Source organism: Schistocerca piceifrons, chromosome 2 (genome assembly GCF_021461385.2).
Source record: "Schistocerca piceifrons isolate TAMUIC-IGC-003096 chromosome 2, iqSchPice1.1, whole genome shotgun sequence".
In the NCBI taxonomy this organism is placed as follows: domain Eukaryota; kingdom Metazoa; phylum Arthropoda; class Insecta; order Orthoptera; family Acrididae; genus Schistocerca; species Schistocerca piceifrons.
In genome coordinates, this window is record NC_060139.1 from 536,062,174 (window position 1) to 536,206,352 (window position 144,179).

A 144,179-nucleotide genomic window follows, 5' to 3' on the forward strand; every position below is an offset into this window, starting at 1 on the left:
CGACCTTTGTAGTTGGCGGTTGGAACGAGAGGCACTTCAGGAAAGGGAGGATGGATTTCTCAGGTACCTGTACGCAACATGTGGGGACTGCAGGAATCTAGGATCAAATTCCAGGGCGGGTCACAATTTGTTACTATCCACCCTCTCGCAGAAATACAAGACTACTATAAATCATTCATTCGTTTTCAAAGTTCTACATTTTCCTATGTAATACATGCACAAATACGATTAACGCATGAATAGAAGCATAAAGTCGCCAGGGAATTGTGCCCAAAGTTGGCGTCACGACTGGAGTGTCTTGACAAAATGGTAACAAAACAAGAGAAGAATTTTCGGGGATTGGAATAAGCGAGATTTTCATCTGTTACAACAGTGCAGCGTGCATTCAGAACAAATTATGGAAAAATGCCACCATGTAAACGGAGTGTTGTGCTTGGTATCGACAGTTTAGGGACACTGGTTGTCACAGTAAACAGAAAAGTGCCAATCGACCACGTTTCCCAGATGCAGCCTTGGAGAGAGTGAGGAAAAGTTTCGTAGTCAGTTGAAAAGAAATCAACCCGTCCGCGCAAGCCATGAACTTGGGATACCGCAGCAATCTGTGTGGAAAATACGGCGACGTCTGCAGCTCATGCAATAATTAAAAACTGAAGATTATGCCTGGCACTTTTGGACATTTTGCCTCGAAGCTGTTATTCACTCACGAAGCAACCTTCAATTTATCTGGATCAGCTAATCTTCACAGTTTGAGAGTGTGAGGTAATTAACATCTTCCTGAAATTGTGGCGCATGAACGAGATTCACTGAAAGTTAATGTTTTCTGAGCAATGTCACAGGCAAAGCTGTATGGGCTGTTTTCTTTCTGTCAGGAAACAGTGAGAGGTAGCTCTTACCTTGATATTTTGCAGTTGTGTTTTTCCCCACAACCGACTGCTGATTCCGAGAATTTCAGCAGGAGAGTATCAAGCTGGTTGTGGCCAAAATCGTTGACATAGTACTCGTCTACGCTTTTTCTCCGGCGTCATAGTACAGCTGATGTAGTTGTGCACGTCATATTCAAGGTCCCTCCCCTTTCTCCCACCCAGTTTGCTCTCGCCCAACTGGGGTCATTCGAGGTCAATACGCAGCAGTGAAAAGATTGTAACAATGCACTATCAACAGAGACCCATCAGAACGCACAAAAATACTGAAAGTAACTATTTATCCATCAATTATTAATACTAAGGTTATTATTAATATATTCGAATATACGTATATTTTGTTATTTTCCAGCAGCGCAACGGGTCCCTGATCCGGTAGTAGCTGAAAAGCAGCAACCCACAGGTACGATCTTCCAGATTTACCAAACCTGCTGTCGTTCGACTAGCAATAATTGCTCAGCCCATATTTTTTAATCTACATCTACAACATACTCTGCAAGCCACCTAATGGTGTGTGTTGGAGGGTACTTTCGGTACCACTATATGATCCCTCCAACCCTGTTCCACTCGCGACTAGTGCGCGGGAAGAATGATTGTCAGTAAGCCTCTGTATTGCATCTAATTTCTCGACTTTTTCTCCTCGTAGTCAATATGTGAGAGCTACGCGGAGGGGAAGTAATATGTTGTCCGATTCCTCCTGAAAAGAGCTGTCCCGAAATTTCAGTAGTAAATCTCTCCGTGATGCACAACGCCTCTGCTGTAGCGCCTGCCAATGGAGTTTGTTTATCAGAAACGTAACGCTCTCTCTCCAGCTAAATGATCCCGAGACGAAACGCACCATTCCTGGAGGCATCTTCTCTAATTCCTCTATCAATCCTACCTGGTAGGGATCCCAGATAGAGGAACAATGCTCTAGAATCGGGCGAACAAACGCCTGTTAAGCTACTTCTTTCATGGATGATTTACATTTCCTTAAGATTCTTCCGATGAATCTGAGCCTGGTTTCTGCTTTTCCCACTATCTGCTTTATGCGGTCATTCAACTTAAGATCGCTCTGCATAGTTACGCCTAGATATTTTACGGCAGACGCTCTCTCCAGCTGTTTGTCATCAATAGTGTAGTTGTACAGTAGTTGTCTTTTCCTACGTATGCACAATATGTTACTTTTATTTACGTTCAGGGTCAACTGCCAGAGCTTACACCAATCATCAATTATCTGCAGGTCGTTCTACAAATAATTATTATCTTCTGGCGTTGCTTCTTGCCTTGAAGAGCATCTGACGCTTTCTACTAGATCATTTATATATATTGTAAACAGCAGCGGTCCTATCACACTTCCCTGTGGAACTCCGGATATTACCTTTACATCTGTCGATTTTGTTCCGTTAAGAGCGATGTGTTGAGTTCTATCTACAATAAAGTCTTGATTCCAATCGGAGGACTGCTCCGATATTCCGTAAGCTCCTATTTTTTTTCGTTAAACGGCAATGCGGGACGGTGTCAAATGCCTTACTGAAATCAGGGAACACAGCATCAACCTGAGCGCCGTTGCCCACTGCGCTGTGGATGTCATGGAGGAACAGAGCGACTTGAGTTTCGCAGGATCTCTGTTTGCGGAATCTATGTTGATTTTTATAGAGGAGATATTCATTTTCCAAAAACTTCATAATTCTTAACCATAAAACATGTTCCATAATTCTACAACAGATTGACGTCAACGATACAGGTCTGTAACTGTGTTGATCCGTCTTACAGCCTTTCTTAAAAACGGGAATGACCTGCGCTTTTTTCAGTCGCTAGGTACCTTTCGTTGTTCAAGCGATCTACAATAAAGTACTGCTAGAAGGGGAGCCAGTTGTTTCGCACAATCTTTATAAAATCGTTTAGGTGTCTCATTTGGTCCAGACGCTTTCCCACTACTAACGGATTGTAGCTGCTTTTCAATTCAAAGATTCGGTTATCTCAGTACCTGCCATCTCGACGTTCGTTCGACGATTGAAAGGAGGGACCGTATTACGATCTTCCGTAATGAAACAATTTCTGAAGACAGAGTTCGGTATTTCGGCCTTTTCTGTGTTACCTTCCGTTTCGGTGTCAGTATGGTCACTGAGCTAATGAATAGATGATTTTGGCCCATTTACTGATTTTACATACGTTCAAAACCTCTTAGGTTTTTACTTCGATCGGTTGACAAAGTTATACTTTCAGTGCCATTGAACGCTTCTCTCAGTGCTCTCCTTAATCTCACTTTCGCTTCGTTCAGCATTTGTTTGTGAGCTAGGTTTTTACTTCTTTTGAAACCGAGATGTAGTTGTCTGTGTTTACGTAGCAGTTTTCTAACAAGGCTATTAAACCTTGGAGCGTCTTTCCCATCCCTTAATACCTAACTCTGAACGTACTTGTCTAACGCATACTGCACGATGCCTTTGATTTTTTTCCATTTTTTCTCGACATCTTCTTACTCATCACCGAATATTAGATGTTGACTTCTCAGATACTCTGAAATTTGTGTCATCTCATTCTTGTTAAGCAAAAGTATCTTCCTACCTTTGTTAACATTATTTGTAAGACCCGTTGTCATAGAGGCTTTCACAGCCTTATGATCACTGATATCATCGTCTACGTTAACTAATTCGATAAGTTCAGGTTTGTTTGTCGCCAGGGGGTCTACGACGCCACCCTCACGAACTGGTTCTCTAACTATGTGCTCAAAGCGATTTTCGGATAAGACATCAAGAACAATGTCACACGAATCCCTGTCTCTGGCACCAATTGCATGACACTCCAAATCTGTACCTGGCAAGTTGAAGTCACTCCTTGTTACAAAGACATGATCAGGAAAATTATTAACGATATTCTGCAAGTTCTGACTGAAGCGCTCTACGACTAGAGCTCCCGACCCAGGCAGTCTACAAACGCATGCGATTACCATTTTTGACCAATTTGTGATACTTAACTTCACCCAGATTAATTCACACACGGAATCCGTGACAACTTCGCCAGATTTTATCGAATTCTTTACTACAATAAACACACCGCCATCATTGGCGACTACCATATGCTCACGACAAATATTCCAATCTGAACTTAGGATTTCGCCCGGTTTCAATCAATTTTCTGTTCCTAATAATATGTGTGCATTGTAGCCTTCAGTAAGCGATACTAATACTGGAACCTTCCCTTGGATGCTTCTGCAGTTTACTAAAATCCTGCGAAACTCCGCTCGCTCTGTTCCTCCATGAGACCCACAGCGCCGTGGACAACGGCGCTCAGGTTGATGCCGTGTAACTTGACTTCAGGAAGGCATTTGATACCGTCCCTCACTGCCGTTTCGTGAAAAAAATACGAGCTTATGGAGTATCGGAGCAGGTTTGCGACTGCAATCACGACTTCCTTGCAGCTACAACTCAAAACGTCGCTCTTAACGGAACTAAAATCGACAGATGTAAAGGTAATTTCCGGAGTACCCCAAGGAAGTGTGATAGGACCGTTACTGTTTACAATATATATACAAATGATCTAGTAGAAAGCATCTAATACTCTAAGGCTGTTCGCAGATGATGCAGTTGTCTATACCAAATTAGCAACGCCAGAAGATGGTAAGAATTTGCGGAACGACCTCCAGAGAATTGATGAATAGTGCAGGCTCTGGCAGCTGACCCCGAACATGAATAAATGTAACATATCGCGCATATACAGGAAAAGAAATCCACTTCTTTATGGCTGCACTATTGATGACAAACAGCTGGAAACAGTATCTACTGTTAAATATCTGAGAGTAATTATGAAACGAGCAAATAAAACAGTGGGAAAAGCAGATGCCAGATTCAGAGAAAGAACCTTAAGGAAATGTTATTTATCCACGAATGACGTGGCTTATATGGCACTGGTTCGACCGATTCTTGAGTATTGTTCGTCTGTTTGGGATCCCTAACAAGCATTACTGATACAGGATATAGAGAAGATCCAACGAAAAGTGGCGCGTTTTTAGCTGGCGCACGAGCGTTACGGAGATGCTCAACAACACCATTAGCAGACGTTACAAGAGACTTCTTGTGCTTCATGGAGACATTTAGTTTTGAAATTTCGAGTTAGCACTTTCTGGGCCGAGTCCGACAACGTAGTACTTCCACCCACATACGTCTAACGTTGTGAGCACGAGTAGAAAATTCGAGAAATTAGAGCCGATGCAGAGTCTTACAGACGATCGTTCTTCCCATGCCTATTCGCGGGTGGAAAAGGGTTGGAGGGCTCAGTTAGTGGTACAAAAAGTACCCTCCGCTTCACACCATTAGTTAGCTTGTGGAGTATGACGCAGATATAGAGGTATTAGCGTCCGTGAATAAGAATGCAGTCGGAAAAAATATATACTTAACTAATTACTAGCAAGTCTAAATAGCTGCTGGGCATATGAAAGAAGATAGGTCTGGGTGTAGGGAGGAGGATATCTCCTACTATCACCAGGGAATACCCTGGCCAGTTAATTTCAGTAGCCACTGCGCTTAGGGAGAGTAGCTGATGTTAACACTTAACACTCGAGGACTAGTGATCGCATCTTTGGATAGAAATCAAAACGTCCTCGGTCCTGGGATCGAGCCCTGCCACCCATTAAATGTTGAATAATAATTAGCATTGACAGCCGGAGAATTCCAGCATAAAAAGTCACCCATTCTGCCAACAGCCTTGTCAAAGAAGGTGGATGAACGGACAGAGGTTCAAGGCTCTCTTGCCATTGCGATGGGAAACTGTCCCTAAAGGCGGAAGAATCAGCGGTGATCAACGGTATGAGGATGCAGAACCTAACGGAAACTACTGCATTAAAGACACGTAATGTATTTCCACAGGATATGTATTCTGTAATTGAAAAAGCGTCACGATGATCTCCTCATTGCCAAAAGATTCCGGAATAGTCCCCCATTCGGATCTCCGGGACATTACTGCCAAGGGGTGGTGACTATGAGAAAAAGATGGAATAACCGACGACTGGATAAAGTTCTGCGAGTCGAGGAGTGGAATGTCAGAAGTTTGAACGTGCTAGGGAAGCTAGAAAACCTGAAAAGGGAAATGCGGAGGCCCAATCTAGATATAATGGAGGCCAGTGAAGTGAAAGGGAAAGAAGACAAGGATTTCTGGTAAGATGGGTACAGGGTTATATCAACAGCATGAGAAAATTTTGTCGGGAGTAGGATTCGTTATTAATAGACAGGTAGGGCAGAGAGTGTATTACTGTGAACAGTTCAGTGACAAGGTTTTTCTCAACTGAACCGACAGCAAACCAACACAGAGAATGATAGTTCAGGTATGCATGCCGAGCCCGCAAGCTGAAGATGAGACAGAGAAAGTATATAAGGATATTAAACGGGTAATTCAGTTAGTAAAGGGGGATGAAAATCTAATAGTTATGGGAGACTGGAATGCGGTTGTACGGGAAGGGTTACAGGAGTATATGGACTTGGTACTAGGGATGATAGATTAATTGAGTTCTGTAATAAATTTCAGCTACTCAGTTCAAGAATTACAAGAGAAGGAGGTATACTTCGAAAAGGCCCGGAGATACAGGAAGATTTCATATAGATTACATCATGGTCAGGCACAGATTGCGAAATGAGATACTTGATTGTAATGCGTACCCAGGAGTAGATACAAGCTAAGATCACAATTTAGTGCTGATGAAGAGTAGCCTGAAGTTTAAGAGATTAGTCAGAAAGAATCAGTACCCAAAGAAGTGGGATACGGAAGTACTAAGGAATGGAGAGATGTGCTACGCGTTCTCTAAGGCTATAGCTACTGCAATAAGCAAATGCTCAGTAAACAGTATAGTTGAAGAGGAATGGACATCTCTAAAAAAGACAATTACAGAAGATCGAAAGAAAAACATACGTACAAAGAAAGTAACTGCGAAGAAACCGCGGTAACGGAAGAAATACTTCAGTTGATCGATGAAAGAAGTAAGTACAAAAATGTTCAGGGAAAGTCAGGAATACGAAAATATAAATCGTTGAGGAATGAAATAAATAGGAAGTCCAGGGAAGCTAAGATGAAATGGCTGCAAGAAAATGTCTAGAAATAGAAAAAGAAATGATTTTCGGAAGGACTGGTTCAGCATATAGGGAAGTCGAAACAACCTTCGGTGAAATTGAAAGTGCTAACATTAACAGCGTAACGGGAATTCCACTTTTGAATGCAGAGTAGAGAGCGGATAGGTGAAAGAGTACACTGAAGGCCGCTATGAGGGGGAAAATTTGTCTGATGTGATAGGAGAAACAGGAGTCAATTTAAAAGAGATAGGGGATCCAGTACTGGAATCATAATTTGAAAGAACTTTGGAAGACTTACGATCGAATAGGCAGAAGGGATAGATAAAATTCCATCGGAATTTCTAAAATCATTGGGGTAAGTGACACAAAAACGACTATTCACGTTGTTGTGTATAATGTATGAGTCTCTCGATATACCATATGACTAACGGGAAAATATCATCCACATAATTCATTAGACTGCAAGAGCTGACGAGTGCGATCAGCTTAACAGCTCATGCACCCAAGTTGCTGACTAGAATGATATACAGAAGAATGGAAAAGAAAATTGAGGATGTGTTAAATGACAATCAGTTTGGCTTTAGGAAAGGTAAAGGCACCAGAAATGCAATTTGGGAGATGCCATTAATAATGTAAGCAAGACTAAAGAAAAATCGAGACACCTTAACAGGATTTTTCGAACAGAAAAAAGCGTTCGGCAATGTAAAATGGTGCAAGATGTTCGAAATTCTGAGGAAAAGAGGGGTACACTATAGGGAGAGACGGATAATATGCAACATGTACAAGAGCCAAGAGGGAATAATGAGAGTGGGAGGCGGAGAACAAGGTGCTCGGATTAAGAAGGGTGTAAGATACACTAGGGAGTAACCCTATGCAACAGTGGCTGGAGATGTTTTGGCGTTTCTACCACATCCCTCCCCACGTTAATTACATTTTTGTTGCTATGTTTTAATGCACAGTACAGGAAGAGTTTGTTACGGGAGGCTAGCGAGTAGGTAGGATCACAAGGCAGACTCATCGAATGACGCACCAGACCGTCACATACCCTGAGAACGGCCAAGAGAGCAAGAGTGGTATCATATTTGAACAGAGAGAGACAATGGAGATTCATCTAGTAGTCTGGGATCCCAGAAGCGAATCTTTTATGATTTATATTTGCTGTTTAAATATTAATATGCAGCTCCAATCGTGATGATGACGTTACTTGCACTGGTAACTTGGTAATAATAATTTCAGTATCATTCAGTTCATCAGGAAATTCTGATTACAAATTCTAGTTGCTGCCAGTGCATATTGATGGAAAGAGTGGGTCAATCACAAGTGGGCCAATCAAAAGTGGGCCCTGAGAGGGCAGGTGCCAGACTGCTAAGATGGCTGACAACTACGATCGGTTTCCGAGGAGGTAATACATGAATCCGTGTACAAAGTCTGGTCTCACGTAGAGAGGGAACTATTTGTTGAAAAATTGCCTCAGATGACATACTCGTGCGATGTTGTGCTAATCCAAGAAATCTACGATCGGTTCTAGAGGTGACAACACGCGAACTAGTGTGTGAAGTGCAGCTCTGCCTAAAAGCGGAAATAAGTGTTAAAGTTGCCACGGAAAACATGTTTGTGCGTTCTTATGTGAATTCTAAGATCGCTCGAAGGATGTTGTGACTTTTGCTGTGCTCAGGAACTAATGATTAGTGACTAGAAATGTTGTTATGAATATTAACGATAGACTGGCTCTAGAAATCGTTTTACTAATTTCGCAGATAGTTGGCCTCCTAGCATTTTACAATTCTCATTATGCTTAGCATTTAAACCTACCCACTTGCCACATCATATGCACTGTTTCTTGTACAAGCGTTAGAGCTCGTGGCCGACGGAGAAGAAACCAATTGAGTTTTTAGCATATTGCAGCCCCGTCAGCAACTGTGATAGACTAATATTTTGAAGAATTAGCCTCAGTTGGGCAAATTTTCTGGTCTTTACCAGGTTTCGGCTAAATTAATATAGCCTTCTTCAGAAGCATAAAATCACTATAACATGCCAGAGTAAGGCCCAGTCAACATTAAAATTAAAACTGGTCAGTGCCAACGTAGTTGCCGCTGCCAACTGACCGCGTGGTGAAGATATGCCGGGGCTGGACTTCGGTTAAGGGGGGTAGGACGTGAAACGGGCCGACTTCGAGAAGGAGATGCACCACAGGACATTTTAATTTGCACTGTCTATACTTTTACAAATAAATTCATAAAACTTTGTCAGCATGACCAGGAAGGATTCAGAATTCACACACATAGCAGTGGAAGTTCAAAAACACGAAAAAATAATATTTTTAATATGAAATTTCATGATTTTTTTCACTTACTGTTGGCTGCACTTGTTGCTATAGGTACACTTTTCTTCATAAGTAAGAGAGATTGTTCTATGAATTTTGCACAGCTTACAAACCATACTTACACGTGTATGACACTCTAGAGGGGAGGGTGGGGGTGGTAAATCACACGTAGAGTCAGTGTGCGTCCCTGTGTACGTACTATGGCAGATTATAGTTCGAACACTCATTTCCCCGTCTGCTGTGACAGTGTTACAATTAGAGCGCTTCTGCATCTGGAGTATCTACAAATTGTACTTCTTCCGAAGGGCTACCCTGTAACGGCACATGGACGGCTAACTTCACTTTATGTTTTAAATAAGGTGATACGCATGATTACAATGTAACCCCGGCGCCACCAACGTAACACCGCACCGCCGCCGCACGTGAGGCGTGCGGACGCGGCACGAGCGGTAAACTCACGTTGCCCGCTGCCGCGCCTGGGAGACGTGTCGTGGGCTGGCCGCGGGCACTCACCTGCCTTGGTCGAGAGCGCGCACGTGCCAGCAGCATGTGATTTGCGTAGACAAGAGTCAGCAGATATCTCTCTTGGCTATTACAGTGCTGTGCGCCAGTGCAAAAAAAAAAATTATTCCACGCTAACCGCGTAGGATATCGACATAATCCATACATGTTACACAAACAGATGTATTAACCGCATTTTACGAACTATAAGACGCACTTTTTTCTTCAAAAAATTGCCTCCAAACTTGAAGAGGGGTTTATACTCGAACTTAATACAAAAATGTCCAGTGTTTGATTTAAAATTCATGCCAGTCTTAAAAATGGCCTACATTCCATGTTGTGGGAAACCTACCTCTATCTGGCAATATTTTGTTGAACTGGCAGTAGCATTGCACCGATGCGATGAACATGAGTTGCGGGGATTCACAAGCTTGCTGACACTATCCCCCTACCAGTCCGCTATCACAAACGTAACTAGTTTCGTAGTGGAAAAAATAAAAGGTATTCCTATGATGCGGGCTATAAATTGAAAGTAAAGCAGATGCAGAAGAACATGGAAATAGAGCAGCTGAGTGGCATTTCGGCCCTCCACTAACTAGATTTGTCTTTTCCTGTCAGAGAGGTCACAGTTCGTAGTAATTAGCGGAAAGTCATCGAGTGAAACAGAAGTGATTTCTGACGTTCCCCAAGGTAGTGTTATATGCCCTTTGCTGTTCTCATCTATATAAACGATTTGGGAGACAATCTGAGCAGCCGTCTCAGGTTGTTTGCAGGTGACGCTGTCGTTTATCGACTAATAAAGTCATCAGAAAATCAAAACAAGTTGCAAAAAGACTTAGAAAAGATACCTGAATGGTGCGAAAATTGGCAGTTGACCCTAAACAACGAAAAGTGTGAGGTCACCTACACGAGTGCTAAAAGGAATTCGTTAAACTTCGGTTACACGATAAATCAGTCTGATCTAAAAGTCGTAAATTCAACTAAATACTTGGTATTGCGATTAAGAAAAACTTAAATTGGAAGGAACACACAGAAAATGTTGTGGGGAAGGCTAACCAAAGACTGTCTTTTATTGGTTTGGACACTTAGAAAATGTAACAGATTTAGTAAGGAGACTGCCTACACTACACTTGTCCGTCCTCTCTTAGAATACTGCTGCGCGGTGTGGGATCCTTACCACATAGGACTGACGGAGTACATCGAAAAAGTTCAGAGAAGGGCAGCAAGTTTTGTATTATTGCGAAATATGGGAGAGAGTGTCACAAAAATGATACAGAATTTGGGCTGGAAACCGTTAAAAGAAAGGCGTTTTTCGCTGCGACGGAATCTTCTCACAAAATTCCAATCACCAACTTTCTCCTCAGAATGCGAAAATATTTTGTTGACACTGACCTACATAGGGAGAAACAATCACCATGATAAAATAAGGGAAACAGAGCTCGTACGGAAAGATATAGGTGTTCGTTCTTTCCGCGCGCTATACGAGATTAGGATAATAAGAATTGTGAAGGTGGTTCGATGAACCCTTTGCCAGGCACTTAAATGTGATTTGCAGAGTATCCATGTAGATGTAAATGTAACAGAAAAAATACTATTCGCGATTTTCGGGGTAGTTAAGAAGAACTGAAGAAAATGAGGAATACTACATCTGCTAATAGAGGACTCAATGCAAAATGGCATAACTAGAAGATGACGTATTCAAACGGATTCTAGTACACCATAAAAATGCCATTGGAATTATTACAACAATGATTCAAATACACGCTCGTAAGCTAGCGCTACAGTGAAACTTAACAGTCTCAAGGAGGGAGCTGAATGGTGCTACAGATTTGTGTGGCGTCAAGGACTTAGCATGCGAACCAAAACCAGAATATCTCAGCAAATACCACAATCTTTCCATCGCTTTATTATTCAACACTAAGCCAAATAGCGAATGTGGACGAAACTAATCTGACTTTTTTGTGTCGAGTAACAGAACTGTTGCCACGAAAGGTGCTAAAACTGTAACTATAAAAGTAAGTAGAAATGAAAAAATGCACATTGTTTGGAACGTTTTTACTTAACACCTGCTTTGTTTAACCTTTAAATCTAAAGGGAGTGGAAGGGCTGACCCGATAAAGTGAACATTTCAACTCCAACGTGTTTATTAACCACCAAAAACAATCTCTCATAAAAATTGACAGACGCCCCTCAGGCAAGATTATTTACGAAACACTAATTACATAAACTCATAATCAAGTTAATAAATCATTAGCCAGCGCCCCCCCATAAACATTGAGAAACGCCACTCAGGGAAAATATTTAAGAAACACTCTCATTCCATAAAATCATTAATAAACTATTAGCAACGACCTCGTACAAAAATGGACAGAAGCCATTAAGCAAGTCACTAAATGCTGTCATTCTCAAAAACGGTTTGAATACAGTCTGGCTGTAAGCTCTTCATGAGGTACACTTCTTTTTTGCCCCCGCCATCCATCTCTTTGAGAGGCAGATGGTTCTTACCTCCACACTGATTCTTTGTAGACAGTAAGTGAGACTTGTAGCAAATTTGGTTGAGATCAATGCAGTGCTGTAGGAGGAGCTGTGGAATGTACATACATACATTACTTTTATAATACGTGTGTATTATCTGCCAAACTCCACATTGCCCGGGTATTCATGCTGCCAATTTCCTATTAGAAACGAAAACAAAAAATGTGTTTTTAGGTGCAGTTTCTGTACGCTGGGTGCAGCTGCTCCGCGTGTTTACAACGCGATTTTATAAACGTCTCTAATATGCAGTGTTTGTTCATAGCTCTATAGACAGCTTTTGCTTTCGCCTGCAACCGTTTGCACTTCGCTGTTGACAGCTGTCGAAAGCGCTGCCCGGCGTCAGGGACTTCCTGAAGTTGACTCGACTGTAGGAATGTTTCAGTACTGAAAAATAAATGTATTAAAACTTCACATCTGATGCGGCATTTTTTCACGCATCTCAGTGTTTATGACGTCATATCTGCTCAACTATGATAGGTAGGTGTTTCTTACCTCCACAACGATTGTTGCCTGACAGTAAGAGGTACGTGTATCAAGTTTTGCTGAAATCGGTCGATTGGTTTAGGAGGAGATGCGTAACACACATGTATACACACACACACACATACACACACACACACACACACATACACACACACACACACACACACACAAGCACTCATACATACCGAATTTTACAGACTATAAAACTTACCGACTGTAAGATGCACCTTCATCTTCAAGCAATTTAAAAAAATTACATTTGTACTATTTTTTGTTATTAGATTGCAAAGCCAAACTGAAAAAAAGGTCTTAGTTTACAAAGCCGAACTGAAAATCGTTATCTGTACCTCCTTCTTCTTCCTCCTCTTCGTCGTCATCGTTGTCTTCTTCATATATAATCAGGTCGTCAATGCCATCGTGAGCGTTACTTACGCCGCACTTCTTGAAAAATTTAATAATAATGTCTTCCTTCACTCTTCACCACGGCTGTTTTATGCACTTACACAGTTGTTTAATTGCAGGTCGTTTTGAACCTCCCTTCAGCATGAATTCATTTTTTGTTTCATCCCTCGTCTCTCATATACACTTTAAATGGCTTTTCAGGACGTCGAAATTGTGATGTAAGTCCTCCCGAAATAACAGCAAGCTCTGTGTGTCTCTGTCTCAATTTCCCTTTCACAGAATTATTCAAATGGTTTCCAAACTGATATAGTACAAGAAGAGAACTCTTTTTCAATCAAGCAGCTTTATTTCAATCAAGCACCTTTACTTCTCTCCCACACTCTGTTAATCCATAATTTCGAACCAGGCTATTCCATCCAACCATTGTCATGTGTGTGAACAACAACACCTGGTGGTATCTCTGAATGCACTTGAAAATAATCATTGGATTAAGTTTAGTACCGTTAGCACGACATGAAAGGACAATTGAGCCGTGGCGGGCCGGCCAGTAGTATCTCTGACATGAGTACGATCGATTTCCTAGTACTGAGGTTTGTCTTGGAGCTTGGGCCGGCTCGGGATAAAAGCTAGTGCCGATCGCGAGAAAAAGCCTTCTCCTTCACCTCACTCATCTCATTTCCGACCAGCTTAATTCCCGTCGCTCCACAATCTTCCTCTCCCTGGACCTCGAACGTGCTTATGACCGCGTATGGCATTCCGGTCTCCTCTTCAAGCTCCAAACCTTCGCCCTTCCCATTAACTACGTCCGTCTGATCAGCTCCTTTCTCTCCCACCGTCCTTCCTACGTCACCATCCATAACACAGATTCCTACACCTTTTTCCCCTCCGCCAGTGTGCCCCAAGGCTCCGTCCTCTCCCCCCTTCTGTACCTTTTGTACACTACGGACATGCCGCCGCCGTCACCCCCCGTCCACCTTCTCCAGTTTGCCGATGACACCGCCTTCCTTGCCCTTGCCCCCACCCTGCAGCGCTCCCAACACCTTCTCCAATCCCATCTTGACCAGTTCACCGCTTGGTGCAACCAGTGGTTGCTCAAGGTCAATCCCTCCAAAACCCAGGCGATCATTGTACGCAAAACCACCCCTTCCTTCCGCCTCCTTGATTTCTATCTCACCATCTATGGCCGTCCTATCGCCCTCACTCCCACCCTTAAGTACCTTGGCGTCACCCTCGACCGTCGCCTCTCCTGGACTCCCCATCTCCGGACAATCCAAGCCAAGGCACGCTCCCGACTCCGTCTCCTCAAGCTCCTTTCCGGCCGTACGTGGGGTCTGGACCCCTCCACCATCCTCCACACATATAAATCCCTCATCTGCCCTATCCTTTATTATGCCCATCTGGCCTGGATCTCCGCCCCCCCTACCTTTTATAAATCCCTTCAAATCCTTAAACGCCATGCTCTCCGCCTTGCCTATCGCATCCGTCTCCCCTCCCCCATACTGATCCTGTACGATCTCATTCCGTTCCCCCACCTCCTCCTTTTCCTTGAAAGGATACGGATCCTGTACACCTCCAGCAAACTCGATCCTCCTCACCCGCTTGTCTCGCCCATCCTCTCCCGTCCCCGCCCGCTGCCGCGCCTGTGTTCCCACGTCCCACCCGGTCTCCATCTCTCCACCCTCCTTACCCTCTCCCAAGGTGGCTTCTGCCAGCTCCCCCTCCCTGATGATGTCCTCCTCCCCTCCATCTACCCCTCCTATCAACTTTAATCCTGCCCCCCCCCAAATTCCTGTGTCCTTTCCTTTAGGCACCCTCCCTCCCTTCTCTCTCCTTTTCCCCCCATCCCTCTTCCTCCATCCCTCTTCCCCCAGGCTTCCCCTCCCCCTTCCTCCTTTCCTCCTATCTCCTCTGCCCATGGCATCTCTGCTCTCCCCTCTCCCTCTCCCCCCCCCCTCCTCCTCTCTTGGCAGGTCCCCGGACTCGCACACGCTACGTGGACTTTCGCGCGCCGGAGATCATCGCCATCAGTGTCTCGTGTGTGCCGTCGTGTTTAGTGTTCACTGTTCACCGTCGCACTCCATCGTTCACCTGTGCCATCGCCATCTTCAGTGTTTGTGCGTAGTATCAACAGTTTGCAGTGTGGATTATCGTCGAGTGTGAACGGCTCCGTGTTTGTCTTTATGTGTCTACTGTCTTATTGCCCACCGTTCTGTAACTTATGTGTATTCTTACTGTTTTTTCTCATTGTGTATTCTATGGCTGAAGAGCAGCGTAGAATGCTGCTGACAGCCTGCCTGTTGTACAGGTTTTAAAATAACAATAAAGTAAAAAAAAGGCGAGAAAAAGGAACAACGCTTTGAGAACGGAAGGCGGCGGTGTGCGAGTCGGCGATTGGCTGGCGGGCAGAAGCGAAGACGGCGTGCCTGAGGTCGGGCGGCGGTTATCGCGTGGTTATACTGCAGGCGGCGGGAGTTGGCCGGCGCTGTACATTCTCCGGCAACATCGTGAGCAGTGGATGTGCCCGCTTCCTTGGACGGACACGCTGTTCAGGTCTTGCGAAATGATGGTCTGACACCTTCACAAAATTGCTTCAGCATCAAGACACCCAGTTAAGTACTGTAATTACGAAGGGCGCTTAGTTAACTGTGGTTGTGAACGCTCTTGGTACATTAAGACGTTGCCGGAGGCCTGATGTTATGTGTGTTCGATTTCATTTGATGCCTCTTACTAAGCGTGTACTCTGCTTCCGCATAATATTGATGTATTTGCAGAATGTTAGTTCATTAGTTATTCTTAATTTGCTTACGATATTGGTTAATCCAGGTCAGTATGTCCTCTGCGGGCAATCTGAGTTTTTATTTGTAAGGGTTACTGTGTTGAGCTTCGCAGGCCCACTTAAGGTGGCCGATATGTGTGTCATTAAGTTCCAGTGAGTGTCGGTTCTCGTGAGCCAGTTCATTTCCCACTCTTAGCGTTTGTTTATCTAGTACTGTTTCACGTAAAGAAAGGACTTCCGAGTGAAATTAGTTGTTGTTTAGCCTTGATTCTATAGTGTTAATTTACTGGTCGATCTTGAATGTTAAATTTAAGAAAAAGTTTTTTGGTCTCCTGTTGTCGGGTGTGGTCTGTGTTTCAGTGAGCTGAGGTAGCAGGCAACTGAAGCGCAGAGCTTCCCTGTAGATTACAAGTTTGGCTTACGGACGGTGGACTTCGCCTGAGCTCGTGTATTCCTCTTCGGTAGCGTGTGCTGGGTTCACATTCCGGTGGCCTACTCGATATGGTGTTGCAAACGGAGCCACGTCTTGGTTCGAAGTATTACTTCCCTTAATCGGTTCCACCGTTCGTGGTTAAACTTCGGCCTTACAAGCTTGGGTCTTACTTCAATTGTTAAACATTTATTATTGTACAAAGTTGTAACTTTCTATGCCCTAAAAGCCCATCTTACAAGCCAATGGGCATTTTAATAATTTCGTGCTTCGCTCTGCAAGGTTCTCTAGTCTAGTAATTTCCAAGATTTCCCAAGTTACGTTTTAATAAATATGTTCTAAATATTCGTTTTAAAATTGAGGTGATGTGTCCACCGTTATCTTGCATGTAATGTTAAAGTATTGGAATTGAAAGGATGTTAAATAACGTGTCTTAACTAGAGTTGTTTTGTTTAAGTTGTGGTCATTATTCGCAACTGCGAATTCATCTGATGGGACACAGATCTGGTGATCGAGCAGGCCAAGGCTGTCAACACTCTGTAGAGCTTGTTGGGTTTGTGACGGTACAACCCCCCGTTACTAGATGGATGTTTCTAGTATGCAAGGATTGCTTTGTGGAGAGCGAGCGCGCTACACGACGTGCGATTCGCGAAAGCGCGTGCCGCGCCCGTGTGAGATTTGCAACGGTCGGTCTCCGCGGCCGAGCGACCACATAGCCTGCAGCCAGGGGCATTGCTTGGTTTTTCGATCATTACGCGAAAACTATGGAACTTACGGTGAAGAGCGATGTGGCAGTGGATTGTGGTCAGCAATATGCACCTTCTGAAAGATCGATCTTTATTTCAAGTCACGAGACGCAAAAGTTATAGTAACCTCAAAATCGGTTAATATCACGAATACTGAAAGATTAATAAAAATAGTAAATACCGACTTACATGGATGAGCGAGCACTCATTAAAAACGTTTCGTCGTAGCTGATGTGCCGTAGTCATATGTTAAGATCCATAAATAATTAAGCCCGTAAAGAGCAATAAACAAAGTTTGAGGGAAAATTGTTTATAAAATTCAATAGAAAATACATGACGTCAAGAACGGCACTATATAATATTTTGGGTGGCATCACACGTATTTTAAACTAGTTAAGTTATACTACACATTTAACTTGCAATAGTTTTCATTGTTTGCAAATTATTATCAACATTTATCGCCCATAATTAATTAATTATTATAGATATGAAGATTTTGAGCAGCGCAATGTGTGGATCGCTATAGACTACGTCTAAAAACGGTGCTACATGCAGTTCTATGTTAAAACTTTGCAGCACAGATGTAAACAAACAAATTTGCGCTATGTGGCGAAACTTTGCAAAAACTAAAAATTTGATTTACGGGCGATAGAATAATCCTAGAAATTAATGTAACATTGTAGATAAGATGTACTTTTTAGCGTGGTTCCGATGGTGTACTTATTTCTGTCGAGGGATGTATGTATCAAAATTTGTAACCCTAACTGGTGAGACTGGTACTTGCATGACGAGGGGGTTGGTGTCCGAGCCTATATAAGCGAGCGGCCATCTTGGCCAGGGGTCAGTCGTTGGTCAGTCGTTTTGGAGGGCGGGTGGCGAGCAAGCCCCACTTGAGGGTGGCCCATGTGGTCGTTTGAGAATTCTTTTTAACGCCGATTTATTTCGACGAAGGGTATTGTTTAATAGTGCAAGTGTGCAAGCATATATTTGGTGAACTGGAAGTGCTACGATTATTTGTGTGAGTGCGAATTGCGCGGTGTACATCGGCATAAGTGAACATATGGCGATCTGTGATTTCGCTCCAAAACTGCTAGAACAAAGAGAACAGTGGGACTTGTGGTTCTGATCGAATTAGTTGAATAACTTTCGATTATAGCAGCCTACATTACTGCTATTGGGGGCTCGGAGTCAAATTATTATTAAAGTAAAACAGTTAACCGTCTCTCCAGTGATAATTTCATTGTGTGAAAGAAAAGGACAACGCCAATAAATAGTGATTGAACTGTGTCGTGAAAAACTGATTTTAATATAATAATCGCCTAATTCTCGTTCCCTAGCATAAACTGTACTTATTCTGAGTAAATAATTAATTCAAAACTATAACAAATGCGCGGGTGTGGAAGTGTACTAATGCACCAAGTGTGGAAATCATCCCCTGAGACTCACGTGAGAGCCTAAATTTGCAATAACATTGTTAACCAACATTTGTATATGCACATTCGCGTGTGAAAATGCCGCAACCGCACTTCTATCTTTATTCTTAGCGCCCCGTCGCAGGTTGCAACAGCAGTTATGTGGGTGAGAGTTATCCTGTTGGAAAACACCCCTGGAATGTTTTTCATGAATGGCAACACAGCAGCTCGAATCACCAGATTGACGCACAGATTTGCAACTATAGTCTGTGAGCTAAGCACAGAGTGATCCTGCTATCACGCGAAATCGTACCGCAGACCACAACTCCAGATGTAGGTCCCTAGTATCTAGCACGCAGACAGCTTGGTTGCGGGCTTTCAAATGGCCAGCTTCTGATCAACATGCGGCCATACTGGCATCGGGGCAGAACCAGCTTTCACTTGAAAACACAACAAACTTCCACCCTGTTCTCCAATGAACTCTCGTTCGACATAACGAAAATCGCAAATGGCGATGGTTTTGGGTCAGTAGGATGCACGCTACAGTGTGTCTGGTGCAGAACTGTCCCTGAAGTAACCTCTATTGGGCCAACTGGTGCTCAGATTGCTGTTGCAGATGCAGTGTGATGCGCCACAGCCATACACCGAACAAAATGGTCTTTCCTGTCGGTAGTTCCACGTGGCCGCCAGGAGTCCGGACTTCTAGCGACCGTACATTCCCGTGACCAGCGCTACCAAAAATCATGTACAGTGGCTACATTCCTGCCAAGCCTTTCTTCGATATATCGCAGAAGGAACATACGGCTTCACTTAGCACTGTTACACGACCCCATTCAAACTCAGGGAGGTACTGACAATGCTGTCTTTGCCGCCTTAAAGACATTCTTGACTAACATCAACTCGCTACGTACAGTGTCAAAGATCACTAACGCTCGCGACCGCTACAGCGTGTGTTTAAAGCAAACCTGATCTGCATCCTCACAGAGGCACTATTAGCGCCACTCTCATGCGACTGGTACGAAATTGGAATAGACAGCATCTTTCAGATGTAGAAACACGCCTGCTATCTTTCGCTTAGGACGCGCAACTCTTTCTTGGGATTGCGGAATTTTTCCATCATTGCATTCTTTGTACGACATATAGTTCAGGAGATACGACGTCTTACACACTGTTGCGTCAAAAGGTCAGGAGAGGTCATAAACATTGAGCTGCGTTCCATACTGTAGCGCCTAGAACCGCTCGGCCAAATTCTTTAAAGATACAGGTGAAAGATGTGTACAAATATACGTGAAATATGTTATGTAGAGGGTCGTCTGATACGCTTCATAAATTTCTAAGAAAGAATGAAACATTTTTGGTGTGCCTTCATGGTTAGTAAGCTTGATTATTCCAAGGATCATATAAGGAATTTCAACAATGTACAGCGTACAGTTCATTGTTGACAGCCGTCAGAAGTGATCAATGTATCGATTGCGACTGAAAATGGAGAATAAATCCTCCCATTCTATGGCTATGATGCAGCAACCGTGATATATTTTCAGTAGGAGAGTCTAGGCTGCAAAAAAAGCGTAGGCTTTACTGACGCGTTTCGCGCTTTTGAGGCATCTCCTGTATGAAACGCGTCAATAAAGCTTATGCTGTTTTTACAACCTAAACTGTCTTTTCCTAAAGAAAATGGAGAAAATCGAGTTTTTATTTAAAGGGTTGGACTGTCGTCCAAATCAAGTTCACGCGTACTCTGCACCATCATTGAAGATCATTCATTTTTGGATTAATTTATTCAAACATGACTGGACAAGCACCGAGGACGAAGCGCCTACGGCTGTCCAGCTGAGGTCACCACAAAGGAAACAATTGACGAAATCCGTGATATGGCAATGCAATACCGCCGAATAAAAATCCGTGAGACTGCTGAGACTGTTGGCATCTCAACTGCGTGAGTACATAATATCCTCCACGGGAAATTTTCTACGAAGAAGCTGTGTGCAAGGTGGGTGCCACGATAGCTCACAACTGACCAAAAGCGCATCCGGCAGATTTCGACACAATTTCTGACGATGTGTAATCGCAATCAGCAGGACTTCTTGCGGTGATTTGTGACTGTTTATGCAATTTTGATGCCTCATTACACATCAGAGTCTAACTATGGACAAAGCCTGATGAAAATTCACCGAAGAAAGCAGAGACCCTTTTGTCAGCTGGTAAGGAATGTCTAGCGTTCTTTAGGATTCGCAAGGGATAATCCTCACAGATTACTTGGAAAAAATGCAGAACTATAGCTAGACCCTATTATGTATCATTGTTGGATCGTTTGAAACTTGCGTTGGCTGAAAAATGACCAAGGCTGGCACGCAAAAAAGTGCTCTTACACCAGAATAATCCTCCATCCCACTCATCAGTGATAACAGTGGCGAAAGTGCATGAATAGGGCTTTGAATTGGTTACTCATACACTCTGTCCTCCAGACTTAGCCCCCAAGGGTTTCTTCCCGCTCCCTCACTTGCAAGAAGTTTTCATCAACAGAGGAAGTGTTGGAGTCAACGAGTATTTTTTAAAGTTTGCCAAAACCTGTTTTCTCGTTGGAATGAGAAAGCTGGACCAAGTGTATATCCCTCAAAGGAGACTATGTCAAGAAGTAAGCTGAGTTGTTTACCAAATAAATAATTTTTTTTTGCATTTTTATCTGCTCCCATACAGTGACATATGTGTGAAATATGTTAAGTATACGAGAAATACATGACATGTGCGTACGTCGGCAAAGGCGCTGGTAAAATATTCCTCCTCAAGCTCTGGATCGATTTCAAGCATAATTGGTACACATATTTCTTACTATCTGGAAATAAATACTGTGGGGGTAAGAACCAGCAACCTCACATTGGTGTGAGGATAAAAATATGGAGAAAAAAGAGGGAAAGAGAGAGACAGAGAGGGGGAAGAAGGAGGTGGATATAGATGAGGCAGAGGAGGTAGACAAAGAGATGGGGAGGACGAAATGGACAGAGAAGAGGAATAGCAAGAGATGGACAGACAGACGAAGGAAGAAGAGATTGACAGAGAAAAGAAAGAGGAGAGCGGGGAGGAGGGAATTGACCGTAAAGGAAAGGGGAGGAGACGGACAGAGAGAGGGGGAAATGAGGGGATGGACTAAGAGAAGCCTGGAATAAATACATCCCAGGCAACGCCAGGTATTCATCGAGTTTGTTAAATAATGAGCTGTTTTAATTGTTCAACATCGTATTTACATATGCGCTGCACGATGTGGGCACGAGTCTACCTCTAAATAAGGCCAGTATGTGAAAAATTATTCAACAGTCTGCTTCAGTGCAAACCACATAAACTACGTGTAATCCACACATTAATATGGGATCTGTCAATTAAATAGCGTATTTAAAACGGAAATACACGTGTTTCATCTTTTAAATATATGCAGAAACACAGACGAAACAATGTGATTACGGCAGAATGAAGTACATTATCCACATATTCTGTTGTTAATATTTCATAATAACTGTAGAAGTAGCGTTGTTCTATTCCATATCACAGTAGTTGTAAGAAAAGCTGAATTATAAGTCAACTTTGATATTTATCATTTTTCTACCACACGAGTCATTGGGAACCCGGAAACCTCCGTCTTTTTAGCTTCATGCAGCTTCTGGCTCTCCGTGCAGCGCCATTTATCATATAATCATCATTTAACGGACATTGATTACAATACAAATATACACTCAAAGACAAACAAAAGATGCGCCACGAAGGATTATCCGAATGGGACGGAAATCGGTAGATGTGACGTATCTGACCAGCGAAGACATGTCTGCAAATGCCCAAGACAGCAGAGCTGTCGCATCTCTCCCTCACTGAGAACTTTTGGAGCATTATGGTCACGGCCCTACAACCAGCTCCGGATTTTGACGACCTAACGCGCCAGTTGGATAGGATTTGGAATGACATCCTTCAGGAGGGCATCCAACAACTTTATCAATCAGTGTCAAGGCGAATATTTCCGTTCCAGTTGAACAATTCCTTCGTGGTGCGTCTGTTCTTTGTTTCAGAGTAGATATTAAGACTACTTTAGTTATCCTGTCTCTCGCTCTCATGTTTCTTCGCCAGCGACATGTGGCTCACTTAAAAACAAGGTTTCCAGATGCAGCTTAGTAGGAAGACACTGGGCGTGCGAGGCCAGTATTCCAGGAATCGATAACATCAGCATTCCCGGAATTTCCTCCCTCGCCACGGTGCCCCCCCCCCCCCCCCCCCCGCCCCTCGTGTCGCCGTCCCGCTCGTTATGAAGGTGCTAATCGACGTCGTGTTGTCTGTCCATTGCGTGTAGGCCCTGCCCCGTACCCCTCGAGAAATTTCAATTTTCATCATTCCATTGTGTGAGCGCTGCCATTTGCCACATGTACTTTGTCCAGTTCGAAGCTCCACAGCAACAGCTGCGGTCAGATGGGGACAAGAAATCAGACGGTAAGTATTTGTCAGTTGTTTTTCCTTTAACAATGTGGTTGTTATTGTCGGAAGCTACTATCTGATGCAAGGGCGTCACATCACCCCACTGCGGCGCGACAGCGGCAGTTACTGTTGTACTTCATTCATGCAAGACTTAGAGAACTACTGCATGTGTATTTTTCACAGACCTGCTGAGCTATTGTAATACATTAATAATGTTACGATATTCCCTGTATGCACTATATATGCACATCAAAAAAAATTTTGCATCACTCCAGTTCTCCTAACTCCTGAAGATAGAAGTTGACTGTGGTTATTGTATCACAGACAGAGTCCTTCTGACTGTTCAGAGATGTCACTAAACCCGCCCAAAGATGTAAACAACCACGCATTAACAGCACCTATTAGACGGAGTGAGACCGACAGCCGATCAGTTCCAGTCATTCCACCAGGAAGGAGGTACCGGGCTCGTGTTGTCTGTGGGTCAACCATGCCTCGACGGTTAATACCGCGGTTCGATCACCTCCGCATTGTTACTTTGTGCCAGAAAGGGAATCGTCCAGGCGTCTCGAAGTGAACCAAAGCGATCTTGTTCGGACATGGAGGAGATACCGAGAGACAGGAACTGTCGATGACATGCGTCGCTCAGGCCGCCCAAGAGCTACTATTGCAGTGGATGACCGCTACCTACGGATTATGGCTCGGAGGAACCCTGACAGCAACGCCATCATGTTGAATAATGCTCCTCGTGCAGCCACAGGACGTCGTGTTACGACTCAAATTGTGCCAATAGGCTGCATGATGCGCAACTTCACACCCGACGTCCATGGTGAGGTCCATCTTTGCAACCACGACACCATATAGCGCGGTACAGATGGGCCCAGTAGCATGCCGAATGGACCGCTCAGGATTGGCATCATGTTCTCTTCACCGATGAGTGTCGCATATGTGTTCAACAAGACAATCGTCAGAGACGTGTTTAGAGGCAACCCTATCAGGCTGAACGCCTTAGACACACTGTCCAGCGAGTGCAGCAAGGTGGAGGTTCCCTGATGTTTTGGGGTGGCATTATGTGGGGCCGACGTACGCCACTGGTGGTTATGGAAGGCGCCGTAACGGCTCTACGATACTTGAATACCATACTCTGACCGATAGTGCAACCATATCAACAGTGTATTGGGGAGGCATTCGTCTTCAAGGACGCCCCCATCGTGCACATCTTGTGAATGACTTTCTTCAGGATAACGACGTCGCTCGACGAGAGTGGCCAGCATATTCTCCAAACGTGAACCCTATCGAATATGGCTGGGATAGATTGAAAAGGGCTGTTTATGGACGGCGTGACCCACCAACCACTCTGAGTGATCTACGCCGAATCGGCTTTGAGGAGTGGGACAATCTGGACCAACACTGCCTTGGTGAACTTGTGGATAGTATGCCACGACAAATACAGGCAATCATCAATGCAAGAGGATGTGCTACTGGGTATTAGAGGTACTTGTGTGTACAGCAATCTGGACCACCACCCCTGAAGGTCTCGCTGTATGGTGTTACAACATGCACTGTGTGGTTTCATGAGAAATAAGAAGGACGGAAATGATGTTTATATTGATCTCTATTCCAATTTTCTCTACAGGTTCCGGGATTCTCGGAACCGAGGTGACGCAAAACTTTTTTTGATGTGTGTATTTAATGTGTTTGTGCTTAGGTTTTGTTCTTATTTGAGCAGTCCCTGGTCTGCTACTACTGGAGTCACAACGGTCTACTGAGTTTAAAGGCAATATGAGAGATATGGACCCATAAGATGCACACAATGTAATGTGATTGACCACCGTGTTGTGGAGTGGCATCTACATACGCCGGGGCAGTTTGCACGCTATGTGGGAGGCAAGGCCTCTCTTGTGAGTGATTGCCGTGAATGCACTTGGCTAGCTCTGCAAAGAAGGTAGAACTAATAGCTAGAGAGAGTTTGTGAGATACTTGTACAGGGCGTATCATCTAAAACTTGTACCATAAATGTTGCGGAAATGCAAAGTGCTATTGATTGCAATTTTCACAGAATGGATTAATAGTCAAGGGCTCTTGTTAGCCAATCACCAGATTCTAATAATACCTAGAAAATTTATTGTTTGCGCACTTACTCAATGGAACAACACTATTCACTTAACAAGCCGGCTGCGGTGGGCGAGCGGTTCTAGGCGCTTCAGTCCGGAACCGTGCAACTGCTACGGTCGCAGGTTCGAATCCTGCCTCGGGCATGGATGTGTGTGGTGTCCTTAGGTTAGTTAGGTTTAAGTAGTTCTAAGTTCTAGGGGACTGATGACCTCAGATGTTAAGCCCCATAGTGCTCAGGGCCATTTGAACCATTTTTTCACTTAACAAACTAGAAGTAGGGTAAATTAGAATGCCAATGGTGTTCGTTGCAGCATTCTGGCGCGAATCGTTTATGAGATATCGATTTTGAACAGTTCCCACACAGCTGTCTACTGAAGTTAAAGGCAATATGAGAAAGGCGGGTGCTGACTTTTATCTCATAACAATATCTGTGGTAGCACAGGCTAAAGAACAACACAAGTGCCTACACATGTTACGTGGATTCTGACGAGTAACGAGACAGTTGACCCACGGGTTGTGTTCAAAATGACCACTGGCAGTGGCAATACACTCTTCCAGTCTGGAATGGAACAACTGCTGCACACGTTTCAGCATTTCAGCGAAATGTCCGAGGTGGCAGCAGTACTATGTCACTGCATATCATTGAGTGTAGTAGATATGTCCTTGTAGACAGCGTCTTTCAGTTTTCCCCACAGAAAAAAGTCTACAGGCGTGAAATCTGGGGAACGAACTGGTCATGTTACATGGCCTTTGTACCCAATCCAATGATTTGGAAACAGATCATGAAGACATGCTGTAGTACTTCTTGCACTAGGGACTGAACAGCCATCATGTTAGTACCACAGGTTCCTTGTAGTCTGCAGAGCAATGTCTCCTAGCATCTGCGGAAGATGGTCTTTTAGGACGCTGCGATACTTGTGTGAGTTCAGTGTTCCATCTGTGAAAAATGGGCTAAGAGCTTATGGTTTACTATCACACACCACACGTTTGCACTCCATGGGCACTGATGTTCCCCATGAAGAAGTCAACGGGGAATGTCAACAGACCACTACTGCATGTTTCGGCAGTTTCCTTGTCATAACTCGTAAATGTGTCTTCATCACTAAACAAGATACCTGACACATCTGAAGTATCCTGTCCTAATGTCCATGTATAGAAGTAAATGTGGTTCCCATAATAGTTTCCATGAAGCTCTTCATGGAGAGAAATATGATAGGGATGGAACCTATGTTGATGGAGAATGTATACGACATTTGCCTGACTCATGCCACTTCCTTTAGCGATTGCGCAGGAGCTAACGAGTGGACCAGTTGCAATACCAGTAAGAACATTAATTTCCCGTCTTCTGTCGTCATTTTTTCTTTCTGCTATGTTGTCTAGGCGTTACACTTCCACTTTCGCGTAACTGCTTGAAGAAGTTGATAAACAATTGCAGAGATGGTTGACTTCTACAGGGGTATCTTGCCGCATAGACTGCACAAGAACGAACTGCATTCCTCCTGCACTCTCCATACACCATGAGCATGGAGGTTTTTTCTGCATTAGTAAATCCCTTCGTTCACTCACGACCTACTGCTTGGATTGTCACACACTAACTGACAAGAAATTGAAAATGAACTCAAGGAACACAAAAAAAATGGCTCTGAGCACTATGGGACTCAACTGCTGAGGTCATTAGTCCCCTAGAACTTAGAACTAGTTAAACCTAACTAACCTAAGGACATCACAAACATCCATGCCCGAGGCAGGATTCGAACCTGCGACCGTAGCGGTCTTGCGGTTCCAGACTGCAGCGCCTTTAACCGCACGGCCACTTCGGCCGGCAAAGGAACACACAAATACACTGTAAGCAAACATAACAACGTAGTACCTAGCAACTATGCACGTTGAATGGCGCAAAACAGGTGTCGGCGAGGAAACTTTTCAAAATACGATGTCTCGTAAACGACTCGCACTAGTATCTTGCAACAAACATCATTGACTTTCTAATTTACCCTAATTTTAGTTTGTTAATGTACGAGGGTTGGAACTTTAATATTGGCAACTCTTTATTTACAGCTCGTACAAAATAGATACGTGTTTCAAAGTTTTACTGACCTTCAGAGACACCAGCATTGTGTATAACCTGTTGCCCGTGATGTGGAAGTCGTAGGATACTCTTAGCAGTGCCCGTTTGTGTTGACAGTTCGAGCGGCGCGGTCTATTGCCCGACGAATTTGTAGCAGTTCTGAAGCGAATGCCGTGAAGTGTTTCCTTCAGTTTAGAAATCGAGTTGAACTCACGAGGGTTTAAGTCAAGGGAGTGCAGTAGGTGGTATAGCACTTAGCAGCCCCATCAGTCAAACAAATCAATAACAGCTTGCACTGTACGTGCTTGAACGTTGTGCTGCAAAATGATGGTCAGGTCCTGCAGAAAGTTTCATCACTTCTGTCTCTATGCTGTTAATTTTGGAACACAACCTACGACCATCTTAGAGACAAATGTGATGATGCTTTCTGCAGGGCCTGGCTACCATTTTGCAGGACAATGTTCAAGTACGTACAGTGCGTTAGGTGGAACAGGGCACTAATTTGTGCACTCGGGCTTCGCACCGCGACTCCTTGCAAGCCAGCGATAAAAAAAAAGTGGCTCTCACAAAATTTTGCCCGGCGAGTACATACGGCAGAAAAAGGACGTTAAGGAGTGGCAATCTGGCAACACTGTAACTGCATGAATGGTAACTACGTCTGCCAGTACTTATTAGTCGTACTCTACAGTTGGTGCAGTGCATAGAGTTTTGGGTTAGTATGAAGGAGGTAGTTAGTTCGATCCTGTATTGAGACATAAGTTTTTTATTTGGTAAATATAGTCCAGGTGGTATGGTACCTGACATCTTAATCGTCAATAGCGATTGCAGCGGGACCTCTAGAAAATACTTGCACTTACATACTACAATCGTAGAAATGGAAGATTGGACAGCTTTGAAACAAGTCCTTTCCAAGTTGTGGACGTGAATTTATTGGCACCACTTCATCTACTAGATGCGAATCCAGTTTTCTTTTTACCCTTCTCCAATGCTCCCATACATTAGTACCAACTATTATTCTTGCCTCGTTCAGGTGCATTACGCTTCGTTAGGGCCTTTCGTTACCAGTAGGGCTAGCAACGTATTTTGTGAATACTGTTCAAACTCGGTTACTATTTGATGTGTTATTACCATGGTCTCACTAATTATGCCTTTCAACACTGAGTCTGGTAACTGCATGTTGTTTGATATGTATCTCAATGCATTATTATTATTATTATTCTATCGATGGGATTGTGGAAACATCACGTCTATTACAATTAGGGAAGCAGTGTAATTCGAAACCGAACATTTCACAATTAGCGGTGTCGGGATGAATCATACAGAACAATATCTGTCTGAGGAGTAATGCGCGTTAGGTGGAACAGCGCGCAGGACTGACGGTTCAAAAAATGGCTCTGAGCACTATGGTGAACAGTCCCCTAGAACTTAGAACTACTTAAACCTAACTAACCTAAGGACATCACACAACACCCAGTCATCACGAGGCAGAGAAAATCCCTGACCCCGCCGGGAATCGAACCCGGGAACCCGGGCGTGGGAAGCGAGAACGCTACCGCACGACCACGAGCTGCGGACAGGACTGACGGCGTGTGCATACTGTATGTGCTGTCCACCAGACAGGGACTCGTTGCGAGCGGAGTAACGCGCCTGTGACAGAGTCTAATGTACATGCGTACATGTATCGAATTTTCTCATTGTAAACCTCCAAATCAGTGTGGCAGACGTATGGCATACACAAACGATTAACATGTGGATATGCTTCTGGTCCTTGGTGCATCTGATAACCAGTGTAGTGTTGCCGCTCGTGAATGTGCTGCTAGATATCCTCATCGACGCAATCCAGATAAAAATGTGTTTCGTCCTCTGGAGCTGTGCCTTTGGGAGTCAGGTTCTCTCCTACCACCAGAGGTCGTCCACAGACTGTCTGTACTCCAGCTACTGAGGAAGCTATTCTGGAGGTCATACACCAAGAACCTCAGCGAGGTACATGTAACGTAGCAAGGCAGCTGCGTGTCTCGCAACACACAGTCGTTGACGTTCTGCATGAGCATGGGTTGACCCGTATCATAATGCTTTCACGCAACACATGCATCCTGCAAATCGCCATCAGCGGATGGAATTCTTTGACTGGTTCCAACAACAGGAAGCCAACGATGACTCTGTGAACACCATAATATGGTCAGATGAAGCAGCATTCACTCGTGAGGGAGTCTTCAATATGCATGATGACCACCATTGGTGTGTGGTTAACCCGCACGTCACCCACAACTGTGGCTATCAAGTTCGCTTTGGTATCAACGTCTAGGCTGGAATATTGGGTGACTGGTGCTTGGGCCCCTCCATGTTGTCTGACCAGCTGATTGCACGAGGATATCATGCATTCCTCTCAAACTATCTGCCGGATGCGCTGGAAGATGTTCCACTACATGTTCGGCAGAGGATTTCCTTCCAACGTGATTGTGGACCTCCACACTCTGGAATTAATGTGCAACAGTATTTGCGCAGAACATTTCCAGTGAAATGGCTCCGACGTGGAGGTCCATTTGTATGGCCTGACCTAAATCCTGTGAATTTCTTCCTGTGGGACACCTGAAGGAGCACATGTACTCTACTCCGCCGACAAATGTGAAGAATTGGTAGCGTGTGGTCATGCTGCTCTTGTTATTATGGACGCAACCTTGCTGCAAAGGTTCCAGAGCTGTATGATACGGCGGGTTGCGCAATGTGTAGGCATGGGGGCTACTTTGGGCATCTGTTGTTCTGAGGATGTGTTCTGTTGTGAAGGTCATGCGGTCATTAATATGAACATTATTATTGTCACTGGTTGCTAATCTGTGACATCTAAACTCCCATATTACATATAGTATAAATGACCAGTAGATGTTGTGTTATTGTACTGTGCTATCTTCTTTAGCATCTCGAAATTGATATTGTTTTTGTAGTTATTCTATCCTATAAGACTTCACTTGTTTCAACTGTCTATTTCTTATGAGCCTAACCACGTATTTATTATGTTCAGCGTTACAAAATGCTGTAAATTTAGGATACAAGTGACCTAAGAAACGGTGTATATTAGAGTATGAGATGTCAGAATGAAATTAGCAAATAAAAAAAATAAAAAATTCGCCCCAACCAAGGATCGAACCGTCGATCACCTGCATGCTAACCCAAAACTCGATCCACTGCACCAATTGTATAGCACGAATGTTTTTGCTGACAGAGGTAGTTACCACACATGTGGTTACAGCGTTGCCAGATTTCCACTGTTTAACGTCTTTTTCTGCTCGATGTACTCACCGGTGTAAATTTTGTGAGAGACTCTTTTTTTTATCGCTGGCATGTGAGAAGTCGCGTTGCAAAGCCCGAGCGCGCGAAGCGAAATTCGCTGTATATATATATATATAGTACATAAATCGATACTGGACTTCGTAATAGATTTCACCTCAAAATCAGAAAAAATGTCGACACTCACGATAAGATCTGGAAACAAAGCCTATACATTAATCAATGGACATGCCCCCACAAACAATTATAACAAGAAGAACCCAGAGATGATAGAGGAATTCTGGGAAGATCTGGAAGAAACTACCAACAAAATCCCCAAGAATCACATAAAAGTGTTACTAGGAGACTTCAATGCCGAGTTAGGCAAGGAAAGAAAATTCCGAGACACGACAGGGAGACACACGGCCTACATGTGAACAGACAAAAATGGAGAGAACTTGATAAACTTCTGCAGAAATTTTGATCTGTAAATCATGTCAACGCAATTCCAGAAACCACACATAAAACTTGTAACTTGGAAATCCCCCAACCATGCTCTAGGAAAATTTCAGATAGACCACGTAGCAATATCCACAAAAAACACCAGAGAAATAATTAACGTAAGAACAAGGAGTTTTCGAATCTGATCATCACCTTCTCCAAATTAAAGTAAAATTTATACCCAATAGACAAATCAAGAGAACCAACAGACCTTTCAGAACAGATTCAGAGTACCTACAAATAAACAAGAAAGAAATAATAGAAGAAATTATGAAAATCAATAGCAACAACTGGACAGAACTGTCAGAAAAAATAAAAGAACTGATTAAATTGGGGCAGCCACCGAGAAAAAGGAAACACCGATGGTGGAACATGACATGCGACAGGGCCATAGAAGACAGAATACGAGCCTGGAAAAAATTTAACAGCCATAAAACACAAGAAAAATGGGAGGACTTCAACAGGATACAGAAAAATACTTCAAAAATAATCCGAAGAGAAAAAAGAGGTTACGAAAACAGCAGGTCGAAGGAGATAGAAGAAGACTTCACCAGAAACAACACACGAAATTTTTACAGAGTATTCCGAGAAAATATGACAGGATATCAGCCACAAAGCTTATGCTTCAAAATACAAGATGGAACACTGGAGACAAATCCGAAGAAAAACTGTGAAATATTAGCCAGATACTTTGACACGTTACTTAACTGTGATAAGCCAAAACAGAGATTACAGTTTACAAAACCAGAACCCAACCGGGATTCCGAACCCTCAACATATGAAGAAATCGTGAAATTATTAAAATCATTGAAAAATAACAGAGCACCAGGTGAAGATGGACTGATTGCAGAAATCTGAAAATAAGACCATGAAAACATTACACCCAAAATTCATAGTATAATCAAAAACATCTGGGAAACAGAAAAGATACCAGAAGAATGGAAGTCAGCCCTAATACACCCCCTCCACAAGAAAGGAGACAAAACAGACCCTAGTAACTATAGAGGAATTTCGTTACTGCCGGTGGCATACAAAATTCTATCAAAAGCTCTGTTAAATCGCCTAGAACCTCAGATAGATCCACAGATCGGAGAATACCAAGGAGGGTTCAGGAAGGGAAGATCATGCAGTGAGCAGATCTGGTGTCTGAGAACATTATTAACAACGAGAAAGTCCAGAAATACCACAGTAACATTTGTTGATTTCAAGAAGGCTTACGATTCCATAGACAGAGAAACACTTTTTAATACACTAGAAGAAATGAAGGTAGACAATAAGACCAGAAAACTAATTCAGGAAACATTAACAAATACAAAGTCAAAAGTGAAGTTCATGGGCGAGATCTCAGAATCTTTCGAAATCAAGACAGGGGTGAGACAAGGAGATGGCCTGTCTCCCATTTTATTTAACGCTGTTTTAGAGAAAATAATCAGGACGTGGGACAAAGGAGTCAATGGAGTAAAGTTGGGGAGAGAGAAAAATAGAACCGTCAACATAAAATGTCTGGCCTTTGCCGACGATATAGCCATCATTACAAATGACAGAAAAGAAGCCAGAGAAGCCCTAGAGATATTGCATGAAATCGCAGCCAGAACAGGACTACAAATATCATATGAAAAAACCCAGTAAGTGGACACAAAATCTACAGACAGAAGCCCATTGATAACAAAGTACGGAAAGATAACACAAGTAGAAAGTTTCAAACACCTGGGAGAGATTATATAAAAAACAGGACTGAATTCAACAGCCAATGAAGAATGAGTTACAAAACTACAAAAAGCATACAGACTTACATGGAACCATTTCAATAAAAGAAATATTTCCATCAATGCCAAATTAAGACATTACAAAACAGTAGTCTTACCTGAGGCCTTGTATGTCTCAGAAACAACAGTAATCAGAGGAAGAACTAAAATCAAGGAAATGGAAAAGCAAGAGAGGAAAATTCTGAGAAAGATCTATGAGCCAGTTCAGAGACAGGGGATCTGGATAAAGAGACCAACAAAGGAATTGTACAAACAGGCAGAGACAATTACAGACAATATCAGAAAATAAAGGGCAAAATTCTATGGGCACATTCATAGGATGAATGAAAATAGGCTGACCAAGACGATTTTTAACATAGTGGTGACGAATAAGGTGAAAACTAACTGGGTAAAGGAAACCATGGAAGACCTCAAAAATATAAACATCTCCGCAGAAGAAATATCAAACAGAGGAAAATACAGAGAAAAAAATCAACAAACAGAAATTCGAAGAAACACCAAAAGAGAAGAAATCAGGAACGAAGTGGACCGAAGAGAGGAAGAAGAAATACAGTGAATTTATGAGAGGTTTATGGGAAGAGAAAAGAAAGAGACAGAAAAAAGTGCTATGAATTTGAAATGTACCAATTTATGCACCATATTGTCATTGTGCATACTGATTGTGCTTTAACGCTCTCCTTAATGGGGAATTAACGATAATAATATCGAAAAAGTTTTGCATCACCTCGGTTGTGAGAGTTCCGGAACTTGTACAGAAAATTGGAGTAGAGATCAACATAAACATCATTTCCGCCCTTTTTTATTTCTCATGAAAAACACACATTGCATGTTGTACCACCATACAGCGAGACCTTCAGATGTGGTGGTCAGAATTGCTGTACCCACCAGTACCTCCAATATCCAGCAGCACATCCTCTTGCATTGATGCATGTCTGTATTCGTCGTGGCATACTATCTACAAGTTTATCAAGGAACTATTGGTCCACATTGTCCCACTCCTCACGTCGTCCATAAACAGCCCTTTTCAATCTATCCCAGACATGGTCGATAGGATTCACGTCTGGAGAACATGCTGGCCATTCCAGTCGAGCGATGTCGGTATCCTGAAGGAAGTCACTCACAAGATGTGCACTATGGGGACGCGAATTGTCGTCCATGAAGACGAATGCCTCACCAAAATCCTGCAGACATTGTTGCTCTGTCGGTCAGAGGACGGCATTCACGTATCGTACAACCGTTACGGCGCCTTCTGTGACGATCAGTGGTGTACGTAGGCTCCACATAATACCACTCCAAAACAGCAGGGAACCTCCACCTTGCTGCACTCGCTGGACAGTGAATCTAATGCGTTCAGGCTGACCGGGTCGCCCCCAAACACGTCTCCGGCCATTGTCTAGTTGAAGGCATATGTGACACTCATCGGTGAATGCAATGTGATGCCAATCCTGAGCGGTCCATTCGGCATATTGTTGGACCCATCTGCATCGTGCTGCGTAGTGTCGTGGTTGCAAAGATGGATCTCGCCATGGACGTCAGGCGAGAAGTTGCGCATCATGCAGCCTATTCGCACAGTTTGAGTCGTAACATGACGTCCTTTGGCTGCACAAAAAGCATTATTCAACGTGGTGGCTGAGCCGTGGCTGGCTTGCGTCATGCCTTGTTATCTATCATTGGTTGCAGTCTAGTGGTGTCTTATGTCTTCTTCGGTTACAGCCATAACGTTGCTGACTTCTCTCCATGAGTGGCAGCAGCAGCATGTATCGATACTAGTACCGCTGTACTACCTTTGGTGTGGCGGATATCTTTTCCTTATGTGCTGTGTGTGGAAGTCGGTTGGTTGGGGCAGAGCAGCGATGAAGTCTCCGTGCCGCGTATTCAGGCCGAAGTCGCTGGCGGCGTGCACGTGCGGTTGGAGTTGTGTGGCGCTTCTTGCGAAGGTTACGAAGTTCGTAGCCCACCAATCCTGGACACTAAAGTTGAGTGCTCACTTAACCTACTATCAAGCATCACATCTCTTCGTTTGATCCTGGTTATCGCTTTCTGGGAGATTCCCGCGAGCATCAACGTACGTGCATCGAAGTCAGCTAGAGTTGCAGCCGTTTTCCATTATGGTGTTTAACTTAATTCATTCCTTCATAAATGAAGTGTACCAGCGGTATCTTCTGCCTTGTGGCCATTGACGTTCCGATTACCTGTCCTGGGCATTGACGTAATTTTCGGCAGTGTATTTTCCTCGCCGTGTTGATGCTGTCCAGCACGGCGTGTAGTTCGACATCTGAGGTGTGTTGGTAGTTTTGGGCGTTTATTCTGACTTGGCTGGATTGGGCACCAGTATCCAGAACGTTGTGCTATTGACATCTTCTTGTGGTTTTGCCGGTCGGGTGGAGCGGAACTGTTCTTGTTCATTGGTTCATCGCCTGGCTTTCTAGTTTGAGAAGCCTTCAGCTGGGTTTTAGCTTATTAAAAATGAAAGGCTTTTCTTCTCAGGTCTTAAGCCATAAAAAATTCTTGTTTGGAATTTGGCCTTGAGCCCAGTTTCAGCCTTTCAAAATTAAAATTAAAAATTCCTTGTGTCTATGTCTTAAGCCATGTTTCAAGTTGGTATGTGGCCTTCAGCCGAGTTTTCAGCTTTTTCAAATCAAAAGTTGAAAAACTTTGTCTAGGCCTTAAGCCGTAAAAATATTTTCTAGTTTGTATGTGGCCTTCAGCTGAGTTTTCCAGCTTAAATTAAAAAAATTGGAAATTTCTTTGCCTGGGCTTTAAGCCGTGAGATTTTTTGGGTTTCGTATATGGCCTTCATCCGAATTTTATGTGGAGCATTTTAGGATAAAGCCTTTAGCCTATTTTACTTGAAATTTAGAACCTCTTCTCTTTAGGCATTAAGCCGTAAAATTATTTTCTGCATGGTGTGTGGCTTTCAGCCGAGTTTTAATCTCTCTTAAATTAAAAATTCACAATCCTTGTCTTGCCCTTAAGTCATAAGATTGTTATTCTTCATTATGAGACCTTCAGCCGAGTTTTGCACGAAATATTTTAAGATAAGGCCTTCAGCCTTTTCAAATTTAAAGCTCTTTTTCCTAGGCCTTAAGCCATTAAATTGTTTTGTTGATATGCGGCCTTCAGCCGAGTTTTCAGCCTATTTAGATTAAACATTGAATATCTTTGTCTCGGATTTAAGCTGTAACACTGTTATTGATTAATGTGTGCCTTCAGCCGAGTTCTATGGGAAAAATTTAAGCTGTGGCTTTCAGCCTATTTATATTGCAGATAAAAGCATTTTTTCTAAAGAAGTGAAACCTCCAGAAGAACTCCTAAACCTCAATTCCTTGCTTAGGCCTTGTGCCTTGGATTTTCGATGTGGCTTTCAGCCGATCTAAATTAAATCAAAGGAGATCTTTCATTAAAACCTTGAGAGTTTTGATTCTTGCTTGCGTGACTCCGTGTTTTAACAAATGGAGTTTATATGTTGAGTGCAACTGACAGTAACTTATTTTCCACAAATATAACCTCATCCGCTCTGTCCTGCTAGCACAGAGATTTCAGTGGCTTTGGTGTCAGGCTTCCTACGAGCCACTGCAGTAGTAGCCCTTTGGCGGACTGAGCGACGCTTGTCGTCGAGAGTTCGTCTCTCTGTATCTCCTCCATGTCCGAACAACATCGCTTTGCTTCACTCCGAGATGCCTGGACACTTCCCTTGTTGAGAGACCTTCCTGGCACAAAGTAACAATGCGGATGCAATCGAACCGCGGTATTGACCGTCTAGGCATGGTTGAACTACAGACAACACGAGTCATGTACCTCCTTGGTGGAATGACTGGAACTGAGTGGCTCTCGGACTCCCTCTGTCTAATAGACGCTGCTCATGCATGGTTGCATTTGGGCGGGTTTAGTGATATCTCTCAACAGTCAAAGGGATTGTGTCTGTGATACAATATCCGGAGTCAACGTCTATCTTCAGGAGTTCTGGGAACTGGGGTAATGCAAAACGTTTTTTGATGTGTGTTTATCATAAGATGCACTCTATGTAACCTGATTGACCACTGTGCCCTCAGATACTGTCAATATGTGCCAGGGTGCAATTTATGCGACATGTGGGATCGCAGTGAATGTGCGAGGCTGGCTCCATGAAAAAGAAAGAAGTAATTAGTTCTTGGGAGTTTCCGACGTGTTAGTGAGTGTGTGTGTGTGTGTGTGTGTGTGTGTGTGTGTGTGTGTGTGTGTGTACTGCAAAGTCCCTCTAGCTACTATTTCCTTCTTCTTCACAGAGCCAGCCATGCACACTCACAGTAACCACTTACCACGTGGTCTTGACGTCTACACATCGTGCAAACTTCCCGTGGCGTATATTGATGGTGTTTGTACTTCAGGGCACAGAGGCCAATCAGATTGCACAGAGTGCCTACCTCTCTCATATTGCATCTAAATTCAATAGACTATCTTGACTCTACCAGCACCGTATTGGGGGAAGTAACAGGAGGAACAAAACCTAAGTATAAACACATTAAATGTACAGTGTGAGTAGAGAATGTTGTAACGTTATTAATTTATCAGAATATGTCAGTATAACTGTATTAAATACACAAGCAGTAGTTCCCGAAGTCTTACAAGGAAATAGTACAATGTTATCTGCCGCCCTCGCGTCGAACGCTGTGATAGCGTTTGCAAATTGGTAGCTTTTGCGAATAATAATCATATTGCTATAACAAAAAGAACTGACAAATACTTAGTCTCAGAGAAGGTGTAGACAGCAAATATCTGCACTCAAACAATAGAATTATAAAAATGATACTTGTTTGGAGGGTAGGAAGCTGAGCTTGCATAATGTTGCCAGACAGCATGATAACGCTGACGATTGCTCCCACGACAAGCGGGTGAGGGGGAGGGGGGGTGGGGCGTGGTGAGTGGATGCCATGGACGTGGGGGAGGTTAGCCGAGGAATGCTGATCATAATGTCAACGAAATATAACAAGTACAATCGCCTGAACACCAGATGTTGACATTGGTGATTCCAGGAAAGCTGATGGCTTACGTCAATCGATTCCTAGAATGACGATGCTGATGTCAGCAATGTGGGGTTGTATGCCCATTGCCGTCCTACTCTGGTTCTGTGTATAATCGAACAGTAGCACAACGGAGCTACACGTTAAAACCTCAACCATCCCTCCTATAAACAGAATGCAGTCTGATGTGCAGACAGCATGAAATCGTCGGTACAAACACACGGAATTGTTTACAGACTTCGAGATTCTGCTACCCCCAACGTCTGCGCCCCTAGCACTGCATGAATGTGATGTTACTCTCTACAACGTTAAATATACATTTTTGAAAATCCACGGTTTGGTGACATGCAATTGATGCTGTTAGACTGTGATTGACATCAACCATATCACAATTCGGCACAAATAGATGCAATATTTAACTCTCTCTCTCTCTCTCTCTCTCTCTCTCTCTCTCCTCTCCTCTCCCCCCCTCCCTCTCTCTCTCCAATACTCAAGAACAATGAAAATACATACGTCAACGACGAGAATGTCATACAGTACACTCACTTTCAGAAACCTAATGCATGACAGAAATACATTTGGAACACTTTCCACAGTGTCAGACTTGGACAATCCATTCCTTAGTCATAAATCACTTCTTAACCATGTTCTTTAACGAAAGAAATTATACGTGTCTTGTAGTCTAAAGTAATAAGAATTATTTATTATATTTTCAGACCTTTTACTAAATGCTCAGTTTTCATCATCAAAACTGTTCGTCATACGACAATATTTGGCAAATAACGTGCTGCAGAGCCCGTGTCTGAGATGAGGCCTAGCGCCATGAGCGCGCGTTTGGATTTCAAAGCGCCGAGCGGCGCTCGCCAGCCGTTGCGCATTGCTAGGCAACGTGTGTCATAAATACGTAACATTTAGCATCTGAATTAATAAATTTTAAAAAGAAATTTATTGCCAACCCAGAGCGGTCGGACAAACAGGAGAACAAGAAAGCTCGTTTTCCGACTGAGGAATGTACATCAGTTCACATATTTAACGATCGGCATTTTTTTATACAGACAGGCTCGTATGGACCCTGGGTAAAAGCCGCCGTCGATTCACTGCCGCTTTCGGCATCGTATTGACGAAGCATCTAAAATTATATCTTCCATCCTTGATGAGTTGGGTAGGCAATGTGGGATGTTGAATAGAGATATAGGAGGAGCTGAGTAAATAAAAACACACTTTTAAACGACAAGAGCGTTTATTGTTGATTGTACATTATCTGAAGTACACACACGAGGACGTGCTTAAAAGTAATTCCTCCGAATGTTTTCAAGTATTACGTGTCATTCATATTACAAGGCCGATTTCCCCATTTCGCTGACGCAAGTTGCAACCATCTGCTGGTAGTGGGTTCCGAATCGTAGCGTGCAACATAGCTCCGTGTAATGTACGTGTGTCGGAGTATTAAAAGACCGTAAAAAACAAACAGAAAGTACACATGCGAAGAGTTCATCCAGCACAGCAACTATGGCGGGCAGTGGCTACATGTATATATAAACCCACCATCTCACGTAGTCGTTGGTGCGATGAAGCTCCTCATGAGAACGTTTTGCTGAACCGACTGGGGTTCGCAGTGAGTCGATGTGGCCATTTCGTCAGTTATTGGGTTTGAGGTGATAGTTGAGTTAGAGGATGTGACACGTCGTAGGAAGGTTTAGCTCATGCAGATTCAATGCAACAGCCTATCGTACACTTTTGTCCCACGTTGGTTTTTTGTTGCTACATGGGGTCGCTTCAGAGATATGAAGGTCAAACTTGTTTTTTTTTTTTTAATGGGATGCTGTAGTTTGGTACTTATTTTCTGGTAGTGGCTATCGAGACTAATCCAATGATGTGTAACAGTAAGGTCTTTGAAGGTCAACGAAGGTCACAAAGGTGGCATGAACGTCGATGTACTGAAGGTGTTCGAAGTGATGACCATTGGTATCAATGCAGTGCTGCAATCTTCTTACCATGGATTCAGTGGTATTCCTTATCATATCGGCACTTATCAAAGCACATGCTCTGACAATTCTCTCTCGCATATCTTCAAGTGAAGTTGGAACGTCTTTTTAAACAATGTCTTTCACGAATACCCACAAGAAAAAATCCAGAGGCGTCAAGTCTGGTGAACGAATCGGCAAAGAAACATCTCCTCCGCGTCCAATACAACGATTTGGGAATTGTCTCTGCAACTCATTTCTAGCCATCACCGAAAAATTTGCCGGACACCCACCGTGTTGATACCACATTCTGTTCCTTGTTCCTAAAGGTATTTCTTGCAATAACAGACATAGTGTTTCTTGCAAGAATGTGGTGTACTTTCTACCATTAATATTTCCTTCGATGAAATAGGGGCCTATAATGCTGTCCCTCAGAATCCCACACCGACCACGGTTTTTGGTGTGCAACTTGCCGCAGCCAACATTGATTGTCAGTTGCCCAATAATGCCTGTTATACAAATTAATATTTCCATGGTTCGTGAATGTAGCCTGGAAAGTAAATAAGTAAACAAAATCAAATTAATAAAAGGTGTCATCCCTCTGAATCTGAAGTTGAGCCCATCGGGAGAATTCAGTGCGACACATACAATCCGTACCACCGTACAAGTTAATTCTTGGTGGAAACTGATGGTAAGGATGATATTTATGGCGATGCAGAACATGAGCAACACTACTCTTTCTCAGGTCAGATTCCTTAGCGATTTGTCGAGAACTAACACAAGGATCTTGAACCACAGTGACAAGAGTACCGTTTCCGTTTCCTCGTTAGTAACTTTTGTTTGCCGGATGTTTCTGATGCATTAAAGATCCAGTTGCTCTCAATTTGCCATATACATATTTAAATGTACGATGTGTACGGTAAGTTGAGGGTGTCTTTCAACATATAAATCTCTAGCTCTCACTGAATTTCGGTAGCATTCTCCGTAAATCAGAAGCATATCGACTTGTTCATCGAAGGAATACATCATGCACATATGCTTTATTCGACGATACTAGTCTTATCGTTCCTATTAGTGTTGTATTGCGAAACCATCGAATGGTTTTTACATGTAATTGACACGTTAGATGGATAAGCCGTATTCGGCGAATATTTACAATTTGCACAATATACGAGAGAGAATTGTCAGAGCATGTTCTTCGAGAAGTGACGAAGTGATAAGGAATACCACACAATCCATGACAAGAAGATTGCAGCACTGCATTGATACCAATGGTCATCACTTCGAACACCTTCTGTAAATGGAAGTTCATGCCATCTTTTTGACCTTCGTTGACCTTCAAAGACCTTACTGTTACACATCGTTGGATTCGTCTCGGCCGGCCGGAGTGGCCGTGCGGTTATAGGCGCTACAGTCTGGAACCGCGTGACCGCTACGGTCGCAGGTTCGAATCCTGCCTCGGGCATGGATGTGTGTGATTTCCTTAGGTTAGTTAGGTTTAAGTAGTTCTAAGTTCTAGGGGACTGATGACCACAGCAGTTAAGTCCCATAGTGCTCAGAGCCATTTGAACCATTTGATTCGTCTCGATAGCCGCTATCGGAAAATAAGTAGCGGACTATAGCATCCCATTTAAAAAAAACAAATTTGATCTTCATATCTTTGACGCGACTCCACCTAGCAACAAAAAAACAACGTCACATTATGGGTCCCGTTGTCCCATGCAACATTTGTCCCCAAACTTTTCAGCTACTATCATACTTTCGGAGTTATTCTAGGTGGCAAGACTTAGTGACTCACCTTTGTACTATGGAGGAGTGCTGTCATTGGATATGAGGATGAGGAGGAAGAGTATTAGGTGTTCTTTTATTGGTCTTTGCGTTGCGTGTTGTCATTGGAGGAAATAGGCGTTTTCTATTGGAGTTTCCTTTATTGCTTGCCATTGGTGGAAATCGGGGAATACGAAACTGAGCGGCGACTGCAGCATAGTGTTGTTTATTAACTGCCTAGTATCGAGTAGGGCGCGTCAGCACTCTTTGTACCCTCCTCCTGTTGCTTTGCGAGAGCTGTCCTTCCGCAAAGCTGTCACTGCTCGCAGCCAAAACGCCGGAAGTCGCTACCCGTCTTCTCTATCCATGTCGTCGGGTCGCTTGGCTATTTTAATACTCTCTCTAATCTTCCTCCTCTGACTAAACGGCTGTTCCGCCAGTGCGCGGGCCTCTCGAAATTCAGTCTTCATCCTGCACTGTTCCTGGTGTTCTGCCACCGCTGATTTGTTGTATTGTTTGAGGCGGATGTATCTCTCGTGTTCAGATAACCTTGTGCTTATTGGACGCCCAGTCTCACCTACATACACCAGTCCACATTCGCATCCGATTTCAGAAACTCCGTTGGAATGAAACTTGTCAGTTGTATCTTTCGTCGAGCCCAGAACTTCTTTTATTTTGTTGTTGCTACGAAAAATCGGCTTAATACCTGCCCGACGGAGAATTTTGCACCGACGTTCAGTAACCCCTTGTACGTATGGTAGCAGGACGGTGTCCTGTGCTTCGTTCTGCATTTCCCTATTGCCCTCCTCCTTTGGCGCCATAGTTTTACGTATCATCATCATGTCGTAGCCATTATCTCCAAAAACGGACCTAAGGTTCTGTAGTTCAGTTTTGAGATTGTGTTCATCGCTGATCCTCTTAGTTAAAGTTTTTTCAATCGTTTTTTAAAGTACAATATATTTAAATATTAACTATTCTATGCTTTTAGATACAAAATCGTTTAAAACATCTTGGAAGTTGACCTTTTCCAATGTATCATTTTCAGTCGCCATTATCGCCGATGAATTTAAACGGTTCTGAGACATTGATCAGCGAAGGCAGTTTTCGATTAGTTTTAGTTTCCAAAAGTTACATTCATCTTTGGGGCTTGTAATTAACAGACATCTATATATTTTCAATACTGTCATTATATTCGAGAAAGTTGATTGTGTCATATTGCCAATAAATAGTTTATACGATTTCTCGGCAGGTACAATTTTATCTTTTCTGGCATCCTCTAGTTGTAAATTGAAGAACTTGAACTGCACCATATCGACTGTAATCTCAGGCTCAGTGTCCTCGGAATACTGCTCCCTAAACTTTGTACAAGCCTCTCTAATTATATCGTTGAACTTCATCGAGAAATCTCTTAGAAATCTAAACAGAGAATTAATTTCCCGGTAAGGTTCTAGTCCCCGCGACTATTCTGTGCACAGCATGTCCGATACAGGTAAATAAGTTTCAATTTTTAACTTCTCTTTTCCTCTGTACACAATGACTTCTGTAGGACCGTCATCGTGATGCCATTTCCTTCTTCGCACATGCTTATTTTCATCACTGTGTTGGGTATCAGTTTTCTCATTTGCGTCCATCTCTTAATCGTCAAATAATTCAACCGTAAATGAAAAAATATAAAAGCTAAAATCAGCTTTAAAAGATCGACTGCTGTTCGAAGTTCAGTGCTGTCAAAAACGAATTGACACTTATCGAGAAACATTTGGCTTCAGTAAAATCATTAACAATGAATTTTAAAACCTCATTTCCCAATATATCAATAAGTTCCTAGCAACTCGTTGAAGACAAACATGATTGTTTTCCCTTGCCCATATTACCATATTTGGCTAAATGCGAAATAAGCAAGGGGTCGTACTCAACGATTAACTCTAAAATTCCCAAATAGGTGCCATTTTGTTGAGAACCAAGGACGTCATTATCATCACGAAATACTAATTCATGGGATGATAAAAATTTAATAACTGAGACCATTCTTAGTAAAACTTTCATCCATTATTCACCTTATTTGTTGTATGTAATTTCCAACGATGTGTCGATTCGTCCGTGAATACGCCACCTACAAACCAGAGTCTGTGCTTTGGATTATTCTCACGCGACTGAATTCGGAGCGGAGCATTTTCCCAATCAGAAAATCGGTTTTGAAACTGTGATTGCCTTTGAGCTTCACCAAAAAGAACGCATGAAAAACAGTATACTTTTCCAGTAGACGGAGAATACAGGAGCCATTTTCGTTTAATTTTACCACCACTTATATGTTTCCGAAAAAACATATATTGAGAAAAAATCTTTTGTTATCGTCGTTCTGTCGGCTTGAAGCAGAAAAATAACACTCAAAATGCATTTAGGATCCCCAGTACACCAAAAATCTTGTACTTCGTTGGTTACATTTTCCCATAAGCCAGTGTCATTCCGGTATTCTACTCCTCGATTACGTTTTGACTTAATAAATTGACCTAGGCATCGGTCTCACTTTCCTCTGCACCCACTAAAGTATCTGCTTCTTGATCCTAGCCACTCTGTTCAGAACACTCGCAAGGAATCTCTGCTCCTACTCTATCAGCCGTCATCGCGTAGCTGGCAGACATACTTGGCGACCTATACAGTTGATTTTCCGTGGATTGGCGGCTAAATCCGAGTTGAAAAATGTTTCGCATCTTCCTCAAATGTTCATCGCGCTTCTTTTGTTGCTCTTGCCGCTTTTTACATTTTTTGAACGACTTTGGTGCTTTTTCGTCACGGGTATCTCCGACATCTTGTTCCTCAACGAAAAAGGTAACCGTGTGATTAGAGCGCCGATGCGAAATTTACAAATAACGTTTGACAAGTAAGCTTTTATTTGTCTATTTAAACAAAATTAACTGAGCTCAAAATCTTACCTATTTTCTATATTTTTATCATTACATCGTTTATTATTTTTCTGCCTCGTTATTTGGCGAACGTAAAGAAAATACAGAACAGCGCGGGAAGAAATAGTACCAATTTCTGTAAAATCTACCCAAGGAAAACTTCGGCATTTCACAATCGTCAAATTCTATAATTATAGTATTATATGAAATACCCCCCCCCCATGAACCATGGACCTTGACGTTAGTGGCAAGGCTTGCGTGCCTCAGCGATACAGATAGCTGTACCGTAGGTGCAACCGCAACGGACGGGTACCTGTTAAAAGGCCAGACAAACGTGTGGTTCCTGAAGAGGGGCAGCAGCCTTTTCAGTAGTTGCAGGGGCAACAGTTTGGATGATTGACTGATCTGGCCTTGTAACACTAACCAAAACGGCCTTGCTGTGTTGGTACTGCGAACGGCTGGAAGCAAGGGGAAACTACAGCCGTAATTTTTCCCGAGGGCATGCAGCATTACTGTATGGTTAAATGATGATGGCGTCCTCTTGGGTAAAATATTCCGGACGTAAAATAGTCCCCCATTCTCTCCGGGCGGGGAATACTCAAGAAGACGTCGTTATCAGGGAAAAAAGAAACTGGCGTTCTACGGATCGGAGCGTGGAATGTCAGATCCCTTAATCGGGCACGTAGGTTAGAAAATTTAAAAAGGGAAATGGATAGGTTAAAGTTAGATATAGTGGGACTTAGTGAAGTTTGGTGGCAGGAGGAACAAGACTTTTGGTCAGGTGAATACAGGGTTATAAATACAAAATCAAATAGGGGTAATGCAGGAGTAGGTTTAATAACGAATAAAAAAATAGGAGTATGGGTAAGCAACTACAAACACATAGTGAACGCATTACTGTGGCCAAGATAGACACGAAGCCCACGCCTACTACAGTAGTACAAGTTTATACGACAACTAGATCTGCAGATGACGAAGAAATTGATGAAATGTATGACGAGATAAAAGAAATTATTCAGATAGTGAAGGGAGACGAAAATTTATTAGTCATGGGTGACTGGAATTCGACAGTAGGAAAAGGGAGAGAAGGAAACATAGTAGGTGAATATGGATTGGGGCTAATAAATGAAAGAGGAAGCCGCCTGGTAGAATTTTGCACAGTGCATAACTTAATCATAGCTAAAACTTGGTTCAAGAATCATGAAAGAAGGTTGTATACATGGAAGAAGCATGGAGATACTGGAAGGTATCAGATAGATTATATAATGGTAAGACAGAGATTTAGGAACCAGGTTTTAAATTGTAAGACATTTCCAGAGCCAGCTGTGGATTCTGACCACAATCTATTGGTTATGAACTGTAGATTAAAACTGAAGAAACTGCAAAAAGGTGGAAAATTGAGGAGATGGGACGTGGATAAACTGACTAAACCAGAGGTTATATGGAGTTTCAGGGAGAGCATAAGGGAAAAAATGCCAGGAATGGGGGAAAGACAGTAGAAGAAGAGTGGGTAGCTTTGAGGCATGAACTAGTGAAGGCTGCAGAGGATCAAGTAGGTAAAAAGACGAGGGCTAGTAGAAATCCTTGGGTAACAGAAGAAATATTGAATTTAATTGATGAAAGGAGAAAATATAAAAATGCAGTAAATGAAGCAAGCAAAAAGGAATACAAACATCTAAAAAATGAGATCGACAGGAAGTGCAAAATGGCTTAGCAGGGGTGGCTAGAGGACAAACGTAACGGTGTAGAGGCTTATCTCCCTAGGGGTAAGATAGATACTGCCTACAGGAAAATTAAAGAGACCTTTGGAGAATATCAAGAGCTCAGATGGAAACCCAGTTTTAAGCAAAGAAGGGAAAGCAGAAAGGTGGAAGGAGTATATAGAGGGTCTATACAAGCGCGATGTTCTTGAGGACAATATTATGGGAATGGAAGAGGCTGTAGATGAAGATGAAATGAGAGATATGATACTGCGAGAAGAGTTTGACAGAGCACTGAAAGACCTAAGTCGAAACAAGGCCCCGGGAGTAGACAACATTCCATTAGAACTACTGACAGCCATGGGAGAGCCAGTCCTGACAAAACTCTACCATCTGGTGAGCAAGATGTATGAAACAGGCGAAATACCCTCAGACTTCAAGAATATAATAATTCCAATCCCAAAGAAAGCAGATGTTGACAGATGTGAAAATTACCGAACTATCAATCTAATAAGTCACGGCTGCAAAATACTAACGCGAATTCTTTACAGACGAATGGAAAAACAGGTATAAGTCGTCTCGGGGAAGATCAGTTTGGATTCCATAGAAATATTGGAACATGTGAAGCAATACTGACCCTACGACTTATATTAGAAGATAGATTAAGGAAAGGCAAACCTACGTTTCTAGCATTCGTAGACTTAGAGAAAGCTTTTGACAATGTTGACTGGAATACTCTCTTTCAAATTCTGAAGGTGCCAGGGGTAAAATACAGGGAGCGAAAGGCTATTTACAATTTGTACAGAATCCCGATGGCAGTTATAAGAGTAGAGTGGCATGGAAGGGAAGCAGTGGTTGGGATGAGGGTGATATAGGGTTGTAGCCTATCCCTGATGTTATTCAATCTGTATATTGAGCAAGCAGTAAAGGAAGCCAAAGAAAAATTCAGAGTCGGTATTAAAATCCATGGAGAAGAAATAAAACCTTCGAGGTTCGCCGATGACATTGTAATTCTGTCAGAGACTGCAAAGGACTTGGAAGAGCAGTTGAACGGAATGGACAGTGTCTTGAAAGGAGGATATAAGATGAACATCAACAAAAGCAAACCGAGGATAATGGAATGTAGTCGAATTAAGTCAGGTGATGCAGAGGGAAATAGATAAGGAAATGAGACACTTAAAGTAGTAAAGGAGTTTTGCTATTTGATGGTCGAAGTAGAGAGGATATAAAATGTAGACTGCCAACGGCTAGGAAAGCGCTTCTGAAGAAGAGAAATTTGTTAACGTCGATTATAGATTTAAGCGTCAGGAAGTCGTTTCTGGAAGTATTTGTATGTAGTGTAGACATGTATGGAAGTGAAATATGGGCGATAAATAGTATGCACACGAAGAGAATAGAAGCTTTCGAAATATGGTGCTACAGAAGAATCCTGAAGATTAGATGGGTAGATCACGTAAGTAATGAGGATGTATTGGATAGGATTGGGGAGAAGAGGAGTTTGTGGCACAACTTGACTAGAAGAAGGGATCCGTTGGTAGGACATGGTCTGAGGCATCAAGGGCTCACCAATTTAATATTGGAGGGCAGCTGGATGGTGAAAATCGTAGAGAGACACCAAGAGAAGAATACACTAAGCAGATTCAGAAGGATGTAGGTTGCAGTAGGTACTGGGAGATGAAGAAGCTTGCACAGGATAGAGTAGCACTGAGAGCTGCAGCTTCAAAAATGGTTCAAATGGCTTTGAGCACTATGGGACTTAACATTTGTGGTCATCAGTCCCCTATAACTTAGAACTACTTAACCCTAACTAACCTAAGGACATCACACTCATCCATGCCCGAGGCAGGATTCGAACCTGCGACCGTAGCAGTCGCGCGGTTCCGGACTGAGCGCCTAGAACCGCTAGACCACTGCGACCGGCAGAGCTGCTGCAAACCAGTCTCAGGACTGAAGACCACAACAAGAACAACAACATATGAAATGAATATGGAAAATAAAATCTCGTAATAAAACTACGTGGTATCGTAAATGTAACGTTAGTTTATTATACTCGCCGTCTCGCCAATTTTCTCAAAGTACTTGCAGTCTTTACAAAAATCTACCACTCTTATGCAAATTTCCAAGGTTTGAAATACAGGCCTCAGAAAACCTTTTTAAATTTAATTCTAGTCGCAAAACTCGCAGATCGTAATTACAGAACAAAACGAAAATTAAACAACTAAAGGTACGTATACAATGAATTGGAGACTCACCTAGTGCTCTTTGTCATACGAACCAGTACTGGAATCTTACGAATGTATCATGGCCATGGAATAAATTAACACATGTTCCAGTAAATGTGCATTCAGAATGCAGAGTTTTTGAAGCGAGTTGCTTTAAAAAAAAAAAAAAAAATTCTTCCCGTGACGTCTTCTGATCAGTGAGTGTTAAAATGGCCGTTATAAAATATGATGTTATTTTACATAATTCTAATTACGTTCCGCAATTTATTGAAAAAATAGGCAACAACATACTGAGGTGACAAAATCCATGGGACAGTGATATGCACACATACAGATGGCGGTAGTATCGCGTATACAGGCAATAAAAGGGCAGCGCATTGGCGGAGCTGTCATTTGTACCTACGTGATTAATTTGACTAGATGCCCTTCGTGATTATGTCCACACAACGGGAATTATTAGACTGTGAACGCGGAATGGTAGCTGAAGCTAGACGTATAAGACATTCTATTTTGGAAATCTTTAAGGAATTCAATATTCTGAGATCCACTGTGTCAAAAGTGTGCTGAGAATACCGAATTCCAGGCATTATCTGTCACCACGTACAAAGCAGTGGCTGACGGGCTTCACTTAAGACCGAGAGCAAGGCGTTCGCCGGTAGAACTGTCGCCGGCCGAAGTGGCCGTGCGGTTAAAGGCGCTGCAGTCTGGAACCGCAAGACCGCTACGGTCGCAGGTTCGAATCCTGCCTCGGGCATGGATGTTTGTGCTGTCCTTAGGTTAGTTAGGTTTAACTAGTTCTAAGTTCTAGGGGACTAATGACCTCAGCAGTTGAGTCCCATAGTGCTCAGAGCCATTTGAACCATTTTTGGTAGAACTGTCAATGCTAACAGACGACCAACATTGTGTGAAATACTACAGAAATCAATGTGGGACTTACGACAAACGTATTCGTTAGGACAGTGCAGGGAAATTTGGCGTTCATGGATTATGGCAGCGGGCGACAGCCGCTAGTGCCTTTGCTATCAGCACGACATTGACTACAGCGCCTCTCCTGGGCTAGTGACCGTATCGGTAGAACTCTAGGCGACTGGAAAACCGTGACGTCGGATGAGTCTCAGTTTCAGTTGGTAAGAGCTGATGGTAGCGTTCGAGTGTGGCGCACACCCACGAGGACATGAACCCAAGTTGCCAACAAGGCACTGTGCAAGTTGGTGGTGGTTCCATAATGGAGTGGGCTGTGTTTACAAGGCATGAGCTGGGTCTTCTGGTTCAACTCCCACCCGATCGGTGACTGGAAATGGTTATGTTCGGCTACTAGGAGACCATTTGCAGCCAGTCATGGACCTCATGTTCCCAACAAAGATGGAATTTTTATGGATGACAATGCGCCATATCATCAGGCTACAACTCCTTGTGATTGGTTTAAAAAACATTCTGGAAAATTAGAGCGAATGGTTTTGCCACCCAGATCGCCTGATATGAATCCCATCGAACATTTATAGGGCATAATCGAGAAGTCAGTTCGTGCACACAATCCTCCATCGGCAACTTTCAAAATATGGACTGCTATTGAGGCAGCATGGCTCAATATTTCTGCAAGTGACTTCCATGCCGCGGCGAGCTGCTACATTACGCCGGGCAAAAGGAGGTCCGACACGGTATTAAGAGGTATCCCGTGATTTTTGTCACCTCAGTGTATTATCATTGAGGATTTGTTACACATAAATCTTCAAATTTAATTTTTACTACAAGAAACATTTCCAAAAAAACTTTTATCTCGTATCACGAGCCCCCTAGCCGATGCGGGGCTCTTAGGCAATTGCCTACACTGCCTAATGGATAATGCGGCCCTCCTCGTATGTGTATAATGCCTTTTCTTTCCATATTTCAATATTTATTCGACTTTTCTTTGTATCCTCTGTTCGTGTGATTTGTTCGGTTGGTCTCATGTTTTCACTTTTCATTCAGTCGTAATATCTCGTTACATTGAATAATCTGTGTTCAGATTGCTGTTCTGTGTGAAATTAATCTTGAAACTTGCTGTGTTCGTTTGCACCACGTGTAATTATGAACAAGTTCAATCCTCAGATTTTCCGTTTCATTTTGTCATCGGCACTACTCTATTTCTCTCAGTCTTTTTCGAACGAGTGCTGATTAGTCACTCAATATTCAACAGTTTACTATGATTCGCGTGCTTGCTACCTTCATTAAATTACGTAAGCACCTATTGCTGAAGGAAGCATTGGTTTCAATGACAACGATCAATTTGTAAAAGACATCAGTAAACCAAGGCTATATTTCTGCCAGAAGAAATAATAATGTATAATCAGATGTGGATTGTCATAACGAGGCTTATCTTCTTATTTGCTTTTCAATGAGATAGTCGTGTGGGTGCACTGACAGTTTCTTTCAGTCGTTTAATTTATGTAAGTTGACACTAAAATCGCATAACAGAGCGTGCTGTTGTTTGCTTCACCACTTCGCAAACAGTAATATTTGATTTAGTTTTTGCTACAGCCAGTCGCAGACATCACAGTCCATCACACAACAGCTACAGACTATATAACTAACAATTTTTATTGTTGTTGATATTGAATACAATGGTGAATGCGGGAAAAGGATTTTCAAGCTTTATGCTGCAATTCACAGTAGCTTTGGACGACAAAAAGGTGAGGTATTTGCCTGTGTTTATGAAGTGGAGACGTATCTCCCTTCAAACATGTTCTTGAATAAAGTTGAAAGTGTCATGTAAAGTCGCTGAAATTGCTCCTTAAAAGGTCATTTGTCCAAAAAAGAAAGGAGACCGTTCAGTGCTAAAGATGACAATCAACTGCACTTCACATTCTGTTATTTCAGCTGCAGGGCCGAGATCCTTCTTTTGTAATACAGAACTACGTCTTGAAAGAACGGTATATAAAGAACTATGGATCAAGAGATCTTGTAGATGCGCTATCAGTTTTTGAATTAAAGCTGTAATGATATCAATTTAAATATCCAGTATGCAAAAACCAGTAATCTCTCTCAAGTCAATTCTTTTATCCTATTTTGTTCTGCAACGCGGACGTCAATATTGACAAAATTAATAAAAAACATAACCAGTACCCTTGCAAACAAACTTCTTGTACTTTGCGTAATGTTACTCTGTTGCCATAACCATTATCCCGATGCATGCCATTTCTATTAAATTGATAAATGGCGATATTTACTTGCCTGCTAGGTTTTTCTCATTTTCTTAGATCTTTTGAAAATCCACTTTGATGCTCTACAACTTTTCTCTTACACAGTTTTGCGTCAAAATGACCTATCATGTCAATGTAGAAAGGTAGACGTAAAAAATAGAGATATTATCATATTGCGCACACCAGTCGTTCCTCTGTCCTAAATAACGTTATTTAAAATAAGTTTTCAAAAACTACAGCACGGTAATTACAACTCCCACAGTTTCCAGGAAGCGTGACGATGATGATAGTTCTAAGGTGCTACTACGTGAAGGAACGTTTTCTCACTATGCCCAACTGTGATGATTAGGGTAGCTCTCACGCAGGGACAGCGCTACCTGGACTTCCAATGCTCCGAGCAAACTACATTCCTTTGCGGCTCAGTCCACATCGGTGCCAACATTGTCGCCCACGCTAGTTCATCGCTGCCGTATGCCTCTCGCGCACTGTGCCACGCTAGCAAGAGTCGTGGTTTGAAAACACGGAAATTTTGAAATAAATATTACATATAATCGATTTTAAGATCACTTCTCCTTTTACCTTCGTCCCCCTCTGGCTACGCCTATGGAACAGTTGCACCAGAGCTCCTGTACAACGTAACAAAAATAGATGCACCCGAAGGAATTACCCGAATGGGACGAAAATTGGTAGATGTGATAAACATAAAGAGACAAACAAATGATTACAATTTCAGAAAAATTAGATAATTTATTCAAGAGAAAGAGCCTCCCAAATTTAACATCTCAATGGTTCCATTTCTGGCCCTTATGCAAGCAGTTATTCGGCTTGGCATTGATTGATAGGGTTGTTCGATGTCCTCCTGAGGGATATCACGCAAATTCTGCCCAGTTGGCGCGTTAGATCGTCAAAAACCCTAGCTGGTTGGATTGCACTGCTCGTAATGCTTCAAACGTTGTCAGTCTTGGTGAGATCCGGAGACCTAGCTGCCCAAGGTAGGATATAAGAATCACGAAGACAAGCAGTAGAAACTCTCTCCGTTTGAGAGCGGGCGTTATCTTTCTGAAATGTAAGCCTAGGACGGCTTGCCAAGAAGGGCAACAAATACAGGGTGTAGAATATCGTCGACGTACCATTGTGCTGTAACGGTGCCGTAGATGACGACCAAACGGGTCCTGCTATGAAAAGAAATGGCACATGAAACCCTTACTCTCGGTTATCGGACCGCACGGCGGGCGACAGTCGGCCTAGCATTCCATCGCTGTAAGTGGGGTCTCCTGACAAGTTTTCGGTGTGGAATCTCTTTGACTGCCTTCAGTAACGAGTCCAGCTACGAAGTGAACTCTGATGACCAGCGAAAAAGTGTCCAGAGACGCCCCGGACAGAGATAGGTTACCAGCCTGATAGTTGCCTGCCATACCGTCCTACCACCAGGAGTGATGGTCTCGGGTGCCATTTCTTTTCATTAGGACCCCTTTGGTTGTCATCCACGGCATCCTTCACCACTGCGGTACATCGACGACATTCTGCGCCCCGTTTTGTTGCCTTCATGGCAGACCATCCTGGGCCTACATTTCAGCAAGATAATGCCCGCCCACAGACGGAGAGAGTTTCCGGCTACCTTGGGCAACAGTGTCGCTGGGTCTCTCCCGAACTGAGAACGTTTGGTGCATTATGAGAAGTGCCAACCAGCTCGGGATTCTGACGATATAAGGCACCAATTGGAGGGAATTTGGCGTAATATCTATTAAGAGGACATTCAACAACTCTATCAAACAATTCCTAGCCGAGTAACCGCTTGCATAAGGGCCAGAGATGGACCAACACGTTATTGACTTGCTCAATTTATGAAGCTCTTTCGCTTGAATAAATCATTCCATTTTTCTCAAATTGTAATCATTTGTCAGTACATGTACCGGTACATCACATCTATTGATTTCTGCCCCTCTCGGACAATTCCTTCGTGCTGCTTTCTTTTTAAGTCTACAGCGTGGCAGTTGTTGAACTACATGAAATTAAGTCGTCACAATTTCTGAACGGTTTGCATTAGGACGTTCAAACTGCCCGGTTGGCCGCGGGACATGATGCGAATTAGTATGGTTTACTTTAGCCACGAAGTCCACTTTCATTTGGATGGGCTCGTCAGTAATCAAATTTGGCGCAGCTGTGGGACAAAGAATCCGCACTTCGCAATCGAGAAGTCTCTTCACCCTCAACGGGTGACCGTGTGGTGTGCAATGTCCAGTCACGAAATAATCTGTGCGATATTCCTTGATGCTAGGTGACTGCCGAATGGTACGTGAAGGTTTGGAAGATGATTTCATCCCTAATTTCGGCAAGATGTGGTTCACGCAAGACGGAGCCTATCGAAGCAGGAGACTGATGACCTGGAGGAGCACTTCGGGAACACCTTCTGGCCCTGGGGTACCTAGAGGCCACTGTCATCGTCTTCGATTGACCGCCATATTCTCCGGATCTGAACACATGCAAATCCTTTTTGTGGGTCTATATTAAAGACAAAATGTACGGCAATAAATCCAAAACGAAAACAACCATTCAGGAGGTGATGGACAGCATCGATGTTCCGACACTTCAGCGGGTCATGCAGAATTTCGCTATTCGTCTGCGACACATCGTCTCCAGTGTTGGCAGGCTTATCGAACATGTCGTAACCTAAATTCGAATATCTGTAGTGACGTTTACGTGTTGAATAAAGTGTGTGCACGCTGTAGTTCGTAACTAATTTGCCTTTTTTCACTGTTGTTGTTGTGGTCTTCAGTCCTGAAACTGGATGGCTGCAGCTATCCATGCTACTCTATCCTGTACAAGCTTCTTCAGCTCCCAGTACTTACTGCAACCTACATCCTCCTGAATCTGCTTCGTGTATTTATCTCTTGGTCTCCCTCTACAATTGTTACCCTCCACGCTGCCCTCCAATACTAAACTGGTGATCCCTTGATACCTCAGAACATGTCCTACCAACCGGTCCCTTCTTCTTGTCCAGTTGTGCCAGAAACTCCTCTTCTCCCCAATTCTGTTCAATACCTCCTCATTAGTTATGTGATCTACCCATCTAATCTTCAGCATTCTTCTGTAGCACCTCATTTCGAAAGCTTGTATTCTCTTCTTGTCCAAACTATTTATCGTCCATGTTTCACTTCCATACAAGGCTACACTCCATACAAATACTTTCAGAAACGACTTCCTGACGCTTAAATCTATACTCGATGTTAACAAATTTCTCTTCTTCAGAAACGCTTTCCTTGCCATTGCCAGTCTACATTTTGTATCCTCTCTACTTCGACCATCATCAGTTATTTTGCTCTTCAAATAGCAAAAGTCATTTACTACTTCAAGTGTCTCATTTCCTAGGCTACCTCCCTCAGCATCACCCGACTTAATTAGACTACATTCCATTATCCCCGTTTTGCATTTGTTGATGTTCATCTTGTATCCTCCTTTCAAGACACAGTCCATTCCGTTCAACTGCTCTTCCAAGTCCTTTGCTGTCTCTGACGGAATTACAGTGTCACTGGGGAACCTCAAAGTTTTTATTTCTTCTCCACGGATTTTAATACCGACTCTGAATTTTTCTTTTGTATCCTTTACTGCTTGTTCAGTATACAGATTGAATAACATCGGGGATAGGCTACAACCCTATATCACTCCCTTCCCGACCACTGCTTCCCTTTCATGCCCCTCGACTCTTGTAACTGCCATCTGGTTTCTGTACGAATTGTAAATAGCCTTTCGCTCCCTGTATTTGACGTCTGCCACCTTCAAAATTTGAAAGAGAGTATTCCAATCAACATTGTCAAAACCTTTCTCTAATTCTACAAATGCTAGAAACGTAGGTTTGCCTTTCCTTAATCTTTCTTTTAAGATAAGTCGTAAGGTCAGTATTGCCTCACGTGTTCCAACATTTCTACGTAATCCAAACTGATCTTCCACGAGGTCGGCTTCTACCAGTTTTTCCATTCATCTGTAAGGAATTCGCGTTAGTATTTTGCAGCTGTGACTTATTAAACTGATAGTTCGGTAATTTTCAGATCTGTCAACACCTGCTTTCTTTGGGATTGGAATTATTATATTCTTCTTGAAGTCTGAGGGTATTTCGCCTTTTTCCCTATAGCTCAATAATTGTCATCCTGTATATTACGCGTAAGCTGGCGACACGTCAACTTCGGAAAATACCCTTTTTATAACTAAAGAAAAAGCCGACAACCTAAAAATGTTATTCCTCTTTGAGTTTGTATTACACTTATTGTCAATGCGTAACACAAGTGTAGTACTACAAATAATTTTTTGAAAACTTGGCACTAGGAATTTCACAAAACTGAAGCACAAACTTTCTTGAACAGCGAACAGAGCAATGCTGGCAAGTGGTCGAGACTCACCACAGAACCTTATGGAAGCCCTCAGAGGTAGTGTACGATATTATCTCTATATCAACAGCACCTAACAGAGGAGAAATGCTGGTAGGGTACACCGTAATGCCAAACTATTCCACAATAGCCAAGGCTCCTCAAGTTACTGATTGCTCGTAATTTATAGACACGAGATGCTACTTGGCTCCCGCCTTGAAGTTGTCGTCCCCGAGTGTCGGTGCGGCTTAGCCAGTGTGGGCACGTACAGACTCGGTTGCCCGGGGCGGCCTGTGGGGCTGGCGGCTGCTGGCACTGCTTGCGCTTGCAGGAGAGCATATTACGGCGGAGAGGGCCGCTGCGCCGACCAGATATTGCTTCCGCACAGCCGCCAGACGAGACGACGTCAACCCGAGGCCACCCGCCGGCCTGCAAACACGGCTGCTCCTCCGGCCCGCGTACGGCCGGCGGCCGGCAGCCGCAGTTCCTCGCTGCGATTGGCGCGATAAGGCGGGAGGACACCGCCTAACAGCAGCACCGCACGTCTGACAAGGGAAGCATACAGCCAGAGGCTCACCGAACTGGCTCGTCTTTTGCACGCTTGCTGTACATACGAGGGCTATTCGGGAAGTAACATCCGATAAGTTGTGGAATGGAAATGACACTGAAAATCCGATGCAGCTTTGCACAGACGTGTTGGACAGTGTCTCTAGTATGCCTGTCGATAGCACCACGTCGCTCTTTTCAGTTCTGAGCACACAGCATTGCCTATAACGACAGTGTCTACCGCGAAGTATGAGTGCCCGCAATGAGGACGCCCCTGCAACGGCTTCCATGTGAATTGTTTGATCTCCCACATACAGCCCAGACCTGTCTCCTTCTGATGTTCATCTGTGCCCACACGAACCACTGGCTATGAAGACAACGAACTGCAGACCAGCACAGAGAAGTGCCGGAAAGCACAGGCCTTCTATGACGAAGATGTTGCAAAGTTCGTACAACTTCGCCGCGCGGGATTAGCCGAGCGGTCTCAGGCGCTGCGGTCATGGACTGTACGGCTGGTCCCGGCGGAGGTTCGAGTCCGCCCTCGGGCATGGGTGTGTGTGTTTGTCCTTAGGATAATTTAGGTTAAGTAGTGTGTAAGCTTAGGGACTGATGACCTTAGCAGTTAAGTCCCATAAGATTTCACACACATTTGAACATTTTGGTACAACTTTTTTTTACCTCCATGTCATATTGTTTTTATAAATGTCAAACAGCCTTTATTACAGCGGAGAATACTGCGGCATCCTGGTCGTAGACAGAAGGCTGCTCCTTGTCTTCTATACAACTCATTGTTAAAGCTCCCTTAGGTAATTCTCAAATTCATACTGATTACGTAAAGGTTGTTCTTTTCCAAATAAAGTCGGAGCGGCGACTATGTAGACGAGTACTCTGGAAGGTGTAGCAAACTATTGCAAATAAAACATTTTTGAAACTTCAATGAATTACAAACATCCGCCGTGTACAGGAAGTTGATAGAAATCAATGGGAAGAGTTGAAAATGTGTGTCGAACCGGGATTCGAACCAGGGATCTCCTCCTTACTAGGCAGGCAATCTAACCCTTGTTTTTCGGTATTGTTCGTTGCGTTTGGTTTGGGCGGACGTCACAAAACACCTGTCCAAGTTGATCGTTGAGTCCTTCACCCAGCTTCTTTATTACAGAGGGCCAGTGCCTCTCTGACCGAACACGCTGAGCTACCGTGCCTGCGACCCCTAAGCCACCAAGGACACAGGAATTTGCACGGCTGCGCGGACTTTACCCAAGCATGTCCCCCCCTTCCCAGCAGGCCCACATTCTCAGCTTACTCCACACACTTCGAAAGTAGTGCTCCCCGACCATTAATCTCAATGCTCGTGGCAAGGCCTATTCCGAGTGTGTTCGAGCGTATGTGTGCATCCGCACAGATATGATCCTTCGCTTATGATCGCCGTAATGTCCGAAAGAACTGACACCATACACATAAAACATCTTTGGTTTTCACTGAGGTTTCCATTTCGCGACCGATCGGATCCTTTTCTAACAGCCCTCGTACTTAGCTGCAGCAAATGCTCCTCTAGTACGATGCGCTTCCCAGGCGTTTACGAGAGATCGAGGTGTGGATGTTTACGAGCCTTTCGAATGCCGTACGAAAGCTCGAGCCGTCGAACAGTGGTACTAGCATAGTCGGCTGTGGCGCAAACTGCCTTCCAGTTGTGGGGCGGCGTGTGCAAGTTTGTAGATATAATAATTTTCTGCATATAAAAGCTTGCATATTGAATCAGTTTCTAGCTTTTAGAATGTTGTTATTGCTGTCTTTTGCCGTTCTCAACACTGGCTCTCTATTTACTCCGTGACCCCCAGAAAGTGATTTAATAAAACTTGGAGCCAGTAAATAGATATCCTAGTGCCCACTTTACCTGAGAATGTTCTTATAGCTGCAGCTTATAGCTCTGAGGAATTAGGAGATTGTCCGGGATTTCTAATCAAAAACGGTTTTCCAAAATAGTTGAGTATATTCTGAAATTCACTGACAAAAACCACAAGTATCCCTACAACCTAACTAACAGAGCAGTTCAGAGTCTAATGCGCTGATGCAACTATAAATGTCCGAATTAAATGTTAAAAAGAATGCTCGCCATAATTTGATGAAAATATTTCATCAAACGCCACGCTAAATTTTTGGTAGAATGTCTGTCCCGCGACGGCACGTGAAAATACGACAATACGCAAACTGAAGCTAGTTAATGAAAATCATTCCAGAATTAACACTTCACATGAAATGTTTTCATGGTTCCGCATATCTCTAGTAACTTAATACGGCACCCGAGGCTGTTTGTAGCAGATACACTGATGCGACGCGACTACCGACACAGATGGCGTGTCATTCAGCGTCTGGAGAGAACTGGGGCCTTTCTTCCTCGCGCAGTGTTCTTATATATAAAGCCAAGGTGCGGACGGCTGAGGGATCGCCTGATCAAATCCGCTCTCCCGACTAGCCGCTGGGCTAGTAACGCCCCACTTCAAGTTACATAATAATTTATAGCTTCTTTGGCTGATGGCCGAAGAAGCTCTTAATTTAAACGTGCATTCAGCACGCAGGTAAGTATTGATAATAAAATTTTGACGTGGCTAAGTTAAATACTTTGGGCGAGAGAATTAATTAAATTACCCTGCACGCAGCAGATGAGCTCTGAACTGTCCCTTTTGAGATCCGCTATCGCTATAATTTTATAGGTATTAAAAAGAAACTTTACACATCTTCATAATCATAGCGGACCTCCAACCTATTTAAATCTAAACATCCTAGCCTTATTTACTAGCCTACTTAATCTATCTTGCTTCCTTCAGTTTTGAGACGAAAACCAGAAAATCATGAATTTCCACTAAAGTCTTAATTTGTGAAATCCAAAGTACTGTTTTTATTAAATCATTATGAAAGATGAGTCTAAATATAAATTTTGAAGTCTCTAGCTCTGTTCTGTTGCGCCAATGATTTTTCCAGAAAAACGTCCAAATCTCGGAAATGGCTGAAGTTATCGAACTGATTTTTAACACACATTAATTTAATATTATTTCTGACATGCTAGAAAAGTTTTAGTTCATTTGCTTGATTTTTAAGGTATTGCGCAACATTTATGACGTCAGAGCTAGTTACAGCAGACTGGCTGGCACATAATGGAAACTGATGTGAATTTACTATAGCGTGAGTAGGCTGCTTCCCTACATCACCCTCTACTTAATTTTTTTTTGTTTATGAATGTTAATGAATGAAAAAAAAATTTAATTACAAAAAGGGAAGCAAGAGTACAGTTTAACTTCCGATGAAAAATCAAAATTGAAATATAAACCTGTAGAAACATTAAAGAAAACTTATTACCTACATTAATTATTTAAATTGTAGGTACGTTCACTGCCTTTTTAAACAATGTCATTACTCAAAATTTTAAGCAAAGTCAACGAAATATTTTGGCATACATATTGCCTTAGACAAACAATCACATACAAATTGAAAAATTATGAAAATCTTAGATCCATAAAATACATTTTTACATACAAAAATTCAAATAAAATAACATGATACATAAACAGATGATTATCTCTTAGCAGTCTTTTCTAAACCTGAAAGAAAAGTTCACTAATAATTATTTTTTTTTTTTTTTTTTTTTTTTTTTTACACGTGGTTGTAGCGCTTTGGCTGGCGTTCTACACTTCCATTCACGAGGGTAGAGGAGGGGAAGTTGCTATGGTGTGCGTCCTTCACGTTTTCTCTAAATTACATGGGGGAAAGGGGAGGGGTCACTGTGAGTTGTGTCCAAGTCACTCCATGCTTTCACGCAGCTACCAGGCTGCCATTATCTGGTTTGTCCTGTAGAACAAACAAAAAGAGTGCCTCAGACACTGTTCACTTAATATCTAAGGGTGGGTCACAATGAAATGGGGATATATACATTTTATCCTTCAGTATGTTGCTGGAACAAAGTTAACAGAACCTTTCTCAATTTTACTCTCGTGGTTACTTAATTGTCATAAAATCGGTAAACAAATGGCTCAAAAGCCGTTAGTCACGTACTAGAGAAAATCTGTGCTCAAGGCATACAATCATGAATCCTATTTAACATCAATTTATTATTTCTGGGCCGGAACACTGAACCAATGCTCGGTACATTCCTGAATACATTTGTATTTTAAGCACTTAACTGACTCGTCTTTGATTACTTTATTCTTAGAGATAGTATGAGTATGATTAGTGGTTGTTTTCTCAGCTTCTTTGTATATGTGAGTAACTTTTGGTAACAGTACAATTGTGAGTGTTCAAAACACACTACGTTTAGTTGACTACAAAATCCACTTATTGGTCCTCTGCTGTTGCCAGTTCCACATCTGCAGTTAGGTACTTACTTACTTTGAAGTGTATTTATGCGGAGCTAAAATAATGTTTTACGTCTGTCATTATGTACTTACTTACTTTGCTAGTGTATGAACTTAGGTAATACTCACTCCATTTAAATTTAAAGCATAGGAAAGCACATTTATTTAATATTCATAGTGTACTGCAGTTGATTAGTTTGCTCACGCGACAATCCATTTCCACTCGATCGGACGCTGAAACCTCAGGTAGTCTCTCTCGGACCTACCACTAAACTGCATCAAATAATTATGGACGAACGTAATGCTAAATTCCTTAAACCTATAGGACACCATGAGCTGCTCTGTCTCATCTAACATAAGGGTACCTATGGTCGCATTCACGCCTCCAACTCATAATCTCAATACGTGTAAGTGTATCCTGTCACACACTACACTAAAATAATGGCCAGCTCCAACCTTATAAATACTTCAGGGACGTGTCCTTCACGTCTCAACCACAAACACTGCTCAATTCCATTACACTGCCTTTCCTTGCTACATCAGGTGAGTTTAATCTTACAACTTATCTGCATATTTTTCATACCACTAAGCAATCTCTTTCTTACTATTTATTAGTTAGTTCTAATGCATACACTAGGTTTCACTACCACTTCAGATCCTGCTTGTACATGAATTCATATATCTTTTTAAATTACTGTTGGTGGACCATTTCCAATAAAACAACACCTTGTACTTACAATATTACCGGGGTACTATACATAATTGTTACTCAAATACATTTGTATCTTAATTACGTCATACTTCTCTATTGTTTGTCACTATTAGGTCTGTCACATTAGGTATTTTTCTTCACTAATCGGTGGATAGAATGGTTACATAACTCATGGCTTGATAGCCATGACATAAAATTTTATGTGTTGGAAGAAGATGTCGAAATTTTGTAGATAGGAAAGATGAAGAATGAGTGAGACCTGAAAGGGAAAGAAGATCTCACACAGCTGGGACTGCACAGCTGCCACACTGTGTAGAGGTTAAAGAACAACCTCCTCCCTACAGCATTCATTCACTACCTATGAATTTCTTTAGGTCAATCACGTTCCTGAGACCTAATAGCTTCTTACTTTTAGGGTACTCTAGCCTATATGCATTGGCATGTGGTTTTCCTATGATCCTGAAAGGTCCTTGGTATACGAACATGAATTTTTTTGTTTCTGCATTTACTTTCTTTGACTTTTCTTTGGTTTTGACAAGGACTAATTGACCTATTTCAAATCTAGTAGGTACAGCTTTCGCGTCATGACGCTTCTTCCTTTCCAACGCTCTTTTTCTCATATTAGCCCTAGCCTTTAGTTTCTTCTCGTCTGTGGATATTTGCGTTAGAATAGGGAATTCTACCATATCTGCAATCACATTGTGCGGTTCTTGGCCAAACATCAATTCGCAAGGTGCAAAACCAGTTGCATCATGTCTTAAGTTGTTAATTACATTCTCAAAATACTTAATGTGCTCTGCCCAACTTGAGTGTTTCCGAGCACAATAAGTTCTGCAAAGCCTATTCAATTCCCTCATAATACGTTCACTCATATTTCCTTGGGGGAAATACGCAGATATTTTCAGATGTTTCACGCCTGCCTTATCTAGACATTCCTTAAATCTATCAGAAGTAAATTGAGGTCCATTGTCAGACAGCAAATTCTTCGGAACGCCAACGTTCACGAAGAAATCTTTTTCCAACTTTTCAACCAATGTTTTTGCATTTGCTCTTTTAATTGGGTATAGCTTAACATATTTACTGAATCCATCCACCACAGCAAAAACATGGGTACAACCACCTCTCGAAACAGGAAGAGGGCCAAACAAATCACAAGCCAGTAATTCTAGGGTTTCAGTTGGCTCTACTGAATGCATATCCCCTTGTATTCTGGTGTTGGCAGCACGGACCTTTTGGCACACTACACACGATGCTAGACGCTTGGCCACACGGCGGTACATGTTGTCAAATACAACCTTCTCTTGTAATTTTGCAATGCACTTCTTTGCACCGTAGTGCCCATACCTCAGGTGTACATAGTCGATTAGTAAGTCTACATATTGTGAGGGAAAGCACAGCTTCCACTCAGAAACACCTACCTTTTTCCTCCTAAACAGAATACCTTTATGCAAACAATAGTATTGCGAAACCTTAGGATAGCTCGCATTTCCTAAATAGCTCTTCACTAATTTCAGTTGGTCATCTGCATTCTGCTCACGTCTCAAGTTCTTAATCACCCTCTTTAATGCACTTTCTTCCTTTACTTCGTGCAATGCAAACATTCGAATTTCATTTGGGTCTGTTGCTGTAATTCCTGCGTCATCACAGAGCTCCGCACTTCTAGATAACCCATCAGCTACCAGATTGTCTTTCCCTTGAATATATCTAACCTCAAGGTCAAACTGCTGGAGATACAATGACCATCTTACCAAACGAGCATTCCTCAATTTACAGGTCTTTAAAAAGGTCAATGCCTTATGGTCACTGTAAACTATTATCTTGTGACCTAATAGATACTGCTCAAACTTCTGTACCCCAAATACAATTGCTAATGCTTCCAGTTCTGAGATGCCGTAATTTCTCTCTGCTGCCTGTAAAGATCGACTGGCGAAAGCTATAGTCTTGTGCACTTCTTGTTCGTTCTCTATTTCTATTTGGAATATCTCCACAGCTATACCATAGCCACTAGCATCAACAGACATACAGAAAGGTTTTTCAAAGTCAGGATGATGCAAAATTGGACTATTAATTAAAGACTGTTTAAGCACCTCAAACGCCTGTTGACATTCTGCTGTCCAAACCCAAGGGGTATTCTTTTTCAGCAGGAGGTGAAGACAGGGAGCATTAAAAGCCTGATCACTAACAAAACGCCTATAGAAGCCGAAAAGACCGAACATTGATCTCAACTGCTTCTTGTTTCTGGGAGCCTCAAATTTTTCAATGACTGCTAGCTTGCCTGGGTCAGGCAGAATACCTTTTCCACTTATCCTATATCCCAAGAAACCTATTTCCTCTTTAACGCACTCTGTCTTTTCTATCTTTAGTTTCATGCCACCTCTCTCAATAGCCTCGAACACTTCCTCTAATAAAGCTATGTGCTCTTCCCAGGTAGGAGTTGCTATTAACAGATCATCTACGTAGACTGTTATTTTATTGCTTAAAGCTGGTCCTAAAACATGGCACATCACACGTACAAAGGCACAAACAGAGATATTAAGTCCGAAAGGAACCACACGGTATTGGTAACAAAGTCCTTCGTACAAGAAAGCTGTGTACTTCCTTGAACTTTCCGCCAGTGGCAAATTCCAATACCCACACGTGATGTCCATAGAAGTTAAGAATTTTACTCCCCGGAATTTTTGCAGTAACTCGTCCATGTTCTGCGGTCTATCACTTTCCCTAATCACTATTTCATTCAACCAACGAGCGTCCAAGACCAATCTGACACTCCCGTCTTTTTTTGGTACAACAACAAGAGGATTATTGTACTCACTGACCGCTTTTTCAATCACACCCCACTCTAGCATTCTCTTTATCTCCTTCCGAACTGCCTCCTTCCTAGCTACATGTATTTGGTATGGCTTCCTGAAAAACACTTGGCCAGGTTTCACCTTTAATTGACATTCATAACCTTTAACTATGCCAGGTCGATCTGAAAATACCTTATGATGCCTTTTTAGAACCTGTCTTAGTTCTTCCTTTTGATTGCCTGAAATCCTATCGATTTCCTGCAATTTAGCTTCTATTTTGTCTAAAATAATTGCTTCTTCTTCTTCTTCTGTGTTCAGCTTATTGTTATTAAGATTAACACCTTCGTCCCAATATCTCCTGTTTTTCAGAACTCGTATAGGCAGCTCCCAAGTTTCATGATCAGTTACTACATGTTTATCACTAAAAGGTACTATAATTACTCCGGTTATTGGCAAGACCATTTTCAACTGGCTTCTTTCAAAGTCAACAACACTCTGATATTTTGACAAGAAATCTATGCCAATTAAAACCTCAATACTGAGATTGTTTACAATTAAACATGGATGATCAATTAAATTACCATTAATGTTAAAGGGTAGTAAAGCTTCTTGCTTTACCGTTTTTGACACCTTGCCAGTAGCACCAATTATTCTTAGTCCTGATACCCTCATTACAGTAAGTTTGTCTTTACCAGGTAATGCATCAAAGAAGGACTGAGATATTGTACTCACCTCACTTCCACTGTCTAAGAGACAACGTACATTGATACCCAACATATTCACTATTATTATAGGGTGGCTTATTCTAGGTTGTACAGGTGGTTCCTCACATTCATCTAGTAGTTCCTTTTGGATTTGTCTCCAACTAAAGTGATCGACATCTGTCTTCATTACATTTAGGTCACAGTAAGTAGGGGTTTCCTGAATTACATTTTCAGCTGCCTTTTCCAGTCGGTATATTAATTTTAAATCGAAACACCGCACGACTTCATTACATTTAGTTTGCTGAACATGACCCAAATTACTGTAGTCTGAGCGATTCTGCGCCTCCAGACCGGGCATAACATTAGTTACAGCTAAACCACTTTCACCATTATCGTCGGTTTCCTTCTCAAGTGACAACTGGTCACAGCTACTGGGTTCATTGACCCCAAACAGCCTACCCTCTACATTCCCACTTATCTCCTGTCCTAAATCTATTAGTACATTATCAACATCCTGCACAGGCACTTTAGATAAGAGCACATCATCCTCATCGTAAATATAAGCATGAATTTCTTCTGCTTCTGCACCTGTCAAATCAGTATTTTGTAGCTCATCCCTACTGTTACACTGCTGCGCCTTCTCTTTCTCTTCCCACTTAGAAAGCGTTTCTAACACGGTATCTATCAAATACTGTGAGTGATCTAATATTTCTGTTGTATCCTTAGGTGCTACCGACTCTTCATCCACATGTTCAGTTTGAGTATTCTGATCTGTCTTACCAATTCCCTTAACTACTGGCTTAGGAAAAGTAACCGCCTGGTGAGCGCCAGTGTCCTCATAGACGGGAACTAGTTTTCCTGCCTCGGCCTACTGCTGTTTCCTTTATTTTCATTATAGTTAGCTGGCATAGCCTTACTTTCCGTACTGTTGTTTACATGCATATTTCTGTTTGCAACAAAATTATTATCCCTTGGACGCCATTGTTGGTTCTGATAATTATTTCCCCAATTCCTACCTCTCTTAGAATGGCGAACACCTACTGTTCTGATGTTTACATTGCCATTTTGCTCGTTCCTAAAATTACTACTATTGTTATTGGCATTCCTGTTATTACGTGCTTGCTCCTCATTGGCAGCAACACGTTCTACACGTTCCAAATACTCAATGAAACGATCCAGATTGTCTCTAGGGGCTGATATAATTCTAGTTTGCCAATACCATGGCAGTTTGGCTTCAAGACCCAGTATTATCATTTCAGGTTTCAGCTTTTCCGCCAAATGTGACAAACGTGAGATCCAGGACCTAGCAAACTCTTTAATTGATTCCTTGCCTGCATTGAAGCGTTTTCCACTCCAAAATTCTCTCAACACTTCATTTTGCTTATTGCTAGACCAATACTCATTAATAAAAGCTGTTTTAAATTCCGCTAATGTTTTACATTTCAACATAACATCAGCTGACCAACGCATGGCGTCACCTGCTAAATGGCTTCTAATAAATGAGATTTTCTCTCGCTCAGACCAAGTTGATGGAATCACATCTTCAAAATCGTTCCAGAAATCTAGCGGATGGATATTTTTATCTGGATCGAACCGCAAGAACTGCCGACACCCGATAAAAGCGGCGTTTGCAGCTACAACTTGTTGTATGTTACCATTACCAGAAGTTACTGAAGCTACTTTACTCTCAATGTTAGCAATGTTAGTACTGATATTTTCTACTTTCATTTCAACATTATCTACTCTTTGCACAATATGAGTAGTATCAGTTTTGATTGCTTCTACTTCTGCTTGACATATGTTTACTTTTATATTAACATTTTTAAATCTATCTGAGCACAGTTCAGATTCCGCCTCGATCTTTTCTGTTAACTTGTGCTCCAGCTTCGCATCTTCCATTTGGAAGTCTTTGCGAACCTCAGCAACTTCGGATTTAACTGTTTTATACATTTCAGAAAACTGTTGAGCAACCTTTTTCTTAATATCCTCATGATTGCAATCAATTTTATAATTCAAACTGTCCAGATCCTCTTTCAACTTATTGCAACTAGCCTGGAAAGAATTTTCTAATTCAGCTTTATTGGATTCTAATTTATTGTCCATCGCCTCAAACCGTTTATTAAAATTGGTTTGGCTGGCCACAATTTCAGACTTTAATTCAGCATTACTGCTTTTGACCTGTTCACTTATTTCAGACTTTAATTCAGCATTATTGGATTCTAATTTATTGTCCATTGCCTCAAACCGCATATTAAAATTTGTTTGACTGGCAGCTATTGCTTGTAATATAGCATTTAGATCAACAGCCCCAGCATCTTTGGGTTGCTCACGAGCTGGCTTTTTATCACACTCAGGTGACGAAAAACTAGCTCCAATACCAGAATCATCAAAACCAAATGATGACTGTTTCATTTTTAATTCATCAGAGAAACTATCATCCAATAAATTTACAATTTCTACTTTCCGCTTTACTACAGGGGTCTCTATTATTGAATCATTGCCCCTTCCCACACTACTGTCAGGAGACAATACTTCATATTTCACCTTAACATTACTACTTTCAAGCATATTTACACTTCAACCGTTGTCTGTATTTACAGTTCCCTCAACAGACATAGGTTCTGATTTAAGTTTAACCTCAGTTTCTTTTGACGGTTCCATCGCCGACAGTCTTTTAGTGCAGGTTAGTAAAATTTTTAACAGCTTTTCACTTAACTTAGTTCCTTCTGCACGACGTATGGCGTTGCCGGCGCGGCGTACCAGGATTCCTGATGTGACGTAGCACGTTGAACTGCAGACGGCTCTCCGACGGCTGTTGTGTGTTTGCGTGGCCCGCAATTGCAGGCTCTGCGCCGGCTGCTCCAGCGGACGACTGCGGTACGGCGAAAACTGGTTTCTCGCGATGCCGGCAGCACCGCTAGACTCAGTGCCAGCTCCGTCAATCCAGATGCGTTGTTAATCCAATTGCGTCGTCCACATACACACGTAACACATTCACTGTTCTATTCTCAGTTGCGTGTCGCATTTCACTCGCGAATCCGAATAGTTAAAAATCACTTTCACTTAGTTGATTTCCCGGCCGATGCACCATATGTGGGGCGGCGTGTGCAAGTTTGTAGATATAATAATTTTCTGCATATAAAAGCTTGCATATTGAATCAGTTTCTAGCTTTTAGAATGTTGTTATTGCTGTCTTTTGCCGTTCTCAACACTGGCTCTCTATTTACTCCGTGACCCCCAGAAAGTGATTTAATAAAACTTGGAGCCAGTAAATAGATATCCTAGTGCCCACTTTACCTGAGAATGTTCTTATAGCTGCAGCTTATAGCTCTGAGGAATTAGGAGATTGTCCGGGATTTCTAATCAAAAACGGTTTTCCAAAATAGTTGAGTATATTCTGAAATTCACTGATAAAAACCACAAGTATCCCTACAACCTAACTAACAGAGCAGTTCAGAGTCTAATGCGCTGATGCAACTATAAATGTCCGAATTAAATGTTAAAAAGAATGCTCGCCATAATTTGATGAAAATATTTCATCAAACGCCACGCTAAATTTTTGGTAGAATGTCTGTCCCGCGACGGCACGTGAAAATACGACAATACGCAAACTGAAGCTAGTTAATGAAAATCATTCCAGAATTAACACTTCACATGAAATGTTTTCATGGTTCCGCATATCTCTAGTAACTTAATACGGCACCCGAGGCTGTTTGTAGCAGATACACTGATGCGACGCGACTACCGACACAGATGGCGTGTCATTCAGCGTCTGGAGAGAACTGGGGCCTTTCTTCCTCGCGCAGTGTTCTTATATATAAAGCCAAGGTGCGGACGGCTGAGGGATCGCCTGATCAAATCCGCTCTCCCGACTAGCCGCTGGGCTAGTAACGCCCCACTTCAAGTTACATAATAATTTATAGCTTCTTTGGCTGATGGCCGAAGAAGCTCTTAATTTAAACGTGCATTCAGCACGCAGGTAAGTATTGATAATAAAATTTTGACGTGGCTAAGTTAAATACTTTGGGCGAGAGAATTAATTAAATTACCCTGCACGCAGCAGATGAGCTCTGAACTGTCCCTTTTGAGATCCGCTATCGCTATAATTTTATAGGTATTAAAAAGAAACATTACACATCTTCATAATCATAGCGGACCTCCAACCTATTTAAATCTAAACATCCTAGCCTTATTTACTAGCCTACTTAATCTATCTTGCTTCCTTCAGTTTTGAGACGAAAACCAGAAAATCATGAATTTCCACTAAAGTCTTAATTTGTGAAATCCAAAGTACTGTTTTTATTAAATCATTATGAAAGATGAGTCTAAATATAAATTTTGAAGTCTCTAGCTCTGTTCTGTTGCGCCAATGATTTTTCCAGAAAAACGTCCAAATCTCGGAAATGGCTGAAGTTATCGAACTGATTTTTAACACACATTAATTTAATATTATTTCTGACATGCTAGAAAAGTTTTAGTTCATTTGCTTGATTTTTAAGGTATTGCGCAACATTTATGACGTCAGAGCTAGTTACAGCAGACTGGCTGGCACATAATGGAAACTGATGTGAATTTACTATAGCGTGAGTAGGCTGCTTCCCTACACAGTCTAGTCTCTTCTTTTTTAGATTTCTGTACCTCAGTCGGTAAAAACGGAACCCTTATAGGACCGCTTTATTGCCCATCTGTCTGTCTCTCCCACCGTTAAGTATATTTTTTCTCAGGAACGGGTAGACTATCAGACTGAAATTTATGTCGAATGCTAAGATGTACGGTCCCTTGGAGGTGTAAATAAATTAAGGTTCTAAGTCAATGCAATTAAAAGATACGGCCATTTATTTAACATATTTTGATACCCGCAAACTGACTCATCAAAACATACAAGGTGTTTCCGTAAGAGAGTACTAAAATTTAACAGGACATATAGTGTGCTTTACCGAACAATTTGAGCCAGGAAACCTGGTGTCGGAGAAGGCAGCTGATACGGAAGTAAACTTTTCCACCGCTCTGTCTAGCGTTACTGTTTTCTAGCTGGTTTACAACAAACATGCGTACAATTTTACACGCACTGTGCTGTTTATTTACATGTACATTCTTTATTTTCTGCAAAGAAATAAGGAGTACGGGCCATATCTTCTACCTTGCCGTCTGAATGGCCACCTGTACTTGAGGTTCGTGCAAAGAGTTCTACCTGAGGTGTTGGAGAACTTACTCTTGGCTGTTCATGAGAGGATGCGGATACAACATGACGGTACACCACCTCACTTTAGTGTGGATGTCCGCAGCCATCTCTGTACTATATTTCCTGGTCGCTGGATTGGAAGGGGAGGTCCTATTCCATGATCCCTGAGAAATCACCTGACCTGAATCCCCTTGATTATTTCCTATGGGAATATCTAAGTTCACTTGTGTATGAGATTCCAGTGGATACGGGGATGGGATTAGTTGCCAGAATTGTAGTTGCCTGTGACGTGACTCGAAACACATCAGGGACATTTGCTAGGGTGCATGAAGCCACTGTTTCGTAGTAAAGTAAATGAAATATTTATTTTTATGTAATTTTAGTTACTTAGTTGCGTTATTGTATCAATTTTTGCTTGAAATTTATAATTTTATTAAGATAAGAAAATAATTTAGATTTTTCAAGGAAGCTAAAGGCTTCAGAATAACAAGTAGGTGTTACATTGATGAATGTTTTGTTTTTAGTAGTATAAGTATATGCTTTAGACCGTAGCGATTTCTTCTGTTCTGTTAGCTCTCTCTCAGTTAGAATCTCGGTTACATTTATGTTTGAAAAGTGTTATTTGTGAAAGATTCGTTTCGTACGAGATACGAATAAAACAGAATCAAAAGTAATCTCTGGTTCAGCTTGGTTATGTATGGATTTTAATATGTGCAATGATTGAACTGTTACGATTTTACATCTTAGTCTGACTGGTTTAAAGATAATAGACTGCACTTACTATAATTTTGAACTCAGTCTCAATTCAACATTAGTTAAACAATTTTCATGAAAAGTTAACTTCCATCGCAGCACAGAGCGATCGGCTGACTGTCATTTATTTGAAAATTTCACAGACTACATTGCAGCAACCTCTCTGAGTTTCAGCGTGTAATATGACGTGAAAACTTTATTACGACGAATATAAGGTGTCAAGACATTTATTTTCAATTCTGAGTGCTTGAAATTAGTTATAATTAAAAACAAATAGTGTCTGTTCACCGAATTATACTGAGCTTGCTTAATAACAGGGCTTGCGAATAAACAGTTTACGACGATGTCAAGCCACGTTACATCCGCTATTACTATTTCAAGAGATTTTAATAGCTTGTGACTCGTCCTCCCAGCTTTAAATAAAAATAAACTGAATACGACCCTGAAGGTCGAAGACGTCGTCACCCGCCATCTTAATAAACTAAAATTTAGCACCCACGAAAGACTACGAAAAGGAGGAGAAGTCACATGTGTCAGGATCTTGTTCGCCGATGTCATGCTTGTATTGAGATTGACGGACGTCAGTTTCAGAACATTTTGTAAGATAAAGTACAATTGGTACGTTCATTGTGTCAGTGATGGTATTTGCAGTTAACTGTAACTAATGTAAATGAAATGTTCACAGTAATGTTATTTGATTCCTATTATCTCTTTCACCTAGCTTCTCTGACCCCAGTTTCCCTACCTCAAATTGTTCAGTTGAGCATCCTTTATGTCTTGTTAAATTTTTGCACGCTCTTACGGAAACACCCTGTGTAGGGCACTTCCCATTGACCTAGAAACACGAAATAAGCAAGATTTCACAGTACAGGTAAAAGAAAAAAACGAAAATAGTTAAATTGTAATTGCATCCCATAAAAAATATATTTTTGCCATTATAACTTACATTCCATTCATCGTACGTCAAAAGTATAATGGAATAATATCACTGAATGGAAAAACAAAAATTTGAGTTGATGTCATGTTTTAGTTCGGAAATAAAAAATATTTTAAACTTTTTTCTCTACATATATAAACTGAACTCCACTGCTCGCTTCTTTCTGTACGTCTAGGCTAGTCTCAGGAACTATTGTAGAGATCTTGACACGGTCTTGGAATTCCCGATACCTAGATGCCTGTATCAATACCGATAACAGGCAAAAATCGTCGGAATTCTCGATTCCCAGGATAAATAGACTATTTACATGAGTAATTAAGTTCCATTAAACACTTGAAATACTGCAATGAATCATGTTTATTCCTAAAATAATACTTACAATAATTTCGAGAGGCTCAATGACCTAGTGCAAGTCTTTGTTTTAGACGCCACTTCGGTGGCTTGGGTGTACCTAACCCATGCCTCTTGTAAGTAGGCTGTTTAGGTTTTTATGTTGGTAACATCACATAGCGCTCTGTATGAAAATCAATGACTGTGCTGTGTGCAGTCTGTGGCTGGTTGGCATTGTTGGAATAGTCGCTATTGTAGTGTTGGGCAGTTGGATGTGAACAGCGCGTAGCGCTGCGCAGTTGGAGGTGAGCCGCCAGCAGTGGTGGATGTGGGGAGAGAGATGGCGGAGTTTTGAGAGCAGATGATCTGGACGTGTGTCCATCAGAGACAGTAAATTTGTAAGACTGGATGTCATGAACTGATATATATATGTATATATATATATATATATAATGACTTTTGAACACTATTACGGTAAATACATTGTTTGTTCTCTATCAAAATCTTTCGTTTGCTAACTATGCCTATCAGTAGTTAGTGACTTCAATAGTTAGAATCTTTTATTTAGCTAGCAGTATTGGCGCTCGCTGTATTGCAGCAGTTCGAGTAACGAAGATTTTTGTGAGGTAAGTGATTCATGAAAGGTATAGGTTATTGTTAGCCAGGGCTGTTCTTTTGTAGGGAGTATTGAAAGTCAGATTGCGTTGCGCAAAAAATATTGTGTGTCAGTTTAGTGATGATCAGAATAAGTAAAGAGAGAAATGTCTGAATACATTGAGTTTTGCTCAGCTGTTTGAAAATCAAATAACGTAAGGGGTTTATCAGCACAGTAATTCATAAATTTTTCTAAGGGGACGTTTCACTTTTACCCAACCGAGGAAAGGGGACCTATATTTTAACGTGGAATCCTAATCAATTGTCGTTTCTGGTGATTCCTCACATTGTTATATAAAGCTGAGGATGGGGAAGTAAAAGGGGATGGCTGGGTAGGAAATTGCGACTTTGAGCCACGCGGGACATTGTGTTAACGCAATGACGAAACTTGAAAATTTATGCTAGATCGGTACTCGAACCCTGCGTTCCATTTCCCTAGAGCGGCTGCCTTAACCGCCACGGTCGTCCACAAACGCTTTCCATCTGATCCAAATTCTCAATTTATCGCATGCTGCAATGTGGCGTCGCTCACCCATTAAACCTCTACTCGCAAATTATTTATTCCCGTAGAAATTCGGACGGTACTAGTGCATCCGCATTGAAACAAACGTCAAGGAACCGTCGCGCTCTTACAGAAATGTATAAATCTGAGTGGTGTTTATCCTGTCGGGCATGTCCATACTCGTAAGGGAATTAATACTTTGCGAGAAGTAGGTTAATGGACGAGGGAATCTGCATTGCGCATTGCAGTGTGCGATAAGATGAGAATTTTGGTTGGACGGAAAGTCTATCCAGATGGCCGAGGTGGTGCCAGCACTGCAGCTCAGCGTATTCCGTCAGAGGGTGGTCTGTCTTCTGTAATAATAATAATAATAACAACAATAACCTGTGGGAATACTGGAAAAATAGGAAACAACAACAAAGGAAGAAGAGGAACTGAAGTTGTTATGATCCTAGTTGGTCAATACGATTGTAAAAAAAAAAAAAAAAAAAAAAAAAAATGAGTGAAGTATTCAACCATCAGCTTGAACAGATGTGTGACATCCGCCCAGACCAAATTCCAAGAACAATAACGATCAAAATGAAGAAAAAAAGGTAGTCAACGCAACCATTCTAAAGAAGCGGAATATCTGGGCACCAATTGTCAACTTTCGCCATCGCATTACCACAATGCCCTGATAAACAGTCCATTTTAACACGGGTAATGTATCACGAAGCAAATGCCGTCCGCACTGGCGGAATGTTACGTGATACCACGTACTTATACGTTTGTGACTATTACAGCGCCATCTATCACGAAGCGAAAATAGTGGTCCAACTAAAACATTCACATTTCTTTACGTACTACACGAATATGTAATAAAAAATGGGGGTTCCTGTTTAAAAAGACGCAGTTGATATCCGTTTGACCTATGGCAGCGCCATCTAGCGGGCCAACCGTAGCGCCATATAGTTTCCCCCTTCAAGTAAGACATGTTTCGTTCTTTGTAGTTTTTTCGTTAGACGCTTAATTCATGAGATATTTGACCCGGTCATGATCAATGGACCACCCCGTATAATTTATGAATAAAATCTTCCAGCGTTAGATTTAAATGAATTTTTAAATTTTCGTCTAGTGAAAGTAAACTGATCGTCTTCAGCAGCTGGCTCTCATGACTCAAAATTGTCGTTTGAATGTCCAGGTGATGTGCACCAGATATACGGTCCATTCGATTTCCTTTTGTACGAGTTGTTGGCTTGTAATTGGAAGATACATTTCATAGAACACATTATTGAGAAAAAATGTCAATGTCAACGATGGAAGGACGTTAATTGCTCCACTACTTCCACCGGAATGAAAACATCACAGTATACTTATTGATATCTCACAACTAGGGTTTGGATAACTTTAAGGAAAAACACATGGAATGCGGACCCACATATTCTGTCATGTGTTGTTTTATGGAATACACATTATTGCTTAACAACAATATTATAATTAGAATTTAAAAACAATCTCGTTAAAAGAATAACAACGCTTACAGTCATTTTAAAAACTTGAACAGACTCAATTCATTAATAACAAAGTTTAACAATTTAAACCAATAAGATCAGGCTTGAAACCAGGGGCATACGGTTCCCAAGTACAAGCAAGAAGTCACACCACCTAGACGTGGATGCAAGCTGTTTCAATTTTATGAGTAAAATAAATTACAATGACAGGCACTAAATGTACTAACAATTTCCAAGCATAAGTAACACGTTGCACAAGTGGAGAACGCGTATCCAAAACACAGAAAGGATAACAAGTCATACCATTGATTGTGGCTGCTGGAAAGCCATTAACAATGTACAAGCCTTAAACAAGTCCCTTAAGCAATAAAAAGTATAATTTCCAAAAATACGGGCAAAGCTGGGAAGTCATACCATTTAAATGTGGCTCCCAACTGGTGGACACCAGCAGAAACATTGATAATGACGCTTAATAAAAATACAATTGCCCAAATTAAAAATAAGTTAAGAGGACACGCAGTGTAAATGTGATTCCCAATTTGTACATGCAGAAACGTTGACAATGACCCTTAGGAAAAATCAAGTTACGCAAAATATAAGATAAGTTGGGAAGACATGCGATTTAAACGTGTCTCCCAACTGGTATATACCATCAGAAACGTTGACAATAAGTCTTCAGAAACACACACTTGCCCAAAATACAAGGGAAGCCGAGAACTACCACAGACGGCCATCACAGCCAACAAGGAACAAGCAAGCAAGTTTTCCAGTGAGTGGAGTTATCTAATGGCAGTGGATCAAAGGAAAGGTTCAACAGTTTATACTGATAAGTAAAAGGCCTTAAAACTTAATGCGCTACATAAGAAGCAATAACGGGGCAATGTTTTAAAACAATGTTCAAATGTGTGTGAATTCCTAAGGGTCATCGGTCCCTAGGCTTACACACTACTTAAACTAAATTAAACTAATTTATGCTAAGAACAACACACACACACACACCCATGCCCGAGGGAGGACTATTTCTTTTTTTAATCTCAATTTGTTCATTTTTGTTCGTTGCATCTGCTCGGGGCGGACGTCGTAAGACATCCGTTTAAGTTTGTTGTTGATCGATCAGCTCAGTTTTTTATTACAGAGGGCTGCTAACCCTCTGACCGAACACGCTGAGCTACCGTGCCGGCTAAGGGAGGACTGGAACCTCCGGCGGGAGGGGCCACGCAATCCGTAACATGGCGCCTCAAACCGCGCGGCCACTCCGCGCAGCAATGTTTTAAAGAGTAGCTAAAGAGCAGGTACAGAAAGGAGGAACTTAAGGCCAGCGGAACACGCTTGAAACCTCATGAGCTTATCGAATTCACCAGATAGGACTGACTGATGGTTCTCGAGTAATCGGCGACAGTCGACCTTGGCACGCATCAAACAATCAACCTTACTTGAGCCACCACGACGCAGCTGGTAAAGGTACCAGATTACCGGCCAACCCAGACGTAGTACAACGACGAAGTGCTGCCGCAGCAGAAAGCAAAACACGTCTCTGCTCCAGGCCTAGGGAACTGGAACGCGTCGTCCGCTGCCTAACCTACCCTGACAATACATCAGAAGGGAACAATAACCTGCACAAATAAGGCTGCAGCCGAGAATGCCTCAGATGTAGGAAAGCTTAACTTACCACAAAAGCGAGTATACATACAAGTTACAAGCTTAATACTCCTTAAAACTACTTGTAAGTTAGAAGACGAAATATCAGCGCCTGCTGATGCAATGATTAAGACACACTCATCTACAAAGAGTGCTTTGCCTCCGACACAGAGTATGTTACGAATTTAATGTCGTCGATTCAATTTATAACAGAGAATACTCGTACACTTGCCCGGAATATGGTCTAGAACAACAAATTGCGATCAGTTACATTGACCGACGATGATACGCACAATCACTCGGAGGCGCGTTAATGTAACAGGTCCAATTTCATATTAAAATACACGTGGCTTTGCGATACTAAGTTCCCAAAAAAACCCGCAGTCAACTCCACTCAGATGTGAAGGAGCGGCGACTTCCAGGATTCCAAGCCGGGGTGTTATTGCCGCCAATCCGCACAGGCGGTCTTCGGGGTGCGGTAATAATTGAAGCTTGCAGATGAGACCAGGAATCTGCCGAACAGGTTGCACACGATGCCGGCTGCTCTTCCCGCAATTCGCAGCTGCCAGTCCTTAAGCGAGCCGGCAAGGCTTGCCTCCGACCGATTTAAACATTCGCGACTTCTCGAAGCCCGTACTGGATAGGTGGAGGCCCCCAGAAGGAACAACTTACCAGCCACGTACACTCCAGCCAACTGACTGTACCATGACCCGACAAACCAACAACACACGCCTCGACCAAAGACCATAGCTCGCGACATATGATCAGATCGTGTAAGCAACCCAAGTAATTAGTTACTCCAACGGAGTGCCATGCCGCCAAAATTTAAGCCGCCATGGCTCAGCTATCAGTAGCCTCTGTCTGTGTCGAGTACCCACTTTAAAGCACCACTAAAGCTACAGCCTTCGTTCTACTTGAAGTTGTTGCTTCTCGTCCTGACTTCAACATCCTCCGTGATGAAAGATTCCCAGTACGTTGAAAAGTGGGACAACAGGTTCATCTCACAACACATAAATTTGTACTTGTTTGTGAGACTGTGTTCTGCAACCGCTGCTTTGTTCAAATTACTATAAAGAAAGTGTCTTTAGTGTTCTGCGCAGTGCTCAGAACTCTTCGCAAGTGCAGCAAAGGCTGTATGGTCCTGTTTTACAATTTACACGTTGCTGTGGCAGGACGCTGTGTAGAGCTACCATCCGATCCGAAAGGAGACCACAACAGCTGCTACAAGCGTCATCTGACTTGACCACGAAACAAAGGAAACAATCTAACTCTTGCACTTTCACTCATTTTTTGAATCATCACTCTTCTGACTTGTTTGATGCGGCCCGCCACGAATTCCTCTTCTGTGCCAACCTTTCCAACTCAGAATATCGCTTGCAACCTACGTCCTCAATTACTTGCTGGATGTGTTCTAAGCTCAGTCTTCCTCTACAGTTTTTACTGTCTACTGTTCCCTCTAGTACCAAGTAAGTTATATCCTGATGTCCTAACATATGTCCTATCTTCGTGCCCATTCTTCTTATCAGTGTTTTCGATGTATTTTTTCTCGACGATTCTGCGGAGAACCTATTCATTCCTTTCCTTATCAGTCCACAGAATTTTCAACAATCTTCTGTAGCACCACATCTCATATGCTTCGATTCTGTTCTGTTCGGTTTTTCCACGGTCCATGTTTCACTACCATACAATTCTGTACTCCAAACGCACATTCTCAGAAATTTCTTCGTCTAATTAAGGCCTATGTTTGATACTAGTAGACTTCTGTTGGCCGGGAATGCTCTTTTTGCCAGTTGCTAGTCTGCTTTTGATGTCCTCCTTGCTCCGTCCATCACGGATTATTTTGCTACCTAGGTTGCAGAATTCCTTAGCTTCATCTACTTCGTGATCACTAATCCTGATGTTAAGTTTCTCGCTGTTTTCATTTCTGCTACTTGTCACTAATTACCTCTTTCTTCGATTTACTCTCAGTCAATATTCCGTACTCATCAAACTATTCATTTCATTCAGTACATCCTGTACTTCCCCTTCACGTTCACTGAGGATACCAATGTCATCAGCGAAACTCATTATTGATATCTGAGCCGTGGGGCGGCTCGCGTTGGTGCCGTTTGTAGAGTTCCGCCCTCTGTTGGACGCCAGACGGTATCGTTTAGTTGTCATGGTTTAGGTTGCTTGTCTTCTTCTCGTGTTGACTGGCGCCACTCGGTTGCCTGGCCGCTAGTGGCAGCAGCGGCGATTGTCGGTATGTAGTAACAGTTGCCCTATCTTTGGGGCGACGTTGTTGTTTTTCGGGTCGTTTGAGTGGGCCAGTTCGGTTGGGGACTCAGGAGGAGCTAGGTCTGCGCAGTGCCAGAACACGCAGGGATCGTTGGCGGCACGCATGGACTGCCGGATGGAAGGGCTGTGGTCAAAAGGGTGCACGACCTCGTCGTAAACCGGATCCAGAAAACTTTAAGAAGACTGCATTTCAATCCAAGTAGATGAACCCCCAGCATTGTGATATCTCGCGATTCTCCAGTGACTTGGGTTCGTGTTGTTGCTCGTAGTGTCGCCGAGGCGAAGAGCAACGAGTGGAGTGCTTGGGGAAGACGGATCTGATTAGCATTCCTCGACTTCTTATTACTATTTACTGTGTTCAACTTGTTACAATTTGTTAAATTCAACCAGTGGTAATTTTTCTTACCTGGTGGCCGCTAGCGCCCCAGTTACCTGCCATGGGGGTTAGTGTATGTAACGGCAGTGTACGTTTCCTCGCCTTGCCGTTGCTGTCCGGTAAGGCGTGTAGTTTTGGCAGCTTTCTTGATTTTAGGCCGGTTCGTGATTCTTCTACTCTGGTGGTAGTGATTCCTTTCTCGTTCCATGAGCTCTGAACACAGTATTCTGGGGACGTAGTGCAGACCGCCGGTTCCGGCTTTGGCGTATTGTTACATCGTTGCATTTGATTTATCGGACGTCAGGTAGCTTCAGCAAGATTATCATTAGTCATTCGTTGGACTGCCACTAGTCTGAGTTACCATCTTGTGAAGTGAATGCAACTCTTGGCAGCCCATCTCATCGCTCGCGAAAGTGTTGCCAGACCTTCTCAGAGGTCAATTCCTTGAGCTCCGTCTGTGGCCCCCTGGTTCTTATAAGACACATATGTTCTAAAAGGAGGTCTGATGGGCAGTAGTTCAGTGTAACGCTCCTTCAGCCCACGCCTTCTGCGAGTATGATATGCCTCAGTACCCTTTAAGGAACTTATGTACTGGTTCTTGTGTTTCATTATTGTATTATTTATTACAAAACCTTGTAATGCCTACATTAAAGATTCTATATGCCTAATTAATAGTTCTGGTCGCCATCTGGAATAAATCCAGCAGCGTAGTGTTCAGTGGATGTTAAGGCTTGTGTAAAAAGTTTACTATCATCTAATTTCACCCGTTTGGTGATCAGTTGCTTTGTTTTTAATTAACATTAGCTATTGTATATGCTGTTTTACTGCAGGTTTCCAAATTTTTTATATTATTGCCGTTCCTGGTGTGTAAGGCCTTCAGCTGTGATTGTGGTCATTTGCCTTAAAATTCTAATTTGGTGTTTGTATTTTAGCAGTAAGTCTTAAAACCTTATTTACTGCCGTTCCTGGCGTCTGATGCCTTCTACTATGTTTGTGGCGACTTAACTTTAATATTTCAATACCTAAAGTTGTAAATTACAGCGAGTTTTAAACAATTCATAATTTATTGCCATTCCTGGCGTGTAAGGTTTTCTGCCCAGATCACAGTGGCTTGTTTTTAAAACATTATCTGCTGTATCAGTATTTAATGGTGATTTGCTAAATTTGTAACTCACTGAAAACACTATTATTTACACAGTTGTTTATTCCTTCATTAATAACGTGTGGTATTTTTCTTTATTGTTGAGTCTGGAACTACTGGTTTAAAATAAATTGTGTGTAGCTGTAAAAGGCAACCAATAGTAACTGATTACGGCCACGTCCACAATCGTAATCGAATCCTGCCCTCCGTTGACTACCAGGTTTCAAAATCCTTTCCCTTTAAATTTCAGTTCCGCTCCTGAACCTTTCTTTTATTTCCGTCATTGACTCTTCGATGTATGAACTGAATAGTAAGGGCGAAAGACAACATCCCTGTCTTACACCCTTTTTAATCCGAGCACTTCGTTCTTGGTCTTCTACTCTTATTGTTCCCTCTCGGCTCTTGTGCGTATTGCCGGCCGGAATGGCCGTGCGGTTCTAGGCGCTACAGTCTGGAACCGCGAGACCGCTGCGGTCGCAGGCTCGAATCCCGCCTCGGGCATGGATGTATGTGGTGTCCTTAGGTTAGTTAGGTTTAAGTTGTTCTAAGTTCTAGGGGACTGATGACCTCAGAAGTTAAGTCCCATAGCGCTCAGAGTCTTTTTTATATATATATTGCATATTACCCATATTTCCCTATAGCTTACCTCTATTTTGCTCAGAATTTCTAACTTGCACCATCTTACATTGTTGAACGCTTTTTCCAGGTCGACAAATCCTATGAACGTGTCTTGATTTTACTTTAGTCTTGCTTCCATAATCAGCCGCGACCCCAGAATTGTCCCTCTGCTGCCTTTACCTTTCCTAAAGGCAAACCGATCGTCGTCTAAAATATCCTCAGTTTTCTTTTCCATTCTTCTGTATATTATTCTTGACAGCTTCTTGGATGCATAATTCTCGCACTTGTCAGCTCTTGCAGTCTTCGGAATTGCGTGGGTGGTATTTTTCCGAAAATTTCCAGACTCATACATTCCACTTACAAACGTGAATAGTCGTTTTGTTGTTACTTTTTTATAAATTCTGATGGAATTTTACCTACCTTTCTGCCTTATTTGATATTAAGTGTTTCAATGCTCTTTTAAATTCTGATTAGAATACTGGGTTCGCTAACTCTTCTATTTAGACTCCTGTTTCTTCCTCTATCACGTTATCAGATTAGTCTTTCCACTCATTGTGACCGGCCGCTGTGGCCGAGCTGTTCTAGGCGCTTCAGTCCGGAACCGCGCTGCTGTTGCTGTCGCAAGTTGGAATCCTGCCTCGGGCATGGATGTGTGTGATGTCCTTGTTGTTGTTGTGGTCTTCAGTCCTGAGACTGGTTTGATGCAGCTCTCCATGCTACTCTATCCTGTGCAAGCTTCTTCATCTCCCAGTACCTACTGCAACCTACATCCTTCTGAATCTGCTTAGTGTATTCGTCTCTTGGTCTCCCTCTACGATTTTTACCCTCCACGCTGCCCTCCAATGCTAAATTTGTGATCCCTTGATGCCTCAAAACATGTCCTACCAACCGATCCCTTCTTCTGGTCAAGTTGTGCCACAAACTTCTCTTCTCCCCAATCCTATTCAATACCTCCTCATTAGTTACGTGATCCACCCACCTTATCTTCAGCATTCTTCTGTAGCACCACATTTCGAAAGCTTCTATTCTCTTCTTGTCCAAACTAGTTATCGTCCTTGTTTCACTTCCATACATGGCTACACTCCATACAAATACTTTCAGAAATGACTTCCTGACACTTAAATCTATACTCGATGTTAACTAATTTCTCTTCTTGAGAAACGCTTTCCTTGCCATTGCCAGTCTACATTTTATATCCTCTCTACTTCAACCATCATCAGTTATTTTACTCCCTAAATAGCAAAACTCCTTTACTACTTTAAGTGTCTCATTTCCTAATCTAATTCCCTCAGCATCACCCGACTTAATCTGACTACATTCCATTATCCTCGTTTTGCTTTTGTTGATGTTCATCTTATATCCTCCTTTCAAGACACTGTCCATTCCGTTCAACTGCTCTTCCAAGTCCTTTGCTGTCTCTGACAGAATTACAATGTCATCGGCGAACCTCAAAGTTTTTACTTCTTCTCCATGAATTTTAATACCTACTCCGAATTTTTCTTTTGTTTCCTTTACTGCTTGCTCAATATAGAGATTGAATAACATCGGGGAGAGGCTACAACCCTGTCTCACCCCTTTCCCAACCACTGCTTCCCTTTCATGCCCCTCGACTCTTATAACTGCCATCTGGTTTCTGTACAAATTGTAAATAGCCTTTCGCTCCCTGTATTTTACCCCTGCCACTTTCAGAATTTGAAAGAGAGTATTCCAGTTAACATTGTCAAAAGCTCTCTCTAAGTCTACAAATGCTAGAAACGTAGGTTTGCCTTTTCTTAATCTTTCTTCTAAGATAAGTCGTAAGGTCAGTATTGCCTCACGTGTTCCAACATTTCTACGGAATCCAAACTGATATTCCCCGAGGTCGGCTTCTACCAGTTTTTCCATTCGTCTGTAAAGAATTCGCGTTAGTATTTTGCAGCTGTGACTTATTATACTGATAGTTCGGTAATTTTCACATCTGTCAACACCTGCTTTCTTTGGAATTGGAATTATTATATTCTTTTTGAAGTCTGAGGGTATTTCGCCAGTCTCATACATCGTGCTCACCAGATGGTAGAGTTTTGTCAGGACTGGCTCTCCCGAGGCCATCAGTAGTTCTAATGGAATGTTGTCTACTCCCGGGGCCTTGTTTCGACTCAGGTCTTTCAGTGCTCTGTCAAACTCTTCACGCAATATCTTATCTCCCATTTCGTCTTCATCTACCTCCTCTTCCATTTCCATAATATTGTCCTCAAGTACACCGCCCTTGTATAAACCCTCTATGTACTCCTTCCACCTTTCTGCCTTCCCTTCTTTGCTTAGAACTGGGTTGCCATCTGAGCTCTTGACATTCATACAAGTCGTTCTCTTCTCTCCAAAGGTCTCTTTAATTTTCCTGTAGGCAGTATCTATCTTACCCCTAGTGAGACAAGCCTCTACATCCTTACATTTGTCCTCTAGCCATCCCTGCTTAGCCATTTTGCACTTCCTGTCGATGTCATTTTTGAGACGTTTGTATCCCTTTTTGCCTGCTTCATTTACTGCATTTTTATATTTTCTCCTTTCATCAATTAAATTCAATATTTCTTCTGTTACCCAAGGATTTCTATTAGCCCTCGTCTTTTTACCTACTTGATCGTCTGCTGCCTTCACTACTTCATCCCTCAGAGCTGCCCATTCTTCTTCCACTGTATTTCTTTCCCCCATTCCTGTCAATTGTTCCCTTATGCTCTCCCTGAAACTCTGTACAACCTCTGGTTCTTTCAGTTTATCCAGGTCCCATCTGCTTAACTTCCCACCTTTTTGCAGTTTCTTCAGTTTCAATCTGCAGTTCATAACCAATAGATTGTGGTCAGAATCCACATCTGCCCCAGGAAATGTCTTACAATTTAAAACCTGGTTCCTAAATCTCTGTCTTACCATTATATAATCTATCTGATACCTTTTAGTATCTCCAGGATTCTTCCAGGTATACAACCATCTTTTATGATTCTTGAACCAAGTGTTAGCTATGATTAAGTTATGCTCTGTGCAAAATTCTACAAGGCGGCTTCCTCTTTCATTCCTTTCCCCCAATCCATATTCACCTACTATGTTTCCTTCTCTCCCTTTTCCTACTGATGAATTCCAGTCACCCATGACTATTAAATTTTCGTCTCCCTTCACTACCTGAATAATTTCTTTTATCTCGTCATACATTTCATCTATTTCTTCATCATCTGCAGAGCTAGTTGGCATATAAACTTGTACTACTGTAGTAGGCATGGGCTTTGTATCTATCTTGGCCACAATAATGCGTTCACTATGCTGTTTGTAGTAGCTAACCCACACTCCTATTTTTTTATTCATTATTAAACCTACTCCTGCATTACCCCTATTTGATTTTGTATTTATAACCCTGTAATCACCTGACCAAAAGTCTTGTTCCTCCTGCCACCGAACTTCCCTAATTCCCACTATATCTAACTTTAACCTATCCTTTTTAAATTTTCTAACCTACCTGCCCGATTAAGGGATCCGACATTCCACGCTCCGATCCGTAGAACGCCAGTTTTCTTTCTCCTGATAACAACGTCCTCTCGAGTAGTCCCCGCCCGGAGATCCGAATGGGGGACTATTTTACCTCCGGAATATTTTACCCAAGAGGACGCCATCATCATTTAATCATACAGTAGAGCTGCATGTCCTCGGGAAAAATTACGGCTGTAGTTTCCCCTTGCTTTCAGCCGTTCGCAGTACCAGCACAGCAAGGCCGTTTTGGTTAATGTTACAAGGCCAGATCAGTCAATCATCCAGACTGTTGCCCCTGCAACTACTGAAAAGGCTGCTGCCCCTCTTCAGGAACCACATGTTTGTCTGGCCTCTCAACAGATACCCCTCCGTTGTGGTTGTACCTACGGTACGGCCATCTGTATCGCTGAGGCACGCAAGCCTCCCCACCAACGGCAAGGTCCATGGTGATGTCCTTAAGTTAATTAAGTTTAAGCAGTTCTAAGTTCTAGGGGACTGATGGCCTCAGATGTTAAGTCTCATAGTGCTTAGAGCCATTTAGAGCCATTTGAACCACTCATTGTGGCCTTCAGTGCACACTTTCCACCTATCCGCTCTCTCCTCCGCATATAAGAGTGACATTGCCATTGCACTCTTAATATTACCACCCTTGCTTATAATTTCACCGAAGGTTGTTTGAACTTTTCTATATGCTGAGTCAATCCTTCCGACAATCATTTCTTTTTCGGTTTCTTCACATTTTTCGTTCAGAAATTTTGCCTTAGCTTCCCTGCACATTCTATTTATTTCAGTCCTAAGTGGCGTGTATTTCTGTATTCCTGAATTTTCCAGAATGTGGCTGTACTTTCTTCTTTCATCGATCAACTGAGTTATTTCTTCTGTTATTCGTAGTTCCTTGGCAGTTACCTTTCTTGTACCTATACTTTTCTTTCCATTTTCTGTGATTGTCCTTTTTAGAGATGTCCATTCCTCTTCAACTGAACTATTTACTGAGCCATTCCTTACCGCGGTGTCTATAGTCTCAGAGAACTTCAGGAGTATCTCTTCATTCCTTAGTACTTCCGTATCCTACGTCGTCGTCCACTGATTCTTCTTCACTAATCTCCTAAACTTCAGCGTACCCTTCATCACTACTAAATTATGATATGAGTCTATCCCGGGTATGCCTTACAATCCAGTATTTGATTTCGCAATCTCTGCCTAACCATGATGTAATCTGCCGGCCGTGGTGGCCGTGCGGTTCTGGCGCTGCAGTCCGGAACCGCGGGACTGCTACGGTCGCAGGTTCGAATCCTGCCTCGGGCATGGGTGTGTGTGATGTCCTTAGGTTAGTTAGGTTTAAGTAGTTCTAAGTTCTAGGGGACTTATGATCTAAGATGTTGAGTCCCATAGTGCTCAGAGCCATTTGAACCATTTTTGCCTATCCATGATGTAATCTAACGGAAATCTTCCAGTATCTCCCACCCTTCCTCTCGTGATTCTTGAACAGACTATTCTATATTACTAGGTGAAATTTATTACAGAATTCAATTAGTCTTTCTCTTCTCTCATTCCGAGCGCCACGTATTCTCCCGCAATCCTTTTTTTCTACTCCTTCCCCTACAACCGTATTCCAATCCCCCGTGACTATTAGATTTTCGTCTCCCTTTACATATTGAATTACCCATTCAGTATCCTCATATACCTTCTCTTCATCTTCAGCTTGTGTAGTCGGCATGTATACCGTAACTATTGGCTTGCTGGCGATTCGATTGAGAACAATTTTATCACTGAACTATGAAAAGTGGCTATCCTGCTGCCATGACAATTTTCAGGTGGTTTCTGCCATAAATGTGAACGAAGTTGCGAATTTGATAAATGTACTCAACCTCGGTAATATTATATTCTTTGTAAGAGACAAGGGATGTTACTGAAGAGTAGTAGCAGTGTCTGTTGGACAGTCTGGTAGTGTACTTGGTTTGAAAAGGATGGAAGCTGACATGCTGTGTAGTGGAGGCAGCATTATTTAAAAAGGGATTTTGTAATAATATATTTTTAGGAAAGACAATGATGAGGCTATATTACTGAAAGAATGATAAAACCACCATTGTGCCAGAGAAGACATTCCGTACTGTAAAATCACGAGTAACAAACATGTTTCCAGACAACGCCGTTTAACTGATACCTTCGGACATGTGGCAGCTACCCTCATCAGTTCCAGAGTTCAGCCTCCTGCACCCGTAGTGCCAACACCTTACCTGCTCAGCCTCCAGGCCCACTAAAGTCCTGACCCGATGGTTGACCGCTTTAAAATTGTAAGGATTTTACTTATAGACCTTTTCATTTTCTGTGATTGCATGTCATTATGGCATACAGTTTTATACACATTTTACGTGTTTGAAATGCCAAGAGGCATCTACCTTGAATAAACAAATAACACAAAATGTGTATAATGAAGCATTGGGGCGAGGCAGAGATAATTGGCCGTCTTCGAGCGTCGGGTTTAGGAAAGGTGACCTCAGCAACACAACGTGTTAGCTGACACCTTTACAGAACGTCAATTTCGAAAAGCTGTCCAGCTCAATAATGATATTTCCCTGGATGTTCACAAATCTTTCACAACTGCTAACGGGATGCTGACTTTAGAGCGCCGCTGCTACGGTCGCAGGTTCGAATCCTGCCTCGGGCATGGATGTGTGTGGTGTCCTTAGGTTAGTTAGGTTTAATTAGTTCTAAGTTCTAGGGGACTGATGACCTCAGATGTTAAGTCCCATAGTGCTCAGAGCCATCCGAACCATTTTTTTTTTTTTTTTTTTGCTGACTTTAGAGCCCATAGAGCTGTTGATAAAGAGGCCCTCTCTGGCGTTCAAAAAATTTTATAGGTTTGCCTTTGCTGAACTGAATGTAGACCATGACTAAGCACCGCATCCTTCTTTTCAGATAAATTAGTATTTAGCTCCGTGAATGAGTTCCAATGACGGTGTACAGACCACGGCGGACACGTATGTGGCGAGACATTCGCTTGGCCGTATCACAGTCTCGTGCGGAGGTTCTATGTTATCAGACGAGGCGCGGATACTTCATCAAATTTATGGTTATCTCACAGCTGACTAGTATGTACGCAACAGGGAACATAATCTAGTGCTGAGTGTGAGGATGCGCTATCCCAGCGGAGTGATTCAGTTTGAGTAGCACCACTCACTGATTCATGCGAGACGAATCGCCCACAACTGCCTGACGTCGATCTGATCGCTGACCTGTTCGAGCGGCGGACTTGCATCCAAATGAAAATTTGTGGCTCAAACTGAAGCGTCACATGAACTTACACTGGCTGACACCGACCCCACGCACATCTGACCAACTGTGGGAAGTAGCGTTGGATACATGGGAGAGTCTCGCGGATGACGAGACACATGTCATATTTCCATATTTCTCATCAGATGAGGCGGGTAATTGACCTCAATAGTGGGTGGACCTCATACTAGCCTCATCCCCTCATCTCACATTACTCCACTTTACATTACAATATTTGATATTAATCTACGTTTGTCAATCTAAAATCTACATGAAGTCATTGCACTTTAAATTTTATTTATTGAATTCGTGCTACTGGACACTTAATGCATGTAAATTTTAAAGCAGAAAAAAGCAATTTCAGAAAAAATTCAGCCGTTAGTTGCACATATATTTTTATATACTTGTAAAAATGGTGTCCTAATACAGTACAGTGAAGAACACGCGTAATATCGACAAATATAACAGAATACGTAAACCCTAAAATAATAATGTTCTCTTCCTTGCTGGCTCTGCAACATTTTCTGTGTCCATTGAGCAAAAGAAGTGCAGTCAGGGCATAAAAAAGCTTCTATTCAAATTAACACTCTTCGGAATCACAAGGATAGCATTGTATGCACTGAGCCCATTTCTCTGTTTTAGTCTTCAGATAAACGACCACTGTAGAATATGCATTCAGTGTCATTTTCGGATTTCACATCTGAAGCATTGTTCTCAATTGCATTTGTATCAGACTCCAAAAGACTGGAAGATTATGTTTCCTGCATTTTTCACTTTTTATTTTTCAAAGTAAAAGACTTTCTCTTCTATCTCCTTTGATTCTGCTACAGCTTTCTTCTCGTCGAATTGTTAAAGCTTTTGCTGCATGGAGATGATGTTAGCAGATTAAGGGATTCAGAACGTGCTGATTCTGTCAGAGCTGGTGGCTCTTGATCTTGCTAATTCTGGGAGCTGGCTGCATGCCATGTTGACTCACATTTGCTTCGTTGTTTGCATATTGTACCTCAAACTCCTTGTCTATTGCAAAGTCATTGCCTCCAGGTCTATGCCTTTTGATTTGGATAAATTCCGTTTTCCAGAGGCCATGTACAACATTTTCCATTGTACTACCCTCAAGTAATCCACTTCATGTTTCCCTGTAATAAAAAATTATGTTACTACCTGACCTGCGTTATTTGCCCAACGGATTTTCTGGCTCTTGTTGACAATGCGTTTTATTTGGTCCCACGAATTCCGCACAAATGGCTGCATTTTATGCGTAGAGTGGTCTAATAACAGATGAGGTGGACATATTTCTCTCTTGCCGTGCCTATCACACAAATGCGGTACGATTTCCATCAAGTATTAGGGTCATCACAAGATGGTTTCATAAAATTATCAAAGCAGTTAGTAGAAATATGAGTCTAAATCCAGCTACTAGGATGACAAGCTAAAGCTATTCTGAGATAGCGAGTCCTAATATGCGATAGTGTCACGTATTAGGATACCCATTGTATCGCATGTCGGAATAACCTACCTTGCGCTAGAAACCTAGCCTCATATTTACGCTGTTCGATTGGAAGGACAATTCATTATAGCGAATGAAAGAGTTTGTTGCAGCTTCAGGTGTTAAAACCCTACAAACACATACCCTCACAGAACTTGAAGTTCAACACTCTTAAAATCAAATTGTCGACAATGTCCAGTTCCGTAACGCTCTTACCGTCACTGCTCTACGCCACAGGCACTTGAGAACTAAATTCTGGTACTTCCCAACAGGATTGACTGCTTACTCTAGTCAGAATCTCACTGTCTCACATAAGCAAACTCTCTCATAATAGGAACCTTTCCTCTACATTTAAAATCATTGTCAGTAATGATGGTATCATTTGAGTAACTTAAAAACAATGTAAAATCAGAATATAAATAGTCATTTTCTCAAATTAAATTCTAATTGGAATCAGGCAAAGCGTAGTGCATATCCTCATTTAGCATCTGCAGTTTCGTATCCGCAGACCACGGAAATGATTGAGCTTCCGTGAAAATTAGGGGGAAGAACCACAATTTCCGTTGGGAAACGATATGCTACGCTCGTCCTGTCAGTTCGGAGGTTGTGCATTCTCGTACCTGCTTCTCTCTTTCGGATCGTTATGCTCGTCCATCCAGATTATAACAAAAATAGTCTAATGCAATTTTTTAAACGTCCTATTCAAACCCATTACGTTGGTAATTGAACTTATCTTTCCCAGTATATTAGTAATTTTAATTCGAGGCAAAAATTATAAACTCATGATTAAATATTTATTCTTTCTTCCTTATTTTCATCTTAATGAATTTTTGTGAGGCAACTGCTGTCTCATTCTATCTACTACATCTGTGAATAGTTTAATGCATACAGACAAAACTTTGTCCTCGCCAACTTAATTTTGACCTCACTGTTTTCCAAATTGAGAGTGATAGGAAATTACATTTATCCTGAATAAAAGGGCAAAAAGATTACTGTTGGGCTTGGCGCTTACATTTGAGTGCATCGTTTGAAAAAAATTATAATTTCATTTGTGCAAAAGAACTGAATAATTATTCAGTTAATGCTTTTTATTCTTGTTCGGTCTTGTAAACTCCACGGCCGCTAATGATAACTCGTAAATGACGCAACCAGCCACAAATACTTTTTAAACGTTTCATTTTACTGCCATAATCAGTTTCGGGCTACCATGTGCATCTTCAGAGTGCTTAAAATATTGGCCCTCTAAAGATGGGCATGGCAGTCCGAAACCGATTATTGTGCTAATATAAAAATTTATAAAAAGTACTTGTGGCTGTTAGCGTCATTCGTCAACTATTATCCGGTTAGTTATTCTGTCCTACGTTGAAACATGAGCGTCGTAAAATTTAAAATTTTGCTAGAAGTGTGATTGATCTAAAATCGTTTCCTCCTCATAATAATAATACTCACACATTCCTATAAAGCGAATGCCTTTAAAAATAACTTGGATGAATTTTGTTTAAAACTGTGTCAGTCTTATGATAGTTTTTGTTATTTCACGCAATAACAGTTCTCTTAAAGAGTACGAATAAAATGCACCAATGTTGTACTCATCAAGACACGAGAAGCTACGACAGAAAGTCCTTTGAATATTGACCAGATGGCGGAACCGAGCCATGATTCAACGAGTGATGACGAGGCACTCTGACCATGAGCTGCTTTCGCAGCAACACTAACACCGTCGGACTGCATCTAGCGCTGCTGGTCAAATTATTACATACTTTTCGATCGTAATCGACATCGTATACTTCCGTGTGTATTGTTATGCCAGCCATGTACTCTACTTAGTTTGCGTGTGGCGAGTGCGATGTGAAATTCTGGCAACATTATAATAAATATCACCGCATGTCCTTGTGTAAAATCATATTACCTTCGTGTTTTGTAAGTTTTCATCACTTAACCTCATGTCTTCACCCATCAAATCGCACTATGTCATGTCCGATACCATAATGAATTTCTTTTTATCATCTGTATGTCTTCTACAAGAATAATTCAGAGGGCCAATAAATCAGTAAATCAACATAATAACAGAGTTTTAAAAGAACTAATGGATTTTAAAAACGACAATATACTGTTCATTGCCTTAAGCTAAACGTCCAAAACACAGAACAGTAACTATTAGAGCACAATCAGTTTGCTTGAAATGCACAAATAGCGAAATATAGCAATAAAGGCCACTGCTAAAAGTACAAAACGTAAATGTAAACGTAGGCTTCCACGGCCGTTGTCACAGTCAATAAAATTCTTCTGGGTTTGTGACAGCGTTTTCAACTACAAAATTCCGACGTTTCGGCGACTACTGCAAGACGTCTTCCTCAGAGTGTACTGATAAATGCTGAATGGGCGCTAGTTTCATAACTTATATACCGGGTGATCAAAAAGTCAGTATAAATTTGAAAACTGAATAAATCACGGAATAATGTAGATAGAGGTACACATTGACACTCATGCTTGGAATGACATGGGGTTTTATTAGAACAAAAAAAAATACAAACGTTCAAAAAATGTCCGACAGATGAAGCTTCATCTGATCAGAGTAGCAATAATTAGCATAACAAAGCAAGACAAAGCAAAGATGATGTTTTTACAGGAAATGCTCAATATGTCCACCATCATTCCTGAACAATAGCTGTAGTCGAGGAATAATGTTGTGAACAGCACTGTAAAGCATGTCCGGAGTTATAGTGAGGCATTGGCGTCGGATGTTGTCTTTCAGCATCCCTAGAGATGTGGGTCGATCACGATACACTTGCGACTTCAGGTAACCCCAAAGCCAATAATCGCACGGACTGAGGTCTGGGGACCTGGGAGGCCAAGCATGACGAAAGTGGCGGCTGAGCACACGATCGTCACCAAACGACGCGCGCAAGAGATCTTCCACGCGTCTAGCAGTACTTTGTTTTTTTTGTTGTTGTAATAAAACACCATGTCATTCCAAGCATGTGTGTCAATTTTTACCTCTCTATCTACATTATTTCGTGGTTAATTAAGTTTTCAAATTTATATAAGCCGTCAGCACTGACCGAGACCATTCGAAAATTTTAAAATGGTTCAAATGGCTCTGAGCACTATGGGACTCAACATCTTAGGTCATAAGTCCCCTAGAACTTAGAACTACTTAAACCTAACTAACCTAAGGACACCACACACACCCATGCCCGAGGCAGGATTCGAACCTGCGACCGCAGCAGTCCCGCGGTCCCGGACTGCAGCGCCAGAACCGCTAGACCACCGCGGCCAGCTCGAAAATTTTACTCCCGTCAGCTGCTGTGCCGTACACGAACCGAAGCGAAACACAACTATACACAGGGCTACACTTCGTTAGTATCTATAAATATCTAGGCTGAACCTGAGGTGCGGGCACTACCAGGTGAAATATTGTGATAACTATCCCGCAAAAGCAGCATTTTAGATCATTTTTCTAATTAAAACCCTATTATAACGCAACATTTAGGTTTGCTACATAATTTACGTTTATTATTTAATTCTATACAATTTATCTACTATAAAAGTGTCTGATTCAACGAATTAATGAGATTTGAAAAAATGAAAAGGATTACAATCGTTAAGATATTCAACGTGATTTATTAATATCGCTATGAATAACTGTATTAAAAAACGGAACAAAAAGTTGAGATACATGTACATGCAACAATCGGTGTTTCAGTTTCAAAAATAATACTGCAATTAAAAGCAGTTGGTAATACTGCCGGCACAAGTCGGTAGTATTCATCACTGTGACGTCGTACTTTCAACTGCTGCTAACAGCAATGTTCAAAAACTTGCATTATAGGTGCTTAGTGAACGATTGATCAGTACTAAAAAATGGCTCTGAACACTATGGGACTTAACATCTATGGTCATCAGTCCCCTAGAACTTAGAACTACTTAAACCTAACTAACCAAAGGACAGCACACAACACCCAGTCATCACGAGGCGGAGAAAGATCCGTATTAATTAATAAGAAATTTAGCGATGAATGTTGACGATGATATCCCTTGCCCGTCGCGGTCACGTACGATTCAGACTTCTCAAAGAGTTAGGAAAATCAAAACAAAATGTGGCATGAGACACTAAACTAGAGATTCAGTAAATACTTTCAATGTCATTTGTCTTCTACTCATTGACTTGTATTACAACTGGATTGATTTAAGTTTATATTCAATACTGCAAATAAGCAAGACATTTGAACACGAGCGCCCCTATAAAACTTCACGAAACACTAATTCTGTGTGCCATTTATACCATAGTAGGTGGTCAGTGCGTGCCGCCTGAGGCAGTAGCAATGCAAGATAAAAAGAGAAACATTCTCCCCTCTCTCCCTTCCTCACCCCGTGGCTGCCATGATTTTTCTCCCCTCTCTATTCCCCCTCCCCCCATTTCATGTGGCACTACTATGGAGACATACTGTACGTAATATTTTCCAGTCAGATTTTTTTGTTCGTAACAGTGAGTGAAAAAGAAGTCACCATGCTACTAGGACACTGAAGTCGTTGGCAGTCGTAAACAAACGACAGTCGATGCGAAGATTACCTGCATGTACAGATCACAATTTCGGAACGAATCTTGAGTGTACTGTACAAACACACACACACACACACACACACACACACACACACTGTACCTCTCTCCCATCCCCTGCCATCACATCACCTTGCTCACCCGTTATCAAGTTCACTGCTGCCGGCGCAGCGGTTACTTTGCGATTTAATACAAGTGTATATCTTAAATGTCCGGTGCCGACTTGTTACAGCGAGTTAAAAATAAAAAGAAAGAAAGATCCCAGGGCGATGCCGAAACGCCGCTCCGGTCGATATTAAGCCCTGAGCAGTAATCTAAGATGACAGCTTAAATTGCGGCGAGTGAAATACTTAGCTAATGTTTCTGCGATTTCCGAGGGTCCACTCACCCACGGGAGAAGCTGGTGTCAGTGTCTGTCACGGCTTGCTCGAAGTTTCTGCTGGACGCGTACACTTCATTTTGCCGTCACTTCCTCTGGAGCCACGCAAGCGTTAAGCTCATGTGTAAATGCGATCCTGACTACTGCGATTGCTTCGCAATTTGTGTTTGTAGGAATGCTGTTTTCATGGTGTTGTGCGTTTAAACGTTTAGGATTCTGTTTTGGAGTCTCATGAAACTTCGAAGTAGTCTTGTCTCTGTGCAATACATTTTTTCCCCATTGCCTTTGTTATGCCTGCCAATGCTGGGGCCCCATACTCGATGACCTTTTTAAGTGTGCCGTTCTACACTACAGCCATCAAATTTGTCTTGAACATGTCTGATCAGTCCCTGTCACTTCCTGGTCTTCTCTTGTGGTATCGATAGCAACGATGCCACGGCATAGCTTCAGAAGTTGGCACTATGAGACACCGACGACAGCGCACTCTAGCCGGAGCGGGAGAGCTCCACGAGCTCCGCTCCAGATTCAGCCCATTTGATGAAGAGCAGACGGCCGGGACATTTCGTACCTCACTGCAAAGCTATGCATTCTTTTTGCCAGAGTAAAGGTGATTTAAATTCATACTGCAGTACCGACATGTATTACCTTTTCCCGCTCCTATCCACGCGCCGCCTTCCAGGCGGGGTACAAAATATCTGATATGTATACAAGTGTTTATCGTAACGGAGACCTAAATATCTCGTATTTTCACTGAACTGTAGAGAAGTTTTCTCATAGTGCAAGTCGTATGTCCTTGATATCATGATTCTTTTTCTTGATTAAGTGTCTATGCTGGAACAAAACCGTTTGACTGTTGGTTGGGTTTGCTTTATTCTGTCTTTAACCATCCATTCTTCTAGTCGGGCTAAGCCAGCACCGACCCTTTGGGGTGTCCTACATGTGCGGTTTCCAGGGTCCTAAGACGCAGCGTCGCAGATTTGTAAAGCTGGGCTACATGTACTGCAAAACAGACCTGACATTGTGGACAGCCTAACTGCCAGACCACAGATCACAAACAGTAGTACACCCGCCTTACAGAACCTTGGCTCAGAACACCTCCAAAAATATTTCCAGATCTCGCCCTTTTACACCACTCACTCAGAACACACAAATACCACAGCTACTAGAGAAAACACAATAGAAAGCGTAATGTAAACGTATAACACCTAACACAGTGAATGAATCCTTAGATAAAATAGCCTCTGACAAAGACAAGTTTAATTGTATGATAGCTTTGATCACACAAAACTGTCAGAAAAACAGCAACTCTCAACATTTTAAAAATTTTAAGAAATTGAATTTGTTTTAATAGAAATAAATGATAAATGTAAAACTGTGAAAAAATTATATAAATCAAAATGAAATACTGTTCGTTGGTAAGCTCATCAGTTGAGAACGGCTGGCCCGATTTGGATTGTGTCCATAATAGTCTGAATAAGGTTTTTAGGGAAAGAAAAAGTGGAAAAGTTGCATGAAAAATTGTGAATATCGGGAAAACCTGAAAGCGCTTTTCTGCGGCTTTTGTGTGAACTCCAGACTAACGATGGAAATACGTAATTTGGATAACCTGTAGAAATTATAATTTTTATGTGCATACTAGATCATAACTGACGGTACGAGCGACATATTTGGTTGATTTTTTTTTTTCATGGTGCTCATGGGATGTAAATAACTCAGTTGAATCTGTTCGGCTGAAAAAATCTGGAAGATCTGGAGAAAAATCTGAGAAAACGCGTTCCCACCTAAATTAAATTAAAAGAGAATTACATTTATTTTTACTGTTGTGTTCTTTCGCAGTCTCTCCAACAAATGTAGCTATTTTAATTCTAGTCCAGTTCCAATTTATTTCGCTGCTACATGCATAAATGTCGTTTGATAGATGATTGTCAAATTGTGAATCAAACCAGTCGAATTCATGATGACGAAAAATTGATTCAGTTGTCTATTTTCAGTAATTCTGATTGTTTTGTAAGTTCATCGCAATTGTTTCATGAAATGAATTAGATTTCGTCGTTTTACCGCAAACAAATTTACAGATTTACCTGCGAAATATTGTGAGTTTTGGAATGACAAAAGGTTGTACAGTAAAAACAAAGTGAATCATTTGTCCATTTTCAGTTGAACTGTGATTGTTTACATCGCGCATTGTATCGTAATCAACACAATTCAATTCAGTTAACACAATTTAATCGCACTGCAATGCCGCCAATAAGACGGAGCAGTTTACGTCATCTAGGTAAGATGATGCCTTGAACTATCCAATCGAATTTTTAAACTTGTTGGAATTGCCCGAACTGCCGCCTCGCAGTCTCCACAAACTCATTCAGGATTGGTAGTCATAACGATCCGAATATCAACCAACCACGTCTTTGTAATGACCCCCGGGTTGGTACCATGCGTCCCAGTGATTCCAACCGACATCCCATCCGACTTTAAAACCATGCAACTTCCAGTGTAGCTTGCATTTGCAAGGACAAAAAACGAATCACAATGGTTGTTGTTTAGTGTTTGTGGCATTAGCCTTGAAAGCTCACGCTTCTCGCATGGTCAGCTGTATGTCGCCTGTTCCTGTGTCGGAAAACCAACATTTTTGTTTGTTTGGTCGCCAGACAACAAAACAAAAAATGGTTGGTTCAAATGGCTCTGAGCACTATGCGACTTAACTTCTGACGTCATCAGTCGCCTAGAACTTAGAACTAATTAAACCTAACGAACCTAAGGACATCACACACATCCATGCCCGAGGCAGGATTCGAACCTGCGACCGTAGCGGTCGCTCGGCTCCAGACTGTAGCACCTAGAACTGCACGGCCACTCCGGCCGGCGTAAACAAAAAAAAGCACAGACCATAGATAACTTAGACTGCTTATAACGTTATTATATTGAAAGCAACATCTAAGTCACGTGACTCGGGGAACTAAGCCGAGTATACCATTACGCATTTATAGTGCACAACTTATGACATTTTTGTTATAGAGCAAATGTTGTGCTATTGTGCCTTTTACTAGATGCAGAGGCCTTCACATGTGCTCCGATAAGTCTTGTTTTTTATCCTACGGGTTAGGTAAAGTGACGAAAATCTCAGTTCTGTAAGTGAATTACTTTAAAATACTTGGCGAGATACTTCCATAAGTTGAAAGTTAAGATGTATTTTAGTCCTTGGATGTAAAACTCGGTGAATGACTAATCTTTCGGACGACATATCGTTAATATCTAGCTCACTACAACAGTATAACAAACGTTCTGTAATGTATTACGCTTCCTGTCTTGATATCGTTTCGGTGTCTGTACTGGATTATGCAAAAGTCAGAAAACATAGGTGCTTATTTTGTGTAAATAACTGACATTATGCACATAAACGAACTTCCTGTCTTAAATTAACTAACTAAAGCATCCACACATATCTTGTGGAATTGTTAGAAAACTAATGCTGCATTCGAAATTGTTATTTTGTCTCCCAGTCCTGTGGGAGAGGTGAACTACAAGAATTCACAGTACAAAAAGAAAGTGCTCACTGAAGAACAGTCATTCTGTCGCTTGTTAAAATAACTGTCACTTCGTTTCAATCTGACAACATATAATAACGATAACCACTGCTTTATTATCAGGAATTTCGGAGAAATTAGGTTAACTGCACTGCTACATGTGTAAGAGTGGTAGTGCAGTTCGTTGAACTGTCAAAATAAATGTTTGATTTCAGCTATAAGTGAGAGAAACCGTAACTGTCAGCTCCACTTCCCACATCGCTTAATTACAGGAACTCGGCATTCTGCCCCGAGTCACGTGACTTAGATGTTGGTTTCAAGCGTTTACACGGCAGAGATAGGCACATGCGCGGTCTATGTTACATATATTCTATGCCATAAAGCTTTGCAATGGACGAAATGATAATTCGCAGCAAAAGAATTGAACCTCAGAGTTTCGTTGTTTTGATTGATTACTTTAACATCGATTTTACAAACGAAAGCAAAATGTAAATGAAACATCTTGAGAGTCACTGTGATTTCAAATTTAATGGAAAAAAATAAATCTCTTGGTTGACGCTTAAATTCTGGAGCAAAAGCGCATGGTTCTAAATTGTTCACATTCCAGCTGCATCATCCACTTCGGATAGAAATCATTTCACACGTAAAATTTCCCTTGGCGTACTTCTAAATGTACTCCTCCCCAAGCTGAATACCCATGGCCACAATCGTTAACAGGCACAATGATCACTCAAAAATTCGCTTTTCTTCTCATATTCACTTTGTTTACACATTTTCAATAGCTTCTTACAAATTCACAAAACGATTACAAACAAATATAACGAAATTTGATCAGAACAACGTCTGTCGGCTGAGATAGTAAAGAAATAAATGAAAAAAAAATGACTGAATTGAGCAACAAGATGCTCCCAAGCAGCCCACCCTCTTCTCATCAGGGAGAAGAAATTAAAAGATTTTTAAAAAAGTACAGCCGTTGCGACCAGCATCATCCACAATCGTCCTCCCACTGAACTCAACAATGAACAAAACGCCACACTTACCTATAGAACTGCCATCCATATTTTCAAATTTCTTCTCCTTTCTTGTTCGACAAAGTTTACCGAAAATACGAGCGCAAATCGTTGGCACTTCTTAATTAGGTGTCTGTGAGGAAACGTGATTAGCGTGATTCTGTGTATGGACATGTCATAAGCTTGACTGCTGTCTGGTGTTCACAGTAATGAAGTCTATGAGACTCTCATGTTGTAGTTGTTGTTGTGATCTTCAGTCCAGAGACTAATTTGATGCAGCTCTCCATGCTACCCTATCCTGCGCAAGCTTCTTCATCTCGAAGTACTTACTGCAACCTACATCCTTCTGTATCTGCCTAGTGTATTTATCTCTTGGTCTCCCTCTACGATTTTAACCCTCCACGCTGATCTCCAATACTAAATTGGTGATCCCTTGATGCCTCAGAACATGTCCTATCAACCGATCCCTTCTTCTAGTCAAGTTGTGCCACAAATTTCTCTTCTCCCCATTTCTACTCAGTACCTCCTCATTAGTTACGTGATCTATCCATCTAATCTTCAACATTCTTCTGTAGCACCACAAAGCCTCTATTCTCTTCTTGTCCAAACTATTTATCGTTCATATTTCACTTCCATACAAATACTTTTATAAAAGACTTCCTCGCACTTAAATCTATACTCGATGTTAACAAATTTCTCATCTTCAGAAACGCTTTCCTAGCCATTGCCAGTCTACATTTTATATCCCCTCCTTTCAAGACACTGTCCATTCCGTTCAACTGCTCTTGCAGGTCCTTTGCTGTCTCTGACAGAATTACAATGTCATCAGTAAACCTCAGAGTTTTTATTTCTTCTCCATGGATTTTAATTCCAACTCCAAATTTTTCTTTTGTTTCCTTTACTGCTTGCTCAGTATACAGATTGAATAACATCGGGGATAGGCTACAACCGCCTCTCTCACCCTTCCCAACCACTGCTTCCCTTTCATGCAACTCGATTCTTATAACTGCCTTCTGATTTCTGTACAAATAGTAAATAGCCTTTCGTTCCCTGTATTTGACCCCTGCCAACTTCAGAAATTGAAAGAGAATACTCCAGGCAACATTGTCAAAAGCTTTCTCTAAGTCTATAAATGTCAGAAACGTGGGTTTGCCTTTCCTTAATCTATCTTCTAAGATAAGTCGTAGGGTCAGTACTGCCTCACGTGTTAAAACATCTCTACAGAATCCAAACTGGTCTTCCCCAAGGTCAGCTTCTCTGATACCAAGTCAAAAGGCCAGAGTACTCAAAGGCCATGGTCAATGAGGCGAAGATTTGGAGTTGACCAAGTAGCAGCTCAGGAGGATAGTGATGGCGAAGGCAAAAAAATAAAGTTTGCCCAACGATTGTAACAAGTTTTTTTTCTAGTGACAGACTAGCTGGTGAGTTCATAACTCAATTTTCAGGGACCAGAGATGTGCCTGTTTCCCGCTAGCAATAGTTGAAGAAGAGCTGTTTCTCTGCCATGGGACGTTTTTCCTGATTAACGTATTAGTTAGATTCTAACTTTTTTGTGGCTTCACTAAATAATTGTTTTTAGCCGAAGCAGATTTAAATGTTTCAGGATTGTAACAGCTTGTATTTAAAATATTGGCAAATCTAATTATATTTATAAGACAGTAACGACACTGAAGAGTTTTACTAAACAATATTTTGCTCCAACTGCCATTTCCTTTAGCAGTTTTGAATGTGTGCAGGGTTTGATGGACCTATTCTAAAGTATAGTCGTGATTGGTATAGTACTGAGAGCCAATTGCAAACATAAAAAAACTCAAATTTTCCCTACATAAATATAAGATTTTCTAAAAGAAGTAACTGTTTTTATTCATCTTATAGAAAAATTCATTTGTGTTTCGACTACAAATGACCTTAGAAGTAAATCTTTATGACTCATGTGAATCTATAAAACCTTGTTTATTCACATTTAGTGATCTTTTCAATAAATAGATATTATTTCTTTAATAAAAAAGATAAAGGAAGTATTTAACATAACCAGAAAAGAAACATCAAAGATGATATAACAACACTGAGAAGGAGGGAGACAATAATCGAATTACTGTACAAAGATGAAATTTGTCGATGTTTACAGTCTTAAGTGCTGCTGCCTGGCGGACACAAGGTGAAACCATTCACTCAGAGCCGCCTTTACATTTAATGTTGTCTGGTGTGTTGTTGCTGCTACAGACCGACTGATTTGTTAGAAATACTGGGTGATTCAAAAAGAATACCACAACTTTAAAAATGTGTATTTAATGAAAGAAACATAATATAACCTTCTGTTATACATCATTACAAAGAGTATTTAAAAAGGTTTTTTTCACTCAAAAACAAGTTCAGAGATGTTCAATATGGTCCCCTCCGGACACTCGAGCAATATCAACCCGATACTCCAACTCTTTCCACTCTCTCTGTAGCATATCAGGCATAACAGTTTGGATAGCTGCTGTTATTTCTCGTTTCAAATCATCAATGGTGGCTGGGAGAGGTGGCCGAAACACCATATCCTTAACATACTCCCATAAGAAAAAATCGCAGGGGGTAAGATCAGCGCTTCTTGGAGGCCAGTGATGAAGTGGTCTGTCACGGGCTGCCTGGCGGCCGATCCATCGCCTCGGGTAGTTGACGTTCAGGTTTCATAACTAACCTTTTTCGTAGGACTCTCCATACAGTTGATTGTGGAATTTGCAGCTCTCTGCTAGCTCTGCGAGTCGATTTTCCTGGGCTGCGAACAAATGCTTGCTGGATGCGTGCTACATTTTCATCACTCGTTCTCGGCCGTCCAGAACGTTTCCCTTTGCACAAACACCCATTCTCTGTAAACTGTTTATACCAACGTTTAATACACCACCTATCAGGAGGTTTAACACCATACTTCGTTCGAAATGCACGCTTAACAACTGTCGTCGATTCACTTCTGCCGTACTCAATAACACAAAAAGCTTTCTGTTGAGCGGTCGCCATCTTAGCATCAACTGACGCTGACGCCTAGTCAACAGCGCCTCAAGCGAACAAATGTACAACTAAATGAAACTTTATAGCTCCCTTAATTCGCCGACAGATAGTGCTTAGCTCTGCCTTTTGTCGTTGCAGAGTTTTAAATTCCTAAATTTGTGGTACTCTTTTTGAATCACCCTGTATTTTTGCGTTACTTAGAGAGTGTGTTCTTTGGTAAGTTGCCAATTCCTTATTATTGTCACATTTAAATCAAATCTCTTTGTTTGTCATATTTTTGCGCTTTAAAACGACACATTTAAGTTGTATTTTCGTCTATAATGAAACCGAATTGCTTCACAGGTCGTTTATTTTAGACATAGAATGCTAAAGAATACAAGTATATTTGTAAACTCTTTTTTAAAAGTCAGAACATTAGTACTTACAGTTGTGAAATTACAACGTGAATTTAGGGCAAACGAATTACTTACTGAACAATCATGTACGTAACGAGGCATTTGTCTACCCTAATAGAAGCATTTCTTTCATCATACCGCCACCAAAATGTATACAGCAAATTCAGGGTATCTCATGATGCTAAGTTAAACTTTTCAAGCCAAAAGACCCAAAATTGTGGAAACTTACAAACTGAAAGAGAGGGAGACAAACTAACAAACGCATACTGAGTCATCCCAGGCGCCACTCTAAGGTTGGCATTGAAGGAGTTCAGGGCTATTTACACTTACAATAAAAGTGAAATGAAATACTTTAAACCTTTAAAACTACCAAAAAAATTTGGCCAGGATTTCTTTGTAAATATTCCATTGTGCACTGATCTCAACATCGGCTGCCATAGTTTCCCATGACAACAACCTGTTGCTGATGTTATCCTGAACTAGTGTGTTTGGTTCTCAATGCCGCAGCATCGGCAGGCCCCTGTTGTTGCTGTTACCATCTGGACTCTTGTGTTTGTTCCTCTATGGTGTGCTCTCAACCGGACAGCGTTTCGGCAACCCACAGAAATGGTCAGTATTGCTCGAAGGCTACGTGTCCGAATACAACAGGACTCGAACGCGAAACCTAGCCTTTTGCAGTCAGTGGTATCTATATTACCAAATGCCTAATCTGGGCCACGAATCACGCTCCCTATTGAAGGTTTTCTATCTAATGTGTTTCAGGGGCAATAAAAATCCGATTTTCAATATTTCATATAGTTACTGACGGAATTTAGAAATTTAATAGCTGTCATAATGCACCGATTAAGAGCTATAATCTTAAATTAAAGGTTTAACACAGTAAGTCAAATAGTTAGTAACTGTGTATATGTCTTGCGGCAGCGTAAATCGTGGCGCGCAAATTACCGACACTATATTCATTCATTATTTAAGAATGAGAGCACTTAGCGACGTCTAACAAGCTTTACACATAATTTCAAACCATTACGAAACATTTTCCCGCTGCCATTCCCACAAAATGATGAAAGGAAGAAAGTTTGTTAATTACTATCTTCTTGCTATTGACGCAGTAAAACTGCAGCATCGAGCATGATGTTTTGAGTTATTACTTCTTTACTATTAAATCTATTCACAACACGCTTTGCAGACAAGTATCCACGTATACGACTGAATGTACGTGCAAAATTATATCATAGTACGACACATAGTTTGGGAGATATTACGTATCATACATGCACGGGCGGCTGCAGAAATTGTTGCGATTTCTTATATAAAGGAGCTGATCGGTTTCAAGACAAGTCATGCTGTAAGAACTACATTTATAGGTGACAAAACAACTTACTGTTCTCAAAAAATTGATAGTTATCCAGTGAATATTTGAATAAAAACTCTGTGCTCCAGATTCAGGTGGAGGGGGGGGGGGAGGGGGGTGCGGCAAGTGCCCTCTCTCGCACAGCACCCCCTCCCCTTTGTGGGCGCCCATGTATATGTGATACGTGCGAGTTTGATTCTTTGCAGTATTGGGGGCTAGAGTTTACGAGTTACCGACTAAGCTATAAAACTTACGGCATGTCCTCATGGCACGCAGTGCATTTGCCGAAGAACTTCGCTGACGGGTAGCGCTGTCCTGTGACTGAGCTTTCTTCTTCACTTCAGACCACTCTTGTTTCCTCCTTTTTTCAGTCAAGTGACCTAAGTTTTTTCTTAATATTCACTAGTTGTTTCTCCCGTAGAGGCGCTATCAATAGTAAAAGTCCTTTTTGCATCCCAGAAAACAATTTCCATAATCTTTCCAGCGGATGAAAATATCATTTTTGGTGCAGGGCTACAGACTTCCTTCTAGTACTTTAGTAAGTGTTCCGTTAATGTCGTGAATTGTCGTGAATCGGTGGAACCAAATCTCATGGCAGAAAAAAGGTTCAAAATAAGTTAGATTTCTGTTCCATTCGGACAGCATCCAACGAATACGATGCCCATCTTGCACGGAGCTTTCTCATAGTTAATGCTGCAGCGTGTAAATCTTGCCGTACTCATTCTTCTCACATGTCTACATGACACCAACACATTTAATCAGCGCTCATCTGAAACCAGTATTGTGCATGTTCACGATGTTTCTATTTGTAATAGCTCATGGTTCATCTCCAATATGGTATAGCCAGCTACCCAGTTTTTAACTGCTGAAAGTGAACAGGAAGGCATCTTATAAACATCTATCAACTTTGGACTGATTTCCGTTGGCGATAAACAGAATTTTATGACGAAGTGGTATTCCAGTTTATCAGTTTTAAGAAAACTCGCACAGTACTACTACTTAAAGTACACTGTTTCTCAAATTTCGCTGACACGTGACTTACATTACCGTATAAAATCTAACAACACAAAAAGAACAAAATTTCATTTATATCAAGATCATCTCTGCGCTTGGTCGAAAATTTGTGACATTTTCTTAAATGCAGACATTTATTACCAATTTAAGCCAAAATTTCATTACTAGTTTTATTGCAGTGTTAATTAGTGTATCAACTTGTGATCAGGTTCACCTGAGTGTCGCAGCGACGAGTTGTAAGAGTACTGTCAGCAGAAAACATCAGAGCCTCTTGCATAACAGGGACGAATACAATCACATTAATAAAGGACAGGAAGACAAAGTCTGTTATTTCTATTACTTGTTGCGCTTCGATGGTAAATTCCTATGAAATGGACCACCATCTCATTAGACATCAGACTGAGATAGGGTATATCTGTACGAAAAAATCGAATGATGGAAGTTTTTTCTCTTGAGAAACGTTCCCGCATGCTATTGTCCAGTAGCTCTGCGCTGCTATCAGCTATGCCACCTGCTAGCAACATAACGGTCGACAGATTATTGGAAACTGAACGTTCTTCATCATCATATTTGGAGTCCACAAACGCTCATTTTCCGATCCGAGAAATAGAGAAAAGAAACTTTTATCACTGTCGCTTATGTACCCATAAGGAAAAAAAAGTCCTTAAAGGCTGGCCGAGCTACAAAGGAAACTGGCTGAGAAGTGGAGGAGCGTGTTCCATTCATACTAGTCTATCCATTATAATTTGATTTGTGTATTTTCCGGTAAAGAAATTAGAGGGGGGACAGGATCAATAAGGTAAATAAAACAATAAGAACTAATAAATTAATAAGGCAAATACACAATGACAAGTAACAAGTGGGTAAATAAATACATGTTGGTCCATTGATAGTGACCGCGCCAAATATCTCACGAAATAAGCGTCAAACGATAAAACTACAAAGAACGAAACTCGTCTAGCTTGAAGGGGGAATCCAGATGGCGCTATGGTTGGTCCGCTAGATGGCGATGCCATAAGTCAAACGGATATCAATTGCGTTTTTTTTAAGTAGGAACCCCCATTTTATTACATATTCGTGTAGTACGTAAAGAAATACGAATGTTTTAGTTGGACCACTTTTTTCGCTTTGTCATAGATGGCGCTGTAATAGTCACAAACGTATAAGTACGTGGTATAACGTAACATTCAGATAGTGCGGACGGTATTTGCTTCGTGACACATTACCCGTGTTTAAATGGACCGTTTACCAATTGCGGAAAAGGTCGATAACGTGTTGATGTACGGCTATTGTGATCAAAATGCCCAACGGGCGTATGCTATGTATGTTGCTCGGTATCCTGGACGACATCATCCGAGTGTCCGGACCGTTCGCCGGATAGTTACGTTATTTAAGGAAACAGGAAGTGTTCAGCCACATGTGCAACGTCAACCACGACCTGCAACAAATGATGGTGCCCAAGTAGCTGTTTTAGCTGCTGTCGCGGCTAATCCGCACATCAGTAGCAGACAAATTTCGCGATAATCTGGAATCTCAAAAACGTGGGTGTTGAGAATGCTACATCAACATCGATTGCACATTTCTATACAGCAGGAATTGCATGGCGACGACTTTGAACGTCGTGTACAGTTCTGCCAAAACAATAAAAACTAGTAAATTAATAAGGCAAATACACAATGACAAGTAACAAGTGGGTAAATAAATACATGGTGGTCCATTGATAGTGACCGCGCCAAATATCTCACGAAATAAGCGTCAAACGAAAAAACTACAAAGAACGAAACTCGTCTAGCTTGAAGGGGGAAGTACGTAAAGAAATATGAATGTTTTAGTTGGACCACTTTTTTCTATTTGCAATAGCTCATGGTTCATCTCCAATATGGTATAGCCAGCTACCCAGTTTTTAACTGCTGAAAGTGAACAGGAAGGCACCTTATAAACATCTATCAACTTTGGACGATGACAGATTTTTTTCACGCGTTCAATTTGGCGACGAAACGTCGTTCACCAACAGCGGTAACGTAAACCAGCATAATATGCACTATTGGGCAACGAAAAATCTACGATGGCTGCGACTAGTGGAACATCAGCGACCTTGGCGGGTTAATGTATGGTGCGACATTATGAGAGGAAGGATAATTGGCCCCCATTTTATCGATGGCAATCTAAATGGTGCTGATTTCCTGCGTAATGTTCTACCGATGTTACCACAAGATGTTTCACTGCATGACAGAATGGCGATGTACTTCCAACATGATGGATGTCCGGCACATAGCTCGCGGGCAAGCGGTATTGAATAGCATATTTCATGACAGGTGGATAGGTCGTCGAAGCACCATACCATGGCCCGCACGTTCACCGGATCTGACGTCCCCGGATTTCTTTCTGTGGGGAAAGTTGAAGGATATTTGCTATCGTGATCCATCGACAACGGCTGACAACATGCGTCAGCGTATTGTCAATTGTTGTGCGAACATTACAGAAGGCGAACTACTCGCTGTTGAGAGGAATGTCGTTACACGTATTGCCAAATGCACTGAGGTTGACGGACATCATTTTGAGCATTTATTGCATTAATGTGGTATTTACAGGTAATCACGCTGTAACAGCATGCGTTCTCAGAAATGATAAGTTCACAAAGGTACATGTATCACATTGGAACAACTAAAATAAAATGTTCAAACATACGTACGTTCTGTATTTTAATTTAAAAAACCTACCTGTTACCAACTGTTTGTCTAAAATTGTGAGACATATGTTTGTGACTATTACAGCGCCACCTATCACAAAGTGAAAAAAGTGGTCCAACTAAAATATTCATATTTCTTTACGTACTACACGAATATGTAATAAAAAATGGAGGTTCCTATTTAAAAAAGCGCAGTTGATATCCGTTTGACCTATGGCAGCGCCATCTAGCGGGCTAACCGTAGCTCCATCTGGTTTCCCCCTTCAAGCTAGACAAGTTTCGTTCTTTGTAGAGATATTTGGCCCCGTCACGATCAATGGACCACCCTGTATATGATTGAGAAAAATGCACGATTTTCAATTGTCTATCGATCCCATTAGTTTTGAATCGATTGTGCGTCATGAACTTAACGAGTGGTTTTCTCACAATCAAGATAGTAGTAAGCAAAATTATGTTAAGAGTCTTTTAGTTACGGTGATACACAAGCGACTTGCCAAATATAAGTCGAATCGGTTGGATTGTAAGTCTGTGCGTCCACTTCGCACTGATGGCTGACTGGTTGCACAACTAAGATACACCCAAAATCCGAAGAAGCTTCTGCAACCTACGTACGGCATCCTCGCTATGTTTTTCCGGACAGAGGTGACATCTTGAAAAATAACTAATGTACCATCATGCACAGCGCACTAATCGCTGTCGTATATTGCTTTTATACACCCTATAGTTAACAAAGGCTCTCTGTATGGCGGCGGTTTCTTAGGGGTATCATATGCCTCAAAAAGGCTTTGAAACTGTAATCACGGAGTGTCTGAAAATGAATCTGAATGGAGTAACAAACTGACGGTAGTATTTTTTATTATTTATTCCTTGAGTAATCTAAATCCATGTTAATATAATTAAATGGTCTATGCTTCGTCATATATACTAATGGGCATTAAAATTGCTTCACCAAGAAGAAATGAAGATGATAAACGGGTATTCATTGGACAAATATATTATACTAGAACTGACATGTATTAACATTTTCACGCAACTTTTGTGCATAGATCCTGAGATATCAGTACCCAAAACGACCACTTCTGGCCGTGATAACGGCCTTGATACACCTGGGCATTGAGTCAAACAGAGCTTGGATGGCGTGTACAGGTACAGCTGCCCATGCAGCTTCAACACGATACCACAGTTCATCAAGAGTAGTGACTTGCGTATTGTGACGAGCCAGTTGCTCGGCCACCATTGACCAGACGTTTTCAGTTGGTGAGAGATCGGGAGAATGTGCTGGTCAGGGCAGCAGTCGAACATTTTCTGTATCCAGAAAGGCCCGTACAGAACCTGCAACAGGCGGTCGTGCATTCTCCTGTTGAAATGTAGGGTTTCACATGGATCGAATGAAGGGTAGAGCCATGGGTTGTAACACGTCTGAAATGTAACGACCACTGTTCAAAGTTCCGTCAATGCGAACAAGAGGTGACCGAGACGTGTAACCAATGGCACCCCATACCATCACGCCGGGTGATGCACCAGTATGACGATGGAATACACGCTTCCAATGTGCGTTCAGCGCGATGTCGCCAAACACGGATGCGACCAACATAATGCTGTAAACAGAACCTGAATTCATCCGAAAAAATGACGTCTTGCCATTCGTGCACCCAGATTCTTCGTTGAGTACGCCATCGCAGGCGCTCCTGTCTGTGATGCAGCGTCAAGGGTAACCGCAGCCACAGTCTCCGAGCTGATAGTCCATGCTGCTGCTAACGTCGTCGAACTGTTCGTGCAGATGGTTGTTGTCTTGCAAACGTCCCCATCTGTTGACTCAGGGATCGAGACGTGGCTGCACGATCCGTTACAGCCATGCGGATAAGATGCCTGTCATCTCGACTGTTAGTGATACTAGGCCGTTGGGATCCAGCACGCCGTTCCGTATTACCCTCCTGAACTCATCGATTCCATATTCCACTAACAGTCTTTGGATCTCGACCAACGCGAGCAGCAATGTCGCGATACGATAAACCGCAATCGCGATAGGCTACAATCCGACCCTTATCAAATTCGGAAACGTGATGGTACGCATTTCTCCTCCTTACACGAGGCATCACAACAACGTTTCACCAGGCAACGCCGGTCAACTGCTCTTTGTGTGAGAAATCGGTTGCAAACTTTCCTCATGTCAGTACGTTGTAGGTGTCGCTACCGGAGCCAACTTCGGGTGAATGCTCTGAAGAGCTATTCATTTGCGTATCACAGCATCTTCTTCCTGTCTGTTAAAGTTCGCGTCTGTAGCTCGTCATCTTCGCGGTGTAGCAATTTTAATGGCCAGTAGTTTATGGTTATGACACTGCAATGATTCTGTAACATTTACCAATCTACTATTATATTATCAAATAATAATGTTTATGAGACTCCCGCTTGCGAGGGACGCAAAAGAAATGCAGTTGTTTCTATGTCTCTCTCTCAATTTTACCATCTACCTGACTGTCAAGAACCCTGTCACTAACCTTTGCAGCCAGTGCACGTAGTTGTACGGTTGCACTGAACTGTAAGACGATCAAGTGAGGATGGGTGCATTGAGCATAGACACAAGAATCTCCACACACACTGTCCTTGCAGTGATTTACGTCATTGCCATCACTTCGTGCAGTTATGGTCTCCATTTGCTTATGATTCGAGGATGGAATGAAGCTCAGCTGCTGAAATCTTATCCAGCGACCCTACAGGATATCGATAACATGAGGATTAATGTTATATAACACGAAAAATATATATCACCGTCTTCGCCACTGGGCATCTGTGCAGTCAGTCGAGACACACTATGTGATCCGGACACCCCCAGAAACATACTTTTTCATGTTAGGTGCATTGCGCTGCCACCTACTGCCAGGTACTTCATTTCAGCGACCTCAGTAGTCATTAGACATCGTGAGAGAGCAGAGTGGGGCTTTCCGCGGAACTCACAGACTTCGAAAGTGGTGAGACAATTAGGTGTCACTTGGGTCGTACGTCTGTATGCGAGGTTTCCACACTCCTAAACATCCCTAGGTCCACTGTTTCCGATGTGATAATGAAGTGGAAACGTGAGGGAACACCTACATCACAAAAGCGTACTGGCCGATCTCGTCTGTTGACTGACAGAGACCGTCGACAGTTAAAGAGGGTCGTAATGTGTAGTAGGCACACATCTATCCAGACCGTAACACGGGAATTCCAAACTGCAGCATGATCCACTGCAAATACTATGACAGTTTGGCGGTAGATGAGAAAACTTGGATTTCGTGGTCGAGCGGCCGCTCATAAGCCACACATCACGTAAATAAATGCCAAACGCCACCGCGTTTTGTGTAAGAAGCGTAAATATTGGACGATTGAACAGTGGAAAAACGTTTTATGGAGTGACGAATCACGGTACACAGCGTGGCGATACGATGGCAAGCTGTGGAGAAGACGAATGCCTGGTGAACATCATCTGCCAGCGTGTGTAGTGCCAACACTAAAATTCGGAGGCGGTGGCGTTATGTTGTGGTCGTGTTTTTCACGGAGGGGGCTTGCAACCTTTGTTGTTTTGGGTGGCTCTATCACAGCTCAGCTCCACATCGATGTTTTAAGCACCTTCTTGCTTCCCACTGTTTAAGGGCAATTGGGGAATGACGATTGCATCTTTCAACACGATCGAGATCCTGTTCATAATGCATGGCCTGTGGCGGAGTAGTTACACGACAATAATATCCCTGTAGTGGACTGGCCTGCACAGAGTCCTGAATCCTACAGAACACCTTTAGGATGGTTTGGAAGGCCGACTTTGTGCCAGGCCTCACCGACCGATATCGATACCTCTCCTCAGGTCAGCACTCCGTGAATAATGGGCTGCCAATCCTCAAGAAACCTTCCAGCACCTGATTAAACTTACAAGAGTGGAAGCTGTTATCCAGGCTAAGGGTGGACCAACACCATATTGAGTTCCAGCTTTAGCGATGGAGGGAGCCATGAACTTGTAAGTCATTTTCAGCCAGGTGTCCGGATACTTTTGATCACATCATTTAGGTGGTCGCCTGGTAGACGCTGGTCATGTAGATTCCCTATAGCAAACTGTGGACCATCAAAACTGCAACACGATGAAGGTGGTATGCGATAAATGTCAAATTCACATGAAGTATACTACATGCTTGGATATGTAAATGACTGGCACTTTAGCTTAACTGCATAAAATTAGTAGGAAAAACATCATCTAAATTTTTTATACGGAGCGTCCCAGAAATGTGGCAGACTTCAGGGAGCTGTGGAGGGTAACTTGACGAACAAACCGATGATAGGGATCCGTATCCGGAAACGTCAACCAACTGTGTTACAGAGCGTTGAACTTGCAGGCGCCGGCCCCTGCCAAAAGGCGACCTCTTCGGCAGCAAACGCTGACGGACCATAGGCAGAACATCTTAAAATGTTGTTTGTTACTCAGTGATCGCGACTGATTGCCACTATCGGCAATGGAGAAATGGAGCTAGCTGCTACGTAAAAAAGCCTCGTCTCCTGTGAATGTGATGGTTTGTTGCCTCAGTGGATGATGGTTTCTGACACAGGTTTCCAGCTGCATTTTTTTTGCTTCTGTAAACCGAAAATCATTGGAGTTTTTAGAGGGTTTCAGGAGAAAAATACACTGAGGATGTAAACCCACGTCTAAAATCGTAGTCCACCGGGGCAACAGATCATCACATTCGTTGGAGAGAAGGCTTTTCTGTGCAGACACGGGTTGCTGTCCTAGATTTGGCTCAAATGATTCAAATGGCTCTGAGCACTATGGGACCTAACTTCTGTGGTCATCAGTCCCCTAGAACTTAGAACTACTTAAACCTAACTAACCTAAGTACATCACACACATCCATGCCCGAAGCAGGATTCGAACCTGCGACCGTAGCGGTCACGCGGTTCCAGACTGAAGCGCCTTTAACCACGCGGCCACACCGGCCGGCTCCTAGATTTGTTCCTCAAGACACCTTCTGCAACCCCTCGAAGTTTGTCGCAATATTTCTGGGACACCCTGGATAAGGAAGGATTATGCAACAGGTTTATCTTTGAGAAATCGGATTTGAATATTAGTTATATGTGAAAAAATGGTGTCATGCCTCGTCTAGAAGGAGAAACATCTAAAAGTACATGTCAATAAAATCGACAGTAGCGTGGTTGTAACTTAGAGAGCCAGTGGTTTATCTTACTGCTGTATTGTTGCTCCCTTAGGTTTGGATCCTATGACTGTTATTCGAATACGGAGATAACCGGCTCAAGAGGTTTATACTCAACGCCACGCATGAAGTCATCGGTCCCATGCGACTAGTATTCGAGAGGACTGACTTATTGTTCGCTTGACTGTAAAACATCGTACAGCTAGATCATGAAGTTCGAGTCAGAAAATGCGCTCGTTTGCAACAAGACAAGTATACACACGGACAGAGCTGACGGACTGTCAGCAAGGCGACCATTGTTACGGTTTCCGTTGACACAGCAACAGAGAGAGGCGCGCCGACAGTGATGCGCCAACGACAACGCTGGACACAGCAGTGGCACCACGTCGTCTTTCCAGGCGAGTACTGGTTTTGCGTACAGTATCACGATGGTTGTATCCGTATGTGGGGCTCTGAGGAGAACTAACGTTGCCATACTGCATTCGTCATCGTCATAAGAGCCGAACACCTCGTGTGATAGTATGGAGGCCATCGAGTACAGAACACGGTCACCTCTGGTACGCACAGCCAGTAGTCTGAACAGCATGAAATACGAGGATAATTTCAAAAGTTCTTCACACTGTAAGATAGAATCGAAGAAAATAATTTATTTTGAAAAATGCCTTTAGAGTCCTTTAATATAATCTCCATTCTTGCTTTTGACAACTTCCCAAAGTTTTGGCAACTTCTGTATTCGGTATAGGGCACCTTCATTGTTGACCTGTCTCATTACTCGCGTCAAGTCAATGGAAGTTTCATCTGCTGTATAAAAACTTCTCTACGGAGCTGTTCTTTCAATTTCGGAAACAAATCACAGTATGGTGGGAAGTAGTTCGAATCCATATTTGTTGAGCGTTTCTCTCATAGGTAAGGCAATATTGTCGTGCAAAATGAGGATACCAGCTGAAAGTATGCCAGGCCTTCTTTGACGAATTTTGGGGAGCAAAACGTTTTGCTTGTAGTATGCGCCTGTTACAGATGTCCCTGGGCCACTCTGTTTGTAGCTATGACTCCACTCATGTCATACACAAAGATTGTCATCAGTTGCAATTTTGATTGTTGGCGGCGGAATTCTTTCGGGAGTGGAGAATCGGAACTCTACCCTTGTGACGACTGGGACTTTAGTTCTGGCTCAGAATCTCGTATACAGGTTTCATCAGATACAACGATCCTTCTGTTCGATAACGTTGAAGCAATTCTCCTAAGATTATTTTGTGACCTGCTTTCTACTCTTCATTCAGATTATGTGGAACCCAGCTGGCAGCAACTTTTCTCATCTTCAACTTTTCAGTTATGATTCTGTAGACTGAAGTGACAAACATTCTGGTCTCATAAGCAATTTTCTATTTTTTCGTCAACCCTCTCTCAAAATGTCATTAACAATAACCTGAGGGGTGTAATTCGTTGCAGTTCATGGCTTTCCGTGTGGTGGGTTGTCCTCAGCGCTTGCCCGATCTTCAAGAAAACGAGCAGACGACCGTGATACTGTGCTATTATCCATTACACTATTCCCATACACCTCTCTCAAAGCGTTGTAAATTTCTGTTGGGTTGTTGCCCCGCAGAGATTCGATTTTGATGTAGGTACGCTGGTCACTACTTGTAATCCAACGTGACTCGGTTTCGGCTTCCATTTTAAAACTGGGGTACTCACGACACACAGTCACGCGAACCAGCAAACACATATACGACCGTCACGCCCAAAGTCTCGCTCACAACTTACGTGAATTTCAACTGGGAACTGGGTCACGCCAACGTAACGGTTGCGCTTGCGCAGTGTGCAGGACCTTTGAAATGACTCTCGTACATTCTGATGTAGGGCTGTGTTTAAAGTGTAAGGCTGGGTCGCAGCTTCGATGCCTCTGTGACGTCACCTTTTTAAAAAAGGAAACGTAACAGTGCGTGTTAGCTGCACTGTCTTGGTTTACCTGGATGAAGACGGTGTCGGACTGTTGTCCTGGCCAACGTGTTTTCCAGATCTCTCGCCCACTGAAAACATTTGGTTGCCGAGAAACCGGCACGCCACCACTGGCCATAAATTACGATTGGTGAACTCTCGCATAGAGTTGCAGCAGCATCATCGCACAGGTCAACTCGATGCCTGCGGTGTAGTAACCGACGTTGCCGCCATAGGTGGCAGTTCTGTTTAATGAATTTCACACATTTAATCATGTAATCTTCTGTATTTGCACAACAAGAAAAATTTCATTATTTGTTATCCTCAATGTTTTTGCGATTTTAATGGCCATCAGTGTCTTCATTGCATCATCTGTCAAAATTTATAGAGACGGGATCATATCCACGGTTTGTCACTGCATGGACCCTTCGCATCATGGCGTTCTTCAATATCACTTTGAAACTGCAGGCACCCTCCACAACATTATGACGTTCTTCAGTATCACTTTCAGACAGCATATAATCACTCGAGTAAAGGAATATTTAATGTATGTGGCGAAGCTGAAATTAAATTTCCACTTCAGGCCTAGAACACATTTTTACCTTGGTTACTTAAGACGCCAGAGTTTTAATTTTCTGGAATAAAGAATACCTTGTGTTATACCAGAGCCAAGGTAGCCCCTGAGGCCTGGCAACCCATACTACACCACAGAGGACGAGGTTGTCTAAGCCCAAGGCGTACCAAAAGCACCATGGTAAACACCTGCTATTTACATACAAGATAATGGAAACAGACGTTCCGAGCACTACTTCCTGCAGGGGAAGCTCGAACCACGGCCTGCAGGAAGTATCTCTACGCCAAAACCTGATTGGCTGGAGACAGCTGTTTAGAGCCTAGAACCAGCCCCAAAGTTCAGTTCACACCAGATGCCGACCTCGTGTACTGCGACCGTTGAAAATTAGGTCTTCCTCTCTGAATTGGACTTTTACTAGTTTGTGTGTGTGTGTGTGTGTGTGTGTGTGTGTGTGTGTGTGTGTGTTTGTGTTTGTGTTTGTGTTACCACGAACCTTTGTGGAAAATTAGAAGTGAACTTTTGTTTGCCTCAATTAGGAGACTTTACTGGCATCGGTATTGTTACCTTTCTTTTGTTGTTCAGTCATCAACCTTGTGAACTTACATCAATAAAAGTTGTGTTTGTGAAAAATTGCGAATTGTCAGTCACAACACCTTGTACTAAAGATTACATATTTGATAGTCGTGTAAACTGATGTTTGTAAGCAGTAAGGTTGGCTTCGCTGCCAACTCCAATTCCCAGTTGCTCCTGTGATGCAATGTGCTGTCCTTTAGCACACCATTTTTTACGAGCGGGGTTCAATAAGTAATGCGACAGATTTTTCTCTCGGCCAATTTTGGTTGAAAAAATCCAGAATTGGTTGTGGGACTATTATTCCCGCTTCAGCCCCTATATATTTCACGAAACTCCGATACATGGCGGCTCTATACGTAGCGTCTGAAATGGAGATGCGTTCCAAGCAGAGAGCTGTCATTTTTTTGGCAGAAAACCAGAGCATCTCATGCAGAGACCTAGCAGTGGACCAAAGCGCGGTGAGTCGTTGGGTGAGGCGTCTGTTATCATCACAACAAGGTCACGCAGACTTGTCCGAGCTTCTACGTGCCCGCCAGCTGCACACAGGTGTGACTCCTGCATTGTTGGAACGTGCGGATACTCTCATTCGAGGACATCACCGGATCACAATCAAGCACCTCGCCGCACAATTGCATGAGTCTGTTGGTAGTGCTGACACACTCGCCCACCAATTGGGGTACTCAAAGGTATTCCTCGCTCCCTGACAGAAGAACATAAACAGTAACCAAGGACCATTTGTGTGGGATGCCCACTAATTTCTCCTTCTCCATGACACCACAAGGCCTCACACAAGTCTGCGCGCCCGAGAAGAGCTCAAAAAACTTCACTGGACTGTTCGTCCCCATCCACCCTACAGCTCGGATTTCGCACCTTTCGATTTCTATGTTTGGTCCAGTTAAGGATGCTCTCTGCGGGGAGCAATACGTGGACGACGGAAGTAGTGATACCATGCAGGCATACAGGACTTCCCAGTAATATGGCGTAAGGCCGTCACATTAAATGGAGATTGTTGCAAAATAGGGTTTTGCAGCCAAAAGAGTGGGTAATAATGAGGTGTATGGGAATCCTAAACAAAATGAACCCCCTTTCAGAAAAAAATGTGTTGCATTGCTTTTTGAATGCCGCTCATACTACTGAGACGAAGAGTCGTGCACCAGTGAAAGAGTGAGTGCATGTACTGGTACTACTAACATTGTGACAGTAAGCCCTTCTAATGAGTTTCTTTACAGGGTATATTATCAAATTTCTTATCTTAGTCTTACTGTGTTGAGGTTTAAGTGGAACGCAAACGAGCAGCTTATCTTTTCTATTCAACAGTTCTTGTTAATCTTCATCACTTTCGACCTGATAGCAGTGTCGTCTGCAACCCTCAGCGATGGCACATGAAACTATTTTTCTTATTTTTGTGTATTGTTCTTTCACTTAGCTGATTGCTTCTTCGATGTGCAAGTTCAAAAATGGCTCTAAGCACTATGGGTCTTAATATCTGAGGTTATCAGTCCCCTACGCTTAGAACTACTTAAACCTAACTAACCTAAGGACACCACACACATCCACGCCCGAGGCAGGATTCGAACCTGCGACCGTAGCAGCAGTGCGGTTCCGGGCTGAAGCGCCTAGAACCGCTCGGCCACAACGACGGGCAAGTCATACAAGAGTCTCCAACTGTGCTTATATCCTGGTTCACACGACTCTATATTTCCTGATTTTTGGGTTTTGCGGACGTTGCACATTACTCAAATGGTTCAAATGGCTCTGAGCACTATGGGACTTAACATCTGAGGTCATCAGTCCCCTAGAACTTAGAACTACTTAAACCTAACTAACCTAAGGACATCACATATGTCCATGCCCGAGGCAGGATTCGAACCTGCGACCGTAGCGGTCTCGCGTTTCCAGACTGAAGCGCCTAGAACCGCTCGGCCACATCGGCCGGCTGCGGATTACTCATCTCTCTCTGTAATTTTTTATATTTTCTTTCCAGAATTTCAAATAAATGGAGGTTTGAATTGACGTAGCACCAACATCGAGCTCATTGGGCACAGCAAATGACCAGCTCGGGCTCGATCACAACGAGGAAATGAATCTGCCGCAGCTCATTCCTTACTGAAGGAACCAACTCCATTCGATGAAACTGATTTTACAAAACTGTAGTGGGGTGACTGGACGGCAATTTCAGCCCCACTACTCCTCAAAAAGAGTTCATTGTCTTCACAAAAGCGAAACTTCCATCACTACTACTTTTCTCATCTTAAAATAGCCCACACTTGGCTATTTGTGTCCAAACCAAACACATAAAAATTTACTCACATATTCCCGCCACACTGTATAGTTTTGAAGTCAGAGATGGAAACGAATGGCGCTTGAAGCTTTTTGGAGTTGTAAATACGACAGGTAACAGAAATTATTAAAATGTCTGCATAGAGAGACACACAGGCTTTAGTACTGCTGTGTGGAAAATGCCTTGAAACCAGATTAAAGAACGCAGGCAACGGGCATCAGAAGTAGCCAATAGCTGGTATGATGGAAAGGTGGGCCCCAGGGAAAGTAGACCGCTGCTTAGTGTCAGGCTGCGTCTGTAGACTTCTCCTGACAGTGAATGGGGGCCATAAAGTACGATGTCTTGTTAGCTGACGGCTATTAGCGGCGAGTGACAGGACAAGTGGCCATTACTCGGATCTGCGATATTACCGCGGCAGATTCCGCCCTGGGGGGACGATAACAACCCCCTGCCCCCCCCCCCCCCTCCCCCGCCTATACCATAAGGGAATCAACAGGAGAGACTGTGTCTTCTTCAGTAATACAAACACATTCCTACCTGCACCAAGAGCTATGACATAATGCGTGAGATGTAATCGTAGTTGCGAATATAGATAACCATCAGCTGTATAACAGAATAATGACAGTGAAACTTTGTGCCAGACCGGAACTCGAACCCGGATTTCCCGCTTATCTCGGGCGATCGCCTTACAATTACGCTATTCAAGCACCACTGACGAACAGGTCAAAACTTCTACAGGGTGGTCCATTGATCGTGACCAGGCCAAATATCTCACGAAATAAGCGTCAAACGAAAAAACTACAAAGAACGAAACTTGTCTAGCTTGAAGGGGAAACCAGATCTCGCTGTGGTTGGCCCGCTAGATGGCGCTGTCATAGGTCAAACGGATATCAACTGCGTTTTTTTTTTGTTTTCTTTTTAATAAGAACCCCCATTTTTTATTGCGTGTTCGTGTAGTACGTAAAGAAATATGAATTTTTTAAATGATGACTAACTGAAAACCTCAGCTGCCGACAGGTTCCAGGGAACAGCTGCACGGTCATCAACAGTAACTGTTCTTCCGAGAACAAGTTACTGTCTTCGTATGAATGTTTTAGTTGGACCACTTTCTTCGCTTTGTCATATATGGCGCTGTAATAGTCACAAACATGTGGCTTACAATTTTAGATGAACAGTTGGAAACAGGTAGGTTTTTTAAATTAAAATACAGAACATAGGTACGTTTGTATATGTTATTTGGGTTGTACCTTTGTGAACTTATCATTTCTGAGAACGCATGCTGTTACAGCGTGATTACCTGTAAATACCACATTAATGCAATAAATGCTCAAAATTATCTCCGTCAACCTCAATGCATTTGGCAATACGTGTAACGACATTCCTCTCAACAGCGAGTAGTTCGCCTTCCGTAATGTTCGCACATGAGTTGACAATGCGCTGACGCATATTGTCAGGCGTTGTCGGTGGATCACGATGGCAAATATCCTTCAACTTTCCCTACAGAAAGAAATCCACCTGTCATGAAATATGCTATTCAATACCGCTTCAACAAAACGCGATCTATGTGCCGGACATCCATCATGTTGGAAGTACATCGCCATTTTCTCATGCAGCGAAACATCTTGTAGTAACATCAGTAGAACATTATGTAGGAAATCAGCATACATTACACCATTTAGATTGCCATCGATAAAATGGGGGCCAATTATCCTTCCTCCCATAATGCCGCACCATACATTAACCCGCCAAGGTCGCTGATGTTCCACTTGTCGCAGCTATCATGGATTTTCCGTTGCCCAATAGTGCATATTATGCCGGTTTACGTTAGCGCTGTTCGTGAATGACGCTTCGTCGCTAAATAGAACGCGTGCAAAAAATCTATCATCGTCCCGTAATTTGTCTTTTGCCCAGTGGCATAACTGTACACGACATTCAGAGTCGTCGCCATGCAATTCCTGGTGCAAAGAAATATAGTACGGGTGCAATCGATGTTGATGCAGCATTCTCAACACCGACGTTTTTGGGATTCCCGATTCTCGCGCAATTTGTCTGCTACTGATGTGCGGATTAGCCGCGACAGCAGCTGAAACACCTACTTGGGCATCATCATTTGTTGCAAGTCGTGGTTGACGTTTCACATGCGGCTGAACACTTCCTGTTTCCTTAAATAACGTAACTATCAGGCGAACGGTCCGGACACTTGGATGATGTCGACCAGGATACCGAGCAGCATACACAGCAGACGCTCGTTGGGCATTTTGATCACAATAGGCATACATCAACACGATATCGACCTTTTTCGCAATTGGTAAACGGTCCAGTTAAACACGGGTAATGTATCACGACGCAAATACCGTCCGCACTGGCGGAATGTTACGTGATACCACGTACTTACACGTTTGTGACTATTACAGCGCCATCTATGACAAAGCGAAAGAAGTGGTCCAACTAAAACATTCATATTTCTTTACGTACTACACGAATATGTAATAAAAATTTGGGGTTCCTATTTAAAAAAAACGCAGTTGATATCCGTTTGACCTATGGCAGCGCCATCTAGCGGGCCAACCATAGCGCCATCTGGATTACCCCTTCAAGCTAGACGAGTTTCGTTCTTTGTAGTTTTTTCGTTTGACGCTTATTTCGTGAGATATTTGGCCCGGTCACTTTCAATTGACCATCCTGTATATGTCGTCAATCATGTGTCCACAACCTTTACTAGTGCATCCATTACGAACATTCCCGTACAGGGACAACATTTTAATTGAAAATCCAGTGTTGGTGGATAAATACAATATTGCAGTGCCTGTGTTTTCAGAAGTACGATGCAATGTTCCTTCGGACATATATGCATGTTGAAGGAACACTGGATCGCAATTCAGGACAACAAAGGCACTGCAGTGTCGTAGCTATGGAACAAATATCGCACGAAATCAGAGTATAATTTCAGTTGTCTTCTCGTAACAAAACAAAACGAAACAAAAAGGTAGAACTGACTAGTTCCACACCATTGCAAGGGATTGTAATAATTATCCACGGTAAATGAAAATAACGAAAGCAGGTCAAAGAAAATCAAATCAGATCAGGAGGCTCCTCACGTTTGATAGCTCGATCCTAATAAACTAAAGGTGGCGAGTTAACAGGAGTTGAGGAAACATTCCCAAAAGAATTATGTTCTGTTGGAGGCACAGAAAAGATAATATGGCCAGGGTAGGAATTAGGAAAGTTTCTCAACTCCTTAAATACCTCAGCTCTCTAAAACGCAAACATAGCGGCAGAAAGTTCTAAATTTCTATCAAAAATACGAAACAATATGTATGAAGTTAGTCTGTTACCCAAGAAAAATGGCCAGTTTCATTAACAGTTACTTCACCAACACTGCAATATAACTACAGAAAAACTTTCTTGAATCGCACACACTGCATGCCAGAAACTACTCAACAAATTCAATAGTGGTGTTACCTGCAGTCATAGGGGAAGGCCAGGTTTAGAACAATCCTCTGATCTCTTAAGTAAACAGCTGCCCAGTGGCGCTAGCCTAATTTATTGATCCTTACGTAAACGAACTTTCACTTGGGTGCATGTTTTGTTTGTTTAGGTCATAATTAATGGATAACAACTGTCACGTTAATTGCCATAATTTATGGGCAAGATGGCTGGTTCATGTTTTCCCAGGTGTTAAATGCTTTTAACTTTAAGTGGTATCTGTCATTTCAATGATGGTAACTTATGAATAAAAGAAAATTATGCCTCTCACTGTCCCTTTGATCTTTAGCATCCCCGAGACTGGCATTCTTAACGGGGATCTCACTGGAGCAACAGCAACATCGGTAAATTCAGGTGATATTGCAAATTTCCAGCATAGTATGACATCCAGCGATATTGGCCTAGTTTTCACGAATGTTCAGCACCCATACTATTTTCTGCAACATATGACGCTATTTATGTGTTTGTGGGTAATTTCTACCAATTTTTAAGATGGTGCACATTTCATTCCTATTTTACTGATTCCCCTCCCCCTTCAAGATACACGTAAATATGGGTTGCGCTGCTATTTTCCTCCACTTTCTAGGAAGATAAATGTAAATACTGGTTTTGTGACTAATTTCTTCAATTTTTTAAGAAGACATACATAAATACTGGTTTTGTGGATCGATTTTATATACTGATTTCTTATTAAGGCACTCATCAATACACGCTTGTAAACACCACCACCATACATTTCCAGCAGTCACCTCAATATATGACTCTATTTATAGCTTTGGAATAATTTTACCGATTTTTAGAGAAGTTGTACATAAATACTTTACTGTGAATGTAGAAAAAATTTCTGCAGTATATCTTCTGTCAGCACACCGATCTAGGTACGGTTTTAAAAAATTTTTCCTAGTATTCCACAATAGTACTTTTTTCGCGAAGACACACAGAAAAATACCGATCAAACAGTCACCATAGTCTAATAAATTACACGGTTATTCAGCATTAAACAATTTTTATTTAACAACGTACCGCGGAACATGCTACGTCATCACCATACCGCACGTGCCAGAGCGTTTGCATGTAATGAGATGCTGCCTCGATCAAGGCTGCTCCAGAAGCACTGGGTCGGCTACTCTTTCTGCAGTCTGCGTGCAATTGGCCCAGCCTGACAAGCGTGAGCGCACCGGCGGCACGATATTATTAGACAGCATTTGCGATGCGCCCTTGTCGTTACCTTGCCTGAAGCAACTGTACGACACATGGCACCGTGATCGCTGTTCCAGTTAAGGACAAGTTCTCTTTTAAATGAGCAAAAAATAGGTAAAGTTTTAGACGCAGAAAAGAAATACAAATAATCTGTTTGGGGATTATAGTTGATCATACTACGAACTTTAATTTACACTATGTGATCAAAAGTATCCGCACACCCCCAAAAACATACCTTTTTCATATTAGGTTTGTTGGGCTCCCACCTACTGCCAGGTACTCCATATCACCGACCTCAAGTAGTCATTAGACATCGTGAGAGAGCAGAATGGGACGTTCCGCGGAACTCACGAACTTCAAACGTGGTGAGGCAATTGGGTGCTGCTTGTGTCATACGTCTGGACGCGAGGTTTCCACACTCCTAAACATCCCTAGGTCCACTGTTTCCAATGTGATAGTGAAGTGGAAACATGAGGAGACACGTTCAGCCAAAAGCGTACAGGCCGACCTAGTCTGTTGACTGACAGAGACCGCCGACAGTTAAAGAGGGTCGTAGTGTGTAATAAGCGGACATCTATCCAGACCATCACACAGGAATTCCAAACTGCATCAGGATCCACTGCAAGTACTATGACAGATAGGCGGGAGGTGAGAAAACCTGGATCACGGTCGAGCGGCTGCTCATAAGCCACACATCACGCCGGTAAAGAAACCTTCCAGCACCTGATTGAACGTATGCCTGCGAGAGAGGAAGCTGTCATCAAGACACCATACTGAATTCCAGCATTATCGATGGAGGGCGCCACGAATTTGTAAGTTACTTTCAGCCAGATGTCCGGATACTTTTGATCACATAGTGTAGATTTCCAATACAAAAAAAATACAAAATTGTGCCCATAATTGTGGCTTGATCAAGAGCCTGCGCCTTTGAAATAAGCAGACTGCGTACAGTGTAGCACGTCAGCAGTCATCTGAAATGAAAAATGGATAACATCAGTCGATATTACATTAAATTTGTGGGAGCTTATACCAAACCACAATGAATTCACCTTAAATTTCACGTTATGGAGTCAACTAGAACTTTGAATTCGATTTTTGGGGGTTTGTTTCACTACTTACGGCTTTACAAAAAATAGTTAATATTAACGAATTTCGTATATTATCGGTATAAGCTCCCAAGAAAAATTTTCACTTTTTGGGAGTCAAAGATAGAAGTTAACAGGTTGAACAGTTTTTATTTTATGACACACGTAGTTTTGAAAATAGCTTCTCCAGAACAACCTGTTTAAGGTTTAGGGAAAACTTTTATATGCATTATTGGTTTAATTTGCATAGAAACTACACGGTATACATTTTTAATGTAGGTGAACACAAATCTGAAGACAGATCTTCAAAATTCAAAACAGATAATCTAATATGGAGGACAAAACATCATGCTTTGACCAATTTTGACCAGAATTTGACCAAAACAGATGTTGTCGTTACTTATGTTTAGTCTGCAATTCCAAGGCCGTATATCAATCTTTCTTCTAACTCGAATTGTTCCTGGAGAGCAATTCCCTCGTTCTTCTTGGCGATCTGGCTGAGCTTGATATGCTGGGTTCGGCAGCCTGCACAAGTTGTCAACGAGTCTGTTTGCACGAGTACTGCAATATAAACATTTTGTGAAAGTGCGCCACGGCGAGACAAGTTTTCTGCCTGAGCCGGGCGTCTCCAGCTGAGAGCGCCCCACGGCGGCCGTCACGCTGCTTCGAACAGTTAGCTGTAGAAAATTTTGTAACGCACGGGTTAAAAAACCTTTTCGTCCAAACACTCTAGAGACATATACCTTAACAATGCAATAAAAGGAAAATCGAATTTTTGACCATTTTAAATGAGAACCTGGGGTTAAGTCTTTTCTTCGCTAATTTGCGTGGGCCTAAAGCTTTTAAGAGTTCGCGTATTTTTGTCTTTAGCTTGGATCTCTTTTGATGCCGTGCCCTTTCTGTGTCAAGATCTCCTTAGTCGGCCGGGGCTCTTGTATCGTTGAAGTTTGTCTGCTCTCTTAAACGACCGGTTTAAATTTCGATTTATATTAAAACCATTCTGTTAGCTTTGATATTTAAATTTGTTTAAACATTTTACTCGTAACTAAATTGGTGCTAGTCGTTGTTAGATTTGACTTTTAAAAATCTTGCTTTACGTTTGTCAGCTCTCTTAAAGTACCATGTTAAATTTTGGTCTGTAATCTAAAACCATCTATTAGCTGAGACACTTAAAGTATTTTAAACATTTTATTTGTACTAAATTTGTGAAAGTCGTTGCAACATTTGACCTTCAAAAATTTTTGCCTTAAACTTGTCAAGTCTCTTAAGAGACCACGATAATTTTAGGTCTGTAATTCAAAACCATTGTGTTAGCCACGTATCATATTGCTATCATCGTGTTTTACTATTGTTTTTTCAATTGTCAAATAAACGTGAAGCCGGCCGCCGTGACCGAGGGGTTCTAGGCGCTTCAGTATGGAACCGCGCGACAGCTACAGTCGCGGGTTCGAATCCTGCTTCGGGCATGGATGTGTGTGATGCCCTTAGGTTAGTTAGGTTTAAGTAGTTCTAAGTTCTAGGGGACTGATGACCTCAGATGGTAAGTCCCATAGTGCTCAGAGCCATTTGAACCATTTTGAATAAACGTGAACCACTCGCCAAATAATGAATAATGTCATAACCTGGAGCCTAGCTCTCCCATGAACTTCTGCCAACCTGGCTCGAAGGAGCCCAGGTATTTGTAGAATTTTTTCTGTCATTTCAACAGAATAGGTTTCAGTTATACTCTCTTCGTTTTTTAAGTTTCACTATCGTAGCGATCAGATATATTCTCTGTCACTCCATGGTGTCACCAAGAATACTTGTTTTTCTTCTGCAACAAGAACCATTCGTGAATTGCATGCAGAAAGAATGTCTGTCTGCCAGTCACAATTTTTGTGCTGGAGAGTAATTCCATAACCTTATTCACTGGATTTTATCTACAAGTGAACAATGTAAATTTAGTGTGCCTAAGGCGTCAATCCATCCATTTATAGACAGACAAACTCTCGAAAGAATGTGTACTACCCACCCAGACTTCTCAGTCACGAAGTCTCTATTTTGACTTAGAAGAGGATTATTAATAATTGTAGAAGTAACGTCACTATGTTCCATAACTGAGCAGTTGAAAGAAAATGCTAAATTACAAGTCAACTCAGTGTTGGCTATATTTAACGTTTTCTCCCGCAAGTCATAGAAAAAAACATTGAAAACTTTTGTCTGTTTACCTTGATGCTACACACTGCTTCAGGCTACATGTGTAGCTTCATTTATTACATAATCATCACTTCACGCACATTAAATATAATACAAATATGTTAGAACTCACTTTCATAGCTGGTACATCCATTCGCTTGTTTCTGGCGTGCGGAAAATTTGTCTGTCGGTCAAAATTTTTCAGCTGCAGAGCAGTGCTGTAACTTTATTGGCTCAAATGGCTCTGAGCACTATGGGACTCAACTGCTGTGGTTATCAGTCCCCTAGAACTTAGAACTACTTAAACCTAACTAACCTAAGGACATTACACACATCCATTCCCGAGGCAGGATTCGAACCTGCGACCGTAGCAGTCGCACGGTTCCGGACTGCGCGCCTAGAACCGCGAGACCACCGCGGCCGGCTGTAACTTTATTCAAAGGTCTTTATCCGAGCCAAAAATGTAAACATTGTGTACCTAATAAGATGTCAGTTCATCCGTTTACAGCCACACAAAACTCACAGAAGAATGTTGTCCCTTCTTTATCGAGAAAACAAAGGACGAAACTTATATTGCTAAATACCAATCGGTAGAAACCTTCATATTAGCCCCTAATTTTTCTCACTGCACTCACTTCGCGGGAGCTACGTGGGAGCAATAGATATGCTCAAAACACTTACAAGAAGCGGATACAGCTCTCCCGTGAGCTCCCCTTTTGTGAGAATATCACTTACCCCCCTCCCCCCACCCCCAACTTTCTCACGAATCTTCCAGTCTTCGAAATATGTTATCTGCATCTACTTGATTTTGATGAGTGAGGTTGGCTCTAGATATCGTCAGCCAAGTTCCAAACCCCTGTTAATTCTCTTAAAATCCTATCACGTTGCGACAGCACTGTTCCTTTAGTAGTTTAGTTAGAAGCTGGTTATGCCTCTCACTGGCTATGTAGAGAGGTAGCACAAGTAGAAAAGTAGCACGCTAACGAACAGGAGGAAATTCACCACTACGCTTACGTTCAGGTATTTTAAACTGGTACTGTTTCCTGCCGGTGCTGTTTGTAGTCAGGCTTGCGCAAATTGCTATAGTCCAACGGTGTCGAACCCTGCTATAGACAGCAATCTACTTCTAAACACATAGTCCGCAAATCACTGTGCAGTGCACAGTGTGGACTATGTCGTAGCAGTATTACTGATTTTTTCGTCCCTGTTCCACTCGCATACATAATGATCGAGTAAAAATGAATATTTGTACGTCTCTATAATACACCCTAATCTCCTCTACGATCGCTACGTCACATATAGATTTCTCGTTGGCCAAGGAAGTCTTGCTGCTGCAACTTTATTATGCGAGAACTGCACAAAGAAATTCAGAGGCATAACACCTGCAGTTCATCCATATCGAATGATTGCCTATAATTATGTCCCTGCACGTGTCCTAATCTTCTTTATTGTATTTCTATGACCGCTACACTAGATATACGAGGCATCATGGTATAAGAGTCTGAGCTGAATGCACAGCATTTTGCGAGAAATACCGGGTGATCACAAAGTCAGTATAAATTTGATAACTTAATAAACCACGGAATAATGTAGATAGAGAGGTAAAAATTGACGCACATGCTTGGAATGACATGGCGTTTTATTAGAACCATAAAAAAACGAAGTATTGCTAGACGCGTGAATGATCTCTTGCGCGCGTCGTTTGGTGATGATCGTGTGCTCAGCCGCGACTTTCGTCATGCTTGGCCTCTCAGGTCCCCAGACCTCAGTCTGTGCGATTATTCGCTTTGGGCTTACCTGAAGTCGCAAGTGTATCGTGATCGACCGACATCTCTAGGGATGCTGAAAGACAACATCCGACGCCAATGCCTCACCGTAACTCCGGACATGCTTTACAGTGCTGTTCACAACATTATTCCTCGACTACAGCTATTGTTGAGGAATGATGGTGGACATATTGAGCATTTCCTGTAAAAACATCATCTTTGCTTTGTCTTGCTTTGTTATGCTAATTATTGCTACTCTGATCAGATGAAGCTTCATCTGTCGGACATTTTTTGAACTTATGTATTTTTTTGTGTCTAATAAAACCCCATGTCATTCCAAGCATATGTGTCAATTTGTACCTCTCTATCTACATTATTCCGTGATTTATTCAGTTTTCAAATTTATACTGACTTTTTGATCACCCGGTACATAGTCTTCTTTTCAAATAGGATATACCAACATAATGCAATTCTAACACTGTCACAGAGCTTCCAACAGGCACACTATCCACTGAATCGTCTACTTTGGTGCATCAGCTTCGCACAAGCACACACAATTCAGAGCTACTGCAAGAGAGGGGGGAAAGATTTAGGGTTTAATCCGAGTTGTTCATTCCCCCCTCCCCCATCCTCCTCCCAAATGCGCTATTTCAGAGTGGGCTGACCATGATATCGTACTCCAGCTAGAGTAGTGGGCAGAGCACTTGTGTGTAAAGGTACTTAATTTATTTTTTAAAAACAAACCCACCAGTACTTAGACGTTGGTCTGAGTTGTAATATTTGATAGGTGGCATGCCGTCGCGATTTGGAGCTGCTCGCCTGCCACACATACGTTAGGGCTATCAATTCTAAGTGTTCAGGTTACTTCCGTTAAGATTCCAGCAAATGAATCGAGCCCGATACATGCATTCTCCTTCAGCTCGCTCCAGGTTCTTCCTGCAGTTCATGGTTCCAATGACAGTGTACGGGATTTACAGTCCTATTATTGTGCAACAAATATAGTTACTTTCAGGTCAACTACCAGCCCCGCCACAGGTCTTCCCACCTTCTTGTAGACAACTCCATCACCTGTGAACATCCTACATCTAAAAAAAAATGCGCCGCAAGATGCTCTACAGTGCATGGTAAAGGGTATATCACACCAGTACTATCGATTACCCTTCCATTCCAATCTCACCCACTGATCGAGTAAAAACTGACTATTGTATGTTTCCAAACATAACCCTAATACACTTTTATGTTTCCAGGAAAAATACATCGTTCTTTCCCAAACATTTTTTCTTTCCCTTACAGATTTCAGTGGAGTATGCCAATGCATACAATCCTAAAAGCATCAACGTGATGCTTTTACTTCGCAGATCAGCTACGTAACATGAACAGACATGGACTCATATGACTGGAAGACAGGGACTATGTAGTATCGAACTGTTGAATTGATGTTACTATTCATCACCATGCATCATTTAACCACAAACGGATCTGTACGTGTTACTGTCGGGACAGCTGCTGACAATGACCTCAAAGTTATAGCTGAAATTGAGAATGTGTGGTGAGATACAAAGGTGGGGCTCGTTCAAATAGTGAGAAAAGCCGCGCAGGAAACTGACATATTAAAGGGCAGCTGATGGCTAAGCCCAGCGCACTCCATCTCGGCATTCCAGCACTGTTAGCCCATCAATACTCACTGTGTTTGCTGCTGCATTAAAATTAACAGCTCGGGAATCATCGCAGTACAGGGGGGTAGGTCCCGGATAGAATTCAAAGGTGGATTCCCCTCACGTTATGAGCAGGATAGAATTCAAATGTGGATCCACCACACGTTACGTCCATGATAGGGTTCGAAGATGGATCCACTATGCTCTATAGCTGGGATAGGTTTCAAAGGAGAATCTACCCATGATATGTCCAGGGCAGTGTCTGAAAGTGGATTCAACAGCAGCAGGTCTGGAGTAGGTTTCGAAGGTGAATTCACCCACCGTACATCCAGGGCACTGTCTGAAGGTGGATTCACCAGTGGCAGGTCTGGGGTAGGGACTGGGGGCTCCCCACAAGAAACTAATACACAGACATACAGAAAAATAGCGAAATTGCGCTTGTTGTTTACAAATGTACTCCCGTTACAAGTAAATTTAGACTACGTGACCAGAAATGGCATCATGATCACGTGAGCAGCAGTGTCTGCATCTGAGATCTTTAGAGTAGGATATATATGAAGGGAGTTTTGACAGCAGGTCGTTTGTAACACAATACAAGTCTGTAGGTGTTGAGGAGGTGTATCCGTAAAAGTGTATCTGTGGTAGGTCTTACTGTATCTTTTGTATGATACTTTTAACCTGTGAATAATGGAGGTACTCACACGTCCATCTCCTGAGTTGCATCGTTGTACAGTTCAGCGTGTGATGTGCAAGAAATTAAGTTATCTCACCCTAAATACATAACATATGGTGCGAGACTGGTGTCTTTCAGCGGTTGGTCTTTAGCTATTAAGCAACGTCCTGACAAAGTGAAGCTGGATTCTTTTTGACCAGTGACAGAGATGAAACCATGCGTTTCCATTGTGGAGGAGGTTTGAAATTTTAGAATGAAACGAACAACCTGTGGGCTGAACAAGCGTGGTTTTCCAAGAGCTTGTTTGTGCTTCTTGCAAAGAGTAAGGATTTTATGGATAATGTCTGTCAGAAAACAGATGCAAAAATTACTGCAAACGATGCAGCTAACATTAAACCTCCAGCAAATCTGAAAGCGGCATCGGAAAACCAAGCGATCGTGAGAGCACTGAGAATCCTTGCCTTTGTAAAATCTGCATCCAGGAAGAAATGGGAGTACTATTCTTTCCCTGCAGGCATACTGCTACTTGCATTAAATGTGGACCTAGTCTTTCCTCGTGTGCTGTGTGTCAGAGACCTGTTTTAGCTACAGTAAGAGCATATTCGTTAAAATGAATTATTTTCTCGTTTTTCCCATCATCAGTCACACTTAGGCCTGCTCTTAATATGAGAGGTCTTGTTACACTGTTATCTTAATACTTCCTGACCTGCATTGAAGAGTCGTGATTTTTTAGTGTCGAAGCACAGTATTGACAGACAGTACCATTGTTCTGTCAACGTATCCAGTCTTCCATAGGGTTGAGAAAAGATCATCTCGTCTCCACCTGTGCCACACGGTTCTATGTGATCGGTAACAAGTGCTTTGCAATATGTACATCCCACGAAACTAGTAGCGACTGTTTTCTTTATTGGGATGTACTACAGGTAGAAAAAGTAAATGTGAGTGCTGCCTATGGCCACGTGTCATATTACACAAGTAAAAAGAATTACACGTCGCTTGTAATACGAACTGGCGGTAGAAGGATGACTTCATGAATCATTACTTTAATAGCGGGAAATCTATATACTGTAGAGATATTTTACCATTACTACCAGTCAGGAGCGTGTAGTACATTAGGAAAAAGTGTGGGTGCAGCAGCAATATAAGAAATCCATCTAAAGCGGAACTGGTTAACGTTGAAATGGATCATCTGCCTGTACTATTGCAACGGCCTTCTATAAATGACTACCAGCTAATCTATTTGGACAAAACGCGACAACCTAACGTCTGGCGGAAACGTTTACGTCTTCCTCCGCTAAAAAGAACATGGTTTTTAAGCTCTAATTTATAACCACGGAAATTGGCTTTTCCATTTTTGATTCTCTCTAAACGCTAGTGATACAGAAGTACATTTCATAACTCGGTTCGGGATGTATGTGATGTGAAAGACCGTAGTTTTAATGGAACATTTCTTAGTGATGGCAGGGAGTACCCTGCATAGCATCACTTTACTTAAGTAGTCCTAACAAATGTTTTGGAAACTATCTCATTCAACTGTTCTGCTAGGTGACTGAATATTTCTTCATACACAAATTACATTTCGAAATCAGGTGGGACGTCGCTATGCATGTATATGGCGTGGAAGATTAGTTTAAAGGAAGATTTGTTAATGGTGGGAGGGAGTACCACACTCAGCGTCACTGTAATTAAATAGCACTGGAGACGTTCGCAACTATGTGAAAGTATTTCGCAAATAATCGTTTTTTTATGTTTTGAATTTCATATTTATTGCGTCTAAAGCCTGATACAGTAGGTATACCACCTCCCATTGAACTTTTGTTGATCTGACTAACTAATCGAAATAACAAACAGCACATCTCCATCTCAATGCTCCCATTATCCTAAGCACGACAATAACACGGATCTACTCTCACTCTACTCATTGCAGCACATACAACTTACTGCAAACCACTAATGTTGTTGACACTTGGGTGCTTTAGAACTACGGTCTGTGATGACTCTCGAGCTCTTAAATTTAATGCAGCAGCACCAAACACAATGAGTATTGATGCACTAACACTGCTGCTGTCGAAGACAGGAACGCCGAGACAGAATGTGCCTTACTTAATTGTTAGCTGTCCCTTGACGTATGTCAGTTTTCCATAAGCCCCATCTCCATACCTCACCACACATTCAAAATTTCCGCTATAACTTTGAGGTAACTGTCAGCCGCTATCTCAACGTTAACACAAACATAGACCGGCTAGAGGTTAAATGATATGTAGTGATGAACAGTAACATTGATTCGACAGCTCAATACTACATGGTCGCTGTCTACCAGTCGTGAGAGTCCACGTATGCTCGGTTGCATAGCATATCTGTGAAGTAAAAGTATCATGTGGATGCTGTTAGGATCATATAGATTAGCATACTCTGTTCAAATGTGTAACAGAAGCACAAAATCTCTGAGAAATCGACATTTTTCTCTCAGAAACACAATGGTGGATTATGAGACGTATACGTATATAAGAAACATTTTTTACTCGATCAGCATGTGAGATTGGGGTGGAAGAGGAATCGATAATCCTGGTGCAATGTGACCACCATGCATTGTAGAGCGGCTTTTGGCGTACATTCTTTTTTAGATGTAGGATGTTTGCAGATAATGGAGTTGTCTACAAGCAGGCAGGAAGACCTGTGGTGCAGCTGTAGTTGACATGCACGTAACTATATATATTGCATAATAATAGGACTATAGATCCCTACACTGTCATTGGAAGCATGAACTGCAGTAAAATGCCCAGTAGTAAGTATGTGGAGCGAGCTGAAGAATAATGCATATTTCGGCCTCAGATTCATTTGCTGGAATCTTAAGGAAAGACCAAACACTAAGAGCCGACAGGACAACTTTGTGGCAGGCGTCAGCTGCAAATCCCATCTGCATGTCACCTAACAAACATTACATCTCAGACCAATATGTAAGTAGCCTACCGGTGGGTTTGTTTCCAAGAAAGTTAAATACCGTTACACATATGTGCACTGCCCACAGCTCTAGCTGAAATATGATATCAAGGTGAGCACACTGTAAAATAGTGCTAGGGGGAGAGGGGAATGGGGGAAGAGAATGAGAAACCCTGAACTTAAACCCTAAATCTTTACTCCTACTCTTACAGTAGCTCTGAAATGTGCGCGGTTCTGTGGTGAAGCAGCTACGCCATTGTAAATGATTCAATGGATATTGTGCATGCTGGAAGCTCTGTGACACTGTTAGAGACGCATTATGTCGGTATATCCCATTTGAAAAAAATACTATGGACTTTTCGCAAACATCACAGTGTATTCTATGAAGACTCTGATGTCATTATGGCATCGTATATCTAGCATAGCGATCATGGGCATATGATAAAGGAGATTAGGACACATACAGGAACATATTTATGGACAATCATTCAATATCGCTGAAAAGTCGGAGTTATGCCTCTGAATTTCTTTGTGTAGTTCTTATATACTAAAGGTGCAGCACCAAGGATCCTTGGCCAAAAAAACCTACACTGAGATGACAAAAAACCTAGGATAGCGACATGTACATATATAGATGTTGGTAGCATCGCATACCCAAGGTATAAAAGAACAGTTCATTGGCAGACCTTTCATTTGTTCTCAGGTGATTCATATGAAAATATTTCCGATGTAATTACGGCCGCACGACGGGAATTAAGACTTCGAACGCTAAACAGTAGTTGGAGCTACGTAGATGCATTGGACATTTAATTTCATAAATTATTGGAGAATTCAATATTCGGAGATCCACAGAGTCAAGAATGTGCCGAGAACACCAAATTTCAGGCATTACTTCTCACCAAAGACAACACATGGCTGACGGCCTTCACTTAACGACTAACAGCAGCGGCGTTTGCGTAGAGTTGACAGTGCTGACAGATGAGCAACGCTGTGTGTAATAACCTCACAAATCAACGTCAGATGTACGACAAACGTATCCGTTAGTACAGTGCGGTGAAATTTGGGTTAATGGGCTATAGCAGCAGACGACCATCTACAGTGCCTTTGCTGAAAGCTCGGTATGGCCCCCAGCGCCCCTCTTGGTCAACTGGGAAACTGTGGTCTGGTCAGTTGAGTCCCGATTTCAGTTGTAAAAGCTGATGAGGTTGATGTGTGCCGCAGATCCCACGAAGCCATGGACCCAAGTTGTCACAAGGCACTGTGCAAGCTGGTGGTGGCTGCATAATGGTATGGGATGTGTTTACACGATATGGATTGGGTCATTTGTTCCAAATGGACTGATCGTCAACTGGAAATAGTTATGTTCGGCTACTTGGAGACAATCTGAAGCCATTAATAGACATCATGTTCCCAAAAAATGATGTCATGTCATTGGACTACACTTGTTTGCGATTTGTTTGAAGAATATTCTGGACTATTCGCGTGAATGATTTGTCCTTCCAGATTGCCTGACGTTGATCCCATTGAACATTTATGGAACATAATAAAGAGATCGGTTCATGCACAAAATCCTGCACCAGCAACACTTTCGCAATGGACAGCTATAGAGGGAGCATGACTCAATATTTCTGCAGGAGACTTCCAACGACTTGATAAGTCCACACACGTCGAGTTGGTGCACTATACCAGGCAAAAGGGGGTCCGACACGATATTAGGAGGTATCCCGCGAGGAAGTTATGGTATATACAGAGGCATAAAGACACTTACTTTTTACTCGATCATTATGCATGTGAGTGGCATAGGAGAAAACAATCCATAATACTGCTATGACATAGTCCACACAGTTCACTGTACAGTAGCTTGCGGAATATTTATTTAGATGTGGGCTCCTGTGGATATGTGGATATCCAAATGTGATGGCCGGTTCTGTGGTGAAGCAGCTACGCCATTGTAAATTGTTCTCTACCTGTTCTCTACCACTTGTAGTTTTTCCCCTCCACAAGTTATATCCACATTTGGCCACATCATCTGCCAGTGTGTATAGTGCCAACGCTAAAATTCGGAGGCGGTGGCGTTATGTTGTGGTCGTGTTTTTCATGGATGGGGCTTTCACCTCTTGTTGTTTTGGAGCAAGGAGGTGCCACAGAAATCCAAGGGAATTATATACCGAACCTACTTTGTCCCCATATTGACATACGGAAGTGAGACATGGGTAATGCACAAAAGCGACAAAAGTAGAATACAGGCTAGTGAAATGAAGTTCCAGAGGAGCAGGTTGGGTGTAACAAGACGAGACAGATTGCGAAATTTGTATGTGAGGGAAAGACTAAAGGAGGAACAAGTACAGGACAGGATAGAAAAATCAAGACTGCAGTGGTATGGACACATGAAGAGAATGGATGAGGGAAGAATTCCAAAGAGGATGTTTGATCTGCAACTGGAGGGGAAGAGGCCCAGAGGAAGACCAAAAGATAGATGGGTGAATGGAGTGAAGGAATGTGTGATGAGAAGAGGAGAGAACTGGACGAAGGTGGAAGAAGGGGAATGGTGGAAAGACAGAACACGATGGAGAGGCTTGTGTTCCCGACAGACCCAGCCAGTGGCTGGAAACTGTCCAAGATGATGATGATGATGATGTGGGCTCCTGTCTGTAGCAGAGTCGTGACACGGGTAGGAAGCAGAGATTTGCAGAAGAATGAGGACTGGTGGAAGTTAGTGACAAATGTAAATAAATTTAGTTATCGAATACAAAATATCAAAAGAGACCTTCTACTGTTCTATTATGCTACTGACTATGGGTCACTGGAAACAGTACCAATTGCAAAATACCTGAACTTAAGCATATGCACGGTGCTGAATTTATTCCTCTACATAAGTGTGCAATTCTTCTCATTGTGATACACTATGTGATCAAAAGTACCTGGACATCTGGCCAAAAATGACTTAAAAGTTCGTGGCGACCTCCATCGGTAATGCTGGAGTTCAGTATGGTGTTGGCCCACCCTTAGCCTTGATGACAGCTTCCATGCTCGCAGGCACACGTTTAATCAGGTGCTGGAAGGATTCCTGGGGAATTACAGCCCATTCTTCACTGAGTGCTGCACTGAGGAGATGTATCGATCTCGGCGTTCCAAAACATCCCAAAGGTGTTCTGTGGGATTCAGGTCAGGACTCTATGCAGGCCAGTCCATTAAAGATATGTTATTATCTTGTAACCACTCCGCCACAGGCCGTGTGTTATGAACAGGTGCTCGACAGTGTTGAAAGGTGTAATCGCCATCCCCAAAATGCTCTTCAACAGTGGGAAGCAATAACGTGCTTAAAAAATCAATGTAGGCCTGCGCTGTGATAGTGCCACGCAAAACAACAAGAGGTGAAAGCCCCATCCATGAAAAACACGACCACAACATAACGCCACCGCCTCCGAATTTTAGCGTTGGCACTATACACACTGGCAGATGATGTTCACCGGGCATTCGCATTATCCACAGCTTGCCATCGTATCGCCACGTAGTGTACCGTGATTCGACACTCCACAAAACGTTTTTCCACTGGTCAATCGTCCAATTTTTACGCTCCTTACACCTAGCGAGGCGTCATTTGGCATTTACTGGCGTGATGTGTGGCTTATGAGCAGCCGCTCAACCATGTTTTCTCACCAGGTTTTCGCACCTCCGCCTAACTGTCATAGTGCTTGCAGTGGATCCTGATGCAGTTTGGAATTCCTGTGTGATGGTCTGGATAGATGTCTATCTGTTACACATTACGAAAAAAATGGTTCAAATGGCCCTGAGCACTATGGGACTTAACGTCTGAGGTCATCAGTCCCCTAGACTAAGAACTACTTAAACCTAACTAACCTAAGGACATCACACACATCCATGCCCGAGGCAGGATTCGAACCTGCGACCGTAGCAGCTGCGCTGTTCCGGACTGAAGAGCCTAGAACCGCTCGGCCACAGCGGCCGGCTGGTCTTTGTCAGTGAACAGATTAGCTTTACGTGTCGTTTCACGTTTCAGCTTCACTATCACATCGGAAATAGTGGACCTAGGGATGTTTAGGAGTGTGGAAACCTCACGTACAGACGTATGACGGAAGTGACACCGTATCACCTGAGCACGTTCGAAGTCCATGAGTTCCGCGGAGCGCCCCATTCTGCTCTCTCACGATGTCTAATGACTACTGAGCTCGCTGATTTGGAATACCCGGCAGTAGTGGCAGCACAATGCACCTAATATGAAAAACGTATGTTTTAGGGGGCGTGCGGATAATTTTGATCACATAGTGTAGCTCTCTACACAGCCAGTGATGGGTACAGGACTAGACAGCCTTCTAACTAACGGAACAGTGCTGCCACAATGTGGTGGGATGATAAGAGATATAGCAGAGGTCTGTGATTTGGTAGAGGATATCTAGAGCTAGGCTCACTCGTCGAAATTAGGTAGATGTAGATGTCATACATAGAAGACTGGAAAATACGTGAGAATACGAGGAAGGAGGGCGGGGAGGGGGGGGGGGGGAGCAAACGATACTCCGGAAAAAAATGGGAAGCTGAGACGTGAGCACTATACCATTTCTTGTAAATGTTGTGGGCAAATATATTACACTCTCCCATATAACTCTCATGAAGTGATTTCACCCTGGACTCAAACAACTGAACCACATCCTTTGCCAGTGCTTTGATTATCTATGATCATGTCCCGAAGTGATGGATATCCTACCTGAGATACTTCCCACCCCTCCTAAATTAATGTTCAGCCACCCACCCAATCTCCACAACATTATAGTCCATCTCTACGCCACTCCCAATCCCAACCACTTGCCAGAAGGTTCATATCCCTGTGGAAGACCCAGGTGCAAGATCTGCCCACTCCACCCACCCAGCACTTCCTATTCCAGTTCTGTCACAGGTTTAGCTTACCCCATTAGGGGTGGACCAACTGTGAAAGCAGCCATGTTATTTACCAGCTCTGTCGCCATAATTGCTCAGCTTTTTATATTGGTTTGAGAACCAACCAATTGTCCACCAGGATGAATGGCCATCACCATATTGTGGTCAAGAGCAAAATAGACCACCCTGTGGCACTAAATACAGGTGACCTTACATATTTGATTTCAATGGCTGCTTCACTACCCAAGCCATCTGGATCGTTCCCTCCACCACCAGCTTTTCTGAACTACATAGATGGGAGTTATCCTTAAAATACATTCTCCACTCCTGTAATTATCCTGGCCTCAACATACAGTCTCCAAACCCTCCACCCAACAGTTTCCACTTCCTCTCTACTATCTCCTTCTTCTTCTTCTTCAGTACCGCTAAAGTCCTGTGTGAGCTGTGTGTCAACAATCTTCCACCACACTTTTCGGTTATTTGCTGCTCTTTTCCACCCCTGGACTCCCATACTGGTGAGATCGACTATTACATAATCAATCCATCTTCTTTTAGGTGTCCCTTCTCGCCTAGCTGAATCGGTCACACCTTTCATCATTTCCTTTGGAATTCTATCCTCTGCCATTCTCTCCAAGTGTCCTAGCCATCGTATTTGCTGTGATTTCACAAATTTTACCCTTGTATTAACTCTTGTAATTCGACATTGTAGCGTATTCTCCAACCTTCTTCTTCCATTACTGACCCATAGAATTTGCATAGTATTTTCTGCTCGAAGGTTCTTAGTGCATTTTTATCATGTTCTGTGAATGTCCATACCTGTGATCCATATGTGATAACTGGGAGGACTAGCGAATTTTACATTAACAGTTTTGTCGTTATGGCAACAAGGCTATTTCTGAAAAGTTGCATATTTGCAAAGTTAGCTTTGTTTCCTGCTTGTATTCTTTCCCTTACAGCCTTTCCAATATGTGACGAAGCAAGCTGGGATATTTTTACTTCCCCTCTTGTTTTGCCATCTGCCTCCTTAAATTCGTTTTTTTTTCACTTTTAGCTAATTACCATTAACACACGTGAGTATAATCTGCATTTTCATAAAAAAGAAAGATTGGCCCTCAGAATATAACACCAGATCTAATTTTGTGTCTAGTTTTATGTATATAATTGATTTTATAACTTATTTTGACTGTTCCTTGTTAGTATCTTTCATTATAGGGTGAAATCAGTAATTGTTTCGTAACTTAAATGCTATTGTTGATGTATAAACAAATATAAATTCTGTACAAATTATAAACATTCAGAGGAACAGCTAATTGTATTCTTAAAGGATCTATTTGACTCTATTGAAAAACATGATAGCAAAGCCAGCTCTTAATTAATACCAAAGTAATTAACAGTTTTGTCAAAAGTATTGTTTGTGTAACGATATCTGTTAATTTCATGATTTAAACAAATAATTCGGCCTAACTCTTGTAGCAGAAGAAACTGTTAAAAGTATGAAATTTTTCGATGTACCGGTATTTAGTTAATTTAATTAGTTAAGTCTTAATTGTATTTTCTGTAAATTTAACTTCAAACAATGTGTAGTTTCAGTACCTAGGGCCTTATTTTTGGTCCTGAGATAGCCATTCCTCAGCCAAGTTTCAGACAAGAAACCTGTGTTGCATAGAACAACAACAATGCTTCAACTTAACCATGAAATAAGTGTTGCTCAATTAGCCTGCTTGCTAAAATAATAACAGTGTCTGTTCCATATGTACATTATTATTATACAATAACTGTAAACCACGTGGTTAGGCTTTTACTGCTCGTACATGTTCAGCAGTAAACTATTGTAGCAGTATGTGGATGTTTGCCTGCAAACTATTAATGAGGCTTATCGAAAGTTGAATAGTGCACTGGTCATATTAAATTTGTATATGGGGGGTTGTGAAAAGTAAAAGCACACAACTGTGAATCACAAATGTACACCTGATGGCTACATCATTTAAAGTAGTTGGTGTTGTACTTCCACATCCCATTTTTCAGCCAGTGTAGCAATGCAGTACGTCGACCCCGAGGACAACAAATGAAGAAATAAAGCCGGGAACGTCATCTTATATACTGTTCATTTGTTATTAGGGCCCCCAAGTAGTTAAGAGGGCAGCCCTTTGAAGCATTTCCCATTGATGTTTAGGTTTTTAGGGTCCTTCTGGCCTCAGATTGTGACATTACCATATATTTTGTTTTGTTTTCATTTACTGTGAGACCCATTTTTAAGGCTTCTGTTTCCATTGCCCAGTATGTTTCTTGCAGTGTATTGATATTTCTTCCTACTATAGCAATGTAATCAGCATATGCACACATTTGGCTAGTTTTCACAAGTATGGTGCCTCTTTTGTTGATTTTATTTACTACACTATGCAGGGCTATATTGAATAGGGCAGTGGAGAGACTATCACCATGCTTCACACTTTTATTAAAGTCAAAGCTTCCACTTGTTCTGCTAAGGACCTTTACTTTTGCTCTTGTCTGTGTCACTGTCATTCTGATTAGTCTTATTAGTTTAGAACATATACCAACTTCTTCCAGTACTCTGTGTCGTTTTTGCTGTCAGAGACTTGTTTGAAGTCAATGAATATGGAATGCAGAACAATATCATATTCATAGAACTTTTCCATCATTTGTTATTTGTCTTATCACAAATATTTGATCAGTTATTCCTCTGTCTGGTCGAAAGCCACATTGATATTCCCCTCGTATGCCTTCTGCCCACTTCTGTATCTGTTTGTATAATATACTTGTGAATATCTTAAAAGCTGTGCTTAGGAGAGTTATACCTTTATAGTTTTCACATGCTGTTATGTCCCATTTCTTATAAATGGGGATTATTATTCCAGTTTTCCAATTATCTGGAATAGTTTCTGTTCCCCATATAAGGGATGTTAATGTGTGCAGTTCCATTAGTACAGCCTCACCACAAACTTTTATTAATTCAGGAATTATACTGTCTGGGGCTCAATTGTGTTTTGACTTGTGCACAGCCTGGGAGACCTCTTGTAGTGTTGGCTTTCTCTCCTCATTGGTATCATTGTCTACTTCCAGCTCCACTCTTTTCTCCTGTGCAGCTGTCTCTTCATCTTCTAGGTTGGTGCTTACTGCATCTTTGAAATACTCTGCCCATTTTCCCACTATCTGTTCTTCCTCCGTATCATTTTCTCATCTTTCTGGAACAGGCCATTATTTTTGACTGGAATCTATTCTTCATTTTGCCTGCAGCATGACACAACTTTCTTATTTCGCTCTGTTCCTGTAACTCTTCTCGATCATGAAATTTCTTCTTAGTCCACTCTCTTTTTCTTCTCTTGCACAGTCTGTTAGCTCTTCCACATTATTTCTGGTTTCTCTCAGAAGCACTTTTGTTCTTGCCCTGTTCTTTTCCTCTGTTGCTGACCTGCAATCTTCATCAAACCATTCTTGGGTTTTTTGTTCCTTCTTATGCCTATTATTTCCTCTGCAGCATCTTAAATAGCTTTCTCAATCCTGTTCCAACTTTTGTCTACTCCTACTGCGTTCTCTTCAATGCTCAACTTTCTGCTTAGTGTTACTTGGTATTTTTTTCACTTCATCGGGGATTTTCAGTTTATCTATATTCCATTTCATCATCTTTCCTATTCTGTTGCCATTTGTTAGTGACACTTTCTCTCTCACAGCTGATTGTGGCACAAAGTGGTCTGAGTCACAGTTTGGTCCTCTGCAGCTCCATGCATCCATAACTGATGTGGAGTGCCGTGCAGTCATTAAAATATGATCAGTCTGCCTGACTACTCCATTGAATGCAGACTTCCAACTACCCAGATAGATCCTTTTGTGTGGGAGGCAGGTACTTTTAATAATCATATTATTCCTTGCTGCGAATTGGTATAGTAAGTCTCCATTGTCGTTGTTTTCTTCATGTAGTGAATATTTTCCAGAAACTCCATATGGATGTTCATTCCTGCCTATTTTACATTACAATCTCCTATTACTAGCATCAGTTCATATTTAGGTACTGCACTGCATACTTTATCCAAGTCTCTGTAGAACTGTTCTTTAATTATACCCTCTTTTTCCTCTGTTTGGGTGACCATCCAGCCGCCATGTGCTGTTGTCATTTTTCGGGGTGCACTCAGCCTCGTGATGCCAATTGAGGAGCTACTCGACTGAATAGTAGCGGCTCCGGTCAAAGAAAACCATCATAACGACCGGGAGAGCGGTGTGCTGACCACACGCCCCTCCTATCCGCATCCTCATCTAAGGATGACACGGCAGTCGGATGGTCCCGATGGGCCACTTGTGGCCTGAAGACGGAGTGCTTTTTTTTCCTCTGTTGGTGCATAGCATTCACTATTGATATATTCCTAAATTTCCCTCTTAGTCTGAGTCTGCACATCCTTCAATTTGTGGGTTGAAATTCTGGTAGGCTCTTCTTAACCTCCCTAGTTATTATAAACCCTGTTCCAAGATGGTCTGTTCTTTCTTCTGATCCACTATATACCAATGAGTACTCAGGTTTATCTGTCCTCCCATTCCCTTGCCATCTTATTTCCTGTAGCCCTATGACATCATATTCAAATTTTAAAATTTCATTGGCTATTTCTTTCATTTTTCCACGCTGAAGCATTGTTCTCACATTCCAAGATGCTACTGTTAGATCCTTTATCCATTTCCTTTGCCAGGGTTGTGATACATGTTTTCCATTCAATTTCTGAGGCTTCTGTTTAATTTCCGTAATATTATTTTTTTTCTACTTCATGTGGTCCCCCTTAACCCAGTGTGCCACCTTCCTTGATGTTGACCTTCTCCTCTCTGATGGCTCCACCCACACCTCGGTCGACATTAAACCCACCAACCACCATTGGTACCTGCAATCCTACAGCTGTCATTCCTTTCACACCAAAAAAATCCCCTGCATACAGCCTGGCCACCTGGAGACAGTTTATCTGCAGTGACAGGAACTCCTTTGTTCAGTATGCAAAGGGTCTCACCAAGGCCTTCAGACAGGCATGACACCCCAGACCTAGTCTGCAAACAGATCTCCTGTGCCATTTGCCCTCACATACCCAATCCTCCCATCAAAGGAGTGTCCCTTTTGTCACCCAGGAGCACCCCGGACTCAAACAACTGAACCACATCCTATGCCAGGGTTTTGATAACTTATGATCATGTCCTGAACTGATGGATTTCCAACCTGAGATACTTCCCACCCTCATAAAGTAACATTCAGCCACCCACCCAAACTCCACAGTGTGTCCCCTGAGGGTCCTGGGGTTCGAATAGGCCCGAGGTATTCCTACCTGTCATATAAGGTGACTAAAAGGATTTTCACACATTTCAGTCTTTATTTGATGGTTCGCTGTAGGGTTTGACCTCCATTCTTCAAAATTTTCCTGAAGAGCGAGCCAGCAGGGTAAAGGTGCCTTACAAGGTGCATCGTGTCCATCGCGCATTGAGATCTTAAGCCCACTTTCTCATCATCACATTGCAGTCCGGCCCATTCTCCATCCTTTGGGTGAGGATGTCTTCCTGGGTGTGTTTTCCACCATGCACTATGCAGTGTCAATTTCTGCGTCGACGATGACCATGGACTTCTTTGCACCTGATATCCAGCACAATAGTCAGTCTGTTGTGGTGGGGCCACCATGTAACCTGCTGGTTGTAGCCCCCTGGCCACACAGGGATCCCTCTGCTGATGCCTGCACCATTAACTCCTCATGTATGCCAAGGGGTAGATGCCCATCCCCCCTGGGGCATCGGGACTCCCGGCAATGGCCATCCTGCCAGGTGGCCTTTGCTGCAGCTGGGTGGCACCCGTAGGGAGGGCCCCTGGTCAGATTGGGTAGCATCAAGGTGGATGACACGCGATAAAGCGTAGTCCATCATCTCTTGCTGGTGGTGAAACACCAGCAGTCTCTAAGTGATCATGAGCTCAATACAATGCACAGAAATACAACCCCAAATCGTTCCCCTTCCTGGCCACACCATGGGAGGCACGTCAGGCTAAGGATGGCAGCAGATCTTATTCACCGCAGTACCTTGTATGTTCGAGAGCTGATGGGGAATCTTTCATGACAATGAAGCCTCAGTTTCTTGTTGGACATTTAGAGGACACGTTTGGGGAGGTGGAGGGCTTTTCCAAACTGAGATCTGGGTCAGTCTTGATCAAAACAGCCCAGTCACGGGAGATACTCACTTGTAACAAGCTGGGGGATGTTTCTGTAATCATCACGCCCCATAAGAGCTTAAATACGGTCCAGGGTATCATATTTCACAGAGACCGTCTTTTGCTGTCCGACAATGAGCTGTGTGCCAATTTAGAGTGGTAAGGTGCACATTTCGTCTGATGTGTCCACCAGGGTCCTAAGGATAATCAGGTTGCCACCAGTGCCTCCATCTTGGCCTTTGAGGGTGATACATTGCCCGAGAAGGTCAAGGTGATGGTCTACCTGTGTGATGTAAAGCCCTATATCCCTCCCCCGATGCGGTGCTTTAAGTGCTGGAATTTTGGCCATATGTCTTCCCACTGTACTTCCAGCACCACATGCTGAGATTGCAGATGCCCATCACATCCCAATACTCCACGTTCCTCGCCTCCCATCTGTGTCAACTGCGGACAGCACCATTCGCCTTGCTTGCCTGACTGCGGGATTCTCCAGAAAGAAAGGAAATTCATGGAGTACAAGAACCCGGACAGACTGACCTACACTGAGGCTATGAGAAAATTTGAATGCCTGCATCCTGTGCGTATGACATCGTCTTACACCGACACCACCGCTAC